Source organism: Cricetulus griseus, chromosome 4, assembly GCF_003668045.3.
Source record: "Cricetulus griseus strain 17A/GY chromosome 4, alternate assembly CriGri-PICRH-1.0, whole genome shotgun sequence".
NCBI classification, from domain to species: Eukaryota; Metazoa; Chordata; class Mammalia; order Rodentia; family Cricetidae; genus Cricetulus; species Cricetulus griseus.
Genome location: NC_048597.1, coordinates 87,753,334 through 87,882,613, shown reverse-complemented (window position 1 = coordinate 87,882,613; position 129,280 = coordinate 87,753,334). Strand labels below are relative to the sequence as shown.

At 37.7% G+C, this 129,280-nt stretch overlaps 1 protein-coding gene and 1 pseudogene across 2 annotated transcripts; both read left to right on the top strand.

The window, feature by feature from the left end:
• The first annotated feature begins 41,003 nt into the window (after positions 1 to 41,003).
• LOC100757822 (vomeronasal type-2 receptor 26) lies at positions 41,004 to 105,752 on the top strand. 2 transcript variants are annotated; one of them, XM_035443201.1, is made up of 6 exons: positions 41,004 to 41,764; positions 49,617 to 50,432; positions 62,394 to 62,479; positions 64,441 to 64,564; positions 99,923 to 100,738; positions 101,727 to 105,752. In XM_035443201.1, the coding sequence occupies exons 1-6, from the start codon at positions 41,624 to 41,626 to the stop codon at positions 101,760 to 101,762; spliced, it is 2,019 nt and encodes a 672-aa protein (XP_035299092.1). In that variant the 5' UTR covers positions 41,004 to 41,623; the 3' UTR covers positions 101,763 to 105,752. The 2 variants fall into 2 exon arrangements, with proteins under 2 accessions (XP_035299092.1, XP_035299091.1); XM_035443200.1 differs by having other exon boundaries at positions 99,923 to 105,752.
• LOC113830930 lies at positions 80,762 to 80,920 on the top strand (annotated as a pseudogene).
• Positions 105,753 to 129,280: the final 23,528 nt, after the last annotated feature.

Here is a 129,280-nt window from a genome sequence, read left to right as displayed (position 1 = left end):
ACATATTTGTCTTTTTGTGACTTGGTTACCTTGCTCAGAATGGTTTCCTGTAGTTCCATCCATTTGCCTGAGAATTTCAAGATTCCATTGCATTTTTCTGCCACACTGATTATTATCACTCAATAAAACAATGTATTATTCAGGCCAACTGTTCCTGTGAGTTTCTCCAACCTGGTACAGACCCCTTCGCTCTTCATTCCTCCCTCTCTTCAACCAAATTCCCTATTTCAGCTCAGTATATGTCTGTGGATGTCTGTCTCTGCTTCCATCAGCCACTGGGTGAGGCCTGTAGGATGGCATAAAGAGCAGTCATCAATCTCATTTTAGGGGAAGAGCTTTTAGGTTATCCTCTCCACTATTGCCTGCATTGTCAGATTGAATTGATGGACTGTCTTAAAGGAAGCTTCTCATTTTCAAAGGAAATATCCCTGGCTTCAAATACTTTATTGAGACACTTACTACCTACCTGTACCCAGGTGACATTTACTTCCATAAATTCTGGCTGGACAATTTTTATTGTTCACTTCTGCCTTTGCTATTTGGAAATCACAAACGCTGTCCATGAATATGTCACAGTCACTAACTCTTACCTCTACATCAGACTGAAAGGTGATCCTGGCTCTACCAAACCTCAGACAGTAATCTCAGACTGTAACCCCAGACTGCTATGTTCTCCTCGACATGGCTGGAGAAAGCTGAGACTGAAGGTCTGCTCTGAGACCTTCCTCCCTAATGCTGGAATTAAAGATGTGTGGTTCCCAGTGTTGGGATCAAAAGCATGAGCCCTGTTACTCTTCACTCTTGTGTAGGCTATGGTGGTCTTGAACTAACAGAGATCTGTCCACCTGAGTCCTAGGATTAGAGATGTGTACCACCACTGTCTGATCTCTATCACTTGCCGATGACTTTGCTTTCTGAATCAAAGGCAAGCATTGAAAATCATAAATAATATATCACCACATGATATTCCTTGCATATATTTTCTTAGGACTGGCCATGTGGTATTGAATGACAGTTGGTGTGCTTTTAAACCCTGGGAAGAACATTACTCCTCCATCTCTCAACATTTCTTAATTATGTTCTGTGTGGAATGAATATCTAGTGGTCATTCTCCTGACCACTTTGGCAGGTCTGTGGCTTTGTCTCCACTCAGTTTCACATGTTTAGGCAGCCATGTTGATAGGCATGGCTTTACGCTCTGATATTACTAGGAGACACAATCTCTAATAAAATTCCCTGAACCTCTGATTATTACAATTACTCCATCCCCCAATCAAATGTTTCCTGGGTGTTAGGTTTGGGAATGGTTTTGCAGACTTAACCACTGGAGATGCCCTCAACAACTGTGCTTTTTTTTATTAGTCTGTAATGCTCTCATCTGTTGTGAAGAGAAGTTTCCTTTCTGCTGGGTGGCTGGGGCAGCGAAGGCTAAAATTATCTGTAGGTATTGGGACAAATGTTTACAGATTGTTGTGGTGATAAATTGTTTGTGATTTAATAAAGCTTGCCTGAAGATCAGAAAGCAAAGCTATCCACAGCCATAGAGACCAGGCAGTGATGGCACACATCTTTAATTGAAGAACTCAGGAGACAGAGGAAGATGTATCTCTGTGAGTTCAAACCACACATGGCTTGAGAAAGAGCACATACCTTTAATCACTTCACTAAAGAGGTGTATAAGAGAGGAGCTGGGTCTGATTGTACTAATTCTTGGGCAATTGGTCTACAGCCACTTTGAGTACAGGATCTCCCCAACCTTGGTAGAGGTAAGAGCTCTTTGGTAACTTAGCTGCTTTGATATTCTTATTTTCATCTTGAACTGAAATAGCTGTGTCTGAGTTTTTATTATTTACGCTAGAGATGGTTGTTACAGAGTATGCTGGTTTAGTAAATTATTCTAATAAATTGTTGTAGATTCTCCTCCAATAACTATGACTTCACTAGCACTGAATACTGAGGTAACAGACAGAGGCATGCTTTCTTTTTGCTGACTGGTTTTTTATTCCCATACAGAGAGCTCTTAATCACCATCAAGGAATGCATGGCAATTCTGCACACTTAGGGTCGTGTGCTATGATGGCCATTGTCACAATGGGGTAGGAATTTTGGTTGTCTCCATCCCTTGGAATCCTGCATGATGTCTTTTGGTATCATGAAAGCTAGTTCATAAGGAAAGGGCAGCCATACCAGTTCCAGCTCCAAGGGTCTTCAGGCCATTTGTGAAGTATATGGTTTCTTAAGTAATACAGACTCACTTTCCAACTAACAGGAAAAACATGCACAACAGCAATAGTGTCCATGTTTTGAGAGTCTCTTCAACAACTCTAGAGAATACCTGAAAAGAGAGTGTCTCATGTCTGGTACTGGGTTTATGTATATAGACTTGGTCTTGGAGGGAAAAGCATCAGCCAGATGAGAATCATTTACTAAAACTATATGTATGAGTATAAGATAATTAATTGTACTTTAGGGTTGATTTAAGGTAAATTATAACATTATGATTATTTCTGGGCTTTTCAGACACTCTTATTGATATTTTACACACTTCCCTCCTTCTTCTGTATTTACTTCTCTTCAGTTTTCCTAAATCACCCCTCCCTGCTTTCCCTTCCACATCACACATATTTTGTTCAGACATCCTTACTGTTACTTCACACTGGGCAATCCTTCAACTGTATTTATCTCCTTCTTACCTAGTTTATTGGAGTGTCTCTCTTTTGCATTTCTCCCTTTAGGTTATTTCTTTCATGCTATTTCACTCTATTTCTTCCCAAGTTCTTGAAGTGGTCCTGGTCATTTTTCCATCTTTTACAGTTTCTCACATGTACTCACACCTGAAAATTTGGAATTAGAAACCTTAGATGAGAAAGAACATGTGACATTTGTCTTTCTGAGCTGATGTTTCATGACTCAGTTTGATCTTTTCCAGTTCCACCTACATACCCACAAAGCTTACATTTTCAGTTTCTTTTATGCCTGAATGATATTATATGGTGTGTATTTATCACAGTTTCATTATCTACTTGTCTATTCTAGGTCACTTAGTTTTGTTTTGTTTTTTTCGGTTTCGTAAGTACTGTATACAAAACAGCATTGCACATAGAGAGCAAATACCTGCGGAGTAGGATGTGGAGTCCTGTGGACATATGTCAAGGAATGGTATAGCTGGGTCATATGGCAGATTTACTATTAGTTTATGAAAAATTCACCATTCTAAAGTGGCTGCACCAGTTCCAGGCCTGCCGTAAGTGAATGAGGGCTTCCTTTTCCTTTCTTTCAACTCAAGCACTTGTTGGCTGTTCTGTGGATCTCTGCTAATCTGACTGTCCACAATGAAATCTAATGCTGTTTTCATTCATCTAACCATAATTGCTAAGGTTGGTAAACTTTTTTGAAATATTTCTTAGCCATTTTCCCAATTGAAATACTCTTTTCAGGTTGCAGGACCATTTCTTATATAATAGGTCACTTTTTTAACTCTTGGTTTTTTTCAGTCCTTTGTATATTCTGGATATTAATCCCCTGTCAGAAATTTGTCTGGCAAAACCCTCTCTCATTCTGAGGGCTTCCTCTCAACACAGTTGATTGTTCCTTTGACTGTAGAGACTTTTAGTTTCATGAACTCCTACTTGTCAACTGTTAGCTTTAATTCTTGGGCAAATGGAGTCCTATTCAGAAATTTTTTTTCAGACATTTAGATCATGGAGGCGCTTGCCTATGTTTTTCTAACAGTGTTAGTGTTCTAAGTTTCTGATTTAAGTCTCTGATTCAATTCAAGATAGAATTTGTGAATTTGCTAGTTATGGGTTTAATTTCACTTTCTAATTGTGGGACTGCAGTTTTTCCAACATGTCTTTATGATGCTTTCTACTCTCAATCTTATGTTTTTGTTGTCTTTGTTGAATATTAAATGACTGACCTAACATGTACTCGTGTTTGTGTCTTGGATTTTGCCGAGGTGACATGTGTATTGGAGAAAGTCGGGCATTAGATTTGCCTGCTGTTAATGGATTGTTGTTAAACTGTGTCCTTAAATACAGTAGTACAATTTTTATGAAAATGGCTGCCCCACAATTGGGTGGACATAAGTTTAGAGTTGTAATGTCTTCTTGATTAAGTGCTCCTTTGACCAGCATGTAGTTTGCCATCTTTATTTTTCTAACTAGTTTTACACTGAAGTCTATGTTGTCAGTTGTTATGGTAGGGATGCATGCTTTCTTCCTGAACTTATGAGATTTGCGTACATTTGTCCATGTTTTTATTCTATGATAGTATCTATTTTAAAATTAAGATGCTTTTGTAGAAAAGCTACATGGATTTTGTTTCTATGATCAATTCAGTTAGTCCATGTTTTTAAATGATGAATTGAGGCCATTGATATTTAACGGTATTGTAGAAAATTATATCATTTGTGGTCATCATGCTGTTGAATTTAGAATTGTAATATTGTTCTCAGTGGTGTTTTATATTCTATTAAATATGTTTTCTTATTACTTTCCACCATCTCTATGCTATACTAATTGCTCTCCCCAGGCTAAAATATCACTTTCTTTAATTCTGGTTTGCTGGATATAATTTTGTAGACTAACAGGACTTGGCATTCTTCCCTCTAAGCTTTTCTGACTCTCACAGATTCTATTAAGAAAACAGATGATATTTTCTTTGATTTATGTGTGTGTGTGTGTGTGTGTGTGTGTGTGTTCTGGCTTTTCTCTTATAGCTCCCAATAAACTTTCTTGTTATGTTTTTAAGATTCAATTAGAATTCTTGAAAATATTTAACAGTCTTAGTGTTTTAATTTATGAAAATCTATGGAGATTTTGTTTTCCGGTCCTATCTATTGGTGTACTCTGTGCTTCTTTTATATATTTGGATGTATCTTCCCTTAGTTTCAGGAACTCTTCTTCCATGAAATTGACCTTATTGAAAATCCGGTCTATGCCATTGACCTACAATTCTTCTGCATTTTCTATGCCAATAATTTGAAGGTTCATTTTTCTCATCATGTCTCACATTTCCTTTCTTATTTTCAATTTTTCACATTTCTATATTTTATACTCTATTTTATCTGTAAGTCCCAATTTTCTGACTTCTGCTTTCTTCATTTGATATGTGTGTCTTTCCCTTGAGGTTCTAGGTGGACTGCTCCTGTTTTCAGTTCTTTCCTCTTTAAGCTTGAGTCTTCTTCACTCTATTTCCTTATTGAATTCCATGAACAAGTCTTGCATTCTCTTCATCATTTATTTCAGTCTCTATTTTTTTGGTTATTTGAGACAGGGTTTCTCTGTGAAGCTTTGTAGCCTATCCTGGCACCTGCTGTGGAGACCAGGCTGCCCTTGAACTCACAGAGATCTGCCTGCCTCTGCCTCCCAAGTGCTGGGATTAAAGGCATGCACCACAAATGCCCAGCTTTACTTCAGTCTTATATTTGTGTTTACTTGGTCATCGGCAAGGCATTGATTGTCCTTGAGTTATTTCTCTGTTGTTTTATTGAACTTTTCTTTGTGTCTTCTTTAAAATCCTTAAATCACTCTATGAAGTTGTAGAATATACTTTTATATTCTGTGTCCTGAATTTTATTAAGTGACCCTTATTGGCAAATATTTCTACCAGAATAGCACACTTGGAGAGACTATACTCACTGAATCTGTGATATTGCTGGTATTTTTGATTGTATTTGGGCAGGGGATATTTTGTTACTTCTAATATTCATATAAGCAATACAGATTGGGTTAAAAGATAGTATGTTCAAGCATGTTAGGTGTAGAGATCGAAAATGGCTTATGTGTATTGAAATAAAATGGACAGAATGGTCTTGGTTGGTTTACAGCATGTGGGTCTTCACCTCTAGTTGGATGCCTAGAGGTGAGGGGTACATCTGACTGGATCAAGAGTTTGGATGTGGCACATGAGGGGCATGTGAGAATAAAGATATGTGGGAAGGTTATTGGAGGAAACCTACTGGTTGGCTGTAGCTCAGGAAGGGTGTCCAGATTATGTCATGGCAGCTCATGTGGAACAGATGTAGATCAGGCAGGTTGACAAAAAGGTATGAATGATGAAGACAGAGTCATCTTGCTAGATCCTGAAGGAAGAAGTGAGAATTCTGGTTGTGTGGAGAGATTTAATGAGCAGTAAAAGGGACCTGTGAGTGGTGGTATTTAGTGAAGTTCACAGAAGAAGCCTAGACAATGGTTGTATTGCAGGTGATCATAGCCAGACTAGATTGGGGCACTGGAAGAAGGACCTGGGCTATTTTGGGGGAGTTGACAAGGAAGCATATATGGACAAATCTGGGAGACTTACCTGATTAGAAATTGAGGGAAGAAGATTTGAAAGACTACGTAAATGTCCACATCATTAATTAATAAGTTATAATATTTGAAAGATAAAGTACCAGATGGCCAGAAGCCAATAATAAAACATTTTTTTCATCATAACAGTACTACACACACCACAGCCTCCTATTTTGTAAATAAATGGGATTTTTGGACAAAATTCCATAAAACCATTGTGGATTTTAATATCCTCTGCTGTAGTATGTGCTATAATAAAGTGTGTGGGGAACCTTGGCAGATTCCTTGTCAGGCATGAGGGTGACAGAAGTGGGGAACCATCATGCCAGGCAGAGAGAACATAAGTCAGAAGTTTTACTAGAAAGAATAGGGGGTAATAAAAGGGAAAAGAAGTAAAGAGGACAGAAAAGAAGAGGGTAAGAGAAAAAGTACAGGATGCTCCAGGGGAAGAGCAGAGAAGAGAGCAGGTTGGCTCCTTTAAAGAGCCTTTGTCTGCCATGAGTACTTGCTTGGCCAATGAGACAGCAGGTTAGGCTGGATTAGGAGTCAAAGAGGATTCTGGGAAATGTAGTAGAGAAGTGGTGATCCAGACAGGAAGTGACATAGCAAGGAGACTCATATTTAAGAAGAGGAAAAAGGAAGTGTCGCTCTCTTTTCCCCTTGGCTCCTGCTCCAGTGTCAGGATGTGATTCACCAGCAAGGAGGGACGCCAATAAGGCATCCGATAAGATAAGTCCCATAAAATATATAGATGTATGGTAATTGAGACTGAGCTAACAGATGAGAATCCTAGTCATTGGCCAAGCAGCATTGTAACTAATACAAGTGTCTCTGTGTATTCATTTGGGCCAAACTCGGGCGGGCGGCTGGCATAAAGCTCACACGTGGTGGTGGGGCTCAGGCAACATTTGGTAGAAAGATTTATCGTAACACATAGGTGTGGCAGTTTAGGGAATGAGGCCATCAAGTTCTCAAGGCTCCTATTTTGCTGACTGGTGGGACTTGACAATCTTTGGAGGACCTGAGAAAGCTGGAGTGCTGCCACATCCTGGGGAAGCTGGTTGTATCATTCCAGTTTAGGCACTCTGGAACTCTCTGGGGCCTCTTGGACTTGGCATCTGCAAGGAAGAGAAACAGGGTAGTAGTGCAAATGGGTAGAAAATAGGAATCTGCCACTTCCAGCTGATTGCATTAGAAACCAAAATGGATTTCTTTAAAAAACTTTACTCCAATAGTACTACATTATTATTATTAAGAATGGTCACAAAATAGAGCTGTAAAGAATAGAAAAAGACATTCAGAATATTAGATTACATCATATACAAAGACAAAACAAAAGTAAGCATGGTTAGGCTACGTTTGAAGCCCACCAATACCTAAGAAGCTTGGGCAGTAGAAGACTGCTAGGGCATAGTGAATCAGTTTTCCCCAGTTGCACTCTATAGGTTTCTCATGCACCAGTAAATGTCCCTAAACACACAGGAATATGGGCAGTGCCAACTGGATATGATGGTTATGAGAAGAGGAAATCAATACAAAGGAAACATGATGGGTTGAGTCATACAAGTGTCAGAAATACTATGGTTACTAATATGTTCAAAATATATTACAAACACATTAAATTCATAAAGGTTTATTTAAAAATAAACAGCACTCTCAAAATATAGAATGTTTTTAGATCAATTTTAAATGACACGTATAAAAGTGTTATATGGTAAATACTTTAAGTTATTGACAATGACACCAAAAGATGGAAAGATCACCCTTGCTTATGGATCTGTATGATTAATATAGAAAAGATGCTATACCTCAAAAGCACTGTAGCGATTCATTGTAATTCCAATCACAATATCAGCACAAGTTTCCACTTAAATAGAAAAAAATCAGTTTCATATACAAACACAAAAAGAAAAATGTCTAGTATAACTAAATTAATCATGAATAATTAAAATTTGCTAGAGGAATCCTCATCCCATTTTCAATTTGAACTATAGAGTGACAGTAATAAAAACAACTTGGTGTTGGTTAAAACACATTGTTGTAAAAGCACATTAGTCAATGTAATTCACTTGAAGACCCAAACATAAATCCACACACATTTGGACACCTGATTTTCTATGAAGTATGCAAAGATGCACAATGGAAAAAGGATAGCATCTTCTACAAATAGTACTGGTCTAAGTGAATGGCTACATGTAAAAGAATGCAAATAGACACATACTAATTATTCTGAACAAAACTGAGCTGCAGTAATCGGTCTCCTGTGCCAAATTGTTCAAGGGTAATTCCCACTTTCTCTTCTAGATGGTTCAGTGTGGCTGGATTCATAGAGAGATCTGTGATCCATTTGCACTTAAGTTTTGTGCATGGTGACTGGTATAGATGTATCTGCAATCTTCTGCATGTGTGAATCCAATTGTGCCAGCACCATTTCTTGAAGATGCTATTTTCTATTATATAGATTTAGCACCTTTGTCAAAAATAAGGTGTTCATAGGTTCGTGGGTTAATATCTGGGTCTTCAATTCGATTCTATTGGTCTATCTGTCTATTCTTGTGCCAATACCAACCTGTTTTCAGAACTATGGCTCTATAGTAGAGCTTGAAGTCAGGGATGGTGATGCCTCCAGAAGATCCTTTATTGTAAAGAGTTGATTTGGCTATCCTGTTTTTTTTTTTTTATTTTTCCATATAAAGTTGAGTATTGTTCTTTCAATGTCAGTGAAAAACTGTGATGGGATTGTGTTGAATCTGTAGATTGCTTTTGGTAGGATTACCATTTTTACTATGTTAATTCTACCTATCCAAGAGCATGGGAGATCTTTCCATTTTCTGGTATCTTCTTTAATTTCTTTCTTTAAAGTCTCAAAGTTCTTATTGTACAGGCCTTTCACTTTTTGGTTAGTGTTACCCCAAGATATTTTATGTTGCTTGTAGATATTGTGAAAGGTGGCATTTCCCTCATTTCTTTCTCATTGGATTTATCATCTGTATATAGTAGGGCTACTAATTGTTTTGAGTTAATTTTGTATCCTGCTACCTTGCTGAAGGTGTTTTTCAGCTGTAGGAGTTCCTTGGTAGAGGTTTTCGGGTCACTAATGTAGACTATCATATAATCTGCAAATAGTGAAAGATTGACTTCTTCCTTTCCAATTTGTATCCATTTGAACTCTGATTCGTATCTTATTTTTCTAGCTAGAACTTCAAGGACAATATTGAAGAGACATGGGGAGAGTGGACAGCCTTGTCTTGTTCCTGATTTTAGAGGAAACACATTGAGTTTCTCTCCTTTTAGTTTGATGTTTTCTATTGGTTTGGTGTATATTGCGTTTATCATGTTCAGATATGTTCCTGTTATTCCTGTTCTCTCCCAGAACTTTATCATGAAGGGATGTTGTATTTTGTCAAAGGCTTTTTCAGTGTCTAGTTAGATGATCATGTGGTTTTTCTTTTTCAGTTTGTTTATATGGTAGATTACATTGAAGGATTTTCATATGTTGAACCATCCGTGCATCCCTGTGATGAAGCCGAAGTGAACATGGTGGATGATTTTTCTGATATGTTCTTGGATTGGGTTAGCCAATATTTATTGAATATTTCAGCTTTGGTGTTCATGAGGGATGTTGGTCTGTAGTTCTCTTTCTTAGTCATATCTTTAGTGGCTTGGGTATGAAAGAGTTTGTAGCCTCGTAGAAAGAGTTTGGCGATGTCCCATCTGTTTCTATTGTTCTGAAGAGTTTGAAGAGTACTGGAATTACCTCTTGTTTGAATTCCTTGTAGAATTCTGCAGTGAAGCCATCTGGCCCTGGGCTATTTTTTTTGGTTGGGAGGCTTTTGATGAATGCTTCTATTTCATTAGTGTTTATAGGTCGTTTTAAACTGCTTATCTGTTCTTGGTTTAATTTTGGTAAGTGATATCTATCCAGAAAACTGTCCATTTCCTTTAGATTTTCAAATTTGTGGACTACAGGTTTTCAAAGTATGACCTGAAGATTCTCTGGATTTCCTCAGTGCCCATTGTTATATCCACCTTTTCATTTCTGATTTTGTTAATTGGCATGCTCTCTCTCTCTCTCTGCCTTTTGGTTAGTTTGGCTAGAGGTTTTCTATCTTATTGACCTTCTCAAAGAACCAATTCTTTGTTTCATTGATTCTTTGTAATGTTTTCCTAGTTTCTACTTTCTTGATTTCAGGCCTCAGGTTGTTCATTTCCTGGCATCTACTCCTCCTTGGTGAGTTTGCTTCTTTTTTCTCTAAAGCTTTCAGTTGTTCTGTCAACTCTCTACTGTGACTTTACTCCAGTTTCTTCATGTGGGCACTTAGTGCTATGAACTTTCCTCTTAGCACTGCTTTCAGAGTGTCCCATAAGTTTGGGTATGTTATGTTTACATTCTCCTTAAATTCTAGGAAGTCTTTATTAATGTTTTATATCTTCCTCAACCTAGGAATGGTGAAATTGGTGTTATTCAATTTCTACGAATAAGTAGGTTTTATGCAATTTGTATTGCTGTTGAATTCTAGGTTTAAAGCATGGTGATCTCATAAGATACAGGGGTTATTTCAATTCCTTTGTGACTGTGGATGTTTGCTTTGCTGCCAACTATGTGGTCAATTTTTTAAAAGGTTCCATGTGGTGCTGAGAAGAAGGTATATTCTTTTGTGTTCGGATGGAATGTTCTATAGATATCTGTTAAACCCAGTTGGGGTCATAACTTCTGTCAGATCCTTTGTTTCTTTGTTAAGTTTCTGTCTGGTGGTCCTGTTTAGTGGTGTAAGGGGTTGTTGAAGTCTCCTACTGTAAGTTTTGTGGTTTTCTGTGTGGTTTGAGCTTTAGTAATGTTTCTTTTACGTATGTGGTTGCCTTCATATTTGGGCATAGATGTTCATGATTGAGACTTCATCTTGCTGGACTTTTCCTGTGATGAGTATGAAATGCCCTTCTTCATCTCTTTTCATGATTTTTGTTTCAAGTCTAATTTGTTAGATATAGGATTGCTACACCAGCTTGTTTCTTGGGCCCATTTGATTGGAAAATCTTTTCCTGTCCTTTTACTCTGAGGTAACGCCTGTGTTTGAAGTTGAGGTCTGTTTCTTGTAAACAGCAGAAAGATTGATCCTGTATTCATATCCATTCTGTCAGCCTATATCTTTTTATGGGTAAGTTAAGACCATTGACATTCAGGGATATTAATGTCCATTGACTGTTGGTTCTTGTTTGTTTTGGATTTATTGTTTGTGGTGTCCTTGTCTGTGGATTTTGCCCTCCTGTTTCTTTTTGTGTCTGGTAAAATTAGATTATCTATTGCCTGTGTTTGAATTTAGTCATGTTCGTTGTGTTGGAGTTTTCCTTCCAGAACCTTCTGTAGTGCTGGATTTGTGTATATGTATTTTTAAAATCTGTTTTGTGATGGAATATCTTGCTTTCTCCATCTATAGTGATTGAAAGTTTTGCTGGGTACAGTAGTCTGGGTTGACCTCCATGCTCCCTTAGTGCTTGTAGGATATCTATCCAAGACCTTCTTGCTTTCAGAGTTTCCATTGAGAAGTCGGGTGTGATTCTGATTGGTTTGCCTTTATATGTTACTTGGCCCTTTTTCCTTTGCTGCTCTTAATATTTTCTCTTTATTCTGTAGATTTGGTGTTTTGATTATTATATGTCATGGGAACTTCTTTTGGTGGTCCAGTGTTTTTGGTGTTCTGTAATCTTCTTGTACTTTCATAGGCATATCCTTCTGTAGGTTGGGGAAGTTTTCTTCTATTATTTTGTTGAATATGTTTTCAGTACCTTTGAGCACTGTATCTTCACCTTCTTCTATACCAATTATTCTTAGGTTTGGTCTTTTCACGGTGTCCCATATTTTCTGGACATTTTGTGTTAGGGATTTGTTGGAATTGAGGTTTTCTTTGGTGTATGAATGTATATCCTCTAGAGAGTCTTCAATAACTGAGATTCTCTCTTCCATGTCTTGCATTCTATTTGTTACACTCACATCTTTAGTTCCTGATCATTTATCCAGCCTCCCCATTTCTAGCATCGCCTCATTCTATCTATTCTTTATTATGTCTATTTCAGCTTTTGTACTTTGAACTGTTTCAAGACCTTCCTTCGCTTGTTTGGTTGTTTTCTCTTGGCTTTATTTAGATACTTTAAGAGATTTGTTTATTTCTTGAATTTTTTGGTTTGTCTTTTCCTCCATTTCGTGTAATTTTTTGCTTGCTTTTTCTTCTATTTGTTTAAGGGATTGTCTTGTTTCCTCTGTAAATGTCTCTATCATCTTGCCGAGATAATTTTTGAGGTCCATCTCTTCTTTGTCTTTGTGTTGTGCTTTTCAGATCTTGCTGGTGTGGAGTCCCTAGATTCTGGTGGTGTCATATTTGTCTTTCTGTTGTTGAGTGAGTTCTTATTCTGTCTTCATCCCATATCATCTTCTAGTGCGTGCAGGTGGGGTCTCTCTAGCTCCTCTTGTGACCCAGTTGTGTGTGTGGGCCAAGGATTCAATGTCCACAACTCTGGATGGTCTTGCCTCCCCTGGTAGTCTCCTCACTTTGAAGGAGTTAGGCCTCGGTAGGGGTCAGATTGGTGGAACAGGAAGGAAGAGTGTGCTGATTCCAGATTCAGGGAGCTCGTCCCTGCTTGGGCAGATCTACTTGCAGTGGGCACAGGCCCAGTGAAATCAGTGTGATTGGGGCTTGGGATGGGAGTAGAGCAAGAGCAGAAGGTCACTCACCTCATTATGGATCAGGTCAGTGGAACGGGCTCTGCTATTCATTTTAGAGCAACCAATAGTCTATATTTTTATATTTGTTGCTATGTAAGCTTCCAAAGATGAGAAGCCATCAACAGTTTACACAGGTATGAACTACACAAAAGATCAACATGACATCAAAACCTTAAAAATGCTAAAGTTTCATGTATACCATAGTGATAGCCAATAGTTGTTTAATTAGACATAAGGTCAAATCAACAAGAGGTAAGCCATCACTGGTACTGAAAACCTAGCTAACTAACCATGGCTAGTAAAATTGTGGATGTTGGAATGGAAAATATAAACATAACTTCATTAAATCACCATAATCCCTAACTATACTCTAAATCTTTGTCCTTTCATCCACAGAAAAGTTGTGGAGCCATGTGTCAAGGTTACAACTCCAGAACATAAGACTCAGGGGTCATTGCAGTAGAGGTTATGGTAACATTCTAAGAGCAGAGCAACAGGTAGTGTGTTCTGTGTTTGTGTCTCCCCGCAATGTCAGAAAATACACACATAAAGTCCCACCAGTATGACTGCCTAAACATGAGTTGAATGAGCATGACAACATAGACATACTAATCTAGATGAGAAAAAGAAAACATGGCCTCAAATCTACCTAAAGGCTAGAGACAACTAACATACATACAAAGATCAGGAGAAATAGGCTTCCCTGTGGAAGAGGAAAACAACTGATTACTCAATGGTCATTTGCCAAGTGGTCAAAACTCAAATCATAATTTCAAGGAACATTATACAGACTGAACAGGTTGTACTTGTGTGTGTGTGTGTGTGTGTGTCCCTATGGGTGTGAATATTAAAACATATACATGTAACAATGACTAATGATCATGCAGGCCATGAATTTGAATGGAAATGCAAGGGATACATGGGAGGTTTCAGAGAGGGAAATTTAAAGTAGGAAATGATATAATCTTATTGTTATCACAAAAAATAAATAATTGAAATTATTACCAATAACATTACTTTATTTATATTTGCAGCTGACAAATTTGAATTGAAGTTGTATTGGGAAAATAAAATAAAATTTTAATCAATGGGTTCCTGTCTTAATCAGTGTTCTATTACTGTGAAGAAACAACATGACCATAGCAACTTCCTTAAAAGAAAAAGTTTAATTAGGGCTGGATTGTAGTTTCAGGGATTTAATAGATTTTCATTAAAGCAGATAGTATATAACAACATCCAGGCAGACATGGCACTAGAGAAGTACCTGGAAGTTCTTCATCCAAATCCACAGAGAGTCAGAAGAGACAAAAAGAGCCCCCTGGGCCCAACTTGGGCTTCTGAAACCACAGATACTAACCACAGTAACAGACCTTCTTCAACAAGGCCACACCTGCTCCAACAAGACCTCATCTCCCAATCTCTGTCTATCAGGGCCATTTACTAATGACCAAGCATGGAAATATATGACCCTATGGGGGATATTCCTATTCAAACTTCTACAGTTATGTTTTTGTACTTCCTAGGCCTGCATTTTCTATTTAAAACAAGATTAAAAGGCTCTAAGTGAGTATACTTAAATAGGAATAAATTATAGTGATTTCTCAAAGAGATCTCATACCAAAATGCAATAAAATATCAAGAATTAGTACCCATTTTTTTAATGACTCAGGATTACTGGACTCCATTTCACATCAAAGAGACAAAAAACCAAAACAATCAAATAGAAAACAAGATTTCCTTACAGGGACATGTACTACATCCCTGGCTTCTTTTCCTGGGGACTCCAGGGTGTCAAATTCAAAAGAAACTTGGGACAAATATCTAATATCTAACAGTAATGAATGCTAGCATAACAAAGCAATGCTAGCTCCAGGCATTCTCAGCAACTCAAGTACCTGTTACAGATTCCATGATGCATCCTGGTTCCTATCCAGCACCCCTTATGACAAACTTCACTAGTGAATAGGCTTTTGTTTCCTCCAGCTTCTCATTCCTACATAACCCTTCTATTTTGGCCTTCTGCCCTCTTGGCTCTCTCTTAGTCCCCATGGCCATTTCTCTCTTTTACCACATTCCGCTTTGTACTCTATCTCCTCTGTCACTCTGTCATTTCTTTCCCTGTTTCTGTCATCTCTCTCTCTCTCTCTCTCCCCTCTCTCTCTCTCTCTCTCTCTCTCTCTCTCTCTCTCTCACACACACACACACACACACACACACACAATTCATGTACACTTTCTCTATCTCCTCTAGACTCTTCCAGATGCCTATGGCTGTACACTTCTTCATCTCAACCTTAAAACATTTTCTTCAAACATTCTTAGTGTGGTTGTGTCCTTACTTTATCCAAAGGAACCTCATGAATGACTCAGGTTTCCTTTTTCCTGTGGACCCTTTCAGCCTTCCCTCTAGGCCAATAACATTCCTTTGTGTCAGTCAACAATGCTTGGAGACTTTCTAGCTGGGAACCCAATGACCACACCACTCTAGGAATCAGGTAGGCCATCTGTACACTCCTTTCTTGTCCCTCATAGAAAATCCCTCAGTTTCATCCCCCAACCTGTAGCAGACCATTTTCAGGGACCTGTCCTCTGATTTTTACGTACATCCCCAGTGCACTGAACCAAATATTTCAGTGGATCCTGCTTCCCTCCATCCTGAAGACCTTCTCAGTCCCCTCTTCTAGCCTACTCTTATTCCTTAAGTGATTCCAGTAAGTGAAAACACCCCCTATCTGGGTCCCAGGTAACCACATCAAAACTGGGCAAAGGTAGGTGATGGTGATTCCTACTGTCCTTCTTGTGCTCCAGTACAATCTATTCAGTCTCATCCACAGCCTTGCAGCTCACCCTTTACAGGGTCTGTTCTTCTACACTACCCCCACATAATGGGAACTCTGCCAGTCCTTGTGGTAGACCTAGATTTCTCCTTCCTGAACACACTCTCAACCTCTCCCTCTTAAAGATCCCCATTCCTTAGTGTCAGTTCTGGTACCTAGAAGAAATTTCTACCTAGGATCCACAATGGCCACACATGGTAATGATGCTAAAGCACTACTAGGCAACCCACAGCACATTTTCCAAAGATTGAGATAGTTAAATAAAAGCCTAGACATCAAACAACAAAACCATAAGAAAGAGAAGCCTAGAAATCAATAGCTACAATCACAATCCTCCCAAATCCAGATACCTAGACACCAGTGTCAAACCCAAACCAAAACTTAGTACCCAAGACAATATCTCTCCACCAAAACTTAGCAAACTTACTAGAGTAGACCTTGAGAAATACAGTGGAGCCACAGAAAAAGACAAGGACTGATGCTATTTATATGTTCAAGAACGTTGAAGATGATATATATATATATATATATATATATATATATATATATATATATCAGTATGTTATGCATCAATACCAGCAGCAGCTTGTCCAGGTTCAGCAGTCATTTGAACAAAATTGTAGAGACATCTAGCACACTCCATTTAAAAAAACAACAAAAAAGTAAAAAACAAAATCCCAGAAAACAGCACAATTCTGGTACTCTTGTGGTACCTGGCACCATTTTTTTTAATTAGCTTCTCAATCATCTTGAGGAAGGAACCATTCTGAGCAACATCATTACAAACAGCTCTGATAAAGCACAGTCACTACTATGTATCATAAAGCAGGTCCACATATGAGTGAGTATTTATCATGTTTGTCTTTTTGTGATTAGGTTCCCTCACTCAGAATGCTTTCTTTGAGTTTCATCCATTTCCCTCCAAATTTCAAGATTCCATTGTTTTTTTTTTTTTCGGCTGAGTAGTACTCCACTGTGTAAATGTTCCACATTTTCTCTATCCATTCTTCAGCTGAGAGGCATCTAGGTTGGTTCCAGTTTCTGGCTATTACAAATAATGCTCCTATGAACATGGTTGAACAGATGTCCTTGTTGTATGAATGTGCTTCTTTATGGTATATGTCTAGGAGTGGAATTGCTGGATCTTGTGGTAGACTCATTCCCATTTTCTTGAGGAGTTGTCATACTGATTTCCAAAGTGGTTGTACAAGTTGGCACTCCCACCAAAGTGGATGAGTGTTCTTCTTTCTCCACATAATCTCCAGCATAAACTGTCATTGGTATTTTTGATTTTAGCCATTCTGACAGGAGTAAGATGGTATTTCAGAGTTGTTTTGATATGCATTTCGCTGAGATTAAGGATGTTGAACACTTTCTCATGTGCCTTTCTGCCATTTTTAGATTCCTCTATTGAGAATTGTCTATTTAGTTCTGTACCCCAATTTTTAATTGGATTGTTTGGTGTTTGGGGGACTAGCTTCTTGAGTTCTTTGTATATTTTGGAAATCAGCCCTCTGTCAAATATGGGGTTGGTGAATATCTTTTCCTAGTCTGTGGGCTGCTGTTTTGTCTTGGTGACTGTCTCCTTTGCCTTACAGAAGCTTCTCAGTTTCAGGAGGTCCCATTTATCAATTGTTGACCTCAGTGTCTGTGCTACTGGTGTAATGTTCAGGAAGCAGTCTCCTGTACCGATTAATTCAAGGGTATTTCCCACTTTGTCTTCTAACAGGTTCAGTGTACCTGGATTTATGTTGATATCTTTGATCCATTTGGACTTAATTTTTGTGCAAGACAATAGGCTTGGGTCTAACTGCAGTCTTCTACATGTCTGCAACCATTTATGCCAGCACCACTTGTTGAAGATATTCTCTTTGTTCCAGCGTATATATTTGGATTGTTTGTCAAAAATCAGGTGTTCGTAGGTGTGTGTGGGGGTTAATATCAGGGTTTTCAATTCTATTCCATTGGTCTACCTGTCTATTTTTGTGCCAATACCAAGCTGTTTTCAGGACTATAGCTCTGTAATAGAGCTTAAAGTTAGGGATGGTGATGCCTCCTGAAGTTCCTCTATTGTACAGCTTTGTTTTGGCTATCCTGGGTCTTTTGTTTCTCCATATAAAGTTGAGAATTGTTCTTAAAATGTCAGTGAGAATTGTGTTGGGATTTTGATGGAGATTGCATTGAATCTGTAGATTGCTTTTTGCAAGATTGCCATTTTTACTATGTTGATCCTGCCTATCCAAGAGCATGGGAGATCTTTCCATTTTCGGGTACTTTCTTTAATTTCTTCCTTTAGAGACTCAAAATTCTTATGGTACAGGTATTTCAATTTTGGTTAGTGTTACTCCAAGTTATTTTATGTTGTTTGTGGCAATTGTAAAGGGTGATGCTTCTCTGATTTCTTTCTCCACCAGTGTGTCATCTGTATATAGAAGGGGTACAGATTTTTTTGAGTTAATCTTGTATCCTGCCACTTTGCTGAAGGTGTTTATCAGATGTAGGACTTCCCTGGTTGAGTTTTTTGGGTCACTTATGTTTACTATCATATCATCTGCAAATAGTGAGATTTTGACTTCTTCCTTTCCAATTTGTATTCCCTTGATCTCCTTTTGTTGTCTTATTGCTCTAGCTAGAACTTCAAAGACAATATTGAAGATGTATGAAAGGAGTGGACAGCCTTGTCATGTACCTGATTTTAGAGGAATTGCATCGAGTTTATCTCCGTTTAATTTGTTGTTGGCTCTCTGCTTGCTGTATATTGCTTTTATTATGTTGAGGCATGTTCCTGTTATATCTGGTTACTCCAAGACCTTTATCATGAAGGGGTGTTGGATTTTGTAAAAGGCTTTTTCAGCATCTAGTGAGATGATCATGTGATTTTTTTCCTCATTCTGTTTATATGGTAGAATACATTGATGGATTTCCATATGTTGAACCATCCTGGCATCCCTGTGATGAAGCCTACTTGATCGGGATGGATTATTTCTCTGATGTGTTCTTGGATTCGATTTGCCAATATATTTTTAAATTTTTTTATTAGTTCAAGTTAAGGAACAAGCTTGTTTCACATGTAAGTCCCTTCTCCCTCTCCCTCCCCTCACCCCTATCCCTCCTCCCCCACCCCAACCTACCTCCCAACCCATCCCCCCACTCCTCCCAGGCAGGGTAGGGACCTCAATAGGGGCTCTGCAAAGTCCACCAAATATTCCTGTGCTGGGCCTGGGCCCTTCCCCATGTGTCCAGGGCCAGAGTGCATCCCTTCACATGGGATGGACTCTTAATGTCACTCTTAGACCACGGAAAAATACCAATCCACTACCAGAGGCTCCCTGGAGTGCAGAGGCCTCCTTATTGACATCCATGTTCAGGGCTCTGGGTCAGTCTTGTACTGATTTGACAATATTTTATTGAGAATTTTTGCATCAATGTTCATGAGGGCTATTGGTCTGTAGTTCTCTTTCTTAGTTGTGTCTTTGTGTGGCTTGGGTATCAAGGTTATTGAAGCCTCATAAAGAGTTTGGTAATGACCCTTCTGCTTCTATTGTGTGGAATAATTTGAGGAGAATGGGGATTAGCTGTACTTTGAATTTCTGATACAATTCTGCATTGAAGACATCTGGCCCTGGGCCTTTTTTCGTTGGGAGACTTCTAATGCCTGCTTCAATTTCATTAGAGGTTATGGGTCTATTTAAGTTGCTTATCAGTTCTTGATTTAATTTTGGTAAGTGAAATCTGTCCAAATAATTGTCCATTTCCTTTAGATTTTCAAATTTTGAGGAATATAGGTTTTCAAAGTATGACCTGATGATTCTCTAAATTTCCTCTGTGTCTGTTGTTATGTCCCCCTTTTCATTCCTGATTTTATTAATTTGCATGTTCACTCTGTGTTGTTTGGTAAGTTTGGATAAAAGTTTGTCTCTTTTGTTGATTTTCTCGAAGAGCCAACTTATTGTTATATTGATTCTTTGTCTTGTTCTTCCAGTTTCCATTTTATTGATTTCAGCCCTAAATTTGATTATTTCTTGGAGTCTGCTCCACCGGGGTGTATTGGCTTCTTTGTTTTCTAAAGCTTTCAGTTGTGCTGTTAATTCTCTAGAGTGATTATTCTCCTGTTTCTTCATGTGGGCATTTAGCGCTATGAACTTTCCTCTTAGCACGGCTTTCAGAATATCCCATAGGTTTGGATATGTTGTGTCTGATTTCTCATTGAATTCTAGGAAATCTTTCATTTCTTTTTTTTATTTCTTCCTGGACCCATGAATTGTGCAATTGGGTGTTACTTAATTTCCATGAGTTTGTAGGTTTTCTGTAGTTCATGTTATTGTTGAATTCTAATTTTAAAGCATGGTGGTCTGATAAGACACAGGGGGTTATTTCAATGTTTTGTACCTGTTGGGGTTTGCTATGTTGCCAAGTATGTGGTCAATTTTAGAGAAGGTTCCATGTGTCTCTGAGAAGAAGGTAAATTGTTTTGTATTTGGGTGGAATGTTCTATAGATATTTGTTAAGTCCAATTGTGCCATAACTTCTATTAGTTATTTTGTTTCCTTTTTAAGTTTCTGTCTGGTGTTCCTGTCCAGTGGTGAGAGTGGGGTGTTCAAATCTCCCACTATAAGTGTGTGCAGTTTTATGTGTGAATTGAGTTTTAGTATTGTTTCTTTTACAAACAAGGATGCCTTTGTATTGCGGGCATAAATGTTCAGTTTTGGGACTTCATCCTGATGGATTTCTCCTGTGATGAGTAGGAAATGAACTTCTTCATCTCTTTTGACTGATTTTAAAGTCAAATTTATTGGATATTAGGATTGCTACTCCCACTTGTTTCTTGGGTCCATTTGATTGGAAGATTTTTCCTCAAACTTTAGTTCTTAGGTACCATCTGTCTTTGAGGTTGAGGTAATTTTCTTGTATGCAGGAGAAGGAAGGATTCTCTCTTCTTATCCATTCTGCTAATCTGTGTCTTTTTTATAGGGGAGTTAAGAACATTAATGTTGATGGATATTAATGACCATTGATTATTTTTCATTCTTGTTTGTTTTTCATTTGGTGAAGATGGAGAGATTATGTCTGGGATTCTGTCCCTTTTTCCTTTTGGCTATTGGAAAGTTGGGATTATCTATTGCCTATGTTCTGCTGGTTGTAGTTAACTTCCCTGGGTTGCAGTTTTCCTTCCATTGCTTTCTGTAGGGCTGGATTGGTGGATATGTATTGTTTGAATCTGGTTTTGTAGTGGAATATCTTGTTTCCTCCATCTATATTGATTGAAAGCTTTGCTGGGTATAGTAATCTGGGCTGGCATCCATATTCTCTTAGTGTAGGTAGAATATCTATCCAGGACCTTCTGGCTTTCAGAGTTTCCAAGGAAAATTCAGGTGTGATTCTATTAGGTTTGCCTTTATAGGTTACTTGATCTTTTTCCTTTGCTGCTCTTAATATTTTCTTTGGATGATTGATGTTTTGATTATTATGTGGTGAGGTGACCTTTTTTTTGGTTCAGTCTATTTGGTGTTCTGTAGGCTTTTTGTATATTCATTGGTATGTCATTCTTTAGGCTGGGAAATTTTTCTTCTATGATTTTGTTGAATATGTTTTCTGTGCCTTTGAGTTGGATTTCTTCACCTTCTTCTATACCTATTATTCTTAGGTTTGGTATTTTCACAGTGTCCCATATTTCCTGGATATTTTGTGATAGGGACTTTTTGGACTTAAGATTTTCTTTGGTTGATGAATCTATTTCCGCTAGTGTGTCTTCAACTCCTGAGATTCTCTCTTCTATCTCATGTATTCTGTTGGTTATGCTTACATCTGTAGTTCCTAATCATTTCCCAGCTTTTCTAGTTCCAGAATTCCCTCAGATTGTGCTTTCTTTATTGTCTCTATTTCAGTTTTTAGGTCTTGAACTGTTTCCTTGAGAGATTTGTTGATATCTTGCATTTTTGGTTAGTTTTCTTCTTCCATTTCTTTAAGGGATTTTCTCATGTCCTCTTTGAGATCCTCTATCATTTTCATGAAGATGCTTTTAATGTCATTCTCTTCTAGTTCTTCTGCACGGTGATGTTCAGGTCTTACTGGTGTATTGTTCCTAGTCGCCGGTGCTGTCATATTGAGTTTTCTGTTGTTGGATGTGCTTTTATCTTGTCCTCTTCTCATCTTTTCTTCTGGTGTGTGTAGCCAGTGTTTCTTGTTCTCCTGGTGGGTGTGGGACCAAGGTTCTCTTCTGGTAGATGCAAACAAATCCAATACTCTGATGTCAGTCGTCTTCCTGTGGATGGAGGTGTCACTCTTACACGGGTGTCAGCAGTGTTCGGGCATGCTGGGTCCTGCCATGCTGGCATTGGAGGAATAGCTGTAACCGGTCCTCGATGTGTTGGATCCCGCTGCCGAACTCTTCATGGCATGCAGGTCGCCTGTGTCAGATGACTCCGAACTGCAACAACAAACAGGAGCTGGAAACAGCCACTGGCCTACCTGGGCAGGCAGATGGATCTCAGGGCTGCCTCTGGGTGTTTGGTGATCAGATCCCACGGCCACCGAACTTGATCCAGCAAGCAGGTCGCTTGCGACAAATGACTCTGAATGGCGATAATGATGAACCGGAACCGGAAACCTAGAATGAAAAATTTTAAGAAGTAAAACGAAAACCTCAGATGGAAGGCTCCCCAACAATCCAAGAAATGGGAGAGATAATTGCAGGTGCTGAAAACAAGAAGAAATGGTATTCTTTTCAGAAGTCTTTTTCTGAGTAAATGAGTTCAAGGCTCTTCCTCACATTCTCTTCCATCTGGATTTTGGTAATCTGGATTTTGCTGGGGTCTTTAATCCATTTCAAATGTTGTGCAGGGTTGTAGCTATGGATCTTACTGCATTAAATCCATGCAACATCGAGTTTGACCATCACCATTTGTTAAAGAAGCTGTCTTCTTTCTCCACTGTGTATTTCTAGTATCCTTATTTTTAAACAAAGCAAAAAAAAAATGAGGAATCCATAGGTTCGCAGTTTTATATCTGGGTCTTCAATTCGATCATTCATCCAAGTTTCTGTTTCCTTGCCAATGCCATGCTGTTTTTATTACTCTAGTTCTGTAGCTCACTTTAAGCCCTGGGATAGTGATACCTTAAGAAGTTATTATTTAGCTATCATGGTGTTATTGTGTTTCCATATGTAATTGTAAATTGTCTTTTCAGTATCTCAAAGAAGTATGCTGGAATTTTTATGGGGATTGCACTGAATCTGTAGATTGCTTTTGTTATGGGAGTGAATTATACTTTATTAATCCCACTGAAGCATGAGCATGGGAGATATTTCCAACATTAGCACAGGCATCAAGAACATTAATTAAGAAAAAGGATCATACAAACCTGAAAAGACATCATCATTTAATGTGGTAGCCTTCAAACTGGGGAAATATTTTTACTACTTACACTTCCAATAAAGGACTAATAATACAAATGTATAAAGAGGTAAAAACTAAACTAAACTAAACTAAAAATCTTATTTCAAGAAAACATATATCCAAATGAAACTCAGGTACATATTTAATCAGAGAATTCTCATAAGGAGAAATTCAAATGGCTGAGGAATATTAAAAAATATCACGATCCTTAGCCATCACAGAAATGAAATCAAAACAACTTTGAGATATCCTCTAACAACAGTCCAAATGGTTAAGATCAATAAAAGTGCAGTTATTGCCAACAAGGGTATGTAATATGAACATTCATAAATGCTGGTATGCTGGTAGTAGCATAACCCTGTATAGCCACTATGAAAATCAATGTGACTATTCCTCAGCTAGTGGAAATTGATATACCTCAAGATCCAGCTATACTACTCTTGGGCATACACCAAATGATACTTCATCTTACCACAGAGACATTTGTTCAAATACGTTAATTGCAACATAGCCAGATATTAGAAACAACCTAGATGCCCATCAACAGAATAATAGATAAAGAAAATGGGATGTGCTGACACAATGGAATAGTAGTCATTTTAAAAAATGAAATCATTGTATTTTTAAAACATTTTGTATTTTCTCATCTTCCATCTCTTCTTCTGATCTACTTTCTGAGAAACTTCCTGTAAATTCCCAATGATAGACACTCATAAAATTTGTTAAAGTATTTTCTAATCCCAAGAGATGCTTGTGTTTTTTAATTTAGGAATTAAGTATACTTTCCTTGTCTCTTAGAGGATATTGTGGTTTTCACATCTTCCCTTTCATTCTTATACTGTATTTCTTCAGAACTAACTTTAAAAATATTGTTTTGAGGCCAGGTGAGGTGATGCAATCCTTTAATCTCAGCACTCGGCAGGCTGGGGTAGGTGGATGTCTATGAGTTGGAGGCCACTGTGGTCTACATATCAACTTTCAAATCAGTTAAGACTACATATTGAGACCACCTGATGAATCACCCTGCCTTCATCTTAGGCTTGAAAGCTGTCTGATAGTAAAGATTGACCTGATAGACCAGCTTGTAATTGGATATTTTCTTCTGCCTGCTAGTTCCCAAATTAACACAAGAGAATTATATTAATAGTAAATGCTCAGTATATAGCTCAAGCTTATTACTAACTACCTTGTACATTTTAATTTAACCCATATTCCTTATTTATACTCTGCCACGTTGTGGCACATTTATTAGCAGGGCATGTTCTTCTCCTGCTCCCTCTGCATCTGGCTGGTGACTGCAGACTCTGCCCTTCTCCTTCCCATCATCCTTGGTTTGGTTGACCCACCTATACTTCCTGCCTGGCTACTGACCAATCAGTATTGTATTAAACCAATTTGAATGATAAATCTTTACAGTGTACAAGAGTATTCCACAGCACCGGCCTGTCCACATCTTAATATTAGAATCCAGCTTGTTAAAAGGTCAAAATAAGTACATTCCTGTGTTCTGTAAAACTTGGGTTTCACCACGCCTTGACTTATTTTCTGGAATTAGACACAAGCATACACTATGCCCTAACTTTCACCCTGATAACATGTTTTGCCAAGCTTCTCGATAACCAAAATTTCTCTGAAAATCTGACAACCATTGAAAATCTCCTGGTCTTGCAGGTTTGGGGGCTACATCAACCTTCTCCTGTGTTCAATGCTATTTTCTCAAACTTCACTTTAGAGAAATAGCCCTCCCCATCTGCCAAAAAGTAAAGCTTGCATAATTTGAACAAAGAATTTGGGTAATGGCCTTTACTCTCATTCAGTGGAATTAACAAGATAAACTAGGTTCATTCCTGTTTATGATTAAATTTCTTTTTCTCAAGGATATGGCTATGCCTCACCTGTAACCTTCACACCAAATGGTTCTGTACTGCCTTCCTGTTCCAGGAATCAACAACTATGTCTTTGTCTCAAAAGTTGTTTGACCACCTTGCAAACCTATTTTTGTTTCAAAAGGTTATTATAACCTCCTGCTGTTATGACTACCTTATTATGACCATCTTCCTATGTTCTGTTTTATTTGTCTGAAAACCCCATTTGAAACTCATTTACCCCAGAACTATGAAAAGTTCTTCTCTTCCCGACATCCAATGCTGCCCTCTTGAAACTTACTGTAGGGGCAGGCAGCCATTTCATGAATTAAAAAGGCTTGCTTTATACTTTTGGTTGTGAGCCTAGCCTTTAACGACTGAGCCATCTCTCCAGCCCTGGGGTAGCTATCCTAGTATCTAACAAGATAATCTTCAAACTAAAATCAATCAAAAGAGATGAAGAAGGTCATTTCATATTCATCACATGTAAATCCATCAGGAAGAAGTCTCAATTCTAAATATCTATGCCACAAATACAAAGGCACCAACATTTGTAAAAGAAATATTATTAAAACTCAAATCACAAATAAGGCCTCACACAGTTATAGTGGGAGACTTCAATACCCCCCTCTCACCACTGGACAGGACCACCAGACAGAAACTTAACAAAGAGACAAAGAAACTAACAGAAGTATGACCCAATTGGGATTAACAGACATTTATAGAACTTTCTTTCCAAACTCAAAAGAATATACCTTCTTTTCAGCATCACATGGAAACTTCTCAAAAATCGACCAAATTCTGGGCACCATAGTAAATCTCAACAGGTACAAAAACTTGGAATAATCCCATGTGTCTTATCAGACCACCATGCTTTAAAGTTAGAAATCAAAAACAAATCAACGTGCAAAAAACCTACCAACTCACAGAAATTGAATAACATGCAATTGCACCATTCCTGGGTCAAGGAATAAATAAAGAAAGAAATGAAAGACTTCCTAGAATTCAATGAAAATGTTGACACAAGATACTCAAACTTATGGGACACTTTGAAAGCAGTACTAAGAGGAAAGTTGATAGCTCTAAGTGCTCACATGAAGAAACTAGAGAATAGCCACACCAGAGATTTGACATCACAGCTGATAGCTCTAGAAAAAAATGGAAGCAAATTCACCCTGGAGTAGCAGACGCCAGGAAATAATCAAACTGAGGGCAGAAATCAATAAAGTTGAAACAAAGAAAACAATTCAAAGAATCAATATAACAAAGAGTTGGTTCTTTGAGAAAATCAACAAAATAGACAAACCGTTATCCAAATTAACCAAAAGGCAGAGAGAGATCATACAAATTAACAAAATCAGAAATGAAGAGGGGGACATAACAACGGACACTGAAGAAATCCAGAGAATCTTCAGGTCATACTTTGAAAACCTGTACTCCACAAAATTGGAAAATTTAAAGGAAATGGACAATTTTCTGGACAGTTATCACTTACCAAAATTGAATCAAGAACAGAAAGGCAACTTAAACAGACCTATAAACTCTAAGGAAATTGAAGCAGTCATCAAAAGTCTCCCAACCAAAAAAAGCCCAGGGCCAGATGGATTCACTGCAGAATTCTACCATAAATTCAAAGAAATGCTAATACCAATACTCCTCAAATTGTTCCACAAAATAGAAGCAGAAGGGACATTACCATTTTTAGGAGGCTACAATAACCTTGATACCCAAGCCACACAAAGACACAACTAAGAAAGAGAACTACAGACCAACATCCCTCATGAAAATTGATGCAAAATTCTAAATAAAACCTAGCAAATAGAATACAAGATCATATCAGGGAAATCATCCACTATGATCAAGTAGGTTTCATCCCAGGAAAGCAAGGGATTTTCAACATATGAAAATCTATCAATGAAATCCACCATATAAACAGACTAAGAAAAAAAAAACACATGATCATCTCACTAGATGCTGAAAAACCCTTTGACAAAATCCAAAACCCCTTCATGACAAAGGCCTTAGAGAAATCAGGAATAACAGGAACATACCCCAATATAATAAAAGCAATATACAGCAAGCCAAAAGCCAACATCAAATTAAATGGAGAGAAACTCGATCAAATTCCTCTAAAATCGGAGACAAGACAAGGCTGTCCACTCTCTCCATACCTCTTCAATATTGTCCTTGAAATCCTAGCTAGAGCAATAAGACAACAAAAGGAGATCAAGGGAATACAAATCGGAAAGGAAGAAGTCAAACTCTCACTATTTACAGATGATATGATAAATATGGTTGATAACAATATGATATATTTTAAAAATTGTGAGATAATATACTTTAAGTGTTTTCAAAACAAAAATGATGAGTATGTGTGATATAACATATTAATTGGTTTAATATAGACATGCCATTGTGAACATACTGTATTCCGTGTCATAATTGTGCATGACTTTATTTATGAGCTAAATGAATGAATGAAAAAAGGCTTGCTTTAAAAATAAATAATGAAATCATGAAACTTTCTGGTAAATCGATATTCACAGGTAAACTAGGGAAAATCATTCTGAGTGAAGTAACCAAGACTCAAAAAGAAAATAAAGTATGTATTTGCATATGTGTGAATATTAGTTGTGAAGCTAATGATAAGAAAGTTAAAATATATAAAACAACAGAGGATACATACATACATAGTGAAGGCCTGGGAATGGGACAGATAGATCTCTTAAGAAAAAGAAAATAGGTAGTTATGAATCCATATATGCTAGAATGAGAGTCAAGTGTATGGAGGGAAGAGAACAATGAGGAAGGTAATAGGAGTAGGCATAGCTAAATTTAAGGGCATTTAAGTGGTACTATGGAAAGTTAATACCGAAGAAACTTCCTAATTTATGCATATATGACATCAAACTAAATTCAAGGCCCTGTTTCTGAAGAAACACACAAACAACTCATTGGACATAGAGAAATCTAGCTGGTGTGTACATAGAACCTTCACCTATACATGTTAGCAACTTTCATACAGGAATGTATTCTGCATGCTACCAAAGAAGAAATGTAAGTACCAATCCAGCTACAAAACTTTAAAATTGTACTGGTGTCCTACCTTCAAAAGTTAAGCTAGTGAAATGGCTGTGGCTGTAACCAAGCAGTAAAGTCTACATAAGGCCTTCTACACAAGATGGAACCGATACATGACACTGTTTTCATGACCAAGAATGTGAAACTAAATAGCTTAGGGAAAAAAGCAGAAAAAAAGCAAATACTACTGTTCTACCAAAAGAATGCAGCAAGAAAAGAACCCCTAATGACATTCTGCTATATTTAAATACCATGACTTTGGTCAGCTTTCGTCATTTGTTCTTCCTGCAACAGATGGGAACAAATACAGAGACAAGTAACAACAACATGCAGACAGTGAGAGACCTCAGAATCCTCAACCATGAATGTAATATCTCCATCAAATTGCCCCTCCAGGCTCAGGTTAATTGATCCAGAACAGCTTCAGTGTCAGAGGGAATGAAGAACAAAGATCAAAGCCCTCTAAATCCATAGACTTAAACATATAGGAATCTACAGAAACTGAGGCAGGAAGCACAAGGCTTACAAGGATCTGTCCAAATGGTGTCTTAGAGCTGAAATGAGAAGTGGACACCTGTCCTCATGTCTAACAGTAATGACTGTGTGAGGCTGCACATCAGGGTTCTGTGAAATGGATAGTCAAAGAACAGATTGCAGTGATAAAAGAGGGATAATTTAAAGAAACACTTCAAGATATATGCAGAGCAGATAATACTAACAAACATTGTTCAATTGAAAAGGTCTTTGTGTATATTTTAAGAAATCCAATAACCAAAACTTTGGAAGGGTATACATGAGAGATATCTGTTTATTTATTTGCTGAGGTATAATTACATGATTTCTCCTTTCCTTTCATCCTGCAAAGCCTGAATATACCACACCTGCTCTTTTGAAAATTCAGGGAGTTATTTTTCATAAATTCTTGTTACCTATGTAACAGATATACATATAATTTGAATTGTCTTATACTCTATCATAATTATCAATAGTATAAAATGAAATGATATCAAGAGTATTTCTGATAACTAGCATTATAGGAAAGAGGAAGAAGTGTAGAGAGGAAGAAGTGTAGAGATAAAGTATTGTGATTATTATTTGTTATAAATTGTAGTGGAGGAGGGGCTGTAGCAGAGTGCACTAACAATACAACACTGTTAACTGCTTGGAAACATTCATACTGTGCTTGGATGAGGTGGGAAATGATGGTTTGTATTTGTTTAAGATGTCCGTACTCCTTTCTACATCTAACTAATTATTGCTGTAAGGAGGAGAGAGCAGACCAGGGAGTCAGAATAGACACACAGTTAGTGTGCTTCTAAATGGGCGACACTGGAAACTGACATCAAAACATCATTCTCGAGTGAAAGAATTGGATGAAATATTGTAAGTGTTGCTTTGTGGGCTCCAGCTATGGCCTTTTCTCCCCTCTTCACATTTCCTCCATGTGTCTTCCAAAACAGCAATCCAAAACAAACAAGCTGTGGTGATGACCCGCAACTCTGTCTCAGGCTATAGTGCTCTCCAAAGTCACTGTGGACCATGAGGAAATCATAGAGGTGGGGAAGAAGGAAGGATGTAAACATGTTTTTCACCACCATAGAGGATGCAGGTGCACAGTCCCAGGACTATGGGATCCCCAGAGCACATGTATGAGAGCTAAATAGAAGCAAGGAAAGTCAGCACATTCAGGGTCACTCTGGTTACAGTTAGAGGAGACTCTCAGCACTCTTATTGCGTTGTCTGGACTTTGCTTCTGTCTATGCCTTTGTCTGGCATGAGAACCATGGGTTATATGCAGCCTGAAGGCCTGATGCAACATCAGGAATAAGCTGTAGCTACTGTTTTCTCTGACACTGTTGAGGTCTGAACCTGTACTATAACCTTAGCCAATAATCTCCTTAGCTAAGCATTGTTGCAGGGTGCAGGGCATTGACTCTGTGTATTTCAGACCCTGCCATGTCCCGTCTTTTACTTCGTCTCTTCCTACTCCAGAAATATTTCTTTACAATAGGGGAAATGATCCATGAGAAGTGTTCCAATAACTGGAATCCCACCACCTACATGTATGCTGACATAATCCTAGGTACATTTATCCCCATTTATATCACCCAAGATTTCCAAGACAAATTCCAGATACCTTTTAAGAAAAAACCAAATCTTTTTGACATCGTGATGTAAGTACTTGTGTGACTGTGCTGAGAGTGTTCTGGCTACATGAAAGTGCAAGTTCATCTGTTCAAATGTAATTCCTTTGAGAATAATGAATTGTATACACGGACATGTGAAAGTCATTGCAAACTTTCCTCCTTTATGCATCAACAGACATTTGTTTTCCTCTTCTTGATTTTTCTAGTCAAGTAGATAGAGAAATGCCAACTGTTGTGTCTGTCCATTTTATGAGTCCACGGTCAGGCTTCAACTTTTTTTCACCTATTGACTCCAATGTGCCACGGAGAGGTTCCACTCTTTTCACTAGGGAATCTAAATGTCTTGTGTTTGAACGTCTGTTTCTTTCCACAAACAAAGGGAGTTTCTGCTAAATCCCCATGTCTTTAGTATGTATCTTAGTACCTCCTATCCCATGTGTTCTTGCATTGATCTATTTAAAGGATCTCAGAGTTTGGATGCCATGGACATGTTTATTACTTATTTAATTTTTTATTGATATTTTAAAGCAGTGTTCTGAAAATCGCATCCATCATGCCTGATATTCTGTCTTCTCATCAGTCAGTTGTGCTGGGTTCACTTTCCACTGTATTTTATTGGCAGTTTTGTGTTTTCCATTTACAACAATTTTACTTGTTCTTCCCCTTCCTAAGCATCTCAATTTCCCTTTAGGATTTATGTTTCTTGGTAATGACTCTTTGACATATATGGCTCCTTTACTTATCCCTCAGGCATTGTTTTCCTCTACAGCGTTGCATTTTTTCTCAATGCCTAGTTGAATTCTCTTGTTTGTTTCTATCTGCTTTTAGGTCATTTATCTTTACTTTTTGAATTACTCATTTAGCATTGGATCTCTTTGAGAATATTAGAGTTCATTTGTTGTTTAGTTATAATATTGTGAATGAGTTGCTGTTTTATATTTCCTGTTGTTTGTTTCTATTGTTGCTATCATCTGTGCCATTTTCATTTGAACGTCTATTCTAGATTAGGGAGTTCTTCTACTGAGAAGAGTCTTCTTGAAGGTTCAACACATTCACTGCTGTGTGAGATCAGGAAACAGACTTCCAGGCATTTAACCAGTATCTATAGTTGTATACTTATGCTCTATAGCCATTGTAAAAACTTGGGGACCCAAAGGATGATACAAACATAAACAATTTTTCCCTTGTCTCTCTGTCCAGAATATAAAAAAAATGAAAGGAAACTAAAAATTTTGCCCTTTGACTATGAAAATAGTAGGCAGTATTTTACCAAGGCTAGATCTATAGCATATCAGAATGCAACTGATTAATAAGATAAAAATCTGTACCTTTGAAATTTTAAGTCTCATTTCACATAACTTAAATAAATTAAACAGACCTTTGCCACTTGCATTTACCGACTTTAAGTCACTTCCATAGACCCTCAAAGGTCATGTCAATTTTAAACCTTTTTTCCATCCAATCTTTTACCAGGAGACATAGATTGTTGCTTGATGGGATCAAAGATTCAAAAGGTGATTGCTTCCATTTGATTTTCATTTAAATCAACTTTTTTGAGATTATGGTTTTCAGTGTAAAGCCTGTCAGCAATTAGCCCTGTCTGTATGTCTGCCTTCCTCAGCACATGATCTATTAGCTTAGAAAAATCAAGACCTAATCTTCACATATGATATGGACAGACCATGCAGCTGAGCCTTGTTGTAAGGATCTGATCAGATCTGACTGCTGCTGCTAAACTTATACTGGTACAACTTGCTAACAATACTATCAAAGATCTGAGGAGGATAAATCCCACTAGGAAACAGAAACCAAATTGCCCCTATATCAGTTAAAATGACCAAGAGTTCCCTGAAACCTGGGAAGCCAGTCTGGGATCCTGTATGGTGATCTGGATGTCTTTGTTCAGAGCACAAGTTGTCAGTATTTGGATGTGACATAAGACACCATTAGACTTTGACTGCCACACAGGGTAGCATCTGCCATCAACCATTGAACTCTTGAGATTTGAGCCATATTTCTGTAGAAGAGGAACTTGAGAAACTGACGTACCTTGCCCAGGCAGAGTAGGACACTCAACCCAACAGTGTCCAATTTTTGGCAGGAACCTAGTATTGGGTGAAGCAGTATTCATCAAGACCACAGTTGATATAGGATTCATGTGGAGTCTGTTTCTGCCATCTTATTTGTGGATGGCCTCAGCTGCTGATTCCAGAAGCTTGTAGTTTTGTTTACCAGGGGAAGCATTTTTATTAACTTCCTTAAGTTCCATAGTCAGCAGATCTCTTTGAGGGGCTTGAGGGATATTGTATAATTCATTAACTATACCTTATTTGGAAAAAAAATTACTTATTTTCAGTGACTTGCTTCTGACTTTTCCCTGATATATATATGTATATATATATATATATATATATATATATATATATATATGTATATATATATGACTAAATTTGTCTCATTGTAAATGAATTACATTTGTACTCACAATGACTGAAAACATAATTCTGACTACAATAAAGAAACTGATCATTGATAAAGTTACTGAACATTAACTTACATGTTTTAATTATTTTCTACTGTTTACAAGTTGGTAGTTTTTATAAGATTAGAATTTTACAAAGGTATCCATGCTAACTTTGAGCCATACAACTTTGAATTAAAGATCATTTAGCATCAAAATGAAGCCATAAATCAAAAATACAGTCCATAATGAGTCTGGGAACATTAATGTTTTAATCATTAATAGTGTATTTTACAGAATATCAGTTTCTTATATAACTTAGTTTATTCAAATACCTCAAGATTAACATAGTTAGCAAAGACAAAGAAGGTATAAGTCTAGCTTCATGTCAGTTTGTGGTAGCCTGGATGGACTTTAGGAATTTATATATTTATTTAACAAACATACCTTAATCATTAAACACACATTGTTCATTATCTATATTTTCTAGATGCTTAGGGTTGAACACAGTTAGCAGTGACATAACTAATCACACATGTATCTCTAAATCAGTCTGTTATCATGAATAACCTCTTAGCCCCTTTGGAATTATAAACCTTTATCAAACATTTGCTGTAGTAAGTCTTATCTTCCAGAAAAAAGAATCTAATCCAAGTAACGTGTACACTATGCTGTGTCATATATATATATATATATATATTCTAAATAAGAGTTGACTCCAAGTGCCACATAATCAGGTTGTAAGTTTTTTAAACTTGTCAAGGTTTTTGTTAAAAATTTCAACCTGACTGTTTGTAATAGATTTTACTGATTTTTAAATCATATCCAAAGAATTTACAAATCTAGAGCTACAGAAAATGTAGGAAATAGTCTTAAAATCTTAACATAATTTTTACAATTTATTAATGTTTGAGGAACATAAGAATGGGAGTAGATTAGCACCTGGAATCCCTACTGGGGAAAGATTGCTTTTTATATATTTTAAACCACACAGTGTTCCTCCTGGGCTATTGCGTTTTGCTTTCCTTCTCACTGTCTTAGAGATTCAGGTGGCCAGCTTGACACAGAACAGATTCAAAAGAAACTTTTAAACAGCATGCTCAGGTATGGAGAGGCAGGGCTAAAATCCAACCCCAGAAGCACCTTATTTATTGAGTATAACAGAATAACACAGTTTTAATACTACCCACACTGCAAAGATATTTGAATCTTTTTAAAAACTACAGCCAGTGATCAGACGAAGGGAATAGAGCATGCAGAAAACAAAGAAGGTTCCAAGAGAACAGGAGCATGGATCAAAGTAAAAGGGAGATAAAAGAGTTTTTTGAGAGTGGAGAGCAGAAAGAGTTTAAAAATAAGTGACTTTGGGATTATGTGCTTGTGATACAGCAGAAATCATTACAATCTATGATCATTTGATAATCCAGTGTCCATCTTTAGCCACTGAGCTGTCCTGGGGCCAAGCCATTTGCAATAAGACAATTAGGATCAATGGAATCTCTAAGTCAGGGGAAGGAAAAGAGATTGAAGAAGGCACATGAAGCCTATGAAGAGCAAGCTCCCGGAGTAATCAAAGAACATGTTGGAAGAGACAGCAAGGATGAGAGAGAAATGGGTAGATACCTAGTATCCCCAAGAAGACAGAGAGATATGTCAGAGGAAATGTCCCAATTCAAAAAGAGCACCAACACTTTCCATTTGATGGGTGTCCAGTAGGGTGAGAAAGGCTGCTTGGTACATGGGCCAAAAACACTGTAGATAATACATTCACACATCAACAATCAGTGGCTTAAAGACTATATCTCAAATATTCTCAACTGATCCAAAACCAGAGAAATTGAGATAGCAGGAAATAGAGGTCCCAATGTCTAATAAGCAAACATTGATTTAACTATTGATAAAGCAAACAACCCAGTTTAAAACACATGTAACTAAACTGAGAATTCAGAAAATATAACATAAAAATGGCTGAGAAAGAGTATAAAGATGTTCAATCTCCTTAGTAATCAGTGAAATACAACTTAAAACTTCACTGCGATATCATCGTATAAAAGAACATAAACTCCAGCAAATGCTGGAATATATGTGAGTCAAGAGGATTACAAACTGCTGTAGGCCCTATGGAAATTAGTGTGGAGATACACTAAATTTGTGGAATGATAACAATATTATCCTCTAAGTCTATTAATCATAGGCATCTACCTAACAGACTGTATATCCTACCATAGAAATTTCTTGATTATTCATTTTTAGTGTTGGTTTATTCACAATAGTCAACATGGTAACAGCCTAGATGTCTATCAAGAAATGGATGATATTGAACCTGTGGAACATATTCAATATTTAATTTTATTCAGCTGAAAACACAAATAGAATTATGAAATTTACATGCAATGGGATGAAGCTGGGATTATCATTCTGAATGAGGTAATCCAGACACAATAAGAAAAAACCAAAATCTTTCTGTCATATGCAGATGCTAGATTTGAATTTTCTGGTATCTCTACTTAACTAGAGTAATGATATAAATCATGAAACTATTAACATGTAATGGATAGGAGATGTCGCTAGGAGGAGAATAGAACCCATGTGGTGTGAAGAGAAGAATGGAAATGCTGGAGCAAAAAGAGTTAGGCAGCAAGTTATTGGTGAACAGGAGAGGGAGTATGTGAAGGAAATACCTAACTTTAGACCTTGGACAAAACATAATGGAAATGCATTGCTAAAGATGCTTCATAAATACATACATACAAAGCACTTAAATTGGTTATTTTACAGTTGGGGGATAATGCCTCTTCAAAATATGTCTCATTGAGCAAAAATCTCAGTTCTAGGTACAATGTTTGTTTTAAGTTGTTTGTTAATGCTCTTGATATAAACTCAAATGTTAATTCAAAGGTGTTTCACACTTTGTCTTCTAATAGGTTCAGTGTGGCTGGATTTATGTTGAGGTCTTTGATCCATTAGGCCTTAAGTTTTGTGCATGGTGATAGACATGGATCTATCTGCAATCTTCTACATTCCAGCATCCAGCTATACCAGCACCATTTCTTCTTTATTCCATCCTATGAATTTAGCTTCTTTGTCAGAAATCTGGTGTTCATAGGTGTGTGGGTTAATATCAGGGTTTTCAACTCTACTCCCAGACTGATAGCTGGGATACCAGCATGGGACAGATCCAGACCCCAGGAACGTGGGTTTCTGTGATAACTCGGAAGTCTACGGGACCTCCTGTAATAGTTCAGTACTTATCCCGAGCATAGGTGTGGACTTTGGGAGCCCATTGCACATAGAGGGATACTCCCTGAGCCAAGACACACTGGGGTTGGCCTAGACCATATCCCAAAGGATATGATAGACTCTGATGACTCCCTATCGAAGGCCTCACCCACCCTGGGGAGCAAAAAGGGTATGTGATAGGTAGGGTTTTAGTTAAGGGAAGGTGGTCGGGGAGGAGGGGAGGTAGAAGTAACTGGAATTGACACAAAAAACAATCTTGTTTCTAATTCAAATAAAGAATTCTGCAAAAAATTCAAATGTTACAATCTATTTCCAGTGGTTTGGTTATGCTCCAAACTTCAATGGTAGGACCTGTTTGATGAGAACATCACATAGTTGAGCCATAGGACATGTAGAAATCAGGTGGGTCTGATATGGAAACTGTATTCCTACCTGCTGGCATCCAAAGTGGATGATATGGTTGAGATGCAGATTTGATGAAACTATATTTTAGGCATGTAAGACATTAGAAAATAATGAAAATATATGTACTCTGCTAGATGTAGTGAATTAAATTTTAATCAGAAAGAAATATCCATATCCTCAGTAATTGCAGACTTCCAGCTGGACAAATGGAGGGAGGTTGGCTGACAGTTGTCTTTTTTAGGCTGATGTTCCAGAGTCTTTATTGGATGAGTGTCTGATGTCCACCAGCTTGCATTCATAGGAGCCATTTTCCTCTTTTGAACATGAGAGATCTGTAGCTACATTGATCCATAAATTCTGGTGGTTGGCTAGATTATTTCACTGTCTGGGGCCACCCCAGAACTTACAGCTTTGGTTGTATTTAAGCTGGAGGGATTCTCCATTGTGTCTTGAGACTGGAAAGCCATATTAGCATGGGAACAGTACACACACTGGCAATGGAAAACCTGTTAGGTATTAATCACCGGGCATGGGGGCTGGTGTGTGGCTCTCAGGCAGAACACAGGAACCTCACAGTTTTGGGCTCCCTGAAATGTTCAACAAATTCATAATTCTATACTATTAACAACCCCATGGACTAAGGCTCAGAGGTTTCATTCAAACTCCAAGATAATGCTCTCGAGTGAAGCCTTGTTTGTGTATTTCTAGGGATGCACGGTCTTTCTTATGTCCTTCCTAGAGAGCTTACCTGCCACCGGATCCCTCTGATGCATAATTTTCCTTCTCTCTAAAATCCATGTTATGTTCTATCATTCAGAACTTCTTGAGGAACACTCAATACAGTACAAATACCCTGTGGAGTCTTCTTAATTTCAATGTGTTATATTGGTCAATCTTTAAAACTTTTTGTATATTGAAGTTTTTATATTATTATTTTTTCTTGTTTACTTGAAAATTACAGACAATAGGTTTTGATCATATCCCCTCCCCTATGTCCCACATTTAAAAGCTAATTCTATAATTTCCTCTTTCTTTTCCTACCTCCAACTATATCCTGTCCCCCCAGCCTTGCTCCTTCCCAAATTCATTAGTTTATAATTATTGTTATGAAGAAATATTAACACACACATATATATAAACAAAGGTACAAATATAACCCACTGAATCAATTGTTTAGTGTTCAGTATTGCTTTGTGTCATTGGAAAATTCACAGCCCCATCTCAAATTGAAAAAGAGGGAATTTATTCTGGAGACAAATTTGAGTGATCATGGCCAATGAACACAGACTTAGGTGATCCAAGATTCAATGTTCCCTTGGGGATGTAATTTCTTGATGATCTCATAGTACAATATAAAGAAAGCTGTAGCTCAAATAAATTGTTAGAAATATCAGAGAAGAGGTCCCTGGCAAAATAGGAAAGGCCTAAGATAACATCTGATATTATTCTTAGCTTTTAGGTTGTTGGAAACCAGTGCTCTGATAAGTTACTAGATTTGGTTATAAGAGACTACCTCACTTGCAGAACTGAACAAGAAATGGTATTTCAGGCTTCTACAGGCAGCCTGGAATAAGGTAATGAATTTCTAGACCTGCAACAGTCCAACCTTTCCACATAATTGAGTTCTAAAGAGCCAGTCTCCACAAATGACTCTTTCCAGGAGTTCTCATGTATGCATTTTCATAGAGGAACACATTTATTCATACGCATTCATTTATACACATATGTAAACTTATATAGAGAATGTAATTATATACATGATGTATTATCTGCGTGTTTACATTTATATATGTATATATACACCTGTATGAATTTAATTCATACATAAAATTATGTATCTATGCATTCATATGCATGTTTATACATACATGTGTAAGCATTTGTATTCATGTATGCATTTATAGCCATATATAAATTTATAGACATGTTTACATGCATACACATATTTTATACAAATATATGAATTTATGCAATGTACATATTGCTACACATGTATGTATTTAATTACATACATACATACATGTATTTATATACATATGTATATATATATATATATATATACATACAGCAATATGTACATTGCATAAATTTATATACATACATGCATTGATACATATGTACACATATAAACACATGTATAAATCTATATACATGTCCACTTATATTGTTGAACACTTGGTATTGGATAATCCCAAGGGAAGACTAATTTCTCCCTCCCTCAATGGTTGCTAATTGCCAGTTTTTGAACAACAGATGCTCTCATAATATGTCATCTAGCAATAGACCTCATGAAACACAGTGTAACCAAAGGCATTTCTTCCTGCTGCCTACAGGTATCTAGGTAGAATCTCTGTCAACAGAATACAGTAGACTTGAGACCCATGAGTTCTCTTATTGTCTTTAGTGTGGTTAGCCATGATCTCATTTACTCCGGGTTTTGAAAGTAGCTCCTGCTGACCCCTCCCCAACCACGAAATGCCATGAGTGAGAAAGCTGAGCCCATCCACCTCCTTTCAAAGTTTCCTTTCCTCTCATTTTAAGCACTCTTTTACTGCACATGAATTCAGGAGAGTTTCCTCTTTATGTGTTCTGTTTTTATTTACTTTGACTCTTTCACTGTGTTACACAGGAAACTCTGCTCACTCTTTTAATCTGTAATCTTGAAATAAAAGATCTTCTTTTTGTTTACTATTTTTTAAATATTATTAATTTTTTTAAAACTTTATATCTGTAATTACTTTGCCAATATGTTTCTGTGCCTGGTGCCTGCAGAGGCCAAAGGAGGATGTGGGTTCCACCCTAAAACTGTGCTGCACACTATTGTAACACAAAGAGAGGCTGTTGTGACCTGAATCAAATATGACCCAAGAGCTGAAAGTAGGCTCAACCTCTCAGTCATTTCTCAAGTCACAGAAACACTTTTCAAAATGGTTTATTTATTTTATGTCATATGTTTGAGTGCTTACCTTCCTCTATAATTGTGTTGGACACATTTGTACCTGGTGCCCACATACTTTAGAAGAAGATTTCTTGCCTAAAAATACAGATGGTTCTGAGTCTCCAAGTAGGCACTGGGAATTGAGGCCATAGATTTTTTACAAAAGGAATCAGAGTCCCTAGCTGCTTAGCCATCTGTCCATCTCCCATAGATAAACATTAACACTCGGTGATAGGAAAACAAAAGTATTAGACAATTAAATTTGAGTATATACGAACACCTGATTTTGACAAAGAGTCCAAATATATACGCTGGAACAAACAGAACATTGTCAACAAATGGTGCTGGCATAACTGGATGCAAACATGTAGAACACTACAGATAGACCCAAGCCACTCACCCTGCACAAAAGTTAAGTCAAAATGGATCAAAGACCTCCACATAAACCAAGCCACACTGAATCTATTAGAAGATAAAGTGTGAAATACCTTGAATTAATTGGTACAGGAGACTTCTTGGACACTACACAAGTATAACAGGCACGGAGGTCAACAATTAATAAATGAGACCTCCTGAAACTGAGAAGCTTCTGTAAGGCAAGGGACATAGTCAGCAAAACAACACGGCAGCCCTCAGACTGGGAAAAGATATTCACCAACTCCACATCTGACAGAGGGCTGATCTCCAAAATATACAAAGAACTCAAAAAGCTAGTCTCCAACACACCAAACAATCCAATTAAAAATTGGGGTCCAGAAATAAATAGACAATTCTCAATAGAGGAATATCTAAAATGGCTGAAGGACACATAAGAAATGCAAATCAAAAGAACACTGAGATACCATCTTACTCCTGTCAAAATGGCTAAAATCAAAAACACCAATGACAGTTTATGCTGGAGAGGATGTGGATAAAGGAGGACACTTCTCAACTCGTGGTGGGTTGTCAACTTGTACAGCCACTTTGGAAATCAGTATGTCAGCTCCTCAAGAAAATGGGAATCAGTCTACCACAAGATCCAGCAATTCCACTCCTAGGCATATACACAAAAGAAGCACATTCATACAACAAGGGTATTTGTTCAACCATGTTTATAGCAACAATATTTGTAATAGCCAGAAACTGGAAGCAGCCTAGACGACCCTCAACTGAAAAATGGTTAGAGAAAATGTGGTGCATTTACACAATGGAGTACTACTCAGCAGAAATAAGTGATGGAATCCTGAAATTTGCAGGAAAATGGATAGAACTCTAAGAAACCATTCTGAGTGAGGTAACCCAGTCACAAAAAGACGAACATGATATGTGTTCACTCATATGTGGATTTTAGACATGGAGTCAGCGATTGCCAGCCAACAATCCACACTGCCAGAGAAACTAGTCAACAAGGAGGACCCTAAAAGAGACAAACTCTGTACCCTGGTGAAGGACAAAGGGTCACCATCCCCTGAGCAAATTGAGAACATAGGAAGAGAGTGGAGAGGGAGCTACGAGAATGAGAGGGAAGAAAAGGAAGGATGCAGAGGTCATGAGGGAGCAGAAATGTTGAGTCAGGTGTAGATTAGAAGAAAGGATATGTGATATGTAGGGTTTTTAGCTTGGGGGCAGTGTTAGGAGAGGAAAAGAGGGAGAAGGGAACTGAGTTTGTCATTGAACTGTTATTCAATCTTGTTTGTAATTCCAATATAAAATAGAATTTGAGTATAAGATCGTTTCAGTACAAAATAAAAGTTTATGAAGTTCTTCACATTCTAGAGAAAACATAATTGACTCTTCCTTATCTCAGTGTTTGATGAATAACCCTGTAGCATAAGCACCATAAGCACCATGTACTCAGAAACCATAGGACACAGACACCTGACACTTCAATCCACACTATGCACTTCCAGAAACCAATACTGAAGTATAAGTCAAACTCTGAGGGTTCCTGAGCCATTCCATGATGTTCCTTAGCTGCCAGGGGCTCACTCACACTAGTCTTACATGTCAGTAAAGAGGTCAGGGCTTAAAATCCACTAATATCCCAAATTTGTTATGAGTTTCTGACAATAATGCCCTAACTGTACTCATCATTCTGCCCCTGCTGTTTAGGGAGAAATGGAAAAACTACCAATATTTGCTGACTTTATACTTTGCCATTGAAGAGATCAATAAGGATGCCCATCTGCTTCCCAATGTAACCTTGGGATTCCACCTCTACAATGCCTTTCACTCTCACCGCAGAACTTTAGAGGGCCCTCTGATGTGGCTATCTGAAAGGAGTGAGTTTATTCCTAACTACAAATGCAAAACTCAACACAAAGCACTTGGAATCATTGCGGGAATCAGGCCTGAATTTTCTGCTGCAATTGGAACTCTTTTGGAACTCTACAAAATTCCACAAGTAAGTTAGTAAAATTTGATATCCACAGTCATGTAGGATACAAAACAAAGGAAACTGAGTTGCTTGTTCATTGACTTTGATTTAAAATAGAAGTGAATGAATTATCTGGATACTGCTATGATCAATGGTGGAATGAATGTGGTGAAAACATAAGCAGTAAATGCTTGGTTTCCTAAGGAGATCACTTAGTAGTATTCATGATTCTATCTTCAATCATTGGCAAGATGTACCATGATGCTTCATAGATAAGTGCTGCTCACTAGTCATATAACTAACTACACAAGATAAGGTATAAACATCTCATAGTTTATTCAGTATTCAACAAGGACAGAGAGGAAGAGAGAACCCAGGACCTATAAATTAATTTGGAACAATCCTCAAGGACATCACTACTGAAAAATTTTGCAAGGAAAGTATGATCTGTCATGAAAGCAGATCTCTGAGTAGCACTCACAGAGAACATCCACTTAGAGATATCCCCACAATAGGCTGTAACAAAGCACTACTGAGGCAAAGCATCCATCTGCAAGTATCACTACAAACTGAGAAAGCATTAGGGTAGGCCCCATGCTTGGTAGTTAATCAAGATTAGAAAAACAGATAGTGCAACACTGATTACTGTCACTCAGTAAAACAATTCATATATGTATTGCATCCTAAATTAAGAAATCATGATATACATGATTATTTCTGTCTTTCTCACAGACTCTCATTTTACACTAGATGCTGGGTGATGACTTCATTAAATCTATCATTAGGGAAGGATGAGGCAACAATTATTGGTGATGTGCCCCCATATCCTCATTCCTTGCTCTTTTCCATTTTCCCTCCATTTTTATTTAAAATAGAAGGATTGTTTTACATGCCAATGCCAGTTCACAATCTCTCCTTACCTGCCCTGCCCCTCCACTAATACCCTACCTATCCCATACCATCTCTGCTCCCAGGGAGAGTGAGTTATTCTATTGGGGTTGTCTTCAGAGTCTGTCATATCCTTTGGGAAAGGGCATAGGTCCTCCTCCATGTGTCTAGGCTGATGGAATACCCTTCTATGTGAAATGGGCTCCCAGAGTTCATTCCGATGCTAGAAATAAGTACTGATCTACTCCAAGAGGCCCCATAGATTTCTAAGGCCTCCTAACTGACACCCACATTATTGGGGTCCACATCAGTTCCATGTTGGTATCCCACTGATTAGCCTGGGGTCCATGTATTTCCCCTTGTGCAGGCCAGTTGTTTATGTGGGATTCACCAGCCAAGCCCAACCACTTTGATCTTCATTCCTCCATATCTATAACTGTGTTCCAGAGTTCAGTTTAGTGTATATTAATGGGTGCCTGCTGAGTTGTACATCATTGTATAAATGCACCACATTTTCTCTATCCATTCTTCAGATGAAGGGCATCTAGGTGGCTTACAAGTTCTGCTATTACAAACAATGCTGCTATGAACATGGTTGAACATATGTCCTTGTTGTATAAACATGCATAATTTGGGTATATGGCCAAGAGAGGAATTGCTGAATCTTGAGGTAGACTGATTGCCATTTTCCTGAGCAACCACCATACTTATTTCCAAAGTGGTCTTATAAGTTTGCACTCCCACCAGCAATGGAGGAGTGTTCCTTTTTCTCCACATCCTCTCCAACATAGATTGTCATTGGTGTTTTTGATTTTAACCATTCTGGCCAGTGTAAGATGGCATCTCAGACTTGTTTTGAGTTGCATTTCTCTGATGGCTATGGATTTTGAGCACTTTCTTCAATGTTTTTCAGCCATTTTAGATTCCTCTGTTGAGAATTATATATTTAGTTCTATGGCCCACTTATTAATTTCATTGATTGCTGTTATGGTCTCTAGCTTGTTGAGTTCATTGTATATTTTGGAAATCAGGCCTCTGTCAGATGTGGGTTTGGTGAAGATATTTTCCCATTCTGTGGGCTGTGGTTTTGTCTTCCAGACTGTATCCTTTGCCTTACAGAAGCTTCTCACTTTCAGGAGGTCCAATTTATTAATGGTAGATCTCAATGTCTGTGCTACTGTTGGTATAGTCAGGAAGCACTCTCCTGTACAATTTCGTTCAAGGGTATCTACTACTTTCTCTTCTAAGAGGTTCAGTGTGTTTGGATTTATGTTGAGGTCTTTCATCCATTGGGCCTTAAGTTTTGTGCATGAAGACATAGATGGATCTTTCCGAAGTCTGCTACATGACAGAATACAGTTATGACAACACCACTTGCTGAAGATGCTCACCTCCATTGTATATCTTTATCTTCTTTGTCAAAAATCAGGTGTTTGTAGTTATGTGGATTAGTATCAGGGTTTTCAACCCAATTCCATTGGTCTACCTGCCTATTTTTGTGCCAATATCAGGCTGTTTACAGGACCAACGCTCTATAAAGAGCCTGAACTCAGGGATGGTGATGCCTCAGGAATTTCCCCTATTGTACAGGTTGTTTTGGCTGTCCTGTGTCTTTTGTTTCTCAATAAAAAGTTCAGTATTTTTCTTTCAAGGTCTATGAAGAATTGTGCTGGGATTTTGATGGGGATTGTGTTGAATCTGTAGATTGCTTTTGGCAAGATTGCCATTTTTACTATGTTGATCCTACTGATCCAAGATCATGGGAGATCTTTCCATTTTCTGGTATCATTGTTAATTTCTTTCTTTAAAGAGTCAGAGGGTGATGTTTCTCTGATTTCTTTCTCAGCCCTCTATTGTCAGTGTGTAGTAGGGCTACAGTTGATCTTCTCAAAGAACCAACTCTTTATTTCATTGATTCTTTGTAATGTTTTCCTAGTTTCTACTTTACTAATTTAAGCCCTCAGTTTGATTATTACCTGGTATCTACTCCTCAGTGGTGAGTTTGCTCCTTTTTGCTTTAAAGCTTTCAGTTGTTCTGTTAACACTCTAGTGTGACTATTCTCCAGTTTCTTCATGTGGGCACTTAATGCTATGAACTTTCCTCTTAGTACTGTTTTCATAGTATCCCATAAATTTGGGTATGTTGTGTCTACATTCTCATTAAACTCTAGGAAGTCTTTAATTTCTTTTTTTTTATTTCTTCCTCACCCCTGGAGTGGTGCAATTGGGTGTTATTTTATTTCCATGACTTTGTAGGTTTTCTGCAATTTGTATTGCTGTTGAATTCTAATCTTAAATTATGGTGGTCTGATGAGATACAGGGGCTTATCTCAATTTTTTGTATCTGTGGAGGTTTGCTATGTTGCCAAGTATGTGGTGAATTTTAGAGAAGGTTCTATGTGTCACTGAGAAGAAGTTATATTCTTTTGTGTTGGGATGGAATGATCTATAGATGTCTATTAACCCAATTGATTCAAAACTTCTATTACATTCTTTGTTTCTTTGTTAAGTTTCTGTCTGGTGTTTATGTCTAGTGTTGAAAGCAGGGTGTTGAAGTCTCCTACTATAAGTGTGTGTGGTTTTATGTTTAGTTTGACCTTTAGTAATGTTTCTTTTACAAATGTGGGTGCCTTCGTATTTGGGGCATAGATGTTCAGGATTGAGACTTCATCTATTTTTTAACCACATGTTTTATTAGTTCAAATTAGGAACAAGCTTGCTTCACATGTCAATCCCTTCTCCCTCTCCCTCCCCTTCCCCTCAACCCTCCACTCAACTCCACTCTTGCCCCCACCCATCCCCCTTCTCTCCCCAGGCAGGTTAGTGCCCCTAATGGGTTTTCCCCAAAGTCTAGCACATCATCCTGTCCAGGCCTAAGCCCTCCCCCATGTGTTCAGGCTGAGATACCATCCATTAGGGTGGGATGGGATATCAAATTTCCACCTTACAACTGGAAAAATACTGATCAGCTACCAGCGTCCGCATAGAGTGCAGACGCCACCTCATTGACATCCATGTTCAAGGGTCTGGAACTGTCCCACTCTGGCCTCCCAGAGAGCAGTCTGGGGTCTATGTGCTCCTCCTTGTTCATGCCAGCTGTTTCTGTGGGTTTCTCCAGCCTGGTACCCACCCCTTTGATGGACTTTTCATGTGATGAGTATGAAATGCCCTTCTTCATCTCTTTTGATTGATTTTTGCTTGAAATCTAATTTGTTAGATATTAGGATTGCTACACAAGATTGTTTCTTGGGTCCCTTTGATTGGAAAATCTTTTCCCAACCCTTTGCTCTGAGGTAACGCCTTTCTCTGTAGTTGAGGTATATTTCTTGTATACAGCAGATGGATTCTCTCTTCATATCCATTCTGTTAACCTGTATCTTTTTATAGGCAGGTGAAGACCATTGACACTGTGGCATATTGGTGTCCATTGATTGTTGGTTCTTGTTTGTTTTGGATTTATTGTTGGTGGTGTCATTGTGTGTGTATTTCACCCTAATATTTCATTTTGTGTTTGGTAAAGTTGGATTATCGGTTGCCTATGTTTTTGTGATAGCAGTTATTCTGTTGGGTTGGAGTTTTCCCTCCAGAACTTTCTGTAGTGCTGGGTTTTTGGATATGTATTGTGTAAATCTGATTTTGTCATGGAATATCTTGTTTTCTCCATCTATAATGATTGAAAGCTTTGCTGGGTACATCAAAGCTGTGTTGGCATCCATGTACCCTTAGTGTTTGTAAGACATCTATCCAGCATCTTCTGGCTTTCATAGTTTCAATTGAGAAGTCTGGTGTAATTCAGATAGGTCTGCCTTTATATGTTACTTGACATTTTCACTTTGCTGCTCTTAATATTTACTCTTTATTCTGAAGGTTTGGGGTTTTGATAATTATGTGAAGATGGGACTTCTTTTTGTGGTCCAGTCTATTTGGTGTTCTGTAAGCTTCTTCTACTTTCATAGGCATATCCTTCTGTAGTTTGGGGAAGATTTCTTCTATGATTCTGTTGAATATGTTTTCTGTACCTTTGAGCTGTATTTCTTCAGCTTCTTCTATACCTATTATTCTTAGGTTCATCCTTTTAATGGTGTGCCATATTTCCTGGATATTTTCTTTTAGGGATTTGAAGGACTTGAGATTTTCTTTGGCGGATTAATGTATATCCTCTAGTGAGTCATCAACAACTGAGATTCTCTCTTCCATCTCTTGTTTTCTATTGGTTATACTCATATCCTTAGATTCTGATCATTTATCCAGCCTTTCTATTTCCAGCATCCCCTCATCGTGTGTTTTTTTGTTTCTATTTCAGCTTTCATGCCTTGAACAGTTTCAAGTGCTTCCTTCACTTATTTGGTTGCTTTATCTTTAGATTATTTAAGAGAATTACTAATTTTTTGAATTCTTTTGGTTGGTCTTCCTTCCATTTCTTTAAGAGATTTTCTTGTTTCCTCTTTATGAGTCTCAAACATCTTCATAAAGTAGAATTTTCGGTTTGTCTCTTCTTCTTCCTCTGTGTTGTGTTTTTCAGATCTTGCTGGTTAGAGTTCCTAGCTATTGATGGTGTCATATTGGTCTTTCTGTTGTTGAGTGTGTTCTTATTCTGCATTCTTCCCATCTCTTAGTCCAGTGGGTTCTGGTGGGGTCTCTCTATCTCCCTTTGTCACCTGGTTGTAAGTGTGGGCCATGTCTTCAATGTGTGCAGCTATGGAAGGTCTTTCCTCTCCTGGTAGTCTCCTCATTCAAGAGTGGTCAGGATAGTGGAGGGGGAAGGAAGAGTGAGGTGTTTTCAGACTCAGGGAGTTTCTCTCTGTCTGGGTGTGTCCACTAACTGCAGTCATAGGACCAGAGAGATCCTGTGCTAATGGGGGCATTGGACAGGAGTAGGGCTCGGGATAGATCGTGGCGGTGGAGATGGAAGGAAGAGTCTATAAACTGGAAACTTTTACCACTTGGAAGAACAATAAAGAACATTATAACAGAATGTGGATGATGTTACAATAGAAATTGTGTGTGTGTGTCTGTGTGTGTGTGTGTGTGTGTGTGTGTGTGTGTGTGTGTGTGTGTGTGATGGATTCAGCATTTTTTTATAAATTTGATTTAAATTAGAAACAGTCTTATTTTACATACCAATCCCAGTTCCCTCACCATCCCATCCTCCCATCCCCCAGCACTGACCCCCATTCAACCCCACAATTCACTCCCCAGGATTGGTGAGGCCTACCATGATAGATCATCAAAGTCTATCTAGTCATTTGTTACTGGGTCTATGCCCTCCCCTGTGAATCCAGGCTGAGAGGGTATTCTTCCATGGGGAATGGGCTCCAGAAATCCATTTGTGCACTAGGGATAAATACTTGTTCCACTACCAGAGGCCCAGACCTCCTAGCAGACACCCACATGTGGGAGCCTGGTTTGGTCCTTTGCTGGTTCCCCAGCTGTCAGTCTGGTGTCCATGAGCTCCCACTTGCTCAGGTCAGCAGTTTCTGTGGATTTCACAGCATGGTCTTGACACATTTTCCATCACTCCTCCCTCTGTAAAACTGGATTACAGGAGTTCACCTCCGTGCTTAGCTGTGGATCTCTTATTCTGCTTCCATCAGCTACTGAATGAGAGCTCTAGGATGGCAATTAAGGTAGTCATAAACCTCATTACAGGGGAAGGCCTATTAAGGTAGCCTCTCCACTATTGCTTAGATTCTCAGTTGGGTTCATTTTTGTGGTTCTCTGGATATTTCTGTAGAGCCAGATTTCTCTTTAAACCTGAAATGGCTCCCTCTACTAAGGTGTCTCTTCTCTTGCTCTCCTCTATTCATCCCTTGACTCAATCTTCCTGATCACTCATGCTCTTCTCCCTCCTCCTCCACTGCACTTTCTCCTATCTCCCTCCTCCCTACAACCTGTGCTTCCAGTTGCTCAGTAGCGCTACTGTCTTTCCCCTTCTCTGGGAGATCATATATGTCTCTCTTAGGGTCCTCATTGTTTCTGAGATTCTCTGGAGATGTGGATTGCAAACATAATGCCAGTAGCCCAGACACTGAGATTGACAATTAAAAAATGGCACCTTCTGAAACTGAGAATGTTCTGTAAGGCAGAGCAGTCAGTCAACAAGACAAAACAGTAGCCCACAGAATGGGAAAAGATATTCACCAACCCCACATCTGACAGAGGGCTGCTTTCCATATACAAAGACCTCAGGAAGCTAGTCACCAAAACACCAAATAATCTAATTAAAAAGTTGGGTACAGAACTAAACAGAGAATTCTCAATACAGGGATCTAAAATTGCTGAAAGACACATAAGAAAGAGTTCAACATCCTTAGCCATCAGCGAAATGTAAATCAAAACATCTCTGAGATACAATCTTATACCCATCCAAATGGATAAAATCAATAATATCAGTGACAGTTTATGCTGGTGAGGATGTGGGGAAGGAGAACAGGCCTCTATTGCTTGTCGGAGTGTAAAGTTGTACAGTTACTTTGGAAATCAGTATGGTGGTTTCTCAGGAAAATGGGAATCAGTCAACCTAAAGACCTAGCAATCACACACTTAGGCATATACTTAAAGGATGCATATTCATACAACAAGGGCAGCTGTTCAATTATGTTCATAGCAGCATTATTTGCAATACCCAGAACCTGGAAGCAACCTAGATTCCCCTCAACCAAAGAATGGATAAAGAAAATGTGGTACATTTACACAGTTGAGTACTACTCAGCAGAAAAAAAAATGAAGTCTTGAAATTCACAGACAAATCGATACAAGCAAAAGAAACCATCCTGATTGAGGTAACCAAGGCACAGAAAGACAAACATGGTATTTACTCACTCATATATGGGTAGGAGGCATAGAGAAAATGATCACTGTAAAATCTTTAACCCATCCTTCACTCCTGAGAAGCATTTCACATTTGGTAACCTGAGTAGGGCCTGGTACTGCTCTCTGATCCCTGACAATCTAGAAACTCAAAATAACATTCTTTTCTTTGCTTCTTCAGGTCACATATGGATTGTTTCATTCTGTGCTAAGTGATAAAGATACATTCCCATCTGTGTACCAGATTTCTCCTCAAGAAAAAGGTCTGACCCAAGGAGTGATCTGTTTATTGCTGCACTTTGGCTGGAAGTGGGTGGGGCTCATTGTGGCTGATGACATACATGGAAGGGAGTTCCTCTCTGACCTGACAGCAGAGCTTGCTTCAGAAGATATCTGTGTGGCTTTTACAGAAAAAATACCAACTTTTATGAAAGTGGATTTTTACTTTGGGGTTGGGTTGGTGAATTTGAGCCAACATACAAAAGTAAATGTGCGTGTGTTCTATGGGGATATAGATGATGTCCTGATTTTCTACATACAAAATGAAATTATATCAAAGAGAAAGAAGATGTGGATCATGGCAAAGCCCCGCATTGTTTACTTACAATCTGTATTTTATAAGTGGATTGGTTTGATCTCCTTTTTAGTAGGTAGCTTCTCATTTTCAAAGAAGAGAAATATCCCTGGCTTCAAGCACTTTATCGAGGCACTTACACCCTCACAGTACCCAAGTGATATTTACTTCCATAAATTCTGGCTGGACAATTTTCACTGTTCACCTTCTCCTTTGCTATGTGGAGTTCAAGAACTCTGCCCACTGAATATATCGCTAAAGAATAAACAGGAAATACAGGTTGTGATGATCACTTCTGAGCCCAGCGTTTCCATATGGAATGCAGTGTATGCAGTGGCCCATGCCCTCCATGAAATACTTTTGAGTAAAACAGAAATAGATTCTCACAAAGACATAAACCAGGACAGGCTTCTACCTTGGCAGGTAAGTCTACCTCATAAAGAAAGGAGACACTAGGAACTTACATCATTAGTAGGTACTTCACTGAGTTCAAACACACAACACACTTTCATATTGTAATGAAAAGAATAATGCAAAATGTTGCTTACTTCTAGGGTCCAACCCCAGTCAGAACCAGGTTAAATAAGGAAATCCATGAAGGTGGGGGGATCCAGCATAGATACTTACTTGAGGTTTACCAGACTTATCTGTCTGAGGGGGAAAATAAGGAAACAGGGATGCTTTCTGTGGGTAAATTTCTCTTTACTTCATCTTTTTTTCTATTATTATTATTATTATTATTATTATTATTATTATTATTATTAATGCAAGTTAGGGAACAGGTTTGTTTCACATGTAAGTCCCCTCACCCTCCCCACACCCCCATTCCTTCTGCTCCACCTCCAACCTACCCCCCACCCCATCCACCCACCACTCCCCCGGCAGGGTAGGGCCCCCAACAGGGGCTCCACCAAGTCCACCAAATCTTCCTGTCCCCTCCCCAGGTGTCCAGAGGCAGAGCACATCCCTTCAAGTACGATGGGCTCTCAAAGTCCCTCCACACACACCAGGGCAAAACGCCAGTCCACCTCCAGGTGCTCCCAGGAGTGCAGGGGCCTCCCCATTGGCATCCATGATCAGGGGGCTGGGTCAGTCCCATACTGGCCTCCAAAAGAGCGTCTGGGGTGGATATGCTTTCCCTTTTTCAGGCCAACTGTTTCTGTGGGTTTCTCCAACCTGGTACAGACCCCTTCGTTCTTCATTCCTCCCTCTCTTCAACTAGGTTCCAGATTTCAGCTCAGTGTATTTCTGTGGATGTCTGTCTCTGCTTCCATCTGCCACTGGATGAGGACTCTAGGATAGCATAGAGAGTAGTCATCAATCTCATTCTAGGGTAAGGGCTTCTAGGCCATCCTCTCCTCCACTGCCCGGACTGTCAGATCGTGTCATCCTTGTAGGTCTCTGGAGATATCCCTAGTTCCAGATCTCTTCTCGGACCTATAGTGGCTCCCTCTGATATGGTATCTCTCATCCTGCTTTCTCTCCTCTACTCTTCTCCCAACTCAATATCTCTGCTCCTCCATTTCTTCTCCTCTACTCTTCTTCTTGTGCTCTTATTGTGGCAGCACCTACTCCCCTACTTTCATGCTCTCAATTAGCTCGGGAGTTCATTCCACTTCCCAATCCTGGGGTCCATTTATCCCTTAGAGTCATTCATGATTTCTAGTTTCTTTTTTGGAAGAGGATTATTGGCTGGTAAACTTTTGCTCTATGTCTAAAAATCATATAAGAGTGAGTGCATACCATGTTTGTCTTTTTGTGATTGGGTTACCTCACTCAGGATGGTTTCTTCTAGTTCCATCCATTTGCCTGTGAATTTCAAGATTCCATTGCTTTTTTCTGCTGAGTAGTACTCCATTGTATAAATGTACCACATTTTCTCTTTCCATTCTTCAGTTGAGGGGAATCTAGGTTGCTTCCAGTTTCTGACTATTACAAACAATGCTGCTATGAACATGGTTGAACATATGTCCTTGTTGTATGAACATGAACTATTTGGGTATATGCCCAAGAGAGGAATGGCTGGATCTTGAGGTAGATTGATTCCCATTTTTCTGAGCAACCACCATACTGATTTCCAGAATGGTCTTACAAGTTAACACTCCCACCAGCAATGGAGGAGTGTTCCTTCTTCTCTGAATCCTTTCCAGCATAGGTTGTCATTGGTATTTTTGATTTTAGCCATTCTGACAGGTGTGAGGTGGTATCTCAGAGTTGTTTTGAGTTGCATTTCTCTGATGGCCAAGGATTTTGAGCACTTTCTTAAGTGTCTTTCAGCCATTTCAGATTCCTCTGTTGAAAAATCTCTGCTTAGTTCTGCACCCCACTTTTTAATTTCATTGTATGGTGTTTTGGTGACTAGCTTCTTGAGCTCCTTGTATATTTTGGAAATCAGTCCTCTGTCAGATGTGGGGCTAGTGAAGACCTTTTCCCATTCTGTGGGTGGTCATTTTGTCTTACTGACTGTGTCCTTTGCCTTACAGAAGCTTCTCAGTTTCAGGAGTTCCCTTTGATTGATTGCAGACATCAGTGTCTGTGCTTCTGGTGTGATGTTCAGGAATCGTTCTCCTGTGACAATTTGTTCAAGGGTTATTCCCACTTTCTCTTTTAGAAGATTCAGTGTGGCTGGATTTATGGAGAGATCTTTGATCCATTTGCACTTAAGTTTCGTGCATGGTGACAGGTATGGATCAATCTGCAATTTTCTAAATGTCCGAATCCAATTGTGCCAGCACCATTTGTTGAAGATGCTATCTTTTTTCCATTGTATGGAATTAGCACCTTTGTCAAAATAATGTGTTCGTAGGTGTGTGAGTTAATATCTGGGTCTTCAATTCGATTCCATTGGTCTATCTGTCTATTCTTGTGCCAATACCAAGCAGTTTTCAGAACTATGGCTCTATAGTAGAGCTTGAAGTCGGGGATGGTGATGCCTCCAGAAGATCTTTTATTGTAAAGAGTTGTTTTGGCTATACTGGGTTTTTTATTTTTCCATATAAATTTGAGTATTGTTCTTTCAATGACTGTGAAAAACTGTGTTGGGTTTTTGATGGGGCTTGCGTTGAATCTGTAGATTGCTTTTGGTAGGATTGCCATTTTTACTATGTTAATTTTGCCTATCCAAGAACATGGGAGATCTTAACACTTTCTGATATCTCCTTTAATTTCTTTCTTTAAATCTCAAAGTTCTTATGGTAGTGGTCTTTCACTTATTTGGTTAGTGTTACCCCCAGATATTTTATGTTGCTTGTGGATATTGTGAAAGATGATGTTTCCATGATTTCTTTCTCATTGAGTTTATCATCTGTATACAGTAGGGCTACAGATTTTTTGAGTTAATTTTGTATCCTGCTACCATGCTGAAGGTGCTTATCAGCTGTAGGAGTTTCCTGGTAGAGTTTTTTGGGTCACTTATGTAGACTATCATGTCATCTGCAAATAGTGAAAGTTTGACTTAGTCCTTTCCAATTTGTATCCCTTTGATCCCCTGTTCTTGTCTTATTACTCTAGCTAGAACTTCAAGTACAATATTGAAGAGGTATGGAGAGAGTGGACAGCCTTGTCTTGTTTCTGATTTTAGAGGAATCGCTTGGAGTTTCTCTCCTTTTAGTTTGATGTTGGCTGTTGGTTTGGTGTATATTGCATTTATCATGTTTAGATATGTTCCTGTTATTCCTGTTGTCTCCAAGATCTTTATCATGAAGGGATGTTAGATTTTGTCAAAGGCTTTTTCAGCATCTAATGAGATGATCATGTGGTTTTTCTTTTTCAGTTTGTTTATATGGTGGATTACATTGATTGTTTTTCATATGTTGAACCATCCTTGCATCCCTGGGATGAAGCCTACTTGATCATGGTGGATGATTTTTCTGATATGTTCTTGGATTCGATTAGCCAATATTTTATTGAGTATTTTAGCATCGATGTTCATGACGGATATGGGTCTGTATTTCTCTTTCTTCATCTTATCTTTGTGTGGCTTGGGTATCAAAGTGATTGTAGCCTCGTAGAAAGAGTTTGGCAATATCCCTTCTGCTTCTATTGTGCGGAACAGTTTGAGAAGTATTGGTATCAGCTCTTGTTTGAATTTCTGGTAGAATTCTGCAGTGAAGCCATCTGGCCCTGGTCTTTTTTTGGTTGGGAGGCTTTTGGTGACTGCATCGATTTCATTAGGAGTTATGGGTCGATTTAAACTGTTTATCTGATCTTGGTTTAATTTTGGTAAGTGATATTTATCCAGGAAACTGTCCATTTCCATTAGATTTTCGAATTTTGTGGAGTACAGATTTTCAAAGTATGATCTAAAGATTCTCTAGATTTCCACAGTGTCCGTTGTTATATCCCCCTTTTTGTTTCTGATTTTGTTAATTAGCATGCTCTCTCTCTCTGCCTTTTGGTTAGTTTGGCTAGAGGTTTGTCTATCTTGTTGATCTTCTCAAAGAACCAACTCTTTGTTTCATTGATTCGTTGTAATGTTTTCCTAGTTTCTACTTTATTGATTTCAGCTCTCAGGTTGATTACTTCCAGGCATCTACTCCTCCTTGGTGAGTTTGCTTCTTTTTGCTCTAGTGCATTCAGCTGTTCTGTCAGTTCTCTAATGTGACTTTTCTCTAGTTTCTTCATGTGGAACTTAGTGCTATGAACTTCCCTCTTAGCGCTCCTTTCAGAGTATCCCATAAGTTTGGCTATGTTGTGTCTGCATTCTCATTAGTTTCTAGGAAGACTTTAATTTGTTTTTTTATTTCTTCCTCAACCCAGGAATGGTGCAATTGGGTGTTATTCATTTTCCAAAAGTTTGCTGGTTTTCTGACATTTGTATTGTTGCTGAATTCTAGCTTTAATGCATGGTGGTCTGATAAGATACAGGGGGTTATTTCAATTCTTTTGTAACTATGGAGGTTTGCTTTGTTGCCTACTATGTGGTCAATTTTAGAGAAGGTGCCATGTGGTGCTGAGAAGAAGGTATATTCTTTTGATTCTGGTGGTGTCATATTGGTCTTTCTGTTATTGAGCGAGTTCTTATTCTGTCTTCTTCCCATATCTTTTTCCAGTGAGTGCAGGTAGGATCTCTCTATCTCCTCTTGTTACACTGTAGTGTGTGTGGGCCAGGAATTCAATGTCAGAAACTCTGGATGGTCTTGCCTCTCCTCGTAGTCTCCTCACTCTGAAGGAGTTAGGCCTCCATAGGGATCAGGTGTGTGGGGGCGGGACAGGAAGTAAGAGTGGGGTGTTTCCAGCCTCTGGGGGTTCCTCACTGCCTGGGCAGGTCTACCCCAAGCAGGAGCAGTCCTGGGGAGTTCGGGATGGATGGGGCTTTGATAGAGAGTTGTGTAAGAGCGGAGGATCACTCACCGCCTGGTGGACGGTAACCGGGAACTGAAGGAAGAGTGGCCTGTATCCAGATTCAGGGAGCTCCTCCCTGCCTGGGCGTGTCTATTTCAAGCAGGGACAAGCCTGGGGGGATCTGGGTGAATGGCACTTTGGACAGGAGTTGGGTAAAAGCAGGGGATCCCTCAACTGGTCTGTGATGAGTCGGCAGAAAGGGAAGGAAGAGTGGCCTGTACCCAGATTCAGGGAGCTCCTCCCTGCCTTGGTGTGTCTATTTCAAGCAGGGAAAAGCCTGGGGGAATCTGGGTGAATGGTGCTTTGGACAGGAGTTGGGTAAAAGCAGGAGGTTACTCAACTGGTCTGTGATGAGTCAGCGGACTCTTTACTTCATCTTTAAAAAATTCTTTGTGAAAAATTTGCCTCTCCTCCCAATGCTCTATTCAGCAGCTTTTTTCTACTTAATTATACACTTTTCTTTCCTCTCTCCTTTTCTTCCTCTGCTCCCCTTTTGCTACTATCTTTCTACCTCTTCATTGACACTCCTGTCTGTTGCCTCTGCTGCCTCTGCCTCTGCCCTCTGCCTCATCCCCTCCCTCTGCCTTCTGCTTCCCTCACAGGCCCAACCCATATTCATAATACATGTTAAGTCACATAGTTTCACACTCAGGCTAGCAATGTCTCATTTACCCATGCATGTAGCACTTTCCCATGAAGAAAATGACTTTGGAAATCAAGACTTATCAATAACAAATAATTAGCCAAACCTTGAGTTGTAGGGAGCTCATAGAGACTAAATTTGCTTTGATCTCTGTCTTGAAATTGTAAAAAAAAAAAAAACCTGAGAAAAATGACATCATGTATTTGCCTCTAGGGACTGCCAGATATTTGTCTCTAGGGGCAACCAACCTGCCTTGAATATGCTCTGAAGTCAAAACTACCTGGATTGTAAAAGGCTGTCTTTGTGATTGGAAATCCTATGGCAGTCTGAGTAATGTAAAATATCCTAGTATTTTTTCTATTCATCAAAATTATGCAGTTAAAGAATCATCCTCCAGCTATGTACAGCTGTCTTCAAGCCCAGTAGATGCAATATTTTCATGAGGTAAATGCACAAGCACTTTTAATACACCCAAAGCTGTTACTAGACAGAAAATGAAGTGACTCGTGAGAGAAATTACAGACTGGAGCAACTGGTTTCCACAGCCAGTGATTCCACTACCTGTCCAAGTGGGGCTCCTCACCAGGGAATCATGATTCTGATGGGTCAGCCTGCTGAACGATAATTGTCCCCTAACATATACTCTCAAAGAAGTGCTTAAGCAAGGCAAAAGGAGGTTATGCCACAGTGGATGTATATCTCTCTGCAATTGTGGTGCATGATTTGGGGATTTGCAGCATTGATTTCAAGACATTAAATTTGTTAATGTTTCAACACATCTTTTTGTAGTACAAGATGAAATTCTGGAAGATATCCAAAGGTAATTAATGTCAAAATTAGCAAATTTAATAACCACAATTTACATCTTCATGGAATATGTCTAATGCTATCAGGTAGAGACCTAGTCACCTTATATAACAACATCAGTTTAACATAAAATACACTATATATTTAATCAGCAAGACTATATGAGGAAACCTTTGTGGAAAATAAAAACAGCATGCCCTAGACTCAAAAGTAACTAAGAAATAAATGTCTTGGGACAGATTATTTACTCTAAAATAAGATAAAATGATTGTGAAACCAACCAAATTGTGCTTCTATTTTTAAATGTTAGAACACACTTGGTGCCCATGATCCTAGGCCATATCTTCATCTATTAGTGATAAGTGGATATGTTTGGGTTTAAACCCTCTTGATATAATCTTAGGAGTCACTTAAGCTCATGAGCATTGATGTTCAATTTCAAACAGGTTATCATCAGGAAGGCTATTGAACTAGTCAGGTGAACTTTTCATTCAGTAAAGATAGATAAATAAAAGATGAACTCTGAATGTTTAGTGTACAATGTAATTTTGGCATTATGTATAACAATAATATTTGACATAGACATTAAAACAGTTTGTGAACATGACTTCTAGGGATATGATATTAGATAAGTTAGTTTTTATCTTGTACATTGGTTGTTAATTATTCAATGCAACATTGCACCTCAGAAGTTGAAGATTAAAACCCATTGTATTAATTTAAATATGTAATTAAATCATGGTGGAAGGATGCCTCAGCAGATAGGAACACTTGCTATACTTTCAGAGGACCCAAATTTGGTTGTTAGCACACACAGAGTAGTTCACAATTGTTTATAATTTTATTTTAAGTAATGTGACACATTCTTCTTCCCTCTGATGGGATCAGACATACTGTTTGTGAACATACATATGTTACACAATTAATAAAAACCCAGTGACAGATATTGAAGTTCAAGCTGAAGGTCAGAAAAGCAAAGCAGCCAACTAGAGAGTTCTTACTTCTATCAAGGATGGGGCAATTCTCTCCTCAGCATGACTGCAGACTGAATGTACTGCACTCTTGTCTCCAGCCACCATATACTTCCTCTCTAGTGTGCTGAGAGTAAAGGCATGTGTCACCACCACCCAGTTTCTATTGCCAATGAGTGTGGCTGCTGAGATTAATGGTGTGTAACACCACCATCTGTCCTCTATGTCTGTGGTTAACTTTACACTCTTATCTTCAGGCAAGATTTATTAGATCATAAACAAAATATCACCACATTTCCCCTTTTTGTCTAAAATAAAAAGAGGATTATAGCTAATAGAAGAAAAACTATATAAAATAAGTACAATAAATATATAGAGTATGTAGGCAATAAATAAGCACATAAATAATGTCTAATCCCTTTGCATTTGTAAATTTGGAGAAAATACTCAATTATCAATCCTATCTTAGTGAGTCCAAATGGTTGTACCTAGTTCAATTTATATTCTAAATTTCTTCAAATTATCTTGTAATATCTTTCAACATTTTACACTTTACACCTGTTAGTGAGTTTCTTTTCTGAGTCTGGTAAACAAAGAAAAATATAAATATGACTATCAAGTCTTCAACTCCCTCAGAGACCTGAGAAGAAAATAATATTAACTGAGAAGCAAGAAGTGCAAGCAAGTGACTTCCAAAAAATGTGAGAAATAACAAAAACAGCTGTCTGCCTTAATAGGTACCCCAGGGTCCTCTGTAAAGTTGGTCATCCATATTTGGTATTCAGGTCTAAACTACTCAATAGACATTTCTATGAAGCAGAATTTTTGAAGGGGTGATCCACCCGGTCTTTGCAAGTTTTGTCAGTCACTCTCTTTTTTGTCCTGTTTGCACAGCATACTGTCCAAACCTTGAATAAGATTAGAAATATATGAACAGTATGTTTTAACAAAATTAATCTCAAATTTGTATCAATTCTAAAATTTGAATACAATATATAAAAGTCTAACAATGTAAAATATTTAAGCTAGTCATTGCTTTTAAAAAGTAGATTCAATAAGCTTCCTTTTTATCCTAACATATTGTACTCCCCTTTTTCTTTTCAAAGAAAGAACCTAATTCTAATCTCCTTTGTTTAGATTTTTCCCTGACCATTATCAATAGTTACTTGTAACCAAATTCCATAAACAATAACAAGTATCCATAACCCAATGAACAACCAAAAGCCATCCACTCCAACCCTTTGGAATGTGGATATCATGTTCTTAAATTGCTTCCTGCTCTCTGTAGGTTATGGCATCTTTAGGGGAGCCTAAAAAGAAAAATTACGGTTAATTGTCAGGCCCTGGGAGAGGTAACTCTATTACTTGTTGTCCAGAGTCTGTGTAATGTGAAAGTGCAGGGCTTGTCTCAACTTCTGGCTAGAACAGTGTATGAGGCTGGATCATCTCAGCTAGCTACCTTGAAATTGTTTTGAGCAGTGACTGTGAGGCTGGATCATCTCAGCTAGTAGCCACCTTGTAGACCAAAGCCAATCTTTAGTTGGCATTTGTCATCTTAGTGGTATTATCATAGCCCTGGTAGAATTATCGTGGTGGGGCCCCATTATGTTGGAGACTTCAAAGGTGGCTGTTAGGTTGTGTCATGGTTCACCACAGAAAGCTGCTAGAGACTCAGGACCAAAATATTGTACAGGAATGCAGATGACACCCTTTTCTAAAGTTTGTTAATACTCTGTATATGACCATTAATATCATGGCTAAAAATTAAAAATACATACATATATATCTGATACATTTTTAGATAGCATTTATACCTCAAGAGAAGCTTCAATGAGTCCAAATAAAACCAAAGGACTATGAGACTAGTAGCAATACTAATGGTCACTTAATTTTTGTTTTTCTTATGTCCAGTATCAGGTGAGACAAATATTTTGGATTTTACTTTAACAAGATTGCTTGGATTTAGAGAAGGAAAGAACCATACTCCCAACTCCAATGTCTGCTTTAATCTTTAGTTTAACTGGGACTACAAAAAGACAATTTGAATTGCATATCTGTAGGGAAATGCAGAAATAAATATTTGGGAAGATATATGTAATTTTATCGTGTTGGAATGTGATATACCAATAGGCCAATTTACTCTTTTTCTTGAGACAATTTTTTTGATGATTTGTCCTTTTTCTTCAGATGCCTCATTTTATCCATTAATCTTCAGATTCATTAGACTTCATTCCCCTGAAAAGGCAAAACAAAAACTTTCCCCATCACTAATTTTGGGGAGGCTGTGTTTTGGCAATTTATATCTGATCAAATAAAATCATTTGTCAGTTTTATAGGTTATTTCAGATTAAGTGTCCATGCTGCTTGAGGAACTGTCATCTCTTCTAAGTAAGAGGTGTCTCTTGTACAAATAGAATCTTTATCACTTTTGATGGCAGTCATAGCTTTACTTCTCCTCTGTAAACAATAGCAAAACCCCTCCCATCCTAACATCTATCGTGGTTTCCTTTCTGAGATCAACACATCCTTAAAGTATACTGTCTGATTTAATTACATAGTTTTGTTTTCTATTTTCCAATGTCTCTCCACATCTGTTGTTCCTTTCTCATTTTCATCTAAAATTCAAAATTCATACAGAATTGTGCAACACATTTCTGAGGGTCTTTATTATCCCTTTATTTTTATTTAGAGTATCCTTTAGAGTTTGATTTCATCTATCTATAACTCCCTGCCCTGTAGGATTGTGTGGTATACCTATAATATGCTTCATATTTTAATAAGCAAAAATTGTTTCATTTTCTTAGGGATATATGCTGGATCATTGTCTGTCTTTATTTGAACAGGTATACCCATAAAGGCCATAGCTTCTAGCAAATGTGTAATTTACTGAACAATCCTTCTCTGAAATCAAAGAGGGTGACCATTGTAAACCTGAATAGGTATCAATGGTGTGGTGTACATGTTTTAATTTTCCAAATCCTACAAAATGTAAAACATTCATCTGCCAGATTTAATCCCTTTGAGTATCCTTTGGGGTTACTTCCTGCTGGTAGTGGAGTTTGGTTGTATAAAGACCAAGTAGGACATTTCTTAATAATTTCCTTGGCTTGTTGCCATGGGATGGAAAAGTCTTTTTTCAAAAGTTAACTATTGACATGGTTTTCTTTTATGAAATTCTGAGGCCTATAGAACATTTCCTCTTAAATAGTTGATCAATTTCATCATTGCTTTGTGCTAGAGGGCCTAGTAGTTCTGTAAGGGATCAGATACGTGTTAGACATATGGGATGATTCCTATTCCTGATTATGTCTTCTAACGGAATAAATAATAAAGTCAATTGTTTATCACCTGATATAAATTCAGTGGTTTCAATATACAAAACAACTCTTTATGCATATTGCAAATCAGTAACTGTTGAAAGGTTCTGTAAAATCCATTAATACCAGGAGAATAGCATATGATTCTGACTTTTGGACAGAATTATAAGGATATAGAGACATTTTACTTAAGTTTTTGATTTGTAACCTGCCTTTCCAGATTTATTTGCATCAGTATAGAATGTAGATGCTCTACTTCTTGGTGTTTCTAGTACAGTGTGAGGAAGGATTCAGTTAGCTCTCTTTATAATTTGAATTCTCTTGCTTTTGCAATATTTATTGTTAACCTCTAACCAGAAATTACTGTAAGCTCTTTGCCAGGGCACAGTTTTGCCCATAATTAAGCAATATTTTCTTTATTAAAAGGTATCACAATTTTTGCTGGGTCTATTCCTGCTAATTGATGAAGATTCAATTTTGCTTTTAGAATTAACTCAAAGACTTTTCCACAACAGTTTTTAATATTTTACTCAGTTTATGTGGTTAAAACATCCATTTTATGATAATATCATTCCTCTGCATTAAAATTCTGGATGGGTATACTTGGAGGTAAATATGACCAGATTGCTCTTAAGCTTGAGATCCACAATCCTTGTGTGCCATCTGTAATATCTCTTTCAACAAAGTCAATTCTCTTTCTCATCTTCAGTTGTTAATTTTCTGGCACTAATTATTATGTATTTTCAACAATTTGGAACTTTGCATAAACTCCTCCTAATATTATTGTGTGAAGAAACTCTCTCTATATATACAGGGATACCTATGTACCTAACTAACCATACAATGTGCTCATTGTCTGCCATAAGGAAGATGAATATCTTAGCACCTATAAAGCCATAGCCTTAGTGTTGCTTCCATATTTACTCTAGTTTCACTCTGAAAACATTGATAGTTTCTAGTTGTAGACATTTTTTTCTCTTTTGTTTCCAACTTTTTTATTTGAATTAGAATCAGGATTGTTTTATGCTGGAGAGAGACACAGGCCTTGTTACCACTGAGAACATGCTGCACCCAGTGCTGTATTCCACCCTTCATATAAAATTTATATTTAGGTTCAGCTACTCCTACATTAATTTCATGGGGAGAAAAGTTCATCTAACTGAAACAACTGGGGAGACAATTACTCAAATGAAGCCTCTACCAAAAGAAAGCGAGTGTAGGGTGAGAGAAAGAAGATTGCTCTTAGGGACCTCAGTGAGAAATTTGTATGCACCACTCATATCCAAATGATGTCTCTCTTCAGCTTCATCCATTTCTGAGGAAAATTCAGTTTACGAATGCTGCTGGAGACCAAATATGCTTTGATGAGAAGAAGAATCCTATGGAAAAGTATGATATACAAAACTTTGTGGGATATAATAATCATGATTCATTTGTAGTTAAAGTAGGAGAGTTTGTCTCCAAAAGTCCACAAGATAAAGGCTTGTTCATCAGTGAAGTTCTGATCAAGTGGCCAAGCAACTTCAATCAGGTCTGGCTGAATATCAACATTTAATATGTCATCAAATATCTGAAAAGAGCTATGATAATTGATTGCATAATGCCTCTATGAAATTTTAAAGTAACTTTGAGATTCTAAGTTCTTAGCTGTGGTGTGAGCTTATGTGCCTGCTCATGCATGTGCGTTCATGTGTTTGTTGAGGCCACAGTCCACACTGGTTACCTTCCTCAATTGTTTTCATTTTATTATAAGAATGGTCTCAATCTCTCCAGATGTCACGTTTCAGCTTTAGCTGTACTCACTAGACAGCATGCCCCAGGCATTCTTCCTGTCTGCAAGACCACCCTATTGGGATTACAGACATACAGTTTGCACCTGACTTTTCTGTACTTCCCTTCGGCAAGATCACGTTCAGGACCTCATTGCTTGTGCAGCAAGCACATTGAATACTGAGCTATATATTTACTCTAGTTTGATATCTTTACTTCTGAAATAAATCAATCTTTTGAATTTCACTTTGATATATATATATATATATAACATATATATACACAAGTATATATACATACATATGCATGTATACATATATGTACACATACATATATACATATATACATATATACATATATACATATATACATATATACATATATATATATATATATATATATATATATATAAGCAAACACATATTGTTAGCTAATTCCTGTAGATAGAATTGGTGAATTGAATTTGAATTTATGTGTGTTCATTCATGCTGCAGTGAATGAAAAATCAGTGTTCATGAATTTATATACTAGTGTGTGTTTCTGTGTTCTTATACAGGCACACAATTGTGAATATACATATACACAAGATTATTATACATGTATGCTGATCTCATTTCATCCCTCTTTTAACACAACCCATACACATCCATGTCCATAGTCCTTGTAACAAAATAAATTATGGATTATTATACAAATCATCTGTATAACCGATGTTTGTGAACTGCCTGATTTTAGTGCTGGGAGGAGAGTTCGGGTTTCTCTGTGAGAGCAGTATACACTCTTAACTGCTGAGCCAGTTCTACAGTCCTATATACCTGTTCATATAGAGATATTTATAAGAGTGAAACAGAGTCTAACTTATGGCAAAAAACATGCCAAAGGGAAGGATAGAATTTTTCCTAGCATTCAAACTTTCTGAAAGTATTAACAAGCTGAGGTTGTGTTAGAAGTATACTGGCTAATATTATTAGCTAAGGAGCCAATTGATATATTCCTAAATGATGACATCACTAACATTTGGAAGAAAAAGCAAGGCACTATTCTGAGCATGGGGAGTCAAAGGTGAAACTAACAGTAATGAATCATAATTCAGTGTCTACAGAAAATCTACATGTGATAGAGTCAAGAGTAGATGTGACTATCCACAATTTCCAAACCCTCTTCCAAGGAAAGTGAATCAGAGTGAATGATAGTGACTACAGGCTGGGGAAGGAAAATATAGAAACAGATAAGCAAGAGTGACTTGGTTTCTGCCTCACTTCAACTGTTCCACAATTCATAGGAGGAAGGAGTTCTGGCTTGCTGTTTCCCAGGAGGGAATATTCAGTTGTTAAAGACATTTCACAAAAGCTAGCAGAAGTCAAGCACAGTTTACTCACCATAAAGACCCTTTCAAATTTTAGTTTAGTATCTGGAAGTGTGCTAACTTCTACTCTACACTCCATATAGAGAATTCATAGTGCCACATAACTGTATACAACTTTGATAGTCTATGTGAAGTTTAAATTGTTTAGCTTAAAAATATTCAAGCCTGTGACTGATGTGCAAATTTATGAAGAGTTTTTCTGTGTGTCCCTCAGAATCCTCAATCTGTATGTTCAGAGAGCTGTGGTCCTGGTTTCTGGAAACTTACAGAAGAAGGAAGACCTGCCTGCTGTTTTTCTTGTGTGTTTTGTCCAGAGAGGCACATTTCCAACCAGACAGGTGAAAAACAATACCTTTCCCCAAACTGTTTGTAAATGTAGAAGGATAAAGCTAAGAAGTGACCATTGTGTTGGGATGCAGCTTTGTTCTCCATGTCTCTTCCACTCATCCCTATATCCATTTATTAATAATCACTGCTGATGCCACACGATGTATGAACATTTGATTGGAAGCCTCATGTGATTGTGTCACCTACATCACTACTTCCAAAAAACTGCCTTTCATTGAATGACAGTATCACCCCAATTAAAACAATGGTGTTTTAATTATTATGTGACGAGGGGACTTTCTTTTTGGTCCACTCTATTTGACATTTTGTAAGCTTTTTGTACTTTCTTTGACATGTTTTTCTTAAGCTGGGAAAATTTTCTTCCATGATTTTGTTGAGTATGTTTTCTGCACCTTCTAGTTGGGTTTCATCACCTTCTTCTATACCTATTATCCTTAGGTTGGTCTTTTCATGGTGTCCAATATTTCCAGGATATATTGTGGTATGGATTTGTTGGACTTCAGATTTTCTTTGCTTGCTGAGTTTATTTCCTCTAGTTTATCTTCAGTGTCTTTGATTCTGTCTTCTGTCACTTGCACTCTGTTGGTTATGCTTGCATCTGTGATACCTGATTGTTTACTCAGTTTGCCAGTATTCTATTGAGTATTATTGCATCAATGTTCATGAGGGATACTGGTCTGTAGTTCTCTATCTTAGTTGTGTATTTGTGTGGCTTGGAAACCAAGGTAATGGTAGTCTTGTAAAGAGTTTGGCAATGAACCTTCTGCTTCTATTGTGTAGAACAATTTGAGGAGTACTGGTATTATCTCATGTTTGAATTTCTGTTGTATGTCTGCACTGAATCCATCTGGCCCTGGGCTTTTTTTTTTGGTTGTAGGGGCTTTTGATGACTGCTTCTATTTCATTAGAGGTTATAGTTTGATTTAAACTGCTTATCTGTTCTTTGTTTAATTTTGGTAAGTGATATCTGTCCAGAAAATTGTCCATTTCTTTCAGATTTTCGAATTTTGTCGAGTACAGGTTTTCAAAGTATCACCTGATGATTCTCTGGATTTCCTTAGTGTGCGTTGTTAGATCCCCTTTTCATTTCTGATTTTGTTAATTAGCATACGCTCTCTCTGCCTTTTGGTTAGATTGGATATAGGTTTGTCTATCTTGTTGACCTTCTCAAAGAACCAATTCTTTGTTTCATTGATTCTTTGTAATGTTTTCCTAGTTTTTACTTTATTGATTTTTAGCCCCCAATTTGATTATTTCCTTGTGTCTACTCCTCTGTGGTGAGTTTGCTTATTTTTGCTCTTAAGCTGTCAGTTGTTTTGTCAATGCTCTAGTGTGACTTTTCTCCAGTTTCTTCAGGTGGGCACTTAGTGCTATGAACTTTCCTCTTACCACTGCTTTGGATAATGATTTGGAATGATGAATTGAGGCAATTTCTGTTCAATGGTATTGTGGATGTTTCTGATATTTGTGGTCATTTTGTTGTTGAATTTAGAGTTGTCTTGTCCTCAATGGTGCTTTATGTTCTACTCAATATGCCTTCTTATTCTTTCCTCCATATCTCTGATATGCTCAATGCTCTTTAGAATGGCCATTATAGTTTTCAGGACTTGGTATGCTTTCTTCTAGGCTTTTCTGACTCTCACAGATTCCATTCAGATATCTGCTAGTATTCTTGTTTTGGTTGGTATTATAAGATTTATTAAAATAAAGCTATGGGTTAATAGAAACATCAAAGAACCAAAGAATTAAAACGTAAGCTAAGTAAAATCCCAACTTACACGCAGAGGTGCTGCTAGTATTATTAGTGTCCCTTTATATTGATTTGTGTTTTGTTTTCTTTTCTTTCTCTCGCAGCTTTCAAAACACTTCTTATGTTATTAAAATTATAATTAAAATTCATTTAAAACTGTTTTGCATTGTTAGTATTTGGATTATGATATTCTGTAAGGATTTTCTTTTCTGATCATCTCTATTGGTGCCCTCTGTGCTTATTCTGTATGTAAGGATGCATTTTTCCTTAGTTTCAAGAACTCTTCATCTATGTAACTGACCTTGTTGAACAACTGGTCTAAGTTGTTGACCTGGAATTCTTCTCCCTCATCTATGCCAATAATTTAAAGTTCTGGATTTCTCATAGTGCCTAACATTTCCTTTCCTGTTTTAATTTTCTATGTTTTTTTTATTCTCTATTTTATCTTTGAATCCAAATTTTCTGCCTTCTGTATGATTCATTTGACTTGTAATGCTTTCCTTTTCTAGCTGTACTGTTTGTCTTTTCAATTCTGTTTTCATTTTACCTTGAGTCTTCTTCACTCTTACTATTTTCTTATTGAATTCCATGAACAAGTTGGATGGTCTGTATCATTTATTTCAGTCTTACATTTGTGTTCACTTGTTCATCACCAAGGTATTTATTCTCCTTGAGTAATTTCTTCTTAGATTCATTGAACTGTTTGTTTGTGTCTTCTTTAAACCCCTGTAAGTTACTCTATGAAGTGAATATACTGTTTTATATTCTGTGTCCTGAATTTTATTTGGTAATTCTCATTTGAAAACATTTTTTCCAGACTGGTAGGTATTGGAGATAATGTACTTGCTAGATCTTTCCTATCGTTGGTATCTTTTGTTGATATTTTGAGCAGGTGAATTTTGTAACTTCTAATACTCATACAAAATGCAGATTGGGGCAAGATAAAGTATATACACACTTGACAAGCCTAGAGGTTTACATAGCCTAGGTGTAATTAAATCAATTGTTCAGGTGGTCTGGGATGGTAGACAGCACATAGGCATTTTAGATTCTTGTGCTATTGTAGAAGTATTGCTTGGCATAACTGAACAGTGTCAGTAATTTGAGATAGGACACACTACTGCATATTTCTCTGAGCACAGTGTTATTACAATACCCATGCACCCAAACAACGGGAGCTCTCTGATAGCATTTGTGCTTAAGAGCAGGACAGAATTGTCACAATCCATGCCAATGTTTATATATGCCAGAATATTAAATTCTTAAAAATATATAACCTGACTTTTAACAGTAAATGAATAATAATGCTGAAAATTTTTATATTAATAACTATAGAACACAAATATTCAACCAACATCAATATGATTCCATTCAGAACCAAAATATGTCTTCTTTAAAAATATCTTTGAGCATACTCATGGTTGTTATTAAAAATGATCACAAAATAAAACTATAGGTCCTTCCTACACCCTCTGCATTCCTCCTGTCACCTAAGGTGAGTCTGGTTGCTGCCCTGCCCCCAAACTCCCCCATCACTCCCTGCTAGCTTCATCCAGAGTCTACCCCTGGATAAGAGTGTACCTTCCCAGAACAGAAGGCCCATATTAAGTCTGGACACACCTCACCCTTGTCCACCCTCCCCCCTCTGCCCTCTACCTGCTGCCTGTGAGAGGGAGAAACCCAACCAGCACCCACTGGAAGAAGGGATTGGAAGTTGACAGAATAAGAACACACCCAACAACAGAAAGACCAATATGACAACACCAGTATCTAAGGACTACACACCAGCAAGATCTGAAAAGCCAAATGCAGAGGATGAAGAAGAGATGGGTCTCCAAAATTATCTTATAGGAATGATAGAGACCTTTAAAGAGGAAAAAAAGAAAATCCCTTAAAGAAATAGAGGAAAAACAAGCAAATAATTAAATGAAATGAAGGAAAACACAAACCAAAAATTTAAGAAAGAAAAAAATCTCTTAAATAATCTAAAGAAAAAAAATACAAGCGAAGGAAACAATTCAAACAGTTCATGGTTTGAAAGCAGAATTAGAAACAATAAAGAAAACACAGAATGATGGGATGCTGGAAATAGAAAAGTTAGGTAAATGATCAGAGAACTCTTCATGTAAGCATAACCAATAGAATACAAGAGACAGAAGATAAAATCTCGGGCATCGAGGACTCAATAGAGGATATACAGTCATCCACCAAGAAAATCTCAAATCCAACAAGTCCCTAACACAAAATATCCATGAAATATGGGATGGTATGAAAAGACAAAAACCTAAGAATAGTAGGTATGGAAGAAGGAGAAGAAATTCAGCTCAAAGTTACAGAAAAAAATTCAACAAACTTGTAGAAGAAAATGTCCCCAACATACAGAAGGATATGCCTATGAAAGTACAAGAAGCTTACAAAACACCAAATAGATTGGAACACAAAGGAAGTCCCCTTGCCATAGAATAATCAAAATAGCAAACTTACAGAATAAAGAAAGGATATTAAGAGCAGCAAAGGAAAATGCCAAGTAACATATAAAGGCAGACTTATCTGAATTACATCAGACTTCTCAATTGAAACTTTGAAAGCCAGAAGATCCTGGATAGATGTTCTACAAATGCTAAGGGAACATGGATGCCAGCCCAGACTACTGTATCCATCAAAGCTTTCAATCACTATTGATGGTGAAAACAAATATTCCATGACAAAATTATATTTAAGCAATACATATCCACTAATCCAGCCCTACAGAAACTACTGGAAGGAAAACTCCAACACAACAAAGATAACTACAAAGAAGGTAAAGTTATACAATGGAAAAAAGACAACATCTTCCGCAAATGGTGTTGGTACAAATGGATTCTGACAGGTAGAAGATTGCAGATACATCCATATCTATTGCCAAGCACAAAACATAAATCCAAATGAATCAAAGACCTCAACATAAATTCAGCCACACTGAACATCCTAGAAGAGAATTAGGTGATACCCTTGAATAAATTAGTAAGTAGACTGCTATCTGAACATAACATCAGTAGTGTTAGGAGCCGGTGCGTATGTAAGGAGCCATTGGAAGCTGTGCGCATGCGCAATGGGTAACTTTGTAACTTTCCTGCCCTTAGTCTCCGCCCCTCCCATGACGTCATATGGTTCGATCAGCTGATGTCACATGGTCCGAGGGTTTCAGCCAGTCAGAATGTAACACTCCTGAGGCGACGGTTGCCAGCCTATATAAGGAGGGGTTTTCGGGCGTTCAGGGTCTCCATTTTGTAAGCTAATGCCTTTCCTCTCAAGAGGCATTAAAGCTTTACTGCAGAAGGATCCTGAGGAGTGTCCCCGTGTCGTTTTTGCTGGCGAGGCGGTTAGCGCGGGACACAGTTGCACAAATATTGAGATCGACAATTAAAAAATGGGACCTCCGGAAACTAAGAAGCTTCTGTAAGGCAAAGGAAACAGTCAGCAAGATACAATGCCAGCCCACAGAATGGGAAAAGATATTACCAACCCCACATCTGACAGAGGGCCGATCACCAAAACATACAAGGAACACAAGAAGCTAGCCTCCAAAACACCAAACAATGAAATTTAAAAGTGGAGTGCAGAACTAAATAGCGCATTCTCAACAGAGGAATATAAAATGGCTGATAGACACTTGAGAAAGTACTCAACATCCTTAGCTGTCAGGGAAATGCAGCTCAAAACGACTCTGAGATACCACCTTACTCCTATCAGAATGGCTAAAACCAATAACACCAATGACAGTCTATGCTGGAGAGGATGTGGAGAAAGTGGAACACTCCTCCATTGCTGTTGGGAGTGCAAATTTGTAGGACCACTTTGGTGGTCTTACAGTATGGCGACTCCTCAAGAAAATGGGAATGAGTATACCACAAGATCCACCAATTCCACTCCTAGGCATATACCCAAGAGAAGCACATTCATATACCAAGGACATATGTTCAACCATGCTCATATCAGCATTATTTGTAATAGCCAGAAACTGGAAGCAGCCTAGATGCCCCTCAAATGAAGAATGGATGCAGGAAATGTGGTACATTTACACAATGGAGTACTACTCAGCAGGAAAAAACAATGGAATCTTGAAATTTGCAGGTAATTGGATGGAACTAGAAGAAACCATCCTGAGTGAGGTAACCCAGTCACAAAAGATAAACATAGTATGTACTCACTCATATATGATTTTTAGACATAGAACAAAGGATTACCAGTCTACAATCCACAATGCCAGAGGAGCTAGGAAACAAGGTGGACCCCAAGGGAAGTTTGCATAGTCCCTTGAAGAAAGGGAGGGGGTTCTGAACCCCTGAACAAAGTGGGATCACGGGGCATGGCTGGAGAGGATGGAGGTGGGAAGGGAAGAAGGGGAGGGAATTGGAGAACAAGAGAACTGAGACAGGGGGAGTAGAGGAGGGCAAGAAAGGAGATGCCTTCATAGCAGAAGACAATACAGGTTGGAGAGAGGTCTGGCACAGGGGAAATATTAGGGGATCCACAGGGATGACTCCACCTAAGAATTCAAGCAGTGGTAGAGAAAATGCCAAGATGCCCTTCCCCAATAATGAGATTGGTTTCTACCTTGCTTAGCATTCCTAGAGCCTTCATCCTGTAGCTGTTCAAAGCAGAAATAGGTTCCCAAGCTAAACACTGAACCATACTACTGGAATTCATTTGTGGAGAGAGAGGTGGGATGTCCAGAGGAGCCAAGAAGGGGCTGGAGAGACCTGCAGAATCAGTGGACCTGACATAGTGAGAGCATGGAGACCCTAGTCATAAAGCTTGAGGAAAGAGCATTGGACCAAAACAAGCATTCTGAATGTGGATGCCAGCTAGGAGGCCAAGACAGTCTATGAGACCTCTAACAGTGGAGCCAGTCTTCAACCCTAGAGCACAAATGGACTTTGGGAGCCCATTTCCTATGAAGAGATACAGTTGCAGCCCAGATACAGCAAGGAAGGCCAGGGCCTTTACCCAAACTATATAACAGACTTTGAAGGTCCCAGATGGAGGGCCTCACTGTCCGTGGAAGAAGTTGGTGGATGGGTAGGGAGGCTCCTGGGGAACATGGGAGGATTGGAGGGTGAGGGAATGGGGGGATGGATATATAAATATGAGTGGTAATTAAAGAATTTAAATAAAAAAGAAACATGCAAAAATGAACTATATGGAATGGAAAAGAATATTCTGAAGCTGGGATTACAACATTTATAAAAGGTAAAAGAGTACTAATCAGTGTGTGGCTAAATATTTGAAGTCCACCAATACCTGAGATCTTGGGCAGCTGAAGGCTGCTGGGGTAGAGGGAATGTTATTTCTCCTCTGTCTCCTGATAGCTTTTCCAAGGTACAGCACATTTCCCTACACACACATGCACATTGGTATTGCAATTGGAATTAAGGATTATGAAAAGAGAAAAATCAATGCAAAGGGAAAATTATTGTAGGGCAGTCAGGGAAGTATTGGAAGTAATAATTGTCAAAAACATCATGGTATTGGTATTAAAAACAGACACATTGGTCAATGGAATTGAATTGAAGACCTATACATAAATCAACCCACATATGAACACTTCATTTTTTATAAATCATCCAGAAATACACACTGGAACAAGTGGTGCTGGTCTATTTGGTGTCTGTATGTAAAGAATGCAAATAGACACAATTAATGCAATTAATTATCCTGTACAAAACCAAACTTCAAACGGATCAATGACCTCAATATAAGACGAGATATACTGAATCTCAGAGAGAAGAAAGTGGAGAGTAGAATTGAACTCATTTTCACAGTAAATGACCTTAATAGATGTTCACAAAGAACATCAATTAATAAGTGGTTCCACATGAGGTCAAAGAAGTTCTGTACAACAAATACACCAGAATTTGTGCCAAGTGATAGCCTGTTTATTGGGAAAATATTTTTTTAAGAATTACACATCTGATAGATGGCTAATATATACAATGTGTAAAAAACTCAAAAGAAAAGTTAACATCAAGAAAACAAATAAGACAAAATGGCATTTTCAAAAATTGTTCAACATCTTTAGTCATCAGAAAATGCAAATCAAAACTACATTGAGATTTCATCTTACACCAGTCAGAATGGCCAAGTCAGTAAAACAAAGGGCAAACATACGAGGAAAGGGGAACATTTTTCAATTGCTGGTGGGAGTGCAAACATGTACAGACACTATGGAAATATTGGTGTCAGTTTCTCAGGAAGCTGGGAATAGATCTACCTCATGATCCAGCTACAAAACTCTTTGGTTTTATCAAAAGGACTCTACAACCTATTAAAGAGAAGCTTAACCATGTTCACAGATGTAGACATTGAATTCAGATATAGCCCCTGCTAGCACTGTGAGGACTCCCGCAAGAAGACCAATCTACACCTAAGTAAAAAAGGTTCAGAGCACCTCAGTTAATCTCAAGAAAGCTCCTTGGTTGGTGGTTCAGTCTCTTTGAGACCTTATTATCTCGGGTTAGTTGGTTCTGTGGGTTTTATTTTGGTATTCTTGACACCAGTGGCTCCTACAATCTTTCCTAACCCTCTTCATAAGGGACTCCCCAAGATCTGCCTAATACTTGGCTGTTGGTCTCCAAATCTGTTTCCCTCAGTTGCTGCGTAAAGCCTTTCTAGTGACTGTTGTACCTGGTATCAATTTCTCTGTATCTGTGGGTTGTAGCATGGTTCTCCCTTTAAGGCTGATTCTTTTTTATTTTGCAGATGAGGAAAGGTAGTCATGTCATAATGGCCCTTACTTTTCTTTTTTCTCTAATATTTATTTAAATTAGAAACAAGAGTGTTTTACATGTCAATCCCAGTTCCCACTCCCTCTCCTCTTCCCCTGCCCGCCCACAAACACCCTACATATCCCATACCCTTTCTGCTGCATACAAAGTTGTGTATAGTTCCAAGGTCTGTCAAGAACTGTGATGGAACTTTGTTAAGAATTTCACTTAATCTGTAGATTTTTTTTTGGAAAGATGGACATTTTATTATATTAACCCTGCCAATCTGTGAGCATGGGAGATCTATCCATCTCCTGATATCTTCTCTGATTTCTTTCTTTAAAGACTTGAATTAACTTAGTTCAGGTCTTTCACTTATTTGATTAGAGTTACCCCAAGAGATTTTATATTATTTGCAGCTATTGTGCAGTGTATTGTTTCCCGGAATTCTTTCAAGCCTGTTTATCACTGTATCATTGTATATAAGAGGCCTACTATTTTATGAACTAATTTTATATTCAGCCACTTTGCTGATGTTATGTATCAGTTGTTGGAGTTCCGTGGTAGATTTTTGTGGCCCCTCATATGTACTATAATATCATCAAATAATGATGCATTGAATTATTCCTTTCCAATTTGTATACTCTGATATCATTCAGTTGTCTTGGTGCTCTAGCTAGAACTTCAAGTACTCTATTGAATAGATATGGAGAGAGTGGACAGTCTTGTTTTGTCCCTGATTTTTGTGGAATTGCTTTGAGCTGCTATTTAATTTAAATTGGACTATCAACTTGCTATATATTGACTATTTTTGTTTTTTTGAGACAGGGGTTATTTTTTGGTTTTTTGTTTGTTTGTTTGTTTGTTTGTTTTGGTTTTCCAAGACAGGGTTTCTCTGTGTAGCTTTGGAGCCTATCCTGGCCATCGATCTGGAGACCAGGCTGGCCTCGAACTCACAGAGATCCGCCTGCCTCTGCCAACCTAGTGCTGGATTAAAGGTGTGCACCACCAACGGCCAGCTATATAATGAATTTACTATGTTTAGGTCTGTTCCTTTTATTCCTGATCTCTTCAAGACTTTTATAATCAAGGGCTGCTGGATTTTGTCAAAGGCTTTCTCAGCATATGATGAGATAATCACTTGCTTCTTTTCTTTCTGTGTTTGTTAATATGGTGGATTACAATGACAGAATTTTTTAATGTGGAACAATCTCTGATTCTCTGATAAAATCTACTTGATGATGGTGATGATCTCTTTATTGTGTTCTTAGATTCAATTTGCAAATATATTATTGCTTCAAAGTGCATAAGTGAAAATGGTCTGGAATTCTCGTTCTTTTTTAGTATTTTTGCATTTTGCGTGTCAGGGTGACTAGACTCATAGAATGAATTTGGCAATGTTTGTTCTGTTTCAATTTTGTAGAATAAATTGAGGCATATTGGTATTAGCTCTTCTTTGAAGGTCTAGTGGCCTTTGGCTCTTTTAATGACTGCTTGGATATCCTTGGGTGTTATAGGTCTATTTAAATTGTTTACCTGATCTTGATTTAAAATTAGTAAGTGATATCTATTGAGAAAATTGTCCCTCTCTTTTAGATTTTCCAATTTTGTTGAGTAAAGTTTTTGAAGTATGACCTAATGATTGTTTGAGTTTCCTCAGTGTCTATTGTCATTTACTTCTTTTGGTTTCTGATTTTGTTAATTTGGATATTCTCTCTTTGCCTTTTGGTTATTTTGCATAAGAGCTTCTCTATCTTGTTGATTTTCTCAAAGAACCAACTGTTTGTTTCCTTGATTCTTTGTATTGTTCTCTTTGTTTCTATTTTATTGAATTTACCCCTCAGCTTGATTATTTTATATCATTTTCTCCTCTTAGGTGTGTGTGTGTGTGTGTGTGTGTGTGTGTGTGTGTGTGTGTGTGTGTGTGTGTGTGTGTCTGTCTGTCTGTCTGTCTGTCTGTCTGTCTGTCTGTCTGTCTGTCGGTATTCTTTGGATTTGCTGGTGTAAGAGTATATATTCTCTGTATTTTAATGGGTGTGATAAACTTTGTTAGGTTACTGTTTTCCTTCTAGTAACTTTTGTAAGGTTGGAATTGTGGATAGATATTACTTAAATTTGATTTTGTCATGATTTATCTTGGTTTCTCCATCTATGGTGATTGAAAATTTTCCTGGGTATATTAGTCTGGACTAGCATTTGTGGTCTCTTAGACTCTGCAAGACATTTGTCTATGATCTTATGATTTTTGAGTCTCCACTGAGAAGGTAGGTTTAATTTTTAAAGTTTAATTTTAATTTTAAAGTTTAGTAGTCATTTCTTGTCTGCTAAGTTTAGTGTTTTAGGTATTATGTGACACAGAGACTTCTTTTCTGATCTAATCTATTTGGTGTTCTGTAAGCTTCTTGTACAATAGTTTAATAGGCATGCCCTCTATAAGCCAGAGAAATTTTCTTGTTTGATTTTCTTTAAAGTATTTCCATGATATTTATGCTGAGAATCTGCTCCTTCTTCTATTTCTATTACTCTTAGATTCGTCTTTACTTGATGTTAGAGATTAATTGAATGTTTTATGATAGGCGTTTCTCAGCTTTAATATTTTTTTCCTAATGGCATTATTACTTTTCTCTTGCATCCTCAATGCCTGGGATTCCCTCTCCCATTCCTGTATTCTGTTAGTGATGCTTGCATCTATACTACCTATTCTCTCACCTAGATTTGTCGTTTCCTGAATTCCCACAATTTGTGTTTTTATTGCTTCTGTTTTGATTTTCATGCCTTGAATAGTTTCCTTACCTGTTTGGTTTTTTTTCTTAGCTTTGTAGCATTCTTTGAGGGATTTTTTGATTTCCTCTAATTTTTTGCTTAGCTTTGCATCAATTACTCTAAGTGAGTTTTTCACTTCCTCTTTAAGGACATTTCTTATCTTCCATAAAGTTGATTTTGAGGTCATTTTCTTGTGCTTTCACTGACTTGTAATATTCAGGTATTGTTGTCTTTGGATAGATGGGCTTTGGTGGTGTTGCATTGCCCTATCTGTTGTTCATTGTATTTCTTACCCTGCAATTTAGGCATCTTGGGTTGGGATGATTAGTTTTAGTCCCTGATTTCTGGATGGGTGTATTTTTTACTTGATTTCTCTTTCTAGTATTTTTTTCCTGGTTTTCTAGTAACTGGCACAACCTCAGTTCCACTTGGGACTCTATTCAAGTTGACCCTTTCGTGGTTATCTTGGCCTTTCTTGTAGTTTGGGGACTGTAGACTTCTGTCTGTCCAAGTAGAGAGTTGACTCTCTGGTGGTTATCTTGGCCTTTGTTGTAGTTGGGGCTCTGTAGACTTCTGAGAGGTTTGTCCTTCACCTAAGCAGCTGGAGTCTGACCAAGCTGGTTTGGATTAACTTTAGAACTCTTTAAAGAATAACTGGACAGTTTTCCATCATCTGAAGAAATTGATTACTATTTGAATTTCATTTGTCCAGAAAAAAATTTATAATCTTGTCATTACATGGAGTATCCTGATGTAGACATTGCAGAAAAGGGGGATTCTAAATAGTTGGTTACCTTGGCAATATAGTAAAGAAGAATGTGCCAGGCTGCATAAAACATCAGTGGAAGACACTCTTAGTGGATTGAATATGGAATGAGTAAATCCTTGTAGATGCTGAAATGTCGGTTCATTTCTCCCATAGATCAGCAGAAGTGTATCCCTTGTCCAATTCAACAGTACCCAAACCCTGAGAGAAACAACTGCCTTCCCAAGTCAATGACATTCCTATCTTTGGAAGATTCTCTCGGCTTGGCTTTGGTCTGTGTAGCTCTCTGCTTCTCTGTCAGCACAGCTGTAGTTTTGGGGATCTTCCTCAAACATCAAGACTCACCCATCATTAAGGCCAATAACCGGACACTCAGCTTCATCCTGCTCATCTCTCTCCTCCTCTGCTTCATGTGTACCTTTCTCTTCATTGGCCAGCCAAGCACAGCCTCCTGCATATTACAACAAATTACATTTGCACTCGTGTTCACTCTGGTTCTTTCCACTGTTTTGGCCAAAACTATAACTGTAGTTCTGGCCTTTAGAGTTGTAAAACTAGGAAGAACAATGAGAAGACTGTTTGTCTCGGGCATCTATAACTCTGTCATCCCCATCTGTTTCCTGATGCAGCTTATTCTCCTGGGAGTCTGGATGGGAACCTCACCTCCCTATATTCAAGCAGATGCACATTCTGAACATAGTTACATCATCATTTTGTGCAACAAGGGCTCAGTCACTGCTTTCTACTGTGTGCTGGCATACTTGGGGATCCTGGCCCTAGGAAGCTTCACTGTGGCTTTCCTGGCTAGGAACCTGCCTGACACATTCAATGAATCCAAGTTCCTGACATTCAGCATGCTGGTGTTCTGCAGTGTCTGGGTCACCTTCCTCCCAGTCTACCACAGCACCAAAAACAAGGCCATGGTGGCTGTGGAGGTCTTCTCCATCTTGGCCTCCAGTGCAGGACTGCTAGGGTGCATCTTTATCCCAAAGTGCTACATTATTCTCCTAAGACCTGACAAGAACTCTTTGAAATGCTTCAAAAATAAAACAAAATATAGACAAAACAGATTATTTTCATGAATTAACTAACTATCTCTCATAAAATCCATTAGTAAAGTGAAATTAGTTACCTATTTTATAGCAAGTTTTTTTTGAAATGTATATTTAAAAAAATAAAAGATTCCCCCCACTTTGTGTCATATACAGTCTACCTCAGATGTAAATAATTGTTGAAAACACCTTCTAGTAAGTTATGCATGTTACATATTAACCTGTAGCCCATTTAAATATTCCAATTCAATTACATGACAGTAGCTGAAATAAGTAATACATAAACTAAATGTTTTTAATTTTAGTCTTTTAATTTTTTGGAGTAAAGCATAGCTTTGTGTGGTATTTTAGATACTTCCATAGAGCAAGCAAAGAACTTTCCCTCTGCTAAAGGATCTTGCAAACACATCCAATAACTCCAGAAATCAGGTGAAAAGTTCTTAAAAAACTAAAGATAAATCTTACTGTTCCTTGACATATGCACAAAGGAATTGACATCTTACTCTGGAGATACTTTCTTAGCCATTCTCATTGCTTTTCTTTAATAATATATAGGAAATGGAAACACCTCAATGTCCTTCAGTGGATAAATGGATAATGAAAATGTTGTACACATAAATGGGTAGAGATAGAAAAATATATGTTGAGTTAGGTAACTCAGACTCAGAAAGACAAATGACACATATTCTCTCTATTCTGAGGCATCTAGTTACAATCTTTAGATGTGAGGATTCACCCTGAGATAAGTGTAGAAACCATGAGAGGGTAGGGAAGCAATGGAGGGTAGAATATCAAGGTAGAAGTGATTTGATTTGGGAAATGGGTAAAAGGGAGTACTCAAATTGTGAATAATGTAGTGATTCATCACGAACTTCTAAATTCATTGTTAATCATAAACATGAATAATATTGAAACTTGAAATAAGGAAGTAGGTTTAATAACTGTAAGGTATATCTGAAAAATCATAATCAAGTGTCCTATGAACTGTCTCTCTAAATATATCCATAATATATATAACTACAAGCATAAGTATGCAAATGTAAAATTTAAAGGGAAAATCTACAACCATTACTTTATTTTTATTTATTTACTTATTTTTATTAGTTCAAATTCAGAACAAACTTGATTCGCATGTCAATCCCTTCTCCCTCTCCCCTCCTATCCCAACCCGACATACCCCCACCCCATCCACCATTCACTCCCCAGGCAGGGTAGGGCCCAATGGGGGCTCCACAAAGTCCACCACATCATCCTGGGCTGGGCCTAGGCCCTTAACCAAGTGTCCAGTGCAAGAGTATATCCCTTCACATGGGATGGACTCTCAAAGTAGCTTCTTACACCAGGGAAAAATACTAATCCACTACCAGAGGCCTCCTAGAGTGCAGAGGCCTCCTCATTGACATCCATGTTCAGGGGTCTGGATCAGTCCTGTACTGGCCTCTCAGACAGCATCTGTGGTCGATGTGTTCCCACTTGTTAAGGCCAGCTCTCTGTGGGTTTCTCCAACCTGACAACAAACCTTCAATCTTCATTCCTCCCTCTCTGCAACTAAGTTCCAGAGATCAATTCAGTGTATATCTGTGGATGTCTGTCTCGGCCTCCATCAGCCACTGGATGAGGGCCCTAGGATGGCATAAAAAGTAATCGTAATTCTCATTTTAGGGGAAGGGCGTTTAGGTTATCCTCTCCACCCTAGCCTGGATTGTCAGTTCGTGTTATCCTTGTAGGTCTCTGGAAATCTCCCTAGTGCCAGATCTCTCTTCGGACCTATAATGGCTCCTTCTAATATGGTATCCCTCATCCTGCTCTCCTCTATTCTTCCCCCAACTCAATATTTCTACTCCTCCATTTCCTCCTCTCCTCTTCTCTTCTCCTCCTCTCATTCTGGCAGCTCTCTCTCACCTACCCTCATGCTCCCAATTAGCTCAGGAGTTCTTACCCTTTCCAAATTCTGGGGTCCATGCAGTTATCCTTAGAGTCCTTTATGTTTCCAAGTTTCTTTGGTGAAGAGGATTATAGGCTAGTAATCCTTTGCTCTATGTCTACAATTCATATATGAGTGAGTACATACCATGTTTGTCATTTTGTGACTGGGTTACCTCACTTAGGATGGTTTCTTCTAGTTCCATCCATTTGCCTGCAAATTTCAAGATTCCATTGATTTTTTCTGCTGAGTAGTACTCTATTGTATAAATGTACCACATTTTCTCTTTCCATTCTTCAGTTGAGGGGCATCTAGGTTGCTTCCAGGTTCTGTCGGGGAGGCCAGTACTAGACTGATCCAGACCCCTGAACATGGATGTCAATAAGGAAGCCTCTGCACTCCAGTGAGCCTCTGGTGGTGGATTAGTATATTCCCTGGTACAATAATGGACTTTGAGAGCCCATCCCTGGTGAAGGGTTACACTCTGGCCCTGGACACATGGGGAAGTGCCCAGGACCAGCAAAGGAAGATTTTGTGGATGTTGCAGAGCCCCCATTGAGGTTTCTACCCTGCCTGGGGAGGGGTGGGTGGATGGGGTGGGTGAGGAGGGATGGGGTAAGGGCAGGGAGAGGGAGAAGAGACTTACATGTGAAATGTACTGATCCAATACAAGAGGTTCATAGATTTCCAAGGTCTCCTCAGTGATACCCACATTAAGGGGGTCTAGATCAGTCCCATACTGGTTTCCCAGCTATCAGTGTGGGGACCAAGAGTTTTCCCTTGATCAGGTCAGCTGTTTCTGTGGGTTTCACCAGCCTGGTATGGACCATTTGGCTCATCAGTCCTTCTCTGATTCTGGATTTCAGTTCAGTTCAAGGTTTAGATGTAGGTGTCTGCCTCTACTTCCACCAGCTTCTAGATGAAGGCTATACAATGGCATATGAATTAGTCATCAATCTCATTATCAGAAGAGGGCATTTAAGGTAGCCTCTCCTCTGTTGCTTAGATTGTTACTTGGTGTCATCTTTGTAGCTATCCAGACATTTCCCTAGTGCCTGACTTCTCTTTGAACTTATAATGTCTCCCTCTATTATATTATCTCTATTTTACTCTCTTCTGTTTTCCCCAAATTCAACCTCCCTGTCCCATCATGTCTTCCTCAGCCCTTCTCTTCTCCCTTTCTCATTATCCTTCTCAGCATTCTGTCTAAGATCGAGTATAGTATCTGTTCTTATCAGTTTACTATCTGATACATCCTCTATCCCTGATACTCTTGTGTGAATAATGAACTCAATTCTTTTTAAGGGGATGACTAAAAATTCCTGAAAACTTGGAATCACCTAATTTTTTGCTTTGCTTCTTTAGATCACATATGGAACTTTTGATGCTGTGCTAAGTGACAAAGATACATTCCCATGCCTGTACCAGATGCCTCCTAAAGGCACAGCTCTGACCCAAGGGGTGATCTATTTATTGCTGCACTTTGTCTGGAACTGGGTGGGGCTCCTTGTGGCTGATGACCTGAAAGCAGAGATTGCATCAGAAGATATCTGTGTGGCTTATACAGAAAAACTCCCAAGTAATTGCAAAATTCAGTTAATGTCTGGAGTTGGGTTGGTGAATTTGAAACAACATATGCAAGTAAATTTGTATATATTCTGTGTTGATACAGATGACTTGCTGATTTGTTACCTGGACAATGAAATCATGTTAAGCAGAAGCAAGGTGTGATCATGGCAAAGCCAAAATTAGTTTACTTAGAGTCTATATTATATGGGTGGAATGAATTGATGGGCTGTTTTAAAGGAAGCTTCTCATTTTCAAAGGAGAGAAATATCCCTGGCTTCAAATACTTTATTGAGGCACTTACTCCCTACCTGTACCCAGGTGACATTTACTTCCATAAATTCTGGCTGGACAATTTTTAATTGTTCACTTTCTCCTTTGCTATTTGGAAATCACAAACGCTGTCCATGAATATGTCACAGTCACTAACTCTTACCTCTACATCAGACTGAAAGGTGATCCTGGCTCTACCAAACCTCAGACAGTAATCTCAGACTGTAATCCCAGACTGCAATCCCAGACTGCTATGTTCTCCTCGACATGGCTGGAGAAAGCTGAGACTGAATGTCTGCTCTGAGACCTTCCTCCCTAATGCTGGAATTAAAGATGTGTAGTTCCCATTGTTGGGATCAAAAGCATGAGCCCTGTTACTCTTCACTCTTGTGTAGGCCATGGTGGTCTTGAACTAATAGAGATCTGTCCACCTGAGTCCTAGGATTAGAGATGTGCACCACCACTGTCTTATCTCTTTCACTTGATGATGACTTTGCTTTCTTAATCAAACAAGCATTGAAAATCATAAATAATATATCACTACTTGATATTCCTTGCATATATTTTCTTAGGACTGACTATGTGGTATTGAATGACAGATGATATGCTTTTCTCTGGGAAGAACATTACTCCTTCCATCTCTCAACATTTCTTAGTTATGTTCTGTGTGGAATGAATATCTAGAGGTCATTCTCCTGACCATTTTGGCAGGTCTTTGACTTTGTCCCCACTCAGTTTCACATGTTTAAGCAGACATGTTGATAGGCATGGCTTTACCCTCTGATATTACTAGGAGACACAATCTCAAATAAAATTCCCTGAACCTCCATCCCCCAATCAAATGTTTCCTGGGGGTTAGGCTTGTGAATGGTTTTGCAGACTTAGCCACTGGATATGCCCTCAACAACTCTGTTTTTTATTAGTCTGTAATGCTCTATTCTGTTGTGAAGAGAAGTTTCCTTTCTGCTGGGGGAATGGGCCGGTGAAGGCTAAAATTATCTGTAGGTATTGGGACAAATGTTTACAGATTGTTGTGGTGATAAATTGTTTATGATCTAATAAAGCTTGCCTGAAGATCAGAAAGCAAAGCTATCCACAGCCATAGAGACCAGGCAGTGATGGCACACATCTTTAATTGCAGAACTCATGAGACAGAGGAAGATGTATCTCTGTGAGTTCAAATCACACATGGCTTAAGAAAGAGCACATACCTTTAATCATTTCACTAGAGAGGTGTATAAGACAGGAGCAGGGTCTGGTTGTATTAATTCTTGGGCAATCAGCCTACAGCCTCTTTGAGGACAGGATGTCCCCAACCTTGGTAGAGGTAAGAGCTCTTTGGGAACTTAGCTGCTTTGATATTCTTATTTTCATCTTGAACTGAAATAGCTGTGTCTGAGTTTTTATTATTTGTGCTACAGATGGCTGTTAGTGAGTATGCTGGTTTAGTAATTTATTCTAATAATTTGTTGTAGATTCTCCTCCAATAACCATGACTTCAATAGCACTGAATACTGAGGTAACAGACAGAGGCATGGTTTCTTTTTAGTGACCAGTTTTTTATTCCCATACAGAGAGTTCTTAATCACCATCAAGGAATTCATGGCACTTCTATACCCTTAGGGTTGTGTGCTATGATGGCCATTGTCACAATGGGGTAGGAATGTTGGTTGTCTCCATCCCTTGGAAGCCTGCATGATGTCTTTTGGTATCATGAAAGCTAGTTCATAAGGAAAGGACATCCATATCAGTTCCAGCTCCAGGGGTCTCCAGGCCATTTGTGAAGTATATGGTTTCTTAAGAAATACAGACTCACTTCCCAAATAACAGGAAAAGCATGCACAACAGCAATAGTCTCCATGTTTTGAGAGTCTCTTCAACAACCCTAGTGAATACCACAAAAGAGAGTTTCTCATATCTGGTACTGGGTTTATGTATATAGACTTGGTCTTGGAGGGAAAAGCATCAGCCCAGATGAGAATCATTTACTAAAACTATATGTATAAGATAATTAATTGTACTTTAGGGTTGATTTAAGGTAAATTATAACATTATGATTATTTCAGGGCTTTCTATATTTTACAGTTTTTCACATGTGCTAACACCTGAAAATTTGGAATTAGACACCTTAGATGAGAAAGAACATGTGGCATTTGCCTTTCTGGGCTGATGTTTCATGACTCAGTTTGTTCTTTTCCAGTTCCATCTACATACCCACAAAGTTTAAGATTTCAGTTTCTTATATGCCTGAATGATATTCTCTGGTGTGTATTTATCACAGTTTCATTATCCACTTGTCAATTCTAGGTCACTTAGTTTTGTTTTGTTTTTCAGTTTCCTAAGTACTGTAAAAAGAACAGCATTGCACATGGAGAGCAAATACCTGTGGAGTAGGATGTGGAGTCCTGTGGACATATGCAAAGGAATGGTATAGCTGGGTCATATGGCAGATTTACTATTAGCTTATGAAGAATTCACCATTCTAAAGTGGCTGCACCAGTTCCAGTCCTGCCGTAAGTGAATGAGGGCTTCCTTTTACTTTCTGTCAACTCAAGCGCTTGTTGGCTGTTCTGTGAATCTCTGCTAATCTGACTGGGCAGAATGATAACTAAAGCTGTTTTCATTTATCTTACCATAATTGCTAAGGTTGATAAACTTTTTTGAAATATTTCTTAGCCATTTTTCTCAATTGAAATACTCTTTTCAGGTTGCAGGACCATTTCTTATATAATAGGTCACTTTTTTAAATCTTAGTTTTTTCAGTTCTTGTATATTCTGGATATTAATCCCCTGTCAGAAATTTGTCTGGCAAAAACCCTCTCTCATTCTGAGGGCTTCCTCTCAACACAGTTGATTGTTCCTTTGACTGTACAGAGACTTTTAGTTTCATGAACTCCTACTTGTCAACTGTTAGCTTTAATTCTTAGGCAAATGGAGTCCTATTCAGAAATTTTTTTCAGAGATTTAGATCATGGAGGTGTTTGCCTATGTTTTTCTAACAGTGTTAGTGTTCTAAGTTTCTGGTTTAAGTCTCTGATTCAATTCAAGATAGAATTTGTGAATTTGCTAGTTATGGGTTTAATTTCACATTCTAATTGTGGGACTGCAGTTTTTCCAGCATGTCTTTATGATGCTTTCTACTCTCAATCTTATGTTTTTGTTGTCTTTGTTGAATATTAAATGACTGACCTAACATGTACTCATGTTTGTGTCTTGGATTTTGCCGAGGTGACATGTCTATTGGAGAAAGTGGGGCATTGGATTTGCCTGCTGTTAATGGATTGTTGTTAAACTGTGTCCTTAAATACAGTAGTACAATTTTTATGAAAATGGCTGCCCCACAAGTGGGTGGACATAAGTTTCGAGTTGTAATGTCTTCTTGATTAAGTGCTCCTTTGACCAGCATGTAGTTTCCCATTTTTATTTTTCTAACTAGTTTTACACTGAAGTCTATGTTGTCAATTGTTATGGTAGGGATGCATGCTTTCTTCTTGAACTTATGATATTTGCGTACATTTGTCCATGTTTTTATTCTATGATACTATCTATTCTAAAATTTAGATGCTTCTTGTAGAAAAGCTACATGGATTTTGTTTCTATGATCAATTCAGTTAGTCCATGCTTTTAAATGATGAATTGAGGCCATTGATATTTAATTTTATTGTAGAAAATTACATCATTTGTGGTCATCATGCTGTTGAATTTAGAATTGTAATATTGTTCTCAGTGGTGTTTTATATTCTATTAAATAAGTTTTCTTATTTCTTTCCACCATCTCTATGATATACCAATTCCTCTCCCCAGGCTAAAATATCACTTTCTTTAATTCTGGTTGGCTGGATATAATTTTGTAGACTAACAGGACTTGGCATTCTTCCATCTAGGCTTTTCTGACTCTCACAGATTCTATTAAGAAAACAGATGATATTTTTTTTATTTACATGTGTGTGCATATGTGTGTGTGTGTGTGTGTGTGTGTGTGTGTGTGTGTGTGTGTGTGTCTGGCTTTTCTCTTATAGCTCCAAATAAATGTTCTTGTTATGTTTTTAAGATACAACTAGAATTTTTGAAAATATTTATCTGTTTTAGTGTTTTAATTTATGAAAATCTGTTGAGATTTTCTTTTCTGGTCCTATCTATTGGTGTACTTTGTGCTTCTTTTATATATTTGGATATACATTCCCTTAGTTTCAGGAACTCTTCTTCCATGAAATTGACCTTATTGAAAAACCGGTCTATGCCATTGACCTACAATTCTTCTGCATTTTCTATGCCAATAATTTAAAGGTTCAGTTTTCTCATCATGTCTCACATTTCATTTCTCATTTTCAAGTTTTCACATTTTTATATTTTATACTGTATTTTATCTGTAAGTCCTATTTTTCTGACTTCTGCTTTCTTCGTTTGATATGTGTGTTTTTCCCTTGAGGTTCCAGCTGGACTGTTCCTTTTTTCAGTTCTGTCCTCTTTAAGCTTGAGTCTTCTTCACTCTATTTCCTTGTTGAATTCCATGAACAAGGCTTGCATTCTCTTCATCATTTACTTCAGTCTTTTTTTTTATGAGACAGGGTTTCCCTGTGAAGGTTTGGAGCCTATCCTGGTACCTTCTCTGGAGAACAGGGTGGCCTTGAACTCACAGGTTTCTGCCTGCCTCTGCCTCCCAAGTCCTGGGATTAAAGGTATGCACCACAAATGCCCAGCTTTAACTCAGTCTTATATTTTTGTTTACTTGGTCATAGGGAAGGCATTGATTGTCCTTGAGTTATTTCTCTGTTGTTTTATTGAACTTTTCTTTGTGTCTTCTTTAAACTCCTTAAATTACTCTATGAAGTTGTAGAATGTACTTTTATATTCTGTGTCCTGAATTTTATTAAGTGACCCTTATTGGCAAATATTTCTACCAGAATAGCACACTTGGAGAGACTATACTCACTGAATATGTGATATTGCTGGTATTTTTGATGGTATTTGGGCATGGGGATGTTTTGTTACTTCTAATATTCATATACGCAATTCAGATTGTGTTAAAAGACAGTATGTTCAAGCTTGTTAGGTGTAGAGATTGAAAATGGCTTATGTGTATTGAAATAAAATGGACAGAATGGTCTTGGCTGGTTTACAGCACGTGGGTCTTCACCTCTAGTTGGATACCTAGAGGTGAGGGGTACATCTGACAGGATTAAGAGTTTGGATGTGCCACATGAGGGGCATGTGGGAATAACGATATGTGGGAAGGTTATTGGAGGAAACCTACTGGTTGGCTGTGGCTCAGGAAGGGTGTCCAGATTATGTCATAGCTGCTCATGTGGAAGAGATGTAGATCAGGCAGGTTGACAAAAAGGTATGAATGATGAAGACAGAGTCATCTTGCTAGATACTGGAGGAAGAGGTGAGAAGTCTGGTTGTGTGGAGATATTTAATGATCAGTGAAAGGACCTGTGAGTGTTGGTATTTAGGAAAGTTCACAGAAAAAGCCTAGACAATGGTTGTATTGCAGGTGATGATAGCCAGACTAGATTGGGGCACTGGATGTAGGACCTGGGCTATTTTTGGGGAGTTGACAAGGAAGCATATATGGACAAATCAGGGAGACTCACTTGATTAGAAATTAGGGGAAGAAGATTTGAAAGACTATGTAAATGCCCACATCATTAATTAATAATTTATAATATATGAAAGATAAAGTACCAGAGGGCCAGAAGCCAATAATAAAACACTTTTTTTCATCATGCCAGTACTACACACACCACACTCTACTATTTTGTAAATAAATGGGATTTTTGGATACAAATCCATAAACACATTGAGGATTTTAATATCCTCTGCTTTTGTATGTGCTATAAGAAAGTGTGTGGGGAACATTGGCAGATTCCTTGTCAGGCACAAGGGTGACAGAAGTGGGGAACAAACATGCCAGGCAGAGAGAGCATAAGTCAGAAGTTTTACTAGAAAGGATAGGGGGTAAGAAAAAAGAAACGAAGTAAAGAGGACAGAAGAGGAGGGTAAGAGAAAAAGTACAGGATGCCCCCAGGGAAAGAGCAGAGAAGAGAGCAGGTTGGGTCCTTTAAAGAGCCTGGGCCTGCCATGAGCAAGTGGGAGACTGGGCTTGGTTAGCCTAGTTTCCAACATTCCTCATTTATTATTAAAAAGATCATAGGTGAGGCAGTTTAGGGAATGAGGGCATCAAGTTCTCAAGGCTTCTATTTTGCTGACTGGTGGGAATTGACCATCTTTGGGGGACCTGAGAAAGCTGGAGTGCTGCCACATCCTGGGGAAGCTGGTTGTATCATTCCAGTTTAGGCTCTCTGGAACTCTCTGGGGCCTCTTGGACCTGGCATGTGCAAGGAAGAGAAACAGGGTAGTAATGCAAATGGGCAGAAAATAGGAATCTGCACCTTCCAGCTGATTGCATTAGGATCCAAAATGGTTTTCTTTAAAAAAAAACTTTACTCCAAATGTACTGCAGTATTATTATTAAGAATGGTCACAAAATAAAGCTGTAGAGAATAGAGAAAGACATTCAAAATATTATATTACATCATATACAAAGACAAAACAAAAGTAAGCATGGTAAGGCTAAGTTTGAAGCCCACCAATACCTAAGAAGCTTGGGCAGTTGAAGACTCCTAGTGTAGAATGAATCAGTTTTCCCTAGTTGCACTCTATCGGTTTCTCATGCACCAGTAAATGTCCCTAAACACAGAGGAATATGGGCAGCTCCAATTGGATATAGTGGTTATGAGAAGAGGAAATCAATACAAGGGAAACATGATGGGTTGAGTCATGCAAGTGTCAGAAATACTGTGGTTATTGATATGTTCAAAATATATTATAAACACATTAAATTCATAAAGGTTGGATTTAAAAATAAACAGTATTCTCAAAATATAGAATGTTTTTAGATCACTTTAGATGACAGGTATAAAAGTGTTATATGGTAAATACTTTAAGTTATTGAAAATGACACCAAAAGATGGAAAGATCACCCTTGCTCATGGATCTGTATGATTGATATAGAAAAGACGCTATACTTTAAAAGCACTGTAGTGATTTATTATAATTCCAACCACAATATCAGGACAAGTTTCCACTTAAATAGAAAAAAATCAGTTTCATATACAAACACAAAAAGAAAAAATGTCTAGTATAGCTAAATTAATCATGAATAATTAAAATTTGCTGGAGGTATCCTCATCCGATTTTCAATTTGAACTATAGAGTGATAGTAATAACAACAACTTGGTGAAAAACTTGTGTAAAACACATTGTTGTAAAAGCACATTAGTCAATGTAATTTACTTGAACACCCAAACATAAATCCACACACATTTGGACACCTATTTTCTATGAAGTATGCATAAATGCACAATGGAAAAAGGATAGCATCTTCAACAAATAGTACTGGTCTAAGTGAATGGCTACATGTAAAAGAATGCAAAGAGACACATACTAATTATTCTGAACAAAACTGAGCTGCAAGAATCGGTCTCCTGTGCCAATTTGTTCAAGGGTAATTTCCACTTTCTCTTCTAGAAGATTCAGTGTGGGTAGACTTATGGAGAGATCTTTGATCCATTTGCACTTAAATTTCATGCATGGTGACAGGTATGTATCTATCTGCAATCTTCTGCATGTCTAAATCCAATTGTGCCAGCACCATTTGTTGAAGATGCTATCATTATTCCATTATACAGATTTAGCACCTTTGTCAAAAATACCGTTTTTTAGGTGCGCGGTTTAATATCTGGGTCTTCAATTCGATTCCATTGGTCTATCTGTCTATTCTTGTGCCAATACCAAGCTGTTTTCAGAATGATGGCTCTACAGTAGAGCTTGAAGTCAGGGATGGTGATGCCTCCAGAAGATCCTTAATTGTAAAGAGTTGTTTTGGCTATCCTGTTTTTTTTTTATTTTTCCATATAAATTTGAGTATTGTTCTTTCAATGTCTGTGAAAAACTGTGTTGGGATTTTGATGGGGATTGTGTTAAATCTGTAGATTGCTTTTGGTAGAATTGCCATTTTTACTATGTTAATTTTACGTGTCCAAGAGCATGGGAGATCTTTCCATTTTTTGGTATCTCCTTTAATTTCTTTCTTTAAAGACCAAAGTTCTTATTGTACAGGCCTTTCACTTTTTTGTTTAGTGTTACCCCAAGATATTTTATGTTGTTTGTGGATATTGTGAAAAGTGATGTTTCCCTCATTATTTTCACATGGTTTTATCTTCTGTATATAGTAGGGCTACTAATTTTTTTGAGATAATTTTGTATTCTGCTACTTTGCTGAAGGTGTATTTCAGCTGTAGGAGTTCCCTGGTAGAGTTTTTCAGTTCACTAATGTAACCTATCATATAATCTGCCAATAGTGAAAGATTGACTTCTTCCTTTCCAATTTGTATCCATTTGATCCCCCTTTCTTGTCTTATTGCTGTAGCTAGAAGTTCAGGGACAATAGTGAAGAGATATGAAGAGTATGGACAGCCTTGTCTTGTTTCCAATTTTAGAGAAAATGCATTTTTATCTCATTTTAGTTTGATGTTTCCTATTGGTTTGGTGTATATTGCGTTTATCATGTTCAGATATGTTCCTGTTATTCCTGTTCTCTCCCAGAACTATATCATGAAGGGATGTTGGATTTTGTCAAAGGCTTCTTCAGCGTCTAGTAAGATGATCATGTGGTTTTTCTTTTTCAGTTTGTTTATATTGTGGATTACATTGATGGATTTTCATATGTTGAACCATCCTTGCATCCCTTTGATGAAGCCTACTTGATCATGGTGGATAATTTTTCTGAAATGTTCATTGATTTGATTCGCCAATATTTTATTGAATATTTTAGCTTTGGTGTTCATGACTGATATTGGTCTGTAGTTCTCTTTCTTAGTCATATCTTTTGTAGCTTGGGTATGAAAGAGATTGCAACCTCGGAGAAAGAGTTTGGCAATGTCCCATCTGTTTCTATTGTTCTGAAGAGTTTGAAGAGTACTGGAATTAGCTCTTGTTTGAATTCCTGGTAGAATTCTGCAGTGAAGGAATGTGGTCCTGGGCTTTTTTGGTTTGGAGGCTTTTGATGATTGCTTCTATTTCATTAGGTTTTATAGTCGTTTTAAACTGCTTATCTGTTCTTGGTTTAATTTTGGTAAGTTATATCTATCCAGAAAACTGTCCATTTACTTTAGATTTTCAAATTTTGTGGAGTACAGGTTTTCAAAATATGAACTGATATTCTCTGGATTTCCTCAGTGCCCATTGTTATATCCACCTTTTCATTTCTGATTTTGTTAATTAGCATGCTCTCTCTGCATTTTGTATTTTTGGATACAGGTTTGTCTATCTTATTGATCTTCTCAAAGAACCAACTCTTTGTTTCATTGATACTTTGTAATGTTTTCCTAGTTTCTACTTTGTTGATTTCAGGCCTCAGGTTGATTATTTCCTGGCATTTACTCCTACCTGGTGAGTTTGCTTCTTTTTGCTCTAAACATTTCAGTTTTTCTGTCAATTCTCTAGTGTGACTTTTCTCCAGTTTCTTCATGTGGGCACTTAGTGCTATGAACTTTCCTCTTAGCACTGCTTTCAGAGTGTCCCATAAGTTTGGGTATGTTATGTCTACATTCTCATTAAATTCTAGGAAGTCTTTATTTCTGTTTTCTTTCTCCCTCAACCCAGGAATGGTGAAATTGGGTGTTATTTAATTTCTATGAATAAGTAGGTTTTATGCAATTTGAATTGCTGTTGAATTCTAGGTTTAAAGCATGGTGATCTCATAAGATACAGGGGTTATTTCAATTCCTTTATGACTGTGGATGTTTGCTTTGCTGCCAACTATGTGGTCAATTTTTGAGAAGGTTCCATGTGGTGCTGAGAAGAAGGTATATTCTTTTGTGTTTGGATGGAATATCTATAGATATCTGCTAAACCCAGTTGGGTCATAACTTCTGTCTGATCCTTCATTTCTTGGTTAAGTTTCTGTCTGGCGGTACTGTCTAGTGGTATAAGGAGTTGTTGAAGTCTCCTAGTGTAAGTGTGTGTGGTTTTCTGGGTGGTTTGAGCTTTAGTAATATTTCTTTTACGTAAGTGGTTGCCATCGTATTTGCCGCATAGATGTTCAGGATTGAGACTTCGTCTTGCTGGACTTTTCCTGTGATGAGTATGAAATGCCCTTCATCATCTCTTTGATTGATTTTTCTTTGAAGTCTAATTTGTTAGATATTAGGATTGCTACACCAGCTTGTTTCTTGGGCCCATTTGATTGGAAAATCTTTTCCCATGCTTTTACTCTGAGGTAACCCCTGTGTTTGAAGTTGAGGTGTGTTTATTGTAAACAGCAGAAGGATGGATTCTGTCTTTGTATCCATTCTGTCAGACTATATCTTTTTATGGGTAAGTTAAGACCATTGACATTTAGGGATATTAATGTCCAGTGATTGTTGGTTTTTGTTTGTTTTGGATTTATTGTTGGTGGTGTCATTGTGTGTTGATTTCACCTTCCTGTTTCTTTTTGTGTCTGGTTAAATTAGATTATCTATTGCTGTGTTTGAATTTAGTCGTGTTCATAGGGTTGGAGTTTTTCTTCCAGAACCTTCTGTAGTGCTGGATTTGTGTATATGTATTATTTAAATCTGTTTTTGTCATGGAACACCTTGTTTTCTAAATCTATAGTGATTGAAAGTTTTGCTGGGTACAGTAATCTGGGTTGACATCCATGTTCCCTTAGTGCTTGTAGGTTATCTATCCAAGACCTTCTTGCTTACAGAGTTTCCATTGAAAGTCGGGTGTGATTCTGATTGGTTTGCCTTTATATGTTACTTGGCCTTTTCCTTTGCAGCTCTTAATATTTTCTCTTTGTTCTGTAGATTTGGTGTTTTGTTTATTATGTGTCAGGGGGACATCTTTTGGGAAGGAAGAGTGGACTGATTCCAGATTCAGGGAGCTTGTCCCTGCTTGGGCGGGTCTACTCCCAGTGGGCGCAGGCCCAATGATATTGGAGTGATTGTGGCTTGGGAAGGGAGTTGATCAAGAGCAGAAGGTCACTCACCTCATTATGGATCAGGTCGGTGGAGAGGGAAGGAAGAGTGGGGTTTTTCCAGATTCAGAGAGATCCTCCTTGCCTGGAAGGTCTACCCCAATAGGAACAGGCCCAGAGAGATCAGGGTGAAAGGGCTTTGGACAGGAGTTGGGCAAGAGCAGAAGGTCACTCACCTCATTATGGATCAGGTCGGCAGAACTGGCTCTGCTATTCATTTTAAAGCAACCAATAGACTATATTTTTATATTTGCTGCTATGTAAGCTTCCAAAGCTGAGAAGCCCCCAACAATTTACACAAATATGATTTATACAAAAGATCAACATATCATCCAAACCTTAAAAATGCTAAACTTTCAACTATACCACAGTGATAGCCAATAGTTGTCTAATTAGACATAAGGTCCTTCCAATCAACAAGAGTCAAGCCATCACTGGTAATGAAAACCTAGCTAAAATACCATGGCTAGTAACATTATGGATGTTGGAAGGGAAAATAAACATAACTTCATTAAATCACCATAATCCTGAACTTTACTACAAATCTTTGTCCTTTCATCCACAGAAAAGTATAGTACTCAAACATTATGAAGGAAAATTCTCTTTGCAACAGACAGAGACCTCTACAGAAAATGACAACCAATAAAATGAAGAGTTGTGGAGACATGTGTCAAGGTTACATCTACAATACAACTCCAGAACATAAGACTCAGGGGTCATTGCAGTAGAGGGTATGGTAACATTCTAAGAACAGAGCAACAGGTAGGGTGTTCTGTGCTTGTGTCCCAGCAATGTCAGAAAATATGCTCATAAAATCCCACCAGTATGACTGCCTAAACATGTGTTGAATGAGCATAACATAGACATACTAATCTAGATGAGAAAAAGGCCACATGGCCTCAAATCTACCTAAAGGCTAGAGCCAACTAACATATATACAAAGATCAGGAGAAATAGGCTTCTCTGTGAAAGAGGAAAACAACTGATTCCAAAATGGGCATTGGCCAACTGGTCAAACCTCAAAACATAATTTCAAGGAACATTATACAGACTGAATAGGTTGTACTTGTGTGTGTCTGTGTGTGTTTTTGTGTCCCTGTGTGTGAATATATATATATATATATATATATATATATATATATATATATATGACCAATGATTACACAGGCCATGAATTTGAATGAAAATGCAAGGGGTATATTGGAGGTTTCACAGAGGGAAATTTAAAGGAGGAAACGATGTAATCTTATTGTTTTCACATAAAATAAATAATTGAAAATATTACCAAAAACATTACTTTATTTATATTTGCTGCTGACAAATTTGAATGGAAGTTGTATTGGGAAAATAAAATAAAAATTGTAATAATTTGGTTCCTGTCTTAATCGGTGTTCTATTACTGTGAAGAAACCACATGACCATAGCAACTCTTATAAAAGAAAATGTTTAATAAGGGCTGGATTGTAGTTTCAGGGATTTAATAGATTATCATTAAGGCAGATAGTATGGTTACAACATCCAGGCAGACATGGCACTAGAGAAGTACCTGGAAGTTCTACATCCAGATCCACAGAGACAGAAGAGACAGAAAGAGAGCCCTGGGCCTGGTTTGGGCTTCTGAAACGACAGATACTGACCACAGTAATAGACCTATTTCAACAAGGCCACACCTGCTCCAACAAGACCTCCCCTCCAAATCTCTGTCAATCAGGGCAACTTACTAATGACCAGGCATAGAAATATATGACCCTATGGGGAATATTCCTATTCAAACTGCTAGAGATAAGTTTATGTACTTCCTGGAGATGTATTTTCTATTTAAAACAAGATTAAATAGCTCTAAGTGAGTGTATTTAAATAGGAACAAATTATAGTGATTACTTAAAGAGATCTCATACCAAAATGCAATAAAATATCAAGAATTAGTACCCATTTTTGTAATGACTCAGTATTACTGGACTCAAATTCACATCAAAGAGACAAAAAGTAAAACAATCAAATAGAAAACAAGATTTCCTTACAGGGACATGTACTACGTCTCTGGCTTCTTTTCCTGGGGATTCCAGGGTGTCAAATTTAAAAGAAACTTGGGACAAATATCTAATATCTAACTGTGATGAATGTTAGGATAACAAAGCAATGTTAGCTCCAGGCATTCTCAGCAACTCAATTACCTGTTACAGATTCCATGATAGCATTCTGGTTCTTATCTAGCACCCCTTACTACAAACTTCTCCAGTGAATAGGCTTTTGTTTCCTCCAGCTTCTCATTCCTACATAAACTTTCCATTTTTGCCTTCCACCCTCTTGGCTCTCTCTTAGTCCTCCTGGCCATTTCTCTCTTTTACCACTTTCCTCTTGGTACTTTATCTCCTGTGTCACTCTGTCATTTCTGTCCCTGTTTCTTTCAACTCTCTCTCTCTCTCTCTCTCTCTCTCTCTCTCTCTCTCTCTCACACACACACACACACACACACACACACACACACACACAATTCATGTCTCCCCTCATAGCCTAGTTCAGTATCCTGTACACTTTCTCCATCTCTTCTAGACTCTTCCAGATGCCTATGGCTGTACACTTCTTCATCTCAACATTAAAACATTCCTTCAAACATTCTTAGTGTGGTACTGTCCTTTATACAAAGGGAACCTCATGAATGGCTCAAGTTTCCTTTTCCCATAGTGTCAATTCTGGTACCTAGAACAACATTCTACCTAGGATCTACAATGGACACACGTGGTAATGACTCAAAAGCACTCCCTACAAGGCCAAACACAGCATATTTTCCTAAGATCGAGAGAGTGAAATAGAAGCCTAGACATCAAACACCAAAAAATAACAAAGAGAAGCCCAGAAATCAATAGCTACCATCACAATCATCCCAAATCCAGATACCTAGACACCCGTGTCAAACCCAAATCATTAGCTCCCAAGACAATATCTTTCCACCAAAACTTAGCAAACCTACTAGAGTAGACCTTGAGAAATACAGTAGAGCCACAGAAAAAGACAAGGACTTCAAAACTGATGCTATTAATATGTTCAAGTACATTGAAGAGGATGTGAATGAAACCATCAATGAAGCTTAAGAAAACACAAACAAACGGAACACAATGATGAAACAGATTAAAACATCATAGGACAAAAAGAATCACTGGGATAAAACTAGAGTAAAAAATTATAAGAAGTAAAACGAAAACCTCAGATGGAGGCCTCCCCAACACTCCAAGAAATGGGAGAGATAATTTCAGGTGTTGAAGACAAGAAGAAATGGTATTCTTTTCAGAAGTCTTTTTCTGAGTAAATGAGTTCAAGGTTCTTCCTCACATTCTCTTCCATCATGTTCACTGTTATTTGGATGTTGCTGAGGTCTTTAATCCATTTCAAATGTTGTGCAGTGTGGTAATTATGGATCTAACTGCATTAATCTCCATGCACCATCCAGTTTGACCATCACCATTTGTTAAAGTATCTGTCTTCTTTCTCCACTGTGTATTTCTAGTATCCTTATTTTTAAACAAAACAAAAAAATGAAAAATCCATAGGTTTGCAGTTTTACATCTTACAGTCTTCAATTCGATCATTCATCGAAGTTTCTGTTTCCTTGCCAATACCATGCTGTTTTTATTACTCTAGTTCTGCATCTCACTTTATGCCGTGGGATAGTGATACCTTTAGAAGTTATTATTTAGCTTTCATGGTGTTATTGTATTTCCATGAGGTGATGAAATCCTTTAATCTCAGCACTTTGGAGGCTGAGGGAGGTGGATGTCTATGAGTTGGAGGCCACTGGGGTCTAGATATCAACTCTCAAATCAGTCAAGACTATATATTGAGACCACCTGATGAATCCCCCTTCCTTCATCTTAGGCTTGAAAGCTGTCTGATAGTACAGATTGACCTGATAGACCAGCCTGTAATTGAACATTTGTCTTCGGCCTGCTAGTTCCCAAATTACCACACAGAGTCTTATATTAATAGTAAATGCTCAGTATATAGCTCAAGCTTATTACTAACTACCTTGTACATTTTAATTTAACCCATATTCCTTATTTATACTCTGCCACATTGTGGCACATTTATTGGCAGGGCATGATCTTTTCCTACTCCCTCTGCATCTGGCTGGTGACTCCAGACTCTGCCCTTCTCCTTCATCTTCATCACTTTTGATTGATTTTGTTTGAAATCTAATTTGTTAGATATTAGGATTGCTACACAAGATTGTTTCTTGGGTCCCTTTGATTGGAAAATGTTTTCCCTACCCTTTACTCTGAGGTAACGCCTTTCTTTGTAGTTGAGGTATATTTCTTGTATACAGCAGATGGATTCTGTCTTCATATCCATTCTGTTAGCCTGTATCTTTTTATAGGCAGGTGAAGACCATTAACACTGAGGCATATTGGTGTCCATTTATTGTTGGTTCTTGTTTGTTTTGGATTTATTGTTGGTCATGTCATTGTGTGTATATTTCACCCTAATATTTCGTTTTGTGTTTGGTAAAGTTGGATTATCTGTTGCCTATATTTTTGTGAGGGCAGTTATTCTGTTGGGTTGGAGTTTTCCCTCCAGAACTTTCTGTAGTGCTGGGTTTTTGGATATGTATTGTGTAAATCTGATTTTGTCATGAAATATCTTGTTTTCTCCATCTATAATGATTGAAAGCTTTGCTGGGTACAGTAGTCTGTGTTATCATTCATGTTCCCTTAGTGTTTGTAAGACATCTGTCCAGCATCATCTGGCTTTCAAAGTTTCAATTGAGAAGTCTGGTGTAATTCAGATAAGCCTGCCTTTATTTGTTACTTGAACTGTTCCCTTTGCTGTTCTTAATATTTACTCTTTATTCTGAAGGTTTGGGGTTTGATAATTATGTGAAGATGGGACTTCTTTTTGTGGTCCAGTCTATTTGGTGTTCTGTAAGCTTCTTCTACTTTTATAGGCATATCCTTCTGTAGTTTGGGGAAGTTTTCTTCAATCATTCTGTTGAATATGTTTTCTGTACTTTTGAGCTGTATTTCTTCAGCATCTTTTATACCTATTATTCTTAGGATCAGCCTTTTCATGGTGTGCCATATTTCCTGGATATTTTGTGTTAGGGATATGTTGGACTTGAGATTTTCTTTGGTGGATTAATGTATATCCCCTAGTGAGTCGTCGACAACTGAGGTTCTCCCTTCCATCTCTTGTTTTCTATTGGTTATACTCATATCCTTAGATTCTGATCATTTATCCAGCCTTTCTATTTCCAGCATCCCCTCATTGTGTGTTCCTTTGTTGTTTCTATTTCAGCTTTCATGCCTTGAACAGTTTCAAGTGCTTCTTTCACTTGTTTGGTTGCTTTTTCTTTGGATTGTTTAAGAGAATTACTATTTTTTTTAATTCTTTTGGTTGTTCTTCCTTCCATTTATTTAAGAGATTTTCTTGTTTCCTCTTTATGAGTCTCAAACATCTTCATAAAATAGATTTTTTGGTTTGTCTCTTCTTCTTCCTCTGTGTTGTGTTTTTCATCTTGCTGGTTAGAGTTCCTAGATATTGGTGGTGTCATTTTGGTCTTTCTGTTGTTGAGTGTGTTCTTATTCTGCATTCTTCTCATCTCTTCTTCCAGTGGGTGCAGGTGGGGGTCTCTCTATCTCCCTTTGTCACCTGGTTGTAAGTGTGGGCCATGTCTTCAATATGTGCAGCTATGGAAGGTCTTTCCTCTCCTGGTAGTCTCCTCATTCAAGAGTGGTCAGGATAGTGCAGGGGGAAGGAAGAGTGAGGCATTTTCAGATTCAGGGAGATTCTCTCTGTCAGGGTGGATCCACTCAATGCAGTCCCAGGCCCAGAGAGATCCTGGAGTAATGGGGGCCTTGGACATTAGTAGGGCTCGGGAGAGATCATGGCAGTGGAGAGGGAAGGAAGAGTCTATAATCTGGAAACTTTTACCACTTGCAAGAACAATAAAGAACATTATAACAGAATGTGGATGAAGTTACAATAGAAACTGTGTGTGTGTGTGTGTGTGTGTGTGTGTGTGTGTGTGTGTGTGTGTGTTGGATTTGGCATTTTTTTATAAATTTGATTTAAATTAGAAACAGTCTTATTTTGCAAACCAATCCCAGTTCCCTCGCCCTCTCATCCTCCCATGCTCCACCACTGACCCCCATTGAACCCCAAAAATCCATTCGCCAGGAAGGGTGAGGCCTACCATGAGAGATCATCAAAGTCTATCTAGTCATTTGTTACAGGGTTTATGCCCTCCCCTGTGAATCCAGGCTGAGAGAGTATTCTTCCATGGGGAATGGGCTCCAGAAATCCATTGTGCACTAGGGATATATACTGGTTCCACTATCAGAGGCCCAGACCTCCTAGCAGACACCCACATGTGGGAGCCTGATTTGGTCCTTTGCTGGTTCCCCAGCTGTCAGTCAGGTGTCCAGGAGCTCCCACTTGCTCAGGTCAGCTGTTTCTGTGGGTTTCACAGCATGGTCTTGACACATTTTCCATCACTCCTCCCTCTCTACAACTGGATTCCAGTAGTTCAGCTCCGTGCTTAGCTGTGGATCTCTTCTTCTGCTTCCATCAGCTACTGAATGAAAGCTCTAGGATGGCAATAAGGTAGTCATAGACCTCATTACAGGGGAAGGCCTTTTAAGGTAGCCTCTCCACTATTGCTTAGATTCTTAGTTGGGTTCATTTTTTTTTTATCTCTGGACATTTCTGTAGAGCCAGATTTCTCTTTAAACCTGAAATGGCTCCCTCTACTAAGGTGTCTCTTCTCTTGTTCTTCTCTATTCATCCCTTGACTCAATCTTCCAGATCACTCATGCTCTTCTCCCCCCTCCTCCACTACACGTTCTCCTACATCCCTCCTCCCTACACCCTGTGCATTCAGGTTTTCAGGAGCTCTAGTGTCACTCCCCTTCTCTGGGAGATCATATATGTCTCTCTTAGGGTCCTCATTGTTTCCGAGATTCTCTGGAGATGTGGATTGTAAACACAGTGCTAGTAGCCCAGACACTGAGATTCACAATTAATAAAAGGCACCTTCTGAAACTGAGAATGTTCTGTAGGGCAAAGCAGTCAGTCAACAAGACAAAACAGTAGTCCACAGAATGGGAAAAGATATTCGCCAACCCCACATCTGACAGAGGGCTGCTTTCCATATACAAAGACTTCAAGAAGCTAGTCACCAAAATACCAAATAATCTAATTAAAAAGTTGGGTACAAAACTAAACAGAGAATTCTCAATACAGGAATCTAAAATTGCTGAAAGACACATAAGAAAGAGTTCAACAGCATTAGCAATCAGGGAAATGTAAATCAAAACACCTCTGAGATACAATCTTATACCCATCCAAATGGATAAAAACAATAATATCAGTGACAGTTTATGCTGGTGAGGATGTGGGAAAGGGGAACAGACCTCCATTGCTTGTGGGAGTGTCTGATCCCTGACAACCTAGAAACTCAAAATAACTGTTTTTTCTTTGCTTCTTCAGGTCACATATGGATTGTTTCATTCTGTGCTAAGTGACAAAGATACATTCCAATCCTTGTACCAGATTTCTCCTCAAGAAAAAGCTCTGACCAAAGGGGTGATCTTTTTATTGCTGCACTTTGGCTGGAAGTGGGTGGGGCTCATTGTGGCTGATGACCTAAATGGAAAGGAATTCCTCTCTGACCTGACAGCAGAGCTTGCTTCAGAAGATATCTGTGTGGCTTTTACAGAAAAAATACCAACTTTTAAAAAAAATGGATTTTCTGTTTTGGGTTGGGGTGGTGAATTTGAGCCAACATACAAAAGTAAATTGCATGTGTTTTATGGGGATATAGATGATGTCCTGATTTTCTACATACTAAACGAAATTAAGTCAAAGACAAAGAAGATGTGGATCATGGCAAAGCCCAACTTTGTTTACTTACAATCTGTATTTTATAAGTGGATTGGTTTGATGTCCTTTTTTGAAGGTAGATACTCATTGTCAAAGAAGAGAAATATCCCTGGCTTCAAGCACTTTGTCCAGGCACTTACTCCCTCACATTACCCAAGTAGTATTTACTTCCATAAATTCTGGCTGGACAATTTTCACTGTTCACCTTCTCCTTTGCTATGTGGAGTTCAAGAACTCTGCCCACTGAATATATCGCTAAAGAATAAACAGGAAATACAGGTTGTGATGATCACTTCTGAGCCCAGCGTTTCCATATTGAATGCAGTGTATGCAGTGGCCCATGCCCTCCATGAAATGCTTTTGAGTAAAACAAAAATAGATTCTCACAAAGACATAAACCAGGACAGGCTTCTACCTTGGCAGGTAAGTCTACCTCATAAAGAAAGGAGACACTGGGAACTTACATCATTAGTAGGTACTTCACTGAGGTCAAACACACAACACACTTTCATGCTGTAATGAAAAGAATAATGCAAAACATTGCTGACTTCTAGGGTCCAACCCCCAGTCAGAACCAGGGTAAATAAGGAAATCCATGAAGGTGGGGGATCTAGCATAGATACTTACTTGAGGTTTACTAGACTTTTCTGTCTGAGGGGGAAAATAAGGAAACAGGGATGCTTTCTGTGGGTAAATATCTGTTTACTTCATCTTTAAAAAATTTGTGAAAAATCTGCCTATCCTCCCAATGCTTTATTCAGCAGCTTTTTTCTACTTAATTATACTTTTTCTTTCCTCTCTCCTTTTCTTCCTCTGCCCCCCTTTTGCAACTATCTTTCTACCTCTTCATTAACAATCCTGTCTTCTACCTCTGCTGCCTCTGCCTCTGCTCTCTGCCTCATCCCCTGCCTCTGCCTTCTACTTCCCTCACAGCCAAACTCTGGCCCATTGTATTTTATTTTTCAGGGCCCAACCCATATTCATAACCCATGTTAAGTCACATAGTTTCACTCAGGCTAGCAATGTCTCATTTACCCATACATGTAGCACTTTCCCACATAGAAAATGACTTTGGAAATCAAGACTTATCAATAACAAATAATTAGCCAGACCTTGAGTGGTAGGGAGCTCATAGAGACGAAATTTGCTTTGATCTCTGGCCTTGAAATTGTGAAACAACACCCGAGAAAAATGAAATCATGTATTTGCCTCTAGGGAGTGCCAGATTTTTGTCTCTAGGGGCAACCAACTGCCTTGAATCTGTTCTGAAGTCAAAACTACCTGGTTTGGTAAAAGGCTGTCTTTGTGATTGGAAATCCTATGTCAGTCTGAGTAATGTAAAATATCCTAGTATTTTTTTCTGTTCATCAAAATTATACAGTTTAAGAATCATCTTCCTGGCTTTCCACAGCTGTCTTCATGCTCAGTAGATGCAATATTTTTGTGAGTTAAATGCACAAGCACTTTTAATACACCCAAAGCTGTTACTAGACAAAAATTGAAGTGACTCATGAGAGAAATTACAGACTGGAGCAACTGGTTTCCACAGACAAGTATTCCACTACCTTTCCAAGAGTGGCTCCCCACCAGGGAATCATGCTTCTGATAGGCCAAGCTGATGAACGATAATTGTCCGCTGATGTATACTCTCACGGAAGCTCTTAGTAGCAAGACAAAAGGAGGTTATGCCACTGTGGATGTGTATCTCTCTGCAATTATGGTGCATGATTTGGGGATTTTCAGCATTGAAATCAAGACATTAAATTTGTTAATGTTTCAACACATCTTTTTCAAGTACAAGATGAAATTCTGGAAGATATCTAAAGGTAATTAATGTCAAAATTAGCAAATTTAATAACCACAAATTACATTTTTATGGAATATGTCTAATGCTATCAGGTAGAGACCTGGTCACCATATATAACAACAGCAGTTTAACATAAAATACACTATATATTTAATCAAGCAAGACTATATGAGGAAACCTTTGTGGAAAATAAAAACAGCATGCTCTAGACTCAAAAGTAACTAAGAAATAAATGACTTGGGACAGATTATTTACTCTAAAATAAGATAAAATGATTGGGAAACCAAATTGTGCTTCTATTTTTAAATGTTAGAACACAGTTGGTGCCCATGATCCTAGGCCATATCTTCATCTATTAGTGATAAGTGGATATGTTTGGGTTTAAACCCTCTTGATATAATCTCAGGACTCACTTAAGCTCATGAGCATTGATGTTCACTTTCAAATAGGTTATCATCAGAAGGCTGCTAAACAAGTCAAGCAAACTTTTCATTCAGTCAAAGATAGATAAATAAAAAATGAACTCTGAATGTTTAGCGTACAATGTAATTTTGGCATTATGGATAAAAATAATATTTGACATAGACATTAACACAGTTTGTAAACATGACTTCTAGGGATATAATATTAGATAAGTTAGTATTTATCTTGTACATTGGTTGTTAACTAGTCAATGCAACATTGCAACTCAGAAGTTGAAGATTATAACCCATTGTATTAATTAATTTAAATATGTAATTAAATCATGGTGGAAGGATGCCTCAGCAGATAGGAACACTTGCTATACTTTCAGAGGACCCAAATTTGGCTGTTAGCACCCACATAGTAGTTCACAACTGTTTATAATTTTATTTTAAGGAATGTGACACATTCTTCTTCTCTCTGACGGGATCAGACATGCTGTTTGTGAACATACATATATTACACAATTAATAAAAACCCAGTGACAGACATTGAAGTTCAAGCTGAAGGTCAGGAAAGCAAAGCAGCCAACTAGAGAGTTCTTACTTCTATCAAGGCTGGGGCAATACTCTCCTCAGCATGACTGCAGACTGAATATACTGCACTCTTGTCTCCAGCCACCATATACTTCCTCTCTAGTGTGCTGAGAATAAAGGCATGTATCACCACTACCCAGCTTCTATTGCCAATGTGTGTGGCTGCTGAGATTAATGGTGTGTAACACCACCATCTGTCCTCTATGTCTGTGGCTAACTTTACACTCTTATCTTCAGGCAAGCTTTCTTAGATCATAAACAAAATATCACCACATTTCCCTTTTTTTATCTAAAATAAAAAGAGGATTGTAGCTAATAGGAGAAAAGCTTTATAAAATAAGTACAATAAATATATACAGTATGTAGGCAATAAATAAGCACACAAATAATGTCTAATTCATTTGCATTTGATAAATTTGGAGAAAATACTCAATTATCAATTCTAATTTAATGAGTCCAAATGGTTGTACCTAGTTCAATTTGTATTCTAAATTTTCTTGAAATTATCTTGTAATATCTCTCAACCTTTTACACTTTACACCTGTTAGTGAGTTTCTCTTCTGAGTCTGGTAAACAAAGAAAAATATAACTATGACTATCAAGTCATCAGCTCCCTCAGAGACCTGAGAAGAAAATAATATTGACTGAATAAGAAGGAAGTGCAAGCAAGTGACTTCCAAAAATGCGAAAAATAATAAAACCAGCTGTCTGCCTTAATAGGTACCCCAGGGTCCTCTGTAAAGTTGGGCATCCATATTTGGTATTCAGGCCTAGACTATTCAATAGACATTTCTAAGAAGCAGAATTTTTGAAGTACTGATCCACCCTGTCTTTGCAAGTTTTGTCAGTCACTCTCTTTTTTGTCCTGTTTGCACAAAATACTGTCCAAACCTTGAATAAGATTAGAAATATTTGAACAGTATGTTTTAACAAAATTAATCTCGAATTTGTATCAATACTAAAATTTGAATGCAATATATAAAAGTGTAACAATGTAAAATATTTAAACTAGTCATTGCTTTTTAGAAGTAGATTCAATAAGCATCCTTTTTATCCTAGCATATTGTACTCCCCTTTTTCTTTTCAAAGAAAGAACCTGATTCTAATCTCCTTTGGTTAGATTTTTCCCTGACCATTATCAATAGTTTCTTGTAACCATAATTCCATAAACAATAACAAGTATCCATAACCCAATGAACAACCAAAAGCCATCCACTCCAACCCTTTGGAATGTGGATATCATGTTCTTAAATTGCTTTCTGCTCTCTGTAGGTTATGGCATCTTTAGGGGAGCCTAAAAAGAAAAATTACGGTTAATTGTCAAGCCCTGGGAGAGGTAACTCTATTATTTGTTGTCCAGTCTCTGTGTAATGTGAAAGTGCAAGGCTTGTCTCAAGTTCTGGCTAGAACAGTGTATAAGGCTGGATCATCTCAGCTAGCTACCTTGAAATTGTTTTGAGCAGTGTCTGTTCGGCTGGATCATCTCAGCTAGTAGCCACCTTGTAGACCAAAGCCAATCTTTAGTTGGCATTTTTCATTTTAGTGGTATTATCATAGCCCTGGTAGAATTATCGTCGTGGGGCCCCATATTGTTAGAGACTTCAAAGGTTGCTGTTACGTTGTGTCATGGTTCACCGCAGAAAGCTGCTAGAGACTCAGGACGAAAATCTTGTACAGGAATGTAGATGATACCCTTTTCTAAAGTTTGTTGGTACTCTGAATAGGACCATTAATATCATGGCTAAAAATTAAAAATACATACATACATATCTTATACACTTTTAGATAGCATTTATACCTCAAGAGAAGCTTCAATGAGTCCAAACAAAACCAAAGGACTATGAGATTAGTAACAATACTAATGGTCACTTAATTTTTGTTTTTCTTATGTCCCATATCAGGTGAGACAAAGATTTTGGATTTTCCTTTAACAAGATTGCTTGGATTTAGAGAAGGAAAGAACCACATTCCCAACTCCAATATCTGCTTTAATCTTTAATTTAACTGGGACTACAAAAAGACAATTTGAATTACATATCTGTAGGGAAATGCAGAAATAAATATTTGGGAAGATGTATGTAATTTTATTGTGTTGGAATGTGATATACCAATAAGCCAATTTATTCTTTTTCTTGGGACTTTTTTCTTGATGATTTGTCCTTTTTCTTCAGATGCCTCATTTTTTCCACTAAACTTCAGATTCATTAGACTTTTTCCCCTGAAAAAGCAAAACAAAACTACCCGATCACTAATTTTGGGGAGGCTTTATTTTGGCAAATTATATCTGATCAAATGAAAAGCATTGTAGTTTTATAGGTTATTTCAGATTAAATGTCCATGATGCTTGATGAACTGTCATCTCTTCTAACTATGAGGTGTCTCTTGTTCTAATAGAATCTTTATCACTTTTGATGGTAGTCATAGCTTTACTTCTCCTCTGTAAACAATAGCAAAACCCCTCCCATCCTATCATGTATCGTGGATTCCTTTCTGAGATCAACACATCCTTAAAGTATACTGGCTGATTTAATTCCATAGATTTTTTTTCTATTATCCAATGCCTCTCCACAGCTGTTGTTCCGTTCTCATTTTCATCTAAAAATTCAAAATTAATAAAGCATTATCCAACATATTTCTGAGGGTATTTATTATCGCTTCCTGTTTATTTAGAGTTTCCTTTAGAGTTTGATTTGATCTATCTATAACTACCTGGCCTGTAGGATTGTGTGGTATACCATAATATGCTTCATATTATAATAAGCAAAAATTTGTTTTATTTTCTTAGGGATATATGCTGGAGCATTGTCTGTCTTTATTTGAACAGGTATACCCATAATGCCCATAGCTTCTAGCAAAAGTGCAATTACTGAACCAGCCTTCTCTGAACTCAAAGAGGGTGCCCATTAAAAACCTGAATAGGTATCAATGGTGTGGTGTACATATTTAATTTTCCAAATCCTACACAATGTAAAACATCCATCTGTCAGATTTAATCCCTTTGAGTACCCTTTGGGGTTACTTCCTGCTGGTAGTGGTGTTTGGTTATATAAAGACCAAGTAGGACATTTCTTAATAATGTCCTTGGCTTGGTGCCATGGGATGGAAAAGTCTTTTTTCAAACATTAGCTATTGACATGGCTTTTTTAATGAAATTCTAAGGCCTATAGAAAATTTCCTCTTAAATAGTTGATCAGTTTCATCATTGCTTTGTGCTAGAGGGCCTAGTAGATCCGTAAGGGATCAGAAATGTGTTAGACATATGGGATGATTCCTATTCCTGATTAAGTCTTCTCTCTGAATAAATAATAAAGTCAATTGTGTATCACCTGATATAAATTCAGTGGTTTCAATATACAAAACAACTCTTTATGCATATTGCAAATCAGTAACTGTTGAAAAGTTCTGTAAAATCCATTAATACCAGGAGAATAGCATATGATTCTGACTTTGGGGCAGAATTATAAGGAAATAGGGACATTTTACTTAAGGTTTTGATTTGTAACCTGCCTTTCCAAATTTATTTGCATCAGTATAGAATGTAGACGCTCTACTTCTGGGTGTTTCTAGTACAGTGTGAGGAAGGATTCAGTGAGCTCTCTTTATAATTTGAATTCTCTTGCTTTTGCAATATTTATTGTTAATCTCTCCAGAGATTACTGTAAGCTCTTTGCCAGGGCACACTTTCTGCCTATAGTTAAGCAATTTCATTTTATTAAAAGGTATCACAATTTCTTCTGGGTCTATTCCTGCTAATTGATGAAGTTTCAATTTTACTTTTAGAATTAACTCAAAGACCTTTTCCACAACATTTTTTAAATATTTTACCCAGTTTATGAGGTAAAAACAATGATTTTTTGATAATATCTTTCTTCTGCATTAAATTTCTGGAGGGGAATACTTGGAAGTAAATATCACCAGAAATCCACAATCAATGTGTGCCATCTGTAATTTCTCTTTCAACAAAGTCAATTCTCTTCCTCGGCTTCAGTTGTTAATTTCCTGGCACTAATTATTATGCATTTTCAAGAATATGGAGCTTTACATAAATTCTACCTAATATTATCTTGTCAAAAAACTCTCTATATATACATGTACACCTATCTACCTAACTAACCATACAATGGGTTCATTGACTGACATAAGGAAGATGAATATCTTAGCACCTATAAGGCCATAGACATAGTGCTGCTTCCATTCTTACTTTAGTTTCACTCTGAAAACATCGATATTTTCTAGTTGTAGATATTTTTTCCAACTTTTTTATTTGAATTAGAATCAGGATTGTTTTATGCTGGGGAGAGACACAAGGCCTTGTTCCCAGTAAGAACATGCTGCACTCTGTGCTATGCTCCACCCTTCATATAAAATTTATATTTAGGTTCAGCTACTCCTACATTAATTTCATGGGGAGAAAAGTTCATCTTACTGAAACAACTGGGGAGACAATTACTCAAATGAAGCCTCTACCAAAAGAAAGCCAGTGCAGGGTGAGAGAAAGAAGATTGCTCTTAGGGACCTCAGTGAGAAATTTGTGTGCACCACTGATATCTAAATGATATCTCTCTTCAGCTTCATCCATTTCTGAGGAAAATTCAATTTACAAATGCTGCTGGAGACCAAATATGCTTTGATGAGAAGGAGAATCCTATGGAAAAGTATGATATACAAAACTTTGTGGGATATACTAATCATGATTCATTTGTAGTTAAAGTAGGAGAGTTTGTCTCCAAAAGTCCACAAGATAAAGGCTTGTTCATCAATGAAGTTCTGATCAAGTGGCCAAGCAACTTCAATCAGGTCTGGCTGAATATGAACATTTAATATGTTATCAAATATCTGAAAAGAGCTATGATAATTGATTATATAATGCCTCTATGAAATTTTAAAGTAACTTAGAGATTCTAAGTTCTTAGCTGTGCTGTGAGCTTGTGTGTGCATGCTCATGCATGTGAGTTCATGTGTTTGTTGAGGCCACAGTCAGCACTTTTTACCTTCCTCAGTTGTTTTCATATTAGTATAAGAATGATCTCAATCTCTCCAGATGTCACATTTCAGCTTTAGCTGTACTCACTAGACAGCATGCCCCAGGCATTCTCCCAGTGTCCATGACAACTCTATTGGGATTACAGACATACAGTTTTCACCTGACTTTTCTGTACTTCCCTTCTGCAAGATCATATTCAGGAGCTCATTGTTTATGCAGCCAGCACATTGAATACTGAGCTATAACTTTATTCTAATTTGATGTCTTCAATTCTGAAATAAATCAATCCTTTGAATTGCACTTTGATATATATATATATATATATATATATATATATATATATATTTGATATATATACACAAGTATATACATGTACCTGATAATATAGAGATATTCGTAAGAGTGAAACAGAGTCTAACTTATGGCAGAAAACATGTCAAAGGGAAGGATAGAATATTTCCTAGCATTCACAGTTTCTAAAAGTATTAACATGCTGAGTTTGTGTTAGAAGTATACTGCCTAATATGATTACTAAGGAGCCAATTGATAAATTCCTAAATGATGACATCACTAACCTTTGGAAAAAAAGCAGGGCACTATTCTGAGCATGGGGAGTCAAAGGTGAAACTAACAGTAATGAACCATAATTCAGTGTCTACAGAAAATCTACATGCGATGGAGTCAAGAATAGCTGTGACTATCCACAATTTCCAAACCCTCTTTCTTGAAAATTGAATCAGAGTAAATGGTTGTGACTACAGACTTGGGAAGGTAAACATAGAAACAGATAAGCAAGAGTAACTTGGTTTCTGCCTCACTTCAACTGTTCCACAATTCATACGAGGAAGGAGTTCTGGCTTGCTATTTCCCAGGAGGGAATATTCAGATTTTAAAGACATTTCACAACGCTAACAGAGGTTAAGCACAGTTTCCTAGACATAAAGACACTTTGAAATTTTAGTTTAGTAACTGGAAGTGTGCAAACTTCAACTCTACACTCCATATAGAGAATTCACAGTGCCACATAACTGTATACAACTTCGATAGTCTACGTGAAGTTTAAATTGTTTAGCTTAAAATCATTCAAGCCTGTGACTGATGTGCAAATTTATGAAGAGTTTTTCTGTGTGTCCCTCAGAATCCTCTGTCTGTATGTACAGAGAGCTGTGGTCCAGGTTTCTGGAAACTTACAGAAGAAGGAAGACGTGCCTGCTGTTTTTCTTGTGTGTTTTGTCCAGAGAGGCACATTCCATCCAGACAGGTAGAAAAATAATACCTTTCCCCAAACTGTTTGTAAATGTAGAAGGATAAAGCTAAGAAGTGACCATTGTGTTGGGATGCAGCTTTGTTCTCCATGTCTCTTCCACTCTTCCCTATATCCATTCATTAGTAATCACTGCTGATGCCACAAGATGTATGAACATTTGATTGGAAGCCTCATGTGATTGTCACCTACATCACTACTTCCAAAAAACTGCCTTTCTTTGAATGACAGTATCACCACAGCTTTGGAGTGATCATGCTGCCCAGGGAAAGTGAGGTGTGTCAATGGACAGGCTGCCTGTGTATTTCTTGAATAAATGAATCCAATTTTTCTCTCTTGAAAATAAGCTCAGGACAAGTACATGTGGAGCTGTTTCCTAAATGTATCACACATAGAATCTAGATTACCACATTTATAGTTACCAATTGGAATATCATACCTAGTATGAAATACAAGTCTTCATAATAGAAGGTGCAACTGCCTGTAGATCTACGTCTAGGCTTGCAGTCAGCCCTGATGGCATATTAAAGTTAATATCATATGGACTTAACAGATGGCATTTAAGAATATATATACAAAAACATTCAACAATTAATGAAAAAGAGGAATACATTTTACTGAAAACAAGACCAAAATGAGTCCAGGAGCATAATTAGAGACAGTAATAAGAAGAGATAATAAGATAATTATATTGAGTATTAAATTATACTTGCAGCTTTCAAAACACTTTTTATGTTATTGAAATTATAATTAAAATTTATTAAAACTTGTTTTTCATTGTTAGTATTTGGATTATGATATGTGGTAGGGGTGTTCTTTTCTGATCATCTGTATTGGTCTACTCTGCGCTTCTTCTATAAGTCTGGATGCATCTTCCTTAGTTTCAAGAACTCTTTGTCTATGTAACTGATTGTTGAACAACTGGTCTAAGGTGTTGACCTGGAATTCTCATCCCTCATTTATACCAATAATTTAAAGTTCTGGTTTTCTCATAGTGCCCAACATTTCCTTTCCTGTTTTAATTTTCTATGGTTCCTTTTTATTCTCTATTTTATCTTTGAGTCCAAATTCTCTGCATTCTATATGATTCATTTGACTTGTAAGGCTTTCCTTTTCTAGCTGTACTGTTTGTCTTTTCAATTCTGTTTTCATTTTACCTTGAGTCTTCTTCACTCTTACTATTTCCTTATTGAATTCCATGAACAAGTTGGATGGTCTGTGTCATTTATTTCAGTCTTATATTTGTCTTCACTTGTTCATCACCAAGGTATTTATTCTCCTTGAGTTATTTCTTCTTAGTTACATTGAACTGTTTGTGTGTTCTTTAAACCCTTATAAATTACTCTATGAAGTGAATATACTGTTTTATATTCTGTGTCCTGAATTTTATTTGGTAATTATCATTTGAAAACATTTCTTCCTGACTGGTAGGTATTGGATATAATATACTGGCTAGATCTTTCCTATCGATGATATCTTTTGTTGATATATTGAGCATTTGAATTTGTTGTAACTTCTAATACTCATACACAATGCAGATTGCGACAAAAGAAAGTACTACACACTTGACAAGCCCTGAGGTTTACATAGCCTAGGTGTAATTAAATCAATTGTTCAGAAGGGTCTGGGATGGCAGACAGCACATAGGCACTTTAGAGTCTTGTGCTATTGTAGAACTATTGTTTGGCATAACTGAACAAGGTCCGGAATTTGAGAGAGGACACACTACTGCATATTTCTCTGAGCACAGTGTCATTACAGTACCCATGCACCCACCCAACATGAGCTCTATGATAGCATTTGTGCTTAAGAGCAGAACAGAATTGTCCCAATCCATGCCAATTTTTCTATATGTCAGAATATTAAATTCTTAAAAATATACAACCTGACTTTTCAACTGTAAATGAATAATAATGCTGAAAATTTATGTTAATAACTATAGAACACAAATATTCAACCAACATCAATATGATTCCATTCAGAACCAAAATATTTCTTCTTTAAAAATATCTTTAACTGTACTCATGGTTGTTATTAAGAATGATCACAAAAATGAAACTATATGTCCTTCTAATAACTTCTGCCTTCTGCCTGTCGCCTAAGGTGAGTCCGGTCGCAGCCCTGCCCAGAAACTCCACCATCACCATCTGCTAGCTTCATCCTGAGCCTACCCCTGGACAAGAGTGGACCTGCCCAGAACAGAAGGCCAATCCTGAGTCTGGACACATCTCACCCTTTTCCTCCCTCCCACCTCTGCCCTCCACCTGCTGCCTATGAGAGGGAGACACCCAACCTGCACCCACTGGAAGAAGGGATTGAAAGATGACACAATAAGAACACACTCAACAACAAAAAAAACAATATGACAACACCAGTATCTAGGGACTACACACCAGCAAGATCTGAAAATCCCAATGCAGAGGCTGAAGATGAGATGGACCACAAAAATAATCTTATGAAGATGATAGAGACCTTTAAAGAGGAAACAAGAAAATCCCTTAAAAATAGAAGTCAAAACAAGCAAAATTTTAAATGACATGAAGGAAAACACAAACCAAAAATTTTAAGAAGTTAAAAAAAAAAACTCTTAAAGAATCTAAAGAAAAAAAAAGGAAAAAGTGAAGGAAACAATTCAAACAGTTCATGGTTTGAAAGCAGAATTAGAAACAAAAAGGAAAACACAGATTGACAACTTTCTAGAAATAGAAAAGTTGGGTAAACCATCAGGAAACTCTTGATGTATGTATAACCAATAGAATACAAGAGATGGAAGAAAGAATCTCTGGCGTTGAGGACTCAATAGAGGATAAACAGTCATCGACCAAAGAAAATCTCAAATCCAACATGTCCCTAACATAAAATATCCATGAAATGTGGAACACCATGAAAATACAAAACGTAAGAATAGTAGGTATAGAAGAAGGAGAAGAAATTCAGCTCAAAGTTACAGAAAACATTTCAACAAAATTACAGAAGAAAACTTCCCCAACCTACAGAACGATATGCCTATGAAAGTACAAGAAGCTTGCAGAACACCAAATAGATGGGACCACAAAAAGAAGTCCCCTCACCACATAATAATTAAAATACCAAATTTACAGAATAAAGAAAGGATATTAAGAGCAGCAAAGGAAAAAGCCAAGTAACATATAAAGGCAGACCTATCTGATTTACAACAGACTTCTCAATTGAAACTTTGAAAGCCAGAAGTTCCTTGATAGATATTCTACAGACACTAAGGGAACATGGATGCAAGCCAGGACAACTGTATCCAGCAAAGCTTTCAATCAATATCAATGGCAAAAACAAGAATTTCCATGACAAAACCAGATTTTAAGCAATACATATCCACAAATCCAGCCCTACAGAAATTACTGGAAGGAAAACTCCAACACAACAAAAATAACTACAAAGAAGATAAAGTTATACAATGGAAAAAGGAAAACATCTTCAACAAATGGTGTTGGTAAACTGAATTCTGACATGTAGAAGATTGCAGACAGATCCACACCTATCGCCAGGCACAAACCTTAAATCCCAATGGATCAAAGATTTCAACATTAATTCAGCCACACTGAACCTCATAGAAGAAAAAGTAGGCGGAACCCATGAACACATTGGTAAGGAGATTGCTTTCTGAACATAACACCAATAGCACAAACACTGAGATCGACAATTAAAAATGGGACCTTCGGAAACTGAGAAGCTTCTGTAAGGCAAAGGAAACAGTCAGAAAGACACAATGCCAGCCCACAGAATGGGAAAAGATATTCACCAACACCACATCTGACAGAGGGCCGATCACAAAAACATAAAGGGAACACAAGAAGCTAGCCTCCAAAACACCAAATAATGCAATTTAGAAGTGGAGTGCAGAATTAAATAGAGAATTTTCAACAAAGGAATATTAAATGGCTGAAAGACACTTGAGAAAGTACTCAACATCCTTATGTCAGGAAAATGCAGCTGAAAACGACTCTGAGATACCATTTATTCCCATCAGAATGGCTACAACCAATAACACCTATGACAGTCTATGCTGGAGAAGATGTGGAGAAAGTGGAACACTCCTCTATTGCTGTTGTGAGTGCAAACTTGGAAGACCACTTTGGAATTCAATATGGCACTTTCTCCGGAAAATTAGAATCAGCCTATCTCAAGATTCAGCAATTCCTCTTCTGGGCATATACCGAAAGAATGTACATTCACACAATAAGAACATATGTTGAACTATGTTCATAGCAGCATTATTTGTAATAGACAGAACCTGGAAGCAACCTAGATGCCCCTCAAGTGAAGAATGGATAGAGAAATGTGTTACATGTACACAATGGAGTACAATTTACCAGAAAAAAACAATGGAATCTTGAAATTTGCAGGTAAATGGATGGAACTAGAACAAACCATCCTGAGTGAGGTAACCAAGTCACAAAAGATAAACATGGTATGTACTCACTCATATATGATTTTTAGACATACACCAATGGATTATCAGTCTACAATCCACACTGCCAGAGGAGCTAGGAAACAAGGAGGACCCCAAGAGAAGATTTCATAGTCCCTCAAAGAAAGGGAGGGGGACATGAACCCCTAATCAAAGTAGGAGCATTGAGTTTGGGTGGAGAGGAAGGAAGTGGAAAGGGAAGAAGGGGGAAACAAGAGGACTGAGACAGGGTTGAGTATAGGAGGGGATGAAAGGAGATGCCTTGATATCAGAAGACAGTACAGGTTGGAGAGAGGTCTGGCACAGGGGAAATTTTAGGGGATCCACAGTGATGACCCTCAATAAGAATCCAAGCAGTGGTGGAGAAAATGCCATTGATGCCCTTCCCCTTAAATGAGATTGATGTCTACCTTGGTACCATTCCTAGTGCCTTCATCTTGTAGCTGTTCAAAGCAGAAATAGGCACCCACAGCTAAGCACTAGACCATACTTCTGGAATTCTTTTGTGGAGAGAGAGGTGGGATGGGCAAAAGAGCCAAGATGGGGATGGAGAGACCTGCAGAATCAGTGGACCTGACATAGTGAGAGCATGGAGACCCTAGTCATAAAGCTTGAGGAAACAGCATTGACTGAAACAAGAATTCTGAATGTAGGTGCCAGCTAGGAGGCCAAGGCAGTCTATGAATCCTCTAACAGCGGAGCCAGTCTTCAACCCTAGAGCACAAATGGACTTTGGGAGCCCATTTCCTATGAAGAGATACAGTTGCAGCCCAGATACAGCAAGGAAGGCCTGGGCCCTTCCCCAAACCATATAACAGACTTTGAAGGTCCCTGATGGAGGGCCTCACTGTCTGTGGGGAGAAGTTGGTGGATGGGTAGGGAGGTTCCTGGGGAACATGGGAGGATTGAAGGGTGAGGGAATGGGGGGATGGATATATAAATATGAGAGGTAATTAAAGAATTTAAATAAAAAAGAAACATGCAAAAATGAACTATATGGAATGGAAAAGAATATTCTGAAGCTGGGATTACAACATTTATAAAAGTTAAAAGAGTAGTGATCAGTTTGTGGTTAAATATTTGAAGTCCACCAATACCTGAGATCTTGGTCAGCTGAAGGCTGCTGGGGCAGAGGGAATGTTATTTCTCCTCTGTCTCCTGATAGCTTTGCCAAGGTACAGCACATTTCCCTACACACACAAGCACATTGGCAATTGCAATTGGAATTAATGATTATGAAAAGAGAAAAATCAATGCAAAGGGAAAATTATTGTAGGGCAGTCAGGCAAGTATTGGAAGTAGTGTGACCACAACTTATTTTACAGACATTAGATGTACAAATGTTGAATAAAAAATAAACACAAGTCTCTTAAAAATAAAACATTTTGGGATAACTTCAATGAAACTTGTGAAAGTGTTATACAGTAAATAGTTTCAGCTATTGGTAAAGATGGAATGATCTCCATTGCTCATGGATCTATATAATTAATATTAAAAATTGGAGCATCCCTCCAAAAGAAATATACAGACATATTGTATTCTCCATCACAATGCCAGCACAATTTTCCACTTAATTATAAAAAATTTAACTTCATATACAATAGGAAAACGAAAAAGTTTAGGATAGCTGAAACAATCCTGAACAATTAAAATGTTCTGAAAGTAACATCATGCAAAATTTCAAGATTTACTATAAAATATTAGTCCCCAAACAGCATGGTATTGGCATAAAAACAGACACATTGGTCAATGGAATTGAATTGAAGACCTAGACATGTATCAACCCACATATGAACACTTCATTTTTTATAAATAATCCAGAAATACACACTGGAACAAGTGGTGCTGGTCTATTTGGATGTCTGTATGTAAAGAATGCAAATAGACACATATTAATTATCCTGTACAAAACCCAACTTCAAACGGATCAATGACCTCAATATAAGACATGATATACTGAATCTCAGAGAGAAGAAAGTGGAGACTAGAATTGAACTCATTTTCACAGTAAATGACCTTAATAGATGTTCACAAAGAACATCAATTAATAAGTGGTTCTACATGAGGCCAAAGAAGTTCTGTACAATTAGTACATCAGAATATGTGCCAAGTGATAGCCTGTTTAGTGGGAAAATGTTTTTTAAGAATTATACATCTGATTGATGACTAATATATACAATGTGTAAAGAACTCAAAAGAAAAGTTAACATCAAGAAAACAAAGATGACAAAATGGCATTTTCAAAAATTATTCAACATCTTTAGTCATCAGAAAATGCAAATCAAAACTACATTGAGATTTCATCTTACACCAGTCAGAATGGCCAAGTCAGTAAATAAAAGGGCAGTACTTAATTAATGGCAAACATATTCGGAAAGGGGAACATTTTTCCATTGATGGTGGGAGTTCAAACATGTACAGACACTATGGAAATCATGGTGTCTGTTTCTCAGGAAGCTGGGAATAGATCTACCACATGATCCAGCTACAAAACTCTTTGGTTGTATCAAAAGGACTCTAAAACCTATTAAAGAGAAGCTTAACCATGTTCACAGATTTAGACATTGAATTCAGATATAGCCCCTGCTAGCACTGTGAGGACTCCCGCAAGAAGTTCAATCTACACCTAAGTAACAAAGGTTCAGAGCATCTCAGTTAGTCTCATGAAAGCTCCCTGCTTGGTGGTTCAGTGTCTTTAAGACCTTATTATCTCGGGTTAGTTGGTTCTGTGGGTTTTATTTTGGAACTCTTGACACCAGTGGCTCCTACATTCTTTACTAACCCTCTTCATAAGGGACTCCCCAAGATCTCCCTAATACTTGGTTGTTGGTCTCCAAATCTGTTTCCCTCTGTTGCTGGGTAAAGCCTCTCTAGTGACTGTGGTATCAATTTCTCTGTATCTGTGGGTTGTAGCATGGTTCTCCCTTACTTTAAGGCTGATTCTTTTTATTTTGCAATGAGGAAAGGTAGTCATAATGGACCTTACATTTCTTTTTCTCTAATTCTTATTTAATTAAGAAACAAACGTGCTTTACATGTCAATCCCAGTTCCCTCTCCCTCCCCACCTCCCCTGCCTGCCCACAAACACCCTACATATCCCATACTCTTTCTACTCCATACAAAGCTGTGTATAGTTCCAAGGTCTGTCAAGAACTGTGATGGAAAATTGTTAAGAATTTTACTTAATCTGTAGATTTTGGGGGGGAAAGATGGACATTTTACTATATTAACCCTGCCAATCTTTGAGCATGGGAGATCTATCCATCTCCTGATATCTTCTCTGATTTCTTTCTTTAAAGACTTCAAGTACCTTAGTTCAGGTCTTTCACTTATTTGATTAGAGTTACCCCAAGAGATTTTATATTATTTGCAGCTATTGTGCAGGGTATTGTTTCTCCGAATTCTTTCAAGCCTGTTTATCATTGTATCATTGTATATAAGAGGGCTATTAATTTTATGAACTAATTTTATATTCAGCCACTTTGCTTAACTTGTGTATCACTTGTTGGAGTTACCTGGTATATTTTTGTGGCCCCTCATATGTACTATAATATCATCAAATAATGATGCATTTAATTCTTCCTTTCCAATTTGTATCCCCTGATGCCATTTAGTTGTCTTGGTGCTCTAGCTAGAACTTCAAGTACTCTATTGAATAGATATGGAGAGAGTGGACAGTCTTGTTTTGTCCCTGATTTTTGTGGAATTGCTTTGAGCTGCTATTTAATTTAAATTGGACTATCAACTTGCTATATATTGACTTTTTTTGGTTTGTTGAGACAGGGTTTTTTTGTTTTTGTTGGTTTGTTTGTTTGTTTGTTTTGGTTTTCCAAGACAGGGTTTCTCTGTGTAGCTTTGGAGCCTATCCTGGCCATCGATCTGGAGACCAGGCTGGCCTCGAACTCACAGAGATCTGCCTCCTCTGCCTCCCAAGTGCTAGATTAAAGGTATGCACCTCCAACGGCCAATAAATAATGAATTTATTATGTTTAGTTCTGTTCCTTTTATCCCTGATCTCTTCATGACTTTTATAATCAAGGGCTGCTGGATTTTGTCAAAGGCTTTCTCAGCATATGATGAGATAATCACTTGTTTTTTCTTTCTGTTTTTGTTAATATGGTGGATTACAATGACAGAAATTTTTAATGTGGAACCATCTCTGATTTTCTGATGAAACCTACATGATGATGGTGATGATCTTTTTATTGTGTTCTTAGATTCAATTTGCAAGTATTTTATTGCTTCAATATGCATAAGTGAAAATGGTCTGTAATACTCATTCTTATTGAGTCTTTGTGCATTTTGGGTGTCAGGGTGACTAGACTCATAGAATGAATTTGGTAATGTTTGTTCTGTTTCCATTTTGTAGAATAAATTGAGGCATATTGATATTAGCTCTTCTTTGAATGTCTAGTGGCCTTTGGCTCTTTTAATGACTGCTTGGATATACTTGGGTTTTATAAGTCTATTTAAATTGTTTACCTGATCTTGATTTAAATTTAGTAAGTGATATCTATTGAGAAAATTGTCCCTATCTTTTAGATTTTCCAATTTTGTTGAGTAAAGTTTTTGAGTATGACCTAATGATTGTTTGAGTATCCTCAGTGTCTGTTGTCATTTACTTCTTTTGGTTTCTGATTTTGTTAATTTGGATATTCTTTCTTTGCCTTTTGGTTATTTTGCATAAGGGCTTCTCTATCTTGTTGATTTTCTCAAAGAACCAACTCTTTGTTTCCTTGATTCTTTGTATTGTTCTCTTTGTTTCTATTTTATTGAATTTAGCCCTCAGCTTAATTATTTTATAACATCTTCTCTCTTAGGTGTGCATGCTTCTTTATATTTAATATCTTTCAAGTGTGCCTTTAAGTCTCTGGGATGAGGATTCTGTAATTTTCTATTACAGGCTCTTAGTGCTATGAATTTTCCATTTAGCACAACTTTCTGTGTCCTATCAGCTATCCTATGTTGTGTGTTCATTTTCATTGTGTTCTAGGAAGACTTTTTTTCTTTCTAAATTATTCTTTGACCCATTTTTCAATCAGTTGAGATTGATTCAGTCTTCATGAGTTTGTAGGCTTTCTGTTGTTTCTATTGTTGTTGCAATCCAACTGTAACAAATGGTGGTCTGATAGGACACAGTGGGTTATTTCTAATATTTTTTATCTGTGGATTCCTTCTTCGTGAAGGTTGCATGAGAAGCTGAGAAGATGGTATATCATTTTGTTTGGGTGAACAGTTCTGTAGATGTCTGTTAGGTCCATTTGAGTCATAAGACCTATTAATTCCATTATTTTCTGCTTAGTTTCTCTCTGGGTGCTCTATCCATTCCTGACGGTGGGTTGTTGATGTTTCCCAATATTAATGTGTGGGTTTTGATGTGTGGTTTAAGTTTTAGTGATGATTCTTTCATAAATGCCCGTGCCTTGCATTTGGGGCATAGATGTTTAGAACTGAAATGTCATCCTAGTGGGTATTTCCTTTAATAAATATGAAATCTCTTTCTTCATCTCTTTTTAATGACTTTGTTTTGAAGCCTATTCTGTTAGATATTAGAACAGCTACTTCAGCTTGCTAGTTGTGTCCATTTGATTGGAAAAACTTTCTCCAAACCTTTACTCTGAGATAATGCCCATCTTTGATGCTGAAGTGAGTTTCTTGTCTGCAGCATAAGGATAGATAGTGTTCTCATATCCATTTTGTTAGCCTATGATTTTTTAATTAAGGAATTGAATCCATTGATATAAAGAGATATTAATGTTCAGTGATTATTAATTCTTGTTACTATGGTACTGGTGGTAGTAGTAGTAGGTGTGTGTGTGTGTGTGTGTGTGTGTGTGTGTGTGTGTGTGTGTCTGTCTGTCTGTCTGTCTGTCGGTCTGTATTCTTTGGATTTTGCTGGTGTAAGATTATATATTCTCTGTATTTTAATGGGTGTGGTTAACTTTGTTAGGCTACTGTTTTCCTTCTAGTAACATTTGTAGGCTGGAATTGTGGATAGATATTACTTAAATTTGATTTTGTCATGATTTATCTTGGTTTCTCCATCTATGGTGATTGAAAATTTTCCTGGGTATATTAGTCTGGAATAGCATCTGTAGTCTCTTAGAATCTGCAAGACATTTGGCTATGATCTTATGTTTTTTTGAGTCTCCACTGAGAAGTTAGGTTTAATTTTTATATGCCTGCCTTCATATGTAACTAAGATTTTATCATTTGCAGCTTTTAGTAGTCTTTTCTTGTTCGCTAAGTTTACTGTTTTAGTTATTATGTGACACAGAGACTTCTTTTCTGATCTAATCTATTTGGTGTTCTGTAGGCTTCTTATACCTTAATAGGCATGCCTCTTTAAGCCAGAGAAATTTTCTTGTTTGATTTTCTTTAATGTATTTCCATGATATTTATGCTGAGATTCTGCTCCTTCTTCTATTTCTATTACTCTTAGGTTGGTCTTTACATGATGTTAGAGATTAATTGAATGTTTTATGGTAGGAGCTTCTCAGCTTTAATATTTTTTGCCTAATGACATTATTACTTTTCTATTGCATCCTCAATGCCTGGGATTCCCTCTCCGATTCCTGTATTATGTTTGTGATGCTTGCATCTATACTTCCTGTTCTCTTACCCAGATTTGGTGTTTCCTGAATTTCCACAATTTGTGTTTTTATTGCTTCTGTTTTGATTTTCATGACTTGAATAGTTTCCTTACCTGTTTGGTTGTTTTTTCTTAGCTTTGTAGCATTCTTTGATTTATTTGTTGATTTCCTAATTTTTTATTAGCTTTGCATCAATTACTCTAAGTGAGTTTTTCTCTTCCTCTTTAAGGACACTTCTCATGTTCCATAAAGTTGATTTTGAGGTCATTTTCTTGTGCTTTCACTGACTTGTAATATTCAGGTATTGTTGTCTTAGGATAGATGGCTTTGGTGGTGTTGCATTGCCCTAGCTGTTGGTTATTGTATTTCTCACCCTGTGATTTAGGCATCTTGGGTTGGGATGATTAGTTTTAGTCCCTGATTTCTGTATGGGTGTTGTTTTCTTTGTTTCCTCTTTCTAGTATTTTTTCCTGGTTTCCTAGTAGCTGGCGCAACCTCAGTTCTACTTGGGAATCTGTTCAAGTTGACCTTTTCATGGTTATCTTGGCCTTTCTTGTAGTTTGGGGACTGTAGACTTCTGTCTGTCCAATGTAGAGAGTTGACTCTCTGGTGGTTATCTTGGCCTTTGTCCTAGTTGGGGCTCTGTAGACTTCTGAGTGGTTTGTCCTCCACCTAAGCAGCTGGAGTCTGACAAAGCTGGTTTGGATTAACTTCAGAACTCTTTAAAGGATAACTGGACAGTTTTACATCATCTGAAGAAGTTGATTACTATTTGAAAATCATTTGTCCAGAACACAGTTATAATCTTGTCATTACATGGAACATCCTGGATGGGGTGGGGGGTAGGCTTGGAGGTGGAGGAGGGGATGAGGGCAGGGAGAGGGAGAAGGGACTTACATGTGAAACAAGCTTGTTCCCTAACTAGAACTAATAAATAAATTGAAAAAAACAATGTATTAATGTATTGCACTCCAATGTAAGAAATTTAATACATATAATAATTTCCATAATTCTCAAGGATTTGTGGTTTACACTATTTGCTGGGTAATGTCTTCACCTAATCTGTCTCTAGAGAAGAATGAGGCAACAATATGTTCCCCCAGATCTTCATGACTTTCTGTATTCTAACTGTAGGAGTTATAGTTAAAATATGTTAGTTTCTTTCATAAAGCTAGACATTCTAGGGAAAGTGATGCCATATAATCATTATAAAGCACTAGATAAATCTTCTGAAGTCTTTCTCTGCACCCAATATGTTGTAGCATTGTTATTGGAACAAAAGAAATCTATGGTGCCTTTAATATCTATCATGAACTGAATAGTATTTCTTTCTTAGTTTCTTCACAAATCTTAGTACCTTTGGAGCCCATAGTATTTAGGCCATATTCCATCATACCATGGAGAGAGAGAGAGAGAGAGAGAGAGAGAGAGAGAGAGAGAGAGAGAGAGACAGAGAGAGACAGAGAGAGAAAGAGAGAGAAAGAGAGAGAAAGAGACAAAGAGACAGAGACAGAGACAGAGAGACAGAGAGAGGGAGAAAGAGAGAGGCTAATCACACAGAAATCATTCTCCTCATCTACTATCAGATAGTCAGTTCTCTGATACTCTTTTTTTTCTTTTTTTATTAGAAAGAAAATTATTTTACATATCAATCCCAGGTCCCTCTCCCTCCACTGCCCCCCCCAAAACAGGCTACCTAGCCCATACTCTTTCTGCTCCCCAGTGAGGGTGAGACCTCCCATAAGAGGTCTTCAAAGTCTGTCATATTCTTTGGGATAGGGTCTAGGCTCACCCCCTTCTGTCTAGACTCAGGGAATATCCTTCTATGTGGGATGGACTCCTAGAGTCCATTCCTGTGGTCCCAAAATGTACTGATCCAATACAAGAGGTTCATAGATTTCCAAGGTCTCCTCACTGATACCCACATTCAGAGGGTCTAGATCAGTCCCATACTGGTTTCCCAGCTTTCAGTGTGGGGACCAAGAGTTTTCCCTTGATGAGATCAGCTGTTTCTGTGGGTTTCACCAGCCTGGTATTGACCATTTGGCTCATCAGTCCTTCTCTGATTATGGATTTCAGTTCAGTTGAAGGTTTAGCTGTAGGTGTCTGCCTCTACTTCCACCAGCTTCTGGATGAAGGCTATACAATGGCATATGAATTAGTCATCAATCTCATTTTCAGAAGAGGGCATTTAAGGTAGCCTCTCCTCTGTTGCTAAGATTGTTAGTTGGTGTCATCTTTGTAGCTCTCCAGACATTTCCCTAGTGCCTGATTTCCCTTTGAACTTATAATGTCTCCCTCTATTATATTATGATTATTTGTGGGCTTTTCAGACACTCTTATTGATAGTTTATACACTTACCTTCTTCTTCTGTATTTACTTCTCTTCAGTTTTCCTAAATCACCACTCCCTGCTTTCCCTTCCACATCACATATATTTTGTTCAGACATCCTTAATGTTACTTCACACTGGCAATCCTTCAAATGTATTTATCTCCATCTTACCTAGGTAATTGGAGTGTCTCTCTTTTGCATTTCTCCCTTTAGGTCATTTCTTCCATGCTATTCCACTCTATTTCTTCCCAAGCTCTTGCAGTGGTCCTGATAATTTTTCTATCTTTTACAGTTTCTCACATGTACTCACACCTGAAATTTTGGAATTAGATGCCTTATATGAGAAAGAACATGTGGCATTTTTCTTTCTGAGCTGATGTTTCATGACTCAGTTTGATCTTTTCCAGTTCCACCTACATACCCACAAAGTTTATGATTTCAGTTTCTTTTATGCCTGAATGATATTCTCTGGTGTGTATTTATCACAGTTTCATTATCCACTTGTCAATTCTAGGTCACTTAGTTTTGTTTTTTTTTTTCAGTTTCCTAAGTACTGTAAACAAAACAGCATTGTACATGGAGAGCAAATACCTTTGGAGTAGGATGTGGAGTCCTGTGGACATATGCCAAGGAATGGTATAGCTGGGTCATATGGCAGATTTACTATTAGCTTATGAAGAATTCACCATTCTAAAGTGCCTGCACTAGTTCCAGTGAATGAGGGCTTCTTTTTCCTTTCTGTCAACTAAAGTTCTTGGCTGTTCTGTGGATCTCTGCTAATGTGACTGGCCACAATGAAATCTAAAGCTGTTTTCATTTATCTTACCATAATTGCTAAGGTTGATAAAATTTTTTGAAATATTTCGTAGCCATTTTTTTCCCAATTGAAATACTCTTTTCAGGTTGCAGGAACATTTCTTATACAAAAATCCTTTTTTATTCTTGGTTTTTTCAGTTCTTTGTATATTCTGGATATTAATCCCCTGTCAGAAATTTATCTGGCAAAAACCCTCTCTCATTCTGAGGACTTCCTCTCAACACAGGTGATTGTTTCTTTAACTGTACAGAGACTTTTAGTTTCATGAACTCCTACTTGTCAACTGTTAGCTTTAATTCTTGGGCAAATGGAGTCCTATTGAGAAATTTTTTTCAGAGATTTATATCATGGAGGCACTTGCCTATGTTTTTCTAACAGTGTTAGTGTTCTAAGTTTCTGGTTTAAGTCTCTGATTCAATTCAAGATGGAATATGTGAATTTGCTAGTTATGGGTTTAATTTCAAGTTCTAATTGGGGGACTGCTGTTTTGCCAACATGCCTTTATGATGCTTTCGACTCTCAATCTTATGTTTTTGTTGTCTTTGTTGAATATTAAATGACTGACCTAACATGTACTCATGTTTGTGTCTTGGATTTTGCTGAGGTGACATATCTATTGGAGAAAGTGGGGCATGGGATTTGCCTGCTGTTAATAGATTGTTGTTACACTGTGTTCTTAAATAGAGCAGTGCAATTTTTATGAAAATGGCTGCCCCACAATTGGGTGGACATAAGTTTCGAGTTGTAATGTCTTCTTGATTAAGTGCACCCTAGACCAGCATGTAGTTTCCCCTTTTTATTTTTCTACGTAGTTTTACACTGAAATCTATATTGTCAATTGTTATGGTAGGGATGCATGCTTTCTTCCTGAACTTATGAGATTTGAGTACATTTGTCCTGTTTTTATTCTATGATGGTATCTATTTTAAAATTAAGATGCTTCTTGTAGAAAAGCTACATGGATTTTGTTTCTATGATCAATCCAGTTAGTCCATGTTTTTAAATGATGAATTGAGGCCATTAATATTTAATGGTATTGTAGAAAATTATATCATTTGTGGTCATCATGCTGTTGAATTTAGAATTGTAATATTGGTCTCAGTGGTGTTTTATATTCTATTAAATATGTTTTCTTACTTCTTTCCACCATCTCTATGCTATACTAATTGCTCCCCCCAGGCTAAAATATCACTTTGTTTAATTCTGGTTGGATGGATAGAATTATGTAGACCTCCAGGACTTGTCATTCTTCCCTCTAAGCTTTTCTGACTCTCACAGATTCTATTAAGAAAACAGATGATATTTTCTTTGATTTGTGTGTGTGTGTGTGTGTGTGTGTGTGTGTGTGTGTGTGTGTGTGTGTGTGTTCTGGCTTTTCTCTTATGGTTCCCAATAAACTTTCTTGTTATGTTTTTAAGTTACAATTAGAATTTTTGAAAATATTTATCTGTTTTTAGTGTTTTAATTCATGAAAATCTATGGAGATTTTCTTTTCTAGTCGTATCTATTGGTGTACTCTATGCTTCTTTTATATATTTGGATGTATCTTCCCTTAGTTTCAGGAACTCTTCTTCCATGAAATTGACCTTATTGAAAAACCGGTCTATGCCATTGACCTACAATTTTCTGCATTTTCTATACCAATAATTTGAAGGTTCAGTTTTCTCATCATGTCTCACATTTCTTTCTTATTTTCAATTTTTCACATTTCTATATTTTATACTCTATTTCATCTGTAGGTCCCAATTTTCTGACTTCTGCTTTCTTCATTTGATATGTGTGTCTTTCCCTTGAGGTTCTAGCTGGACTGTTCCTGTTTTCAGTTCTGTCCTCTTTAAGCTTGAGTCTTCTTCACTCTATTTCCTTATTGAATTCCATGAACAAGTCTTGCATTCTCTTCATCATTTTTTTCAGTCTTTATTTATGTATTTTTTTTTTTTTTGGTTTTTCGAGACAGGGTTTCTCTGTGAAGCTTTGGAGCCTATCCTGGCACCTGCTCTGGAGACCAGGCTGCCCTTGAACTCACAGAGATCTGCCTGCCTCTGCCTCCCAAGTGCTGGGATTAAAGGCATGCACTACAAATGCCCAGCTTTACTTCAGTCTTATATTTGTGTTTACTTGGTCATCGTCAAGGCATTGATTGTCCTTGAGTTATTTCTCTTTTGTTTTATTGAACTTTTCTTTGTGTGTTCTTTAAACTCCTTAAATTACTCTATGAAGTTGTAGAATGTACTTTTATATTCTGTGTCCTGAATTTTATTAAGTAACCCTTATTGGCAAATATTTCTACCAGAATAGCTCACTTGGAGAGACTATACTCACTGGAACTGTGATATTGCTGGTATTTTTGATGGTATTTGGGCATGGGGATATTTTGTTACTTCTAACATTCATATAAGCAATACAGATTGGGTTAAAAGAGAGTATGTTCAAGGTTGTTAAGTGTAGAGATTGAAAATGGCTTATGTGTATTGAAATAAAATGGACAGAGTGGTCTTGGTTGGTTTACAGCATGTGTGTCTTCACCTCTAGTTGGATGCCTAGAGGTGAGGGGTACATCTGGCTGGGTCAAGAGTTTGGATGTGTCACATGAGGTGCATGTGGGAATAAAGATATGTGGGAAGGTTATTGGAGGAAACCTACTGGTTGGCTGTGGCTCAGGAAGGGTGTCCAGATTATGTCATGGCTGCTCATGTGGAAGAGATGTAGATCAGGCAGGTTGACAAAAAGGTATGAATGGTGAAGAAAGAGTCATCTTGATAGATCCTGGAGGAAGAGGTGAGAATTCTGGTTGTGTGGAGATATTTAATGATCAGTAAAAGGGACCTGTGAGTGGTGGTATTTAGGGAAGTTCACAGAAGAAGCCTAGACAATGGTTGTATTGCAGGTGATGATAGCCAGACTAGATTGAGGCACTGGAAGTAGTACCTGGGCTATTTTGGGGGAGTTGACAAGGAAGCATATATGGACAAATCTGGGAGACTCACTTGATTAGAATTTAGGGGAAGAAGATTTGAAAGACTATGTAAATGTCCACATCATTAATTAATAAGTTATAATATATGGAAGATAAAGTGCCCAGAGGGCCAGAAGCCAATAATAAAACATTTTTTCATCATGCCAGTACTATACACACCACAGTCTACTATTTTGTAAATAAATGGGATTTTTTGGACCCAAATCCATAAACACATTGAGGATTTTAATATCCTCTGCTGTTGTATGTGTTATAATAAAGTGTGTGGGGTCCTTGGCAGATTCCTTGTCAGGCATGAGGGTGACAGAAGTGGGGAACAATCATGCCAGGCTGAGAGAACATAAGTCAGAAGTTTTACTAGAAAGAATAGGGGGTAAGAAAAAAGAAACGAAGTAAAGAGGACAGAAGAGAAGAGGGTAAGCGAAAAAGTACAGGATGCTCCCAGGGGAAGAGCAGAAAAGAGAGCAGGTTGTCTCCTTTAAAGAGCCTTTGCCTGCCATGAGCAGGTGGGAGACTGGGCTTGGTTTGCCTGGTTTCCAACATTCCTCATTTATGGGACCCACAAGAAAATGACTGCTGAACTTACAAAACAAGATAGTACTAAATGGTTGCTGTTGACATGGAGAAGTGTGCCAGACACACTGTGGACTATTGGCTGAAGATGGATGGCCCAACATTACAGAAAAGCTTTGGGTGACTGTCCAGGTAACAAGATGTCCTGTCAATTCTAGAATTTATATATTATCCTTCTATGGTCTTTGATAGAGTTAAAGACAGATAGTTATGGTTATAGTTTTCTTCAGTTATTATAAAAGATAAGTTACCCTTCTTTATATTTAGACAGAAAAGAGGAGATGATGGGGGAAATACTTCTGTATATGTTTATAAATAAAGTACTTGCTTGGCCTATGAGACAGCAGGTTTGGCAGGACTAGGAGTCAAAGAGGATTCTGGGAAATGTAGTAGAGAAGTGGTGATCCAGACAGGAAGTGACATAGCAAGGAGACTCATATTTAAGAAGAGGAAAAAGGAAGTGTCACTCTCTTTTCCCCTCGGCTCCTGCTCCAGTGGCAAGATGTGATTCAACAGCAAGGAGGGACACCAATAAGGCGTCCGATAAGATAAGTCCCATAAAATATATAGATGTATGGTAATTGGGACTGAGTTAACAGATGAGAATCCTAGTCATTGGCCAAGCAGCATTGTAACTAATACAAGTGTCTCTGTGTATTCATTTGGGCTTAACTCGGGCATGCGGCTGTCATAAAGCTAACACGTGGCAGTGGGGCTCAGGCAACATTTGGTAGAAAGATTTATCTTAACACTTAGGTTGGCAGTTTAGGGAATGAGGCCATCAAGTTCTCAAGGCTCCTATTTTGCTGACTGGTGGGACTTGACCACCTTTGGAGGACCTGAGAAAGCTGGAGTGCTGCCACATCCTGGGGAAGCTGGTTGTATCATTCCAGTTTAGGCTCTCTGAAACTCTCTGGGGCCTCTTGGACCTGGCATCTGCAAGGAAGAGAAACAGGGTAGTAGTAAATGGGTAGAAAATAGGAATCTGCCACTTCCAGCTGATTGCATTAGGAACCAAAATGGTTTTCTTTAAAAAACTTTACTCCAATAGTACTACATTATTATTATTAAGAATGGTCACAAAATAGAGCTGTAAAGAATAGAGAAAGACATTCAGAATATTAGATTACATCATATACAAAGACAAAACAAAATTAAGCATGGTTAGGCTAAGTTTGAAGCCCACCAATACCTAAGAAGCTTGGGCAGTAGAAGACTGCTAGGGCATAGTGAATCAGTTTTCCCCAGTTGCACTCTATCAGTTTCTCATGCACCAGTAAATGTCCCTAAACACACAGGAATATGGGCAGCTCCAATTGGATATAGTGGTTTTGAGAAGAGGAAATCAATACAAAGGAAACATGATAAGTTGAGTCATACAAGTGTCAGAAATACTATGGTTACTAATATGTTCAAAATATATTACAAACACATTAAATTCATAAAGGTTGATTTAAAAATAAACAGCACTCTCAAAATATAGAATGTTTTTAGATCAATTTTAAATGACACGTATAAAAGTGTTATATGGTAAAACTTTAAGTTATTGAAAATGACACCAAAAGATGGAAAGATCACCCTTGCTCATGGATCTGTATGATTAATATAGAAAAGATGATATACCTCAAAAGCACTGTAGTGATTCATTGTAATTCCAATGACAATATCAACACAAGTTTCCACTTAAATAGAAAAAAAATCAGTTTCATATACAAAAAAAAGAAAAATGTCTAGTATAACTAAAATAATCATGAATAATTAAAATTTGCTAGAGGAATCCTCATCCCATTTTCAATTTGAACTATAGAGTGACAGTAATAAAAACAACTTGGTGTTGGTTAAAACACATTGTTGTAAAAGCACATTAGTCAATGTAATTTACTTGAAGACCCAAACATAAATCCACACACATTTGGAAACCTGATTTTCTATGAAGTATGCAAAGATGCACAATGGAAAAAGGATAGCATCTTCTACAAATAGTACTGGTCTAAGTGAATGGCTACATGTAAAAGAATGCAAATAGACACATACTAATTATTCTGAACAAAACTGAGCTGCAGTAATCAGTCTCCTGTGCCAAATTGTTCAAGGGTAATTCCCACTTTCTCTTCTAGAAGATTCAGTGTGGCTGGAATTACAGAGAGATCTGTGATCCATTTGCACTTAAGTT

Bases quoted from the DNA above. Each gene is read 5' to 3' on its own strand.
- LOC100757822 (XM_035443200.1), top strand. From the start codon at position 41,624: ATGTGGCTATCTGAAAGGAGTGAGTTTATTCCTAACTACAAATGCAAA. The intron at 62,480-64,440 runs GTATGATATACA...TGTGTCCCTCAG, and splicing joins AAGAAGAATCCTATGGAAAA to AATCCTCAATCTGTATGTTC. The intron at 64,565-99,922 runs GTGAAAAACAAT...TTGCTTCTTCAG, and splicing joins GCACATTTCCAACCAGACAG to GTCACATATGGATTGTTTCA.